The 124,007-nt window shown below is 48.7% G+C and overlaps 3 protein-coding genes across 3 annotated transcripts; 2 read left to right on the top strand and 1 right to left on the bottom strand.

The window, feature by feature from the left end:
- Positions 1-2,323: 2,323 nt before the first annotated feature.
- On the top strand, positions 2,324-35,145 carry LOC115085851 (zinc finger protein 624-like). The gene is made up of 4 exons (XM_029592354.1): positions 2,324-2,695; positions 9,387-9,513; positions 18,141-18,257; positions 31,301-35,145. The coding sequence occupies exons 1-4, from the start codon at positions 2,405-2,407 to the stop codon at positions 34,930-34,932; spliced, it is 4,167 nt and encodes a 1,388-aa protein (XP_029448214.1). The 5' UTR covers positions 2,324-2,404; the 3' UTR covers positions 34,933-35,145.
- Positions 35,146-49,996: 14,851 nt separating this feature from the next.
- LOC115083161 (gastrula zinc finger protein XlCGF26.1-like) lies at positions 49,997-51,277 on the top strand. The gene is made up of 2 exons (XM_029586969.1): positions 49,997-51,038; positions 51,090-51,277. Exons 1-2 carry the CDS (start codon positions 49,997-49,999, stop codon positions 51,275-51,277), a joined length of 1,230 nt encoding a protein of 409 aa, XP_029442829.1.
- Positions 51,278-68,771: 17,494 nt separating this feature from the next.
- LOC115085873 (gastrula zinc finger protein XlCGF58.1-like) lies at positions 68,772-71,406 on the bottom strand. Its single transcript, XM_029592405.1, has one exon. The coding sequence runs from the start codon at positions 71,287-71,289 to the stop codon at positions 69,229-69,231; it is 2,061 nt and encodes a 686-aa protein (XP_029448265.1). The 5' UTR covers positions 71,290-71,406; the 3' UTR covers positions 68,772-69,228.
- Between the last annotated feature and the right edge of the window lie 52,601 nt (positions 71,407-124,007).

The following is a 124,007-nucleotide window of genomic DNA, read 5'->3' as shown; positions in this document are numbered from 1 at the left end:
TGAAGCCCATTTGCAATCTCTGGGGTAGATTTTACAAATTTGCGCACAAGCGTACTTTTTTTTCGCGCACCAGGTGCAAAGAAGAGTACGCGGGATTTTAATAGATACGTGCGTAGCCACTATGTTGTCTGTTTGGACCTGGACCAACTTGTTGACCACCCAGGTTTTGAAGGCTTGGAGAGCAAAGAATATGTCCCACAGGTTGAGTAGGTTGATGTGAGGTTGACATTCCTCAATTGTCCAGGAACCTTGCACAGACATGTGGAGGAGATGAGTGTCCCAGCCTAAAATGGATGCATCTGTCATGAGAATTAGCTGCACTTCTAGCATATGAATAGTCCTGCCAGAATGAAGACTTGTGTCCAGCAACTACCAGCAGAGGATGGGAAGCAGATGAGCAAGCAGAGGAATTCTGGTATGCAAGGGGTGATGAAACTGGTTCCAGTGAGTACCAAGGTGCCATTGCAGAGGGCACATAAAGAGATGGGCGAAAAGAAAAACGTGAACTGTTGAAGCCATGTTCCCCAGAAGGCAAATACATATTCTGGCTCTAGTCCAGGAGCTCTGAGCTAGAAGGAGGACCGGGTCCTGGAGGGCATTGCTCCTTTGGCGAAGGAAAAACACCATGGTAGCGGACGTGTCCAGAAGAGCGCCAATGAACTTGAGATGCTGGGATGGCACAAGCTTGGTCAGTGCTGTGAAGTGGATCAGGAGCAGAGGATTTATTCCCTGAAGTTTTAGTATGTTTTGCCACAGTAACCTCCTGGGAGGCAGTAGAAGAATGGTGGCCAGCCTCAGTAGCAGATGAAGAGCTGGAGGGAACCTTCGCCACAACAGCGGTGGCAAAAGTCAGCACTTTAACAGACTTCTGTGCTTTGGCATTGGTACCGTGGGTAGGTGCCTTGTTGGGTTTCTGCGGTTTGGAATTAGCACCATGGGACAATGTCATGTGTGGCTTACACACCTTAGCATCGGCACCAAAGGACGGTGCTATCTTGGGCTTAAGCGACTTCTTCTCGGTGCTATGGGAGGTAGGAGGTTTCCGTGCCTTGGCAGTGGTGCTGTTTCTCAGTGCACTGGTTTTCCACACCTTGGAATCAGTGCTTGATATCAGAGCCATACATGACTTCAGCGCCTTGTCAGCCTTTGTGTCCGTTTTGTGCGTTGTGGGCTTAGCATGAAACTTACTGTGCACCGAGGAACAAGCTGCATGTTGCAGAGTGGATGATCAAGACGCCAAACTAGGGTCACTCTCAGCAACTCCCACACGAAAGGAAGAAGGCTCACAAAATTCAGGAAGACTTCTGGTGAGGTCCATCACCGGAGAGAAAGTCGGGAGACATCGAGATGAAGCAGTGTCTCTGCTAGTTGAGCAACAAAACTTGTGACATTTTGGGGAAAGAGAGTCCAATAGGCAACGCTTGGACCTCGATTTTGCCTTGAGAGTCCCTGTAGCATCAAGCCTGAGGAGACGTGGCCACATGCCTTACAAGAAGTAGAATCGTTGTCTGGGCCAAGGCAAAGTAAGCAGAGGAACTGCTGGTCCCTGCTTGACATCTCCTTAAAGCACTTAGAACAAAGCTTGAAAAGTCAAACGCCCTTCTGAGGATGACCACCGTCAAACATGTTGCAGTGGCAAACAGCGGAGGAGAGGAGTACCCAACCATTCGCATAGGTGGAGGAAAAGAGACTGAGGGAGAACGGGTGAGGCTGCGCAGTGGCCGCACATGCTTGGAAAACTTCTAGAAGATCAGCTTGAGAGATCAGAGCCTGACTTGGTGCTGTCAGATGACGTCATCAAGTAGGGCAACTGTGTGGCATGGAAAACCAGCAGAGCCTGTTCTGAGGACCAAGGAGCTGTAGCAAGGGGAGAGAGAGAGCAGAGTCAGCCAGCATAGCACTCTAGCCAATGGAGGTCTCAATCCCTTGTACTTTCCTGCTCCATTCTAGCCAGAGGAGGTCTCCCTCTCTTGTACTCTCCTGCTGCACTCTAGACAGAGGAGGTTTCATTCACTTGCAGTTTTCTGCTTCCAGATATGCTCTGTAATTAGCGAGCCCGATGGAAAAGGTTAAAGCTGTGAGGAAGTCGCTAGAATTATAGCTAAAGTGTCCAAAGATAGCTAAATCGGCTCCTCGTCCCATTCACAGTTCTAACATCTCCATTTGATTCAAAGGGTCGCCAAATCTAGCTACGAAATAGCTAAACTGGCAACACTGGGCGGGAGCAGTAGGTGGCAGCAGTCCGAGGCGGCTCTCCCCCAGCCTCCCTCCTACCTCCCTCTCTCCTGCTTCAGATTCAAATAACTTTATTGGCGCTGACAATGTTACACATCCTCCTCTCTATCCCTTAGGAGAGAAGAAGCTGCAGGGGGAGGGCAGGGCTGTGCCTTTCTCTTTTTCTCCGATGCTGACGATGGGGAATAGAAAGGGGAAGTCTCCCGGCGCCGGCAGGAAGGGGTCCGCTCCCTCCTCGGTGCAGCCTCTGGCAGAGCCCCCGGGGGCAGGGCGGGCTCTGGATCCCCTGCAGCCCAGGACCTTGGGCTCTCTGTGGATGGTTCTGGTGCGGCTGGAAGCCACAATGAGCAGCAAGTTGGAAAGGATTCAGGGGGAAATCTCCTCGCTGGAGCTGCGCTCAGGGACCCAGGAGAAGGAAATCTCTGCTCAGGCGAAGCGGCTGCAGGCGCTGGAGAACAAGGTGGGACGTTTCCTCCCGCAGGGGAGAAGCTGCCACTTGCGAGGGAGGCTGGGACGGGAGCAGATCCTGCAAGAATCTGAGACTCATCTGCTCACCAAAGAGGAATCATAATCTTACACCAGGGGGAGGCTTTGTTAATGTCTGAGGAATCTCCTCCGCCAATGAAAATAAAATGTTCCCATCTTTCTGCTCCTTTTACTGAGCCACAAATTTCAAGTTCCACCCAGAGCTAAAAATTCCCCAATCTGTCCCGAGTCCTCCTGTCCCTCCTTGAGCTGTCGCCGGGACCTCAACTACAAACATTGCCAGGGAAAAGCACGGCTCGCACTTCTACTTTTAAGATTTGTGCATGGAAAGGCTAAAGGAAGTTAGGTCTCTTCATCTTGGAGAAGAGGCGGCTGAGCGGGGGGGATATGATAGAGGTCTTTAAGATCATGAGAGGTCTTGAACAAGTTAATGTAAATCGTTTACTCTCTCAGATAATAGGACCAGGGGGCATTCCATGAAGTTAGCAAGTAGCACATTTAAAACAAATCGAAGGAATCACTCAGTGCATAGTTAAGCTCTGGACTTCATTGCCAGAGGATGTGGTTACAGCAGTTAGTGTAACTGGGTTTAAAAAAGGTTTGGATAAGTTCCTAGAGGAAAAATCCATAAACTGCTATTAATCAATAAGAAATAGTAGCTTGGGATCTATTTAATGTTTGGGTACTTGCCAGGTATTTGTGACTTGGATTGGCCACTGTTGAAACAGGATACCGGGCTTGATGGACCTTTGGTCTGACCCAGTATGACTTCTTATGCAACAGAGAGGTTTTCTTGGGGAGGAGCTGAGGGGGCATTTGGATTTCTGCACATGTATTTTGGATGTAAAAAGTGTTCAGGGAAATTTCCAGGCACAAGTGAATCGGTGCAGGGATCAGGGCAGTGCCTTACCAAGGGTCTCCGGCACCTGGGGGCTAGTGCCTCTCCAGTGCCCATCCTTCTTGTACTAATGCTTAAGGTCACAGAAAATCAGTGGCGTCTCTAGGCAGAAGAATTTTGGGAGGGAGCCAAAATGACATTTCCTCATCATAAGAACATAAGAAAATGCCATACTGGGTCAGACCAAGGGTCCATCAAGCCCAGCATCCTGTTTCCAACAGTGGCCAATCCAGGCCATAAGAACCTGGCAAGTACCCAAAAACTAAGTCCATTCCATGTAACCATTGCTAATGGCAGTGGCTATTCTCTAAGTGAACTTAATAGCAGGTAATGGACTTCTCCTCCAAGAACTTATCCAATCCTTTTTTAAACCCAGCTATACTAACTGCACTAACCACATCCCCAGGTAACAAATTCCAGAGTTTAATTGTGCGTTGAGTAAAAAAGAACTTTCTCCGATTAGTTTTAAATGTGCCCCATGCTAACTTCATGGAGTGCCCCCTAGTCTTTCTACTATCCGAAAGAGTAAATAACCGATTCACATCTACCCGTTCTAGACCTCTCATGATTTTAAACATCTCTATCATATCCCCCCCTCAGTCGTCTCTTCTCCAAGCTGAAAAGTCCTAACCTCTTTAGTCTTTCCTCGTAGGGAAGCTGTTCCATTCCCCTTATCATACCCACCTCCATAGCATGGCCCCCTGATTTAAAATTGGCTGTAAAAAAAAAAGTCTTAATAAGAAAGTCCAAAGGGTCTTCTGCATAATTTTAAAAGGCTGGCTAGTTTCACACTTCTAGTAAAACTACTATTAAACTTATTTGATAGTCTCATTCAACTAATTCTATATGGCTATGAGAGTGAAGTCTGGAATGTAACAAGAAGGGAAAGAATGTCAATATAAATCCTGCACTTCCAGTTCTGTAACTGTGCATCCACTGAAATTCCTCCAACAATGCAGCTTGGATGTTTCCCTTACAGCTCATCATACTAAAAGATATTTTCAAATTCTGGTGTCACCTCACAGTAATAGCAGCGCAAACACCTTTCACTGCCTGAAGAACCTACTCAAAACCCTGCAAAAAAGACACTCAAAATCTATATAGCAAACTTATCATAATGTAACAGTAATAACACCAAGGACTCAAACAAGAACCCTACCTGTGAAAAAACACAGGTAAATATTACCCTGGGTCCCAGACAGAGCAGAGACAGACCCTCACCAAATACAGAATAAAGGATCATACATTTGACAAAACCTGAAATGGAAACCCCAAGAAGTCAGAGAGTGTAACAATGGAATAACAGAACCACCATTCCTCATAAAACAAATAAAATCAAGAAACAAAGCATCAGTTATAATAGTAAAACCATACTAATAAAATAATATGTTAAAACTACTGATAAATAGAATTTCTATTAATTAAAATCATACACATTTTTTACAATTTCCCAAGCACCAATAAAATATTTCAGAACAGCACATATATCAAACAACACCCAATAATTAAAACTAATAAGGATAAAAAAAAGCCCCTGCTGGCCATAGCTGAGAACTCTTGATTTCCAGTCACCCTGATATTGTTGAGGATTAGGAGGCTAGTGGGGTGCACAAACTTTACCCTCTCTCTCTCTCACGCATACTCGCATGTCCATTCTCTCACACATGCACTATCACATACACACTCATACATACATGCACACCCACAGCCTCTCTCTCACAGACACACTCTCAGGCTCTTAAGACCCATGCTTTCCCTTCACCCCCCCAGATAAGCTCTTACTCTCTGGATTCTCTCATACACACACTCACTCTCACTGGCTCCCTCACATACACACAAGCACACAGTTAGGCAAGCTCCCAGTCACACACAAATACACACAGACCCCCAGGCAGGCTCACTTTCATTCTCACACCGCTCTCTCCCCACCCCCCAGGCAGGCACCAATTCATTCTCACACATAACACTACACACAGGCAGGCACCTATTCTCACACATACAAATCGCGGGAAGACACCCATTCATTCTCATACACAGACACATCCTCAGGCAGGCACCCATGCACTCACACACATACACCCCCAGGCAGACTCCCATTCATTCACATGCACACACTAAAGGCAGACCCCCCTCTCTTTTGCCAGCAACCTCGGAGCCTCTCTCATTCCTCTGCTGCCACTGTCACTGCTGCCGCATGGCTATTGGGGAGGCACCGATTGCTGCTATTGGCACTGAAGGCCATTCTGCTGCCTCCTCTGTGCAGGCCCCGTGGTATTAAATATTTGCGGGTTTCCACATCCTCCATGCTGATCTCCTATATTGTGAGATCTGCATAGAGAAAGTGCTACTCTTGCACATTCCCAAAGATTTCATGTGCCAGTCGGTAAAAATTAATTAATTTTTTTTTTTTTTTACCTTTGCTGTCTGATCTTGGTTGGTCACAGGTTGTTTTTTTCCCCACCCTTTCTTGTTTTTTTGCCAATTCCTTTTACAGGGTCTTTTTTTCTGTTTTCTCTCCATCTGTCGTCTTCCTTTCTTCTGTCAAATACACCCTTTGGTTCTAATTCTCACATGCTGTCTCTCTCACACATAGGCACAGGCTCTCACACATGCTGTCTCATACATACATACACACTGTCTCTCTCTTTCACATGCAGTCTCACTCTCACATGCTGTCTCACTCAAACAGGCTCTCACTGTCACATGCAGTCTCTCACACACACACAGGCTCTCACATGCTGTCTCTCTGAACATTCAGGCTCTCCCACACACAGTTTCTCAAGTCACTCTCTCACACACACACACACAAAATCTCTCAACTCATATACACACTTTACAGGGCCTCAGCCTCTCTCTCGCCTCAGGGCCTCCTCCTCTCGGGCCGCCGCAACCTCGGGATGGGATCCTCCTCAGGCCACTGCAAGGTGGGATCCGCGACGGCCCCTGCCGCAGACTCTGCTCCGCTTCTGCAGACTGCTGAGCTCCTCCTCCTCCTTCCTGCCGTTGCGGCTCCGGCAATGTTTTTCTTCCGGGGCCACGCAGGCAGGAAGGAGGAGGAGGAGCACTCGGAGGGTTTGGACGTGATTTTTTTTTTTCTTCTTTGGGCCGTGGTGGGATGAGGACCCTGCCGATCTTGCTGCTGTGCGCAGCCGGCTCACAACATAGCAGCAGTTCCCTGTTCAGCCTCCAGTAGGAGGAGTTTTATTTTTGGTTTATATATGGTTTTATTATATTGTAAACCACTCTGACCAGTTCTTCTGTTGGGCGGTATAGGAAAGCTGAGAGATAAATAAATGAAGTCCACTGGCGGCTGCATGGGACGCCCCTACAGCCCTGCGCCCGAGGGCAGTGCCCCCTGCCGGGCCCCCTCATCGCCAATGGATCAGGGGTAACTTTTGTCTAGCAGAGTTGTCCACGTGGCCATTTAAAACAAGGGGGCTCAGTTTGGCTCGGAGGCCGTCACCGTATTTAAAAAGAATCGGCAGGGGATTGCTCCAGCTCGTTGTCTGGTCTGGGAGGGAGGGGGTTAGCGTGGGAGGCACAGAGGGGACCAGGGACGTGTGTGTGTGTGTGCAGGGGGCTGGGGAAGTGGCGAGGCCCTTCAGGAGGGGGTGTCCTGGGGGGAAACCCTGGAAGGACCTGATCATGATGATCTGCAGGCTCGGGGAGACCCTCTATTTTGTTCCCTTTGTTTTTTTTCCTTTCTTTTGTTGATAAACCAAAAATATAAAAAAAAAATGTTCAAATATTTTCTGGGAAAGCCTATTTTTGATTTTTTTCCATTAGGAATAGAGCAAACACTGCCTCCTCGGACCCTGATCCTGCCTCCTCCTCTTCTCTCAGCGTTGCCCCTCACAACGCGGATGACCAGGACATGGACGATATTCAGCTGCCGAGCGGCTAGTGAAGTTAGCCGGATACGCCTGACTTAACTGCGATGTTCAGTGCTGCTGCAGCGCCGCTGAATATACCCGGCTATGTTAAAATTATCCGTATATATATTTATATATCTGCCTACTTTAGACCAGTCCTATGGCACAACCAGAGTTAGCCGGATATCGGAGTACCTACCCAGCTAACTCTGCTCCTTCCACCCCAGGAACATCCCTCAACGTATCCAGCTAAATTCTAGCCAGATAACTCATTATCCGGGTAGAGTTTAGATGAATAAACCATTTAATATCGCGGCTTAGCAATTTAGACGGATAACTTTTCAGTTACACACATACTCATTCATGCATTCTTACTCACACATTGCTCACTCATACACTCACTAAACTCTCACACATGCACTCTCATATATATGCTCACTTATGCACGCAAACTCACACATGCTCGCTCATGCATTCTTGCACACGTGCTCGCTCATGCACTCGCTAAACTCTCCCACATGCATTCTCATATATATGCTCACTTATGCACGCAAACTCACACATGCTCGCTCATGCACTCGCTAAACTCTCACACGTGCTCACTCATGAACACTCACTCTCACACATGCTCTCATGCACTCTCACACATGCTCACTCTTGCACTTTCACAGATGCTGACTAATGCACACTCACTCATGCACATGTTCACTCATGCACTTTCTCACTCATATACTGACTCATGCACTTGCTAAACTCTCACACATGCTCACTCATGCATTCTGCCCCTCTCACGCAGATTCTCACTCGTGCGCTCGCTCACTCTCACGCACATGCTCACTCGTGCACTTGCTCTTTCGCTCACTCTGTCTCCTTCAACAAGCTACAGCAGACAGGACACCTCCGTTTTCTTTCAGCCATGTTGGCTGAGGCTGCGCCTTCTTCCAGCTATGGCTATTGCTTTTCCTTCCTCCCTCCTGGGTAGATCCATGCAACATGACTCTTGCACTTCCAGGCCTGTGCAGGCGCACCAGAGTTTCATGGTATGAGCCCAGTTATCTGGCAATTTTTTTTTTTTTAGAATTCCAGAGCCTCTGGATCAAACCCGGCGTGCTCCCAGGTATGCGGGTGGCATGATGGAAGCAAGCCTGCTTTTGCAACTGCTGCACTGCCCTCAAAACTGAGGATACTCTAGGCAGCAGCAAAGTGTTTCTTCCAGTCCAGAAAGTGGAAGACATATACAATACAAATTATGCTATGTTTGTATATATATTTGCTTTTATTCCTGCTTTTATGTTTTAGTTGTTCATTTATGTACTTGATTTTATGTTATTGCATTTATATATGTTGTTAAGTTTCCTTATGGATCCTTTTGTACATTGCCTGTGGCCATGCCACCCTGAATGTGCTGATCTTGTCGCATCTTGGAAGCTAGGCAGGGTTGGGCCTGGTTACTGCTTGGATATAGGCGACATGTACATTTGAAATAGAAATACTGCCTGGAACACAAAACTCATCCTGCTGTGTTCGGACTTAGCACCGTCAGGTATCGCGACGCAGCAGAGTCGGATGTTTCTGATGTTCTGGGTGATGCTCTGTTCCAGCTCTGGATTCATTATTCACTGATCTATCCAAATAATGACATTTTGTTGTTCTCTGTCAGAGCTATCAGAGAATCCTTTCATGGTTAGACCTGCAAACTCTGGTTAGACCAGAGAGGAAAGTCACTCTAGACTAGAGGCATGCACAGGAGGGACAAGCCTGGCTGTACCTGTGCAGTAAGAGGTCCTGGTGTCCCCTTCTCCATGACAACAACGTTAGGAGGATAAAGCCAGCTGAGATCTAACACATTCTGAGCCCCTCTGCGTGTCCCTGAGAGTTCCTGCTTTCTGTTTCAGGTGCCGGTGACGTTTGAGGACATCGCTGTCTCTTTCTCCCAGGAGGAGTGGGGGTATTTAGACGAAGGGCAGAAGGAGCTTTACAGGGAGGTGATGAAGGAGAATTACGAGACCCTGAGCTCTGTAGGTAAGGGTCGAATTATCTGCATTGTTCTTATCCTGAGAGAAGGACAAGGATATTGTCATACCCAAGCAGTGGGGCTCAGCCTTTTGTAGAGTAATGACGGCAAAAAAACCGATCAAATGGTCCACCCAGTCTGCCCAGAAAGCTTCCTACAGTAGTATCAACGCTTCATGCAAGTTACCCCCGTGCATAGCAGTACACAGACCGTAAATGATGGGGCCTGTGTTTGGTTGCCTGAATCCAATTCCCTGTTTTCCCTCTGCCCTCGAAGAGGAGAGCGATGTGGCAGTTGAGCCTAAAGCATCAAGGCTTACTGGTTAAGGGGAGTATCTCCATGCCTTGTGTTAAAGGGTAGTAACCTCCGCACCAGCAAGTTACCCCCATGCACTCTTTTCCTCATTCCCATCCTCTAGCCTTTAGGAATCCACAGTGTTTACCCCCAAGCCCCTTTGAAATCTTTCACTGTTCTTGTCTTCACCACCTCCTCTGGAAGAGCATTCCAGGCATCCACCACCCTCTCTGTGAAGAAATATACAGAGAATATAGTAATGACGGCAGAAAAAGACCAAATAGTCCATCCAGAATGCCCACTAAACTTCTTATGGTAGTAACTGCAGCTCCATGCAGGTTATCCCCAAGCCTTCTGTTAAGGGTAGTAATATTTACAATCAAAACCAAGCAACACAACCCGTAATAAAATTACTGCTAGCCACATTTTTATGGAGTGAGCAGCCTTCCTGATAATTCAGACAGTGCTGCTTGAATGTGCTTTGCTTTTGGACTTGGCCATAAAAGCAGTCCTATGCTTTATGCCTAATGTCTGTGTATCAGTACCCTGCCCCGTAAAAGTCAGGGCCCAGTGTTGGTTTCCTGGTGGTTCCGAGTTGCCCCACCTTGACATTTCATTTTGTGACCCCTAGTTCTACTGATTTCTTTCCAACTGAAAAGGTTTGTGGTTGACTGTGCATCATTAAAACCTTTCAGGTATTTTGAAGATCTGTATCATATCTCCCCTGCACCTCCTCTCCTCAGGGTATTCATATTTAGTTCCTTCAACCTCTCCTCATAAGTCATTTGATGGAGACCCTCTACCATTTCGGTTGCCCTTCTCTGGACCGCCTCCATCCTGTCTCTGTCCCTTTTGAGGTACGGTCTCCAGAACTGAACACAGTCCTCCAGGTGAGGCCTCACCAAGGACCTGTACACAAGGGCATTATCACCTCCATTTTCTTACTGGTTATTCCTCTCTCTATGCAGTCCTGCATTATTCTGGCCTTAGCTATCGCCTTGTCACATTGCTTCACCATCTTCAGATCTCCAGACAAAATCACCCCATATCTCCTCATCAGTCTTACATCCCCCATCTCATACAGCTCTTTTGGATTACCGCATCCCAGATGCAGGACTCTGCACGTCTTAGCATTGAATCCCAGCTGCCAAGCCTTCGACCACTCTTCAAGCTTTTTAAAATCATTTTTCAATCTCTGTACTCTTTCAGGCACGTTCGCTCTGTTGCAGATCTTAGTATGATCCTCAAATAGATAAACTTTACCTTCTATTCCTTCCGCAATGTCGCTCATAAAGATATTGAACTGAACCGGTCCCAATACCGATCCCTGTGGCTCTCCACTTAACACCACTCTCTCTTCAGAGCAGGTTCCATTTACCATCACTCGCTGCCTCCTGTCCATCAACCAGTTTGTAATCCACGCCACCACCTTGGCGCTGACTCCCAAGCTTCTCATTTTATTCATAAGTCTCCTATGCGGGACCGTATCAAAAACTTTGCTGAAATCCTAGTAAATCACATCGAGTGCTCTTCCTCGATCCAATTCTTTAGTCACCCAATCAAAAAAATCAATCAGCTTTGTCTGACAGGGCCTTCTCCTGGTGAATCCATGCTGCCTCCGGTCCAGCAATCCTCCTGACTGTAGATAGTTCACAATCCTTTCCTTCAGCAACGTTGGCATTCATTTTCCCACCACTGAGGTGAGGCTAACCGGCCTGTAGTTTCCTGCCTCCTCTCTGCTCCCACTCTTCTCCTCCAATCCCACAGCTCCACTCCCGTTTGCAGGGATCTATTAAGCAGGTCTTTCAGCGGAGCCGCCAGCTCATCTCTGAGCTCCCCCAGTATCCTGGGATGAACCTCATCAGGCCCCACGGCCTTGTCCACTCTCACTTTACTTAGCTCCTCCCATCCATTCTGTTCTGGAAACGGTGTTTCGTCCACCCCATCCGCCTCTACGGTCTTCTGAACCAGCAGCGGTCCTTCTCCAGGGTCTTCCTCAGTGAACACTGAACTGACGTATCTGTTTAATATTTCTGCCATTTCTTCGTCTCTCTCCCCACAGTGCTCCTCGTCACCTTTCAATTTCACTGTTCTACATTGGGCCTTCCTTCTTTCTCTGATGCATCTGAAAAGTGTTTTGACTCCTCCCTTTACCTCTTTGGCAATCCTTTCTTCCACTTGACCTTTTGCTTTCCTGATTTCTTTCTTCATCTCCCTCACTTTCACCACATATTCTTCCCTGTCTTCCTCTTTTTAGGATCCTTTATACTTCCTGAACGCTGTTCTTTTTGCCTTTATTTTTTCAGCCGCCTCCCAGAGAACCAGATCGGTTTCTTGTTCCTCTTACTTTTCTTTACTGTTCTAACATAGAGATTTGCTGCCTTTGTAATTTGGCCCACTGTGGTTCCACCTCCCCCACCTTCTCCCAGTCTTCTAGTTTTTTTTCCTCCAGATATGATCCCATTTTGACAATGTCCATATTTTTAAAATGCAAAAACTTGGGTCTTTGTGTGATTTCTCTGTATCCTGTTTGCAGTACCAAACCATACTGTCTGATGATCCCTGGTGCTCAGGTGGGGCACCTACATGGACATTCGAGACATTATCCCCATGAGTGAGCTTTAGATCGAGTATCGCACCCTCCCTCGTAGGTTTCATGAAGGCTAGACCAGCAGTGCTAACCGACCTCTGGCCTTCCCTTTTGGATCTCTGAGCTACGGGGTCTCTGGAGCTCTCCCTGGCCCCTTGGCATATTTTGGAGACCTCGGGCTTCCTCTCAGCAGCGGAAGGTACAGAAGTGGGGATTCACCCTGCGTTAACGGCGCTGGTTCTTATAGTAAGCAGGAAACCTGACTCCGTCTCTTGATGGTACCAGGAGTTATGGAGAGAGAGGGGAGTCAGATAATGCGGCAGTGATGATGTGAGGCAGAGGTGGTGCTGCTCCCAGGTGAGAATCCTCCTGCCGGAGCTGAGGCCTTTCCCCTCTCGGAGCTTGAAACCAAGGCGCCTTGGATGCCTCGTTCATGGATCTCTGCAGGAGGGACTTTAACATCCACTAAACAGGAAAGCTGCACTCTAACTGGCTAATTTTAAAAGGAATGCGCGTATGCCCATGGCGCGCGAGCTGAGACACGTTGCAATTTTATAATCAGGGACGCGCGTATCATTTAAAATCCCCCCCGCTGTGCGTACATGCGTGCGTAATCTCAAGAGGCCTATTCCTGTTCAGGCCTCAGCGCACGTATGCAGGGTTTCTCGCGTGCGTGAGAAAAAAAAGTGTTTTCCCAATGAGTCCACCAGTTTGTCAGGTTGATATCAACAGTTTCAAGGCCTATGAACCTCCCACTTGACCCCCCCGAACCTTCACGCTGGGCCGAAAGGCTTAAAACTTGAGATCTCCAGACTCTCTCCTCACCAGGACCCAGCAGTAAAGTTACATGGACGGCACGCCGACGCACGCCGTGGTCAGCTTTCGCAAAATTCAGAGTTACGTGCATGTGAGTCTTGGCCCCGCCCTGGGATGCCCCGCCCATTCCCTCTCCCCTTTTCCGCTTCCGTATTCTTGACGCGCGCACTTCGCGGTTTCTTAAAATTCGCCTTGCTTGCATGCGGCCCGCATGCGCCCGTATGTGGCCATTTTTTTTTTTTGTTGCGTGAGCAGCCCTTTTAAAATCTACCTCTTAGTGCAGAAAAAAATAGCCTAATGGCGGTGTCACTCTGCTCCGCCCAACACTGATGTCTGCCTCCACCTATCAGGGGACAGTAATGAGGGGGGGCACACAGTGTACAGATGACCCCATGATGATGGCTCTGACCCCTCACACCTGACCAATGCCCAAAGGCTGACATATGACATTTCCTTTTCATACCACCGATCAGGCCAGACTCCTGGGCTTTTGCTCTCCTACCAGCAGATGGAGACAGAGAGAGTTTCACGGACACTGTACATAACCCCATGGTAGACTGTGCAAAACCTGCAGTCTGGAGTGTAAAAAAGGAAAAGAAGATAGATTGCCAGTTCGTCCCAGGGGGTTGCTAGGTCCTGGAGGGACCATTCCCCCTGGGTTTAGGCGGAGAAGCAGGGGGGGTAGGTGACCTTGATGGTGGCTCGGTCCTAGATCCCATGAGGGTGTATATCTGGTGATCCAGATCCCTCATCCCCCCCATGATGCAGCATCGGTCCGCTGACAGCTCTGCATTTTGTGGCCTGGCTTCGCAGGGAAGTATTTACTTTTCTTTTTCTGTACCGGTGCTAGGGGCAGCATTAAAGTTTTTTTGTTTAAAAAAAAAAAAAAAAAAAAAGTTCAAAGAGGAAGTGCTGCCTCACAGGGAATCACGGTGCCCGGTCGGTAAGAGCTCAATCGCTGCAGCAGTGCTGTTTACCTGGCAAGATTGTTTTCTGCGGCTTTGGTAACTGGGAGATGGGGGTGGCGCGCTGCCCAGACCACATGAGCATGGCGCACAGCAGACGGTGCCACTCCTGTGGAGACCTCCGGGTCTCTGCTCTCTCGGGACGGTTTATGCGCAGAGTGTCTCTCTGGTGGGGAAGACACTCAAGAGGAGCCCAGCGCTAGACCAAAGGCTAAACGAGCCCCGCGGGTGCTGAGGCTTTCCCTGTCGGCGCGGGAACGGCTGCCATTTTGGAATCCCTTGCAGGGCCTGCAGTGTCAGTGGGAGAGGCAGGGGAATCCCCACCTCAGCTATCGCCGTTAGTACCCGGCCCTGGGGAGGTGCAGAGAGGCTTTGGCACCGAGGAAGATCCTCTGGATCCAGACTCAGAGGATTCGCAGGACTTTTCTGTGGATTTTGTATTACTTCTGCATAAAGCTTATTAAAAAGGCAGCAGGAAATGTTTGCTCTTGGCTCCAGTCTTGGTCCACCAAGGATTCTCAGCCGGTGAAGAGGCCCAGGCTGACGAAGAGGAGCAGTGCGCGAGCCTTCGGCACTGTTTGCATCGCTCCCCTTTAGCCAGAGAGAGGAGGAGGAGCAGAGTCAGGGCAGTACGGGGAAGATCTGGATGAGGGTCCAGAAGAGGTCCCGGTAGCCGAGGGGGTTGATCCTAAGGAGATGCCCCCCTTTCTTAAAGAGAAGCTCTGGCCCTTAGTTCCGTATGACCTTAAGGAACTTGGCATCAAAGTTTCCCAGGTGGAATCCGACCTGAAAGGGGCAGATCCCGTCTTGGATGGGCTGAGAGGACCAGCGAAAGCTTTCCCTTTTCATGAGTCTGTGAAGAGGCTGCTTGTTAGAGAACCACAGCACTGATCATCTCCTGTCAGGTGGTGGTAAACAGTACTGAGGGGGGTGCATGGTGTACAGCTGCCCCCATGATGGCTCTGCTGACATCTGACAGTTCATCAGCTTTTGCACTACATATGGTGCGTGTGAGATTGACCAACGTGAAAAAAGGCACCGCCACTAATGATTAATGTCCCATCAATGGTATATTTGAATGTTGGTCTGTGCCGCATCAGAAAGCCAGGCGACGTGTTCTATACACTGAAGAACCGTCCGGTCTACTAATCATTTGCGGCACATACTGCTGCAACACTTAATAATGATTTTTGAACGCTGGAATGCTTAATAATGCTTTTTAACAAAATGAATTTTAAACCAATGTCCCGACTTGGAGAGATTGAACCACAAAGAAGAAATATTCAAGATCTGACAGTGGCCGGTGTTTCGCTATAGGGCATAGCTTCCTCATGGATATCTAAAGAATTTGAATATCTCTCTTGAAGATGGACGCAAGGTCTCGCAAAAGATATCCAAACCGTAGGACAGAGAGGGGGGAATGTGGAGAGGATCTTCTGAAGGAGAGCGCAGAATGTGTATCACCTGCTGAGAAAAGATGGTTTCACGGTGGGGTAGCATCATATTATAACGTCAGGGGATATACAGCGAGAGAGGTTCTGATGCCTGTCTGAGGACCCGTGCTTTTCAATATATTTATAAATGATCTGGAAAGGAATACGACGAGTGAGGTTATCAAGTTTGCGGATGACACAAAATTGTTCAGAGTAGTTAAATCACAAGCAGATTGTGATAAATTGCAGGAAGACCTTGTGAGACTGAAAGATTGGGCAGCCAAATGGCAGATGAAATTTAATGTGGATAAGTGCAAGGTGATGCATATAGGGAAAAATAACCCTTGCTGTAGTTACACAATGTTGGGTTCCATATTAGGAGCTTCCGCCCAGGAAAGAGATCTAGGTGTCAGTGGATAACACATTGAAATCGTCGGCTCAGTGTGCTGCAGCAGTAAAAAAAGCAAACAGAATGTTAGGAATTATTAGGAAGGGAATGGTGAATAAAACGGAAAATGTCATAATGCCTCTGTATCGCTCCATGGTGAGACCCCTCCTTGAATACTGTGTACAATTCTGGTCGCCACATCTCAAAAAAGATATAGTTGCGATGGAGAAGGTACAGAGAAGGGCAACCAAAATGATAAAGGGGATGGAACAGCTTCCCTATGAGGAAAGACTGAAGAGGTTAGGGCTGTTCAGCTTGGAGAAGAGACAGCTGAGGGGGGATATGATAGAGGTCTTTAAGATCATGAGAGGTCTTAAACGAGTAGATGCGAATCGGTTATTTACTCTTTCGGATAATAGAAGGACTAGGGGGCACTCCATGAAGTTAGCATGGAGCACATTTAAAACTAATTGGAGAAAGTTCTTTTTTACTCAACGCACAATTAAACACTGGGATTTGGTGCCAGAGGATGTGGTTAGTGCAGTTAGTGTAGCTGGGTTCAAAAAAGGTTTGGATAAGTTCTTGTAGGAGAAGTCCATTAACAGCTATTAATCAATTTTACTTAGGGAATAGCCACTGCTATTAATTGCATCAGTAGCTTGGGATCTTCTTAGTGTTTGGGTACTTGCCAGGTTCTTATGGCCTGGATTGGCCTCTGTTGGAAACAGGATGCTGGGCTTGATGGACCCTTGGTCTGACCCAGCATGGCAATTTCATGACAGGCCTGCGCCTGTCATGAAGAGACAGAAGATGCCTCTCTCAAACCCGCAGCTTGGGATAAAGGAGGGGCTCGCCCCAACAAATAAACTTTTGATTTCTGGGGTCTCCAGCCGTCAGAGCTGAACAATATTACGTCACTGCCTTTAAATCAGGGCTCCCCAGTCTCCTATAACACTGAAGCAGCAACAACAAACCCCTTCCTCCAAAATCAGATGAGATTTAGTCCTCAAAGCCCCCTCCAGCTGAGTTCTCTCACTTCCCCGTTGGATTTCCACCAGGCTATTGGGGGTCCATAACCCTCCTGGGTTGCCTGTGGGCTCCGCCCGAGAACCCACCCTCCTCCCATTGCCGCTTCTGGACACAGCCGACCACCTGCGCTCCCCCTAGGAGCTGTCGGGCCTTTAAAAGGAAGATACCAACCCCCCATGATAAACCTCGCCAGAATAACTCATCCCAGTAACCCTGCGGTAGAGGTTAAGCGATGCCCCGTTACGTTTAACCTCAGGATGAGTTTTCCTGACCAGCACCGGCTGCTATTTTCTGACTGTGTTGTGTTGTTCTAGACCAGCAGTTCTTGGCACCGTGGTGCCTGACTGAAGAGCAGGTCCCAGGTCGAAGCCTCATTAGGAAAGTCGGGAATTATAGTCAGGAGGGTCAGCCTGCTGAGGGCTTGGAAGTGCTGACAGCTGTTGGGACTTGGAGCAGTTCCAGAAACAGAGGATGACGGCAGATCAGGGGCCACAGGGCCCGAATACTTGGCATAAGCTCTCTTCGTACTCTTAACACCACGGAGCTGCAGGATATATGACTTTACCCCTCACCTAGCCAGGGTCCCATCATCTCTATTCTACCTTCAGCTGTCTCCTGTGTAGACAAAGAGCCTTTGTTATGAAGGTAAGAGTGTATTGTCTGCTGGATGCTGCTGATTATAGCCTGGTTAATTCTATTTTTTATACCCACATAAGGAGCATAAGATCATGTACCCAGTACTGTTTATGGTATGGACTCTGCAGCCTTCCCATCTCCCTCCCCTGGACTTCCTCGGGAGATTCTTTCTCCAGAACAGGACACGGCCCTCCTGATGAGGTCTCGCCAATGATTTGTAGGGAGGGATCATTTCCTTCTTGTCTTCTGCTTGTGCTTCTCTCTCTGTCACCTGTCACTCCTCTGACTCCGTCCCTCTCCCTTCTTATAATGTTTGGCCAGCATAAGATTATTTGCTGTGATGACCCTGGGATCCCTCTGCTTTATGGAATATTAGAATCTCGCTGTCCCTCCCCCATCGTGTGCTGCCTCTCTGAGCATTGCCGCTCTGCATTTTCCTGTGAATGTGAGAGAAATATATCTCACTCCTCTCTTTTTTCCCTAGAAACAGGCCATCACAGGGTAAATCCTGATGTATTACTAAGGATTAACCAGGAGGAAGTGCCGTGTGTCTGGGATCCCCAGGAGTCAGGAGAGAGAGAAGTTACTCACTCATACACAGGTGAGTAATAAATACTGTACAGAGTAAGAGGGAGGTATTGCAGAGCACAGGAGGATTTGGAGAGAGATCCTGAGAAACTCTTCTGCAGGTTTAGAGCTCTTTACTGAGGGGTAGAAGATGCAGAAAGGGCTTTAGATCTCTGTAGAAAGGAGGCAGCAGAGCCCTGCACTGAGATCTGAGCGGCCCTGCTTAGTATCACTTCCCAGGGGGTCACAGGTACAAATGGGTCCCGTGAGCTGCTGAGAGATTCACATTCGGTTCCTGGGTGGTGCAGCTCAGTTGATCACTCACTGTCACATGCAGGGCCACTGCACTAGCTGATGGTGAGGGTAATTTCCTAGCGTGTAGCAGATGGACTCAGGACCAATGGGTATAGTGTACTCCTGATAGCAGTTGGAGACGGAGTCAGATCTCAATCTGACGTCAGCCCTAGTACATATACCCCTGCAGGAAGTGCAGCTCTTCAGTATTTTCTGTCTCCACAGCAGTTAGGGACTCTATGCACGCTAGCACAACGTTAGAGTAAATTTTACCAAAGAAAACCAAGAGAAGAAGAAATCTTACCTCTACAGATGAGCCCTGCTCTCCTGCGGTGACACCCATTGGGTCCCTCCCCCAGTTGAGATTTCCCGAGGTGATTTCTGCAATCCCTCGGAGGTAAGCCTCAGTCTGGCGGCCGACCCTCAGTGGGGACCTAGCTCCCGACATCGGGTGAGGCTGAGAGGCAGCGGGTGCAACCTCAAGCGCAGCGGTGAAGGTATTTTTCCCTCTCCCCCCCTGCAGCTGGAGACCACTCGGAACGAGACCGGGAAGCATGAGACAAGGTAAGGTAGAAATCTATTTAAAAGTCTCCGGTCTCCGAAGCTCGAGGAGACGCACAGGTCACCAGCCGGCACCAGTGCCACCGGGTTGATCGGCCCTAGCAGGGCTAGACCCCAGTCAGATCCGAGGGTCCTCCCACGTAGAGACCCTACGAGGTGGTCGCTATATTGTCCACGTGGTTGCCGTCACCATTTTGATCTGTTCGCCGCCCTGTCCGCCGTTCCGATCCGTGCGCACAGAGGCGAGCCGTACGTGCAAATACCTTGTGTGCATAATGTCGTGCGCACAAGCGACGTGCATAGCCACACGCTTACTGTGCCGGGCGCATAACTTCGATCTGTGTGCACAACAGCGCGCACATCTCCCTGAGCGTGCACCAAACCTACGCCCACAGCTTCACACCGGCGCGCACAACTGTATTTTACGCGCGCAAGCCATGGCACCACCGGAAAAGAAACTCAAGGCTCAGGGCTTTTGCCCAGCAATGCCATATTAAAGCTGCACAGCATGAGGAGGCCACGGCCCTGTGTATACAGTGCGAAGAGGCCCTAGGGGATCCAACTCATGGCCCTCCCCAGCCGATACCAGGTTCCAGCCTCTCGAGCAGTACGCCGGACCTAGCATTGCACAGCGGGACCCCGCCCTCAAACGGGGCTCCCCAGGGAGACGGCACCCCCTAGTATAGACCCAGCATCTATCTCCTGGGTGGAATTCTTCAAAGGTCTGCATACTTTCGTCCACATGCAACCGAGGCCTCCTAGAATACGGCCACAGGCTCCACCAGAGGACCTCAACATCCCGGGACCCTTTATGCTCAGGGAAGTGATCCCACCGCCCAGAAGCCCCACCTTCAGGGACACGGACAACATGGAGGAGGATTCAGAACCCCTGGAGGAAGGGGAACTCCCACCGGGGACAGAGCCCCACCGAACCATGAGACACTTCTTCACCAAGGACGAGCTTCCAGACCTGGTCACACACAGCTTAAAAGAGCTTGCTATCCCAGGCACAAGTGCCTTGGGGGAACCTAAGATGAACCCCCTACTAGAGGGACTCCATCAGACCTCCCGCCATTTCCCACTATTACAAGCCGTCCAGCAACTAATTGACCTGGAATGGGATTCCCCGGAAACTACGTTCAAAGGGGGGTGGGCTCTGGCAGCCATGTACCCTCTGGACCCAGTCGCCAAATATCTCCTGGCATGTCCAAAAGTGGATGCCATGGTCTGCGCGGTCTCGAAGCGCACTACTATCCCGGTGGAGGAAGGAGCAGCACTCAAGGATGCTCAAGGCAGACATCTGGAATCTATCCTCAAACAGTCCTGTGACGTCTCCGCTATGTCTTTACAGCTCATGGCCTGCTGTGCCGTGGTGACACGCGCCTGCTTAGCACAGACCAGGAACAACACTCCTGTGGAGGACAGCAGTGCCTACTCTGAGAAAAGCAGAGGCACACACGGGGAGAGGAGAAAACTGAAAAAAGAAAAGGGATTTGCTTTTGTTTGTTTTCTCTGGCGTCTTTGTGACACACACCCCCGTTGACATCAGCATTCTTTAGTTTCAAATTAAGTTCTCAACAGAGGCGTCGTACGCCATGCGTCGCGCGCCGAAGGGGCGCGACAAAGGGGCTTACCCCTTTGTGCACCCCTTCTCTCAACTCGGAGTGCATGTGTTTTATATTTTATCTTCAAATATTAATTATAAATGTTTGCAGTTACTTTGTTAATTTTATGTTTATCTAATATTGCATATTTAATCATTATATTATAACTAATTGCATAATATTATGCTTATTCCTGTATTCTGTCAACTCAATATACCCTAACTTACCTTTCATAGGATTCCTCCTTATTACAATCAGAATGTTTATCCCAATCACCCAATATACAACCAATGGCTATTCCCCAAACAGATACCACATAATATATATTCTAAAGCTTTCCCTAGAAGACTTATTCCCTTACCCATTTCTCGAAATTTGCAAGTAGCCAACTTCTCTCTCCTCTCCCTCCTCCTAAATATTCATTCCTTAGCCAAAAAAATCCCCATTCTCAATGATCTTCTAATTGAGCAATGCCCAGATCTAGTGTGCCTCACAGAATCTTGGTTAAAAAAAATCAGATATCACACTTATTAATCAATTACCTACTAATCTTTATAATATTTTCTCCATTCCTAGGCCGAAAAAAAAAACGGTGGTGGACTCTTGTTTTTATTGGCTAAAAAATTAAAATTTAGGTCGGTCCCAATGAACTCCTTATTACCCATTGAAATAAACCTATTCAAATCTAAATCTCTGCAAATTTTGTTGGTCTATGCTCCTCCAGGTTGTCTGAATAAAAATCCAGATACACTGATTGAAACCATTTCTTCTTCAATTAATTCCAATTTCCCTACAATTATATTAGGAGATTTTAATCTTCACATGGATAAATCTCCTTTATCACCTTCTGCAGAACTTTTCCTCAACTCTCTAATAGCTATGGGATTTAAACAATTAATCAAATCCACAACACATAAATCAGGACATATTTTAGATCTTATATTTATCAACTAGCCGTTCAGCCCGTTAAAACGGGCGAGATTCCATCGTTCAGACCGGCAAGGTTAGAGCCGCTCTCTTCTCCACAACTTCCCTTTTCCTTCCATCCCCTCCCACCTCCTCCACAACCCCTTTCCTCTCCTAGCCCTCCTCCACCACTCTTTTTTCTCTTCTCCAGAACTTCTTACCCTTCCCACTTGTTCAGTCATATCCTCTTCCCTTTTCCTTCCCCTCTCACCTTCCCTTTCCTTCCCCTTCTCCCCTTTCCCTCAGCCCTCCTCCACTCCCTTTTTCTGTATTCCACAACTTTACCCTCCCCACTTACTCACATCCTCTTCCTTCCCCTCCCACCACCTCCACAACTTCTCCCCTCTCCCAGCCCTCCTCCACTCCCTCTTTTTCTCTACTCCACTTTACCCTTCCCACTTACTCACATCCTCTTCCTTCCATCCCTTCTCATCTTCCCTTTCCTTCCCCTCCCACCTCAACCCCTTCCCTCTCCCTCAGCCCTTCTCCACTCCCTTTTTCTGTACTTCACTTTACCCTCCCCATTTACTCACATCCTCTTCCTTCCCCTCCCACCACCTCCACAACTTCTCCCCTCTCCCAGCCCTCCTCCACTCCCTCTTTTTCTCTACTCCACTTTACCCTTCCCACTTACTCACATCCTCTTCCTTCCATCCCTTCTCATCTTCCCTTTCCTTCCCCTCCCCCTCAACCCCTTCCCTCTCCCTCAGCCCTCCTCCACTCCCTCTTTTTCTCTACTCCACTTTACCCTTCCCACTTACTCACATCCTCTTCCTTCCATCCCTTCTCATCTTCCCTTTCCTTCCCCTCCCACCTCAACCCCTTCCCTCTCCCTCAGCCCTTCTCCACTCCCTTTTTCTGTACTTCACTTTACCCTCCCCATTTACTCACATCCTCTTCCTTTCCCTCCCACCTCCTCCACAACCCATTCCCTCTCCCTCAGCCCTCCTCCACTCCCTTTTTCTGTATTCCACAACTTTACCCTCCCCACTTACATCCTCTTCCTTCCCCTCCCCCTTCCTCCACAACCCTGTCCCTCTCTCTCAGCCCTCCTCCATTCCCTCTTCTTCTCTCTGGCCCGCCTGACACTTAACCGCCGCCGCTGCTCCTCGGGGATCTCTCTCTCTCTCGTGCATGGGGAGAAGCAGCAGCGGCGGCATAGACACAGAAAATGGGAGGTCTCCGGGGATCTCTCACTCTCTCACGCGCGCGCCGCTCCACCGGGCTCGGTGATGAGGCGCGTGCGAGAGAGAGACTCCCGGCGATCTCCCATTTCTGTGTCTGTGCCGCCGCTGCTTCTCCCCGCGCACGAGAGAGAGAGACCCCCCCCCAGAGACCTTCTGTGCTGCCGCCGCTGCTCCTCCTCGCCGCTTCCAAGACAGCCGTCCGCTGGGCTCCCCTCTGACCGACGTGCTCTCACGCATGCGCAGTAGAGCTGCTCTCTACTGCGCATTTGCGGCACGTCGGTCCAAGCCCATTTATATGGTAGATAGCAAAATATATTTATCATCTCACCTCCTTCTACCACCTCTATTCCCTGGTTGTGGATCATAAATTAATTAAAACTAAATTACAAGTGGACTGCTCTTATTTACATTCGCAAAATAATGTGAAAGTCATTAAGTTCATCAAACCCTGTTCTAGCGAAATTCTAGAAAAAATTCTCCCAGATGCACTAAAACAGTTGAACACTTCAAATACCTTATCTGCAATGGCTTAAAATTAACTCGGAAGCAGCTAAAATTATTTGCCCTACCATTTAAAAAAAATAAATAAATAAAAACTTCAACAAAACATAAATTGCCATGGTTTAATTTCGATCTAAAAAATAAAAAAACGTCTTTTAAGACATGCTGAGAAAGCCTGGAGAAAAAAATCCCTCAAGTCAACTTCAAGATAGATACAAAACACTACTTTACATCTATTCGACTGACATTAATACGGCCAAGAGAGATTTTTACTCTAAAAGAATTCACAAATATCAATATAATCCAAAAATAATTTTTGAATGTGTCTAAATTAACTCTTCCCCATTCATCATGACTCTCAAATTGATAAACCTTCAATATCTTGCCATGAATTTGCAAACTATCTTAATGACAAAATATCGAAGCTTAATACAATAAATTTCACTTGTATTTCTGATTTGTCTGCACACACATCTTCCATTACTTCTGATTGGTCACATTGGGAGTCCATTGCCCCCTCTGAAGTAGAGTCCATCCTCCATAAAATGAACCCAGCAACACACCCACTTGATCCTATCCCTATTAAATCCCTAAAGCTAATTCCAAGCTGTTTAGCTAGGCCTATCACTGATATAGTTAACCTGTCTCTTGCACAAGGTTTTCTCCCAAATTCACTTAAATGTGCAGTTGTTTAGACCCATCTATTTTAGCAAATTACAGACCCATTTCCATTTTACCTTTCCTTAGTAAAATGATAGAAAAAATAGTTAATTTACAACTTATGTGTTGCGGTCCCGGTCGCTAGGCTAGCGACCGGGACCTTACCTTGTTTGTCTTCGGGGAAGCCGTGCCGAGTCGCGGCGAGGTTCGAGCCTAGCAGACCGCGCTGCGGCGGCATCTCCACGAGGGGAATAATGTTCCACTCTGGTGGATAATATTCCACGAGGGAGACGCCGCCGAGATCCAAGTATAGCTCTGCCCCTCTGGGGGCAGGCGAGAGCGTGTGAGAGAGGATTTTTTTAACGTCCAGCACCCGAAGATAACGGACAGCTCCTTTGACGTCAGACGCCGGCAAGCTACTTAAACCGGCATCTGTCTGCTTAGAATTGCTTTGCAAAGTTTCTCTTCAGAATGGTCAGCTGCTCCTGTGATTCCTGATCCATCGATGCCTGATCCAGTGCTCTTGTTCCTGTGACTCCTGATTCTTCTGATCCTGTTCCAGTCCATGGTATATGTTTTGGATTCATTGCTTGATTTTCTGGTCTTTGATTTCGGTTCCATTTCTCCCTCCTGTCTGCCTCAACTTTTGAATCGTCTTCTCATCACTTCGCTCCATCGTCACATAAGTCCCAGCGGTCAAGGTCTTCTCGGGCTCCTCCCGGGGGGATCTTGGGATTCCAGGGCGAAGACTTCATCTTCACTACTTTCACCTAAGTCCCAGCGGTCCGGATGCTCAAGGGCTCCTCTCGGGGGTACCGCAGACTTCCAGGGTGAAGCTTCTTCACGATATTTAGTCAGCTAGCCGTCAACCCGGCCTTCTCTTCAGTGGAATCCAACTTCTCTTCTCCTCAAGGCCGGCCCAAGGGTCCACATCTCTGGTCGTAACATTATGGAATTCTTAGAAAACAATAATACTCTACTACCAGCCCAACATGGCTTCAAAAAAGGACATAGCACTGAAACACTTTTAGCTACTCTGGTGGATAATATTCATCATGGTTTCGATAACAGAATCTCTCTTATCTTGATTCTCTTAGACATCTCTGCTGCATTGACTCAGTCGACCATAAGTTACTACTCCATAGATTAGTTGAGATTGGTATAAATGGTAATGTTCTGAAATGGTTTCAGTCTTTTCTATCTAATCGCTCCTTCAAAGTATCGTACAATAACAATACTTTGGATCTCTCACCTCTCCCACTAGGTGTCCCTCAAGGTTCATCCCTTTCTCCCACCCTTTTCAACATTTACTTGCTTCCATTATGTCACTATCTGAATAAATTAGGCCTCTCATACTTCCTTTATGCGGATGATGTCCAAAATTTGTTACACATCGAAGATAACATCAACAGTACATTATCACAATGGGAACTATATATTTCTGATATCAACAACATCTTATCTCAAATGGCACTATCACTCAATCATAACAAAACAGTTTCTTCTTCTCTCCAAAAAGTTAACACCACCATCAGTATTCCCTAATTATAGAATATCCATGTCAGTTAAGGACCTTGGAATTACCTTAGATAAAAACTTAATTTCAAACCTCACATCAAAAATCTAATTAAAGAAGGTTTTTATAAACTTCAAGTTCTAAGAAAACTGAAGCCTTTACTGCATCCCCCTGACTTTAGAACAGTACTACAAGCCTTAATTTTTGCAAAATTGGACTATTGCCACTCCATCTTAATAGGATTGCCAGCTTCCACAATTAAACAGCTTCAAAATGCTGCCGCTTGATCCCTATCAAATTGCAGAAAATTTGAACACATCTCTCCAATTTTGCACCAATTACATTGGCTTCCCATCACTTTTAGATCATAGTATAAGATAATTATGCTTATTCATAAAGCATTATACAATGATGACTCATCTTGGTTACAAAAACCATTATATCATTGTATTTCTACTAGAAATCTTCGTTCTACAGAGACTGGTTTATTCTCTATTCCCACCAGCAAAAATATTCTCTAAACAGCTACTATAAATCGGGCCCCCTCTATAATTGGCCCTACTCTATGGAACTCCCTACCATCGCCACTAAGGACTGACCCTTCCACATCTTCCTTTAGAAAAAATCTTAAAATATGGCTTTTTATCAAAGCTTTCCCCCAATAAATTCAATAGATTACATCCCCTTATATACAGTTTGTTTCTTTTATTTTTGGTGAGATACTGAATTTTGGTTTGAAAATGATAGGTTATTATTTTATATAGATCTATATTAATCTATTGATAATTATTGTTTTGGGGTTTTTTTTGTTTTTCTTAGTTCCACACGCTGTGTTTTTGAACTGTTATACTGTATTAGGTCTTCAATAGTATTTGATGACAATTTGCTTCAGTGTAAACCGATGTGATATTTTGATTTGAATGTCGGTATAAAAAAGCAAATAAATATCATTCCTCGCGGACGCCGCTTCTGATCTGGTGCGCACCACAGCTAGAGGAGTCTCATCCGCCGTGGCAGCCAGAAGACAACTCTGGCTCCGAAACTGGTCGGCCGACGCATCCTCCAAAACGAGACTCACAAGGGATGCTTTTCAAGGGAACACTCCTGTTCGGAAGCGAACTAGAGAAACTAGCCAACAAATGGGGCGAGTCCCCACTGCTGCGGCTACCGGAGGACAGGAATAAGAGAAACCAGCGACCCTTCCCCCGGACCTCCAGGGGCAGAGGAACACAGCGCTTCAACCCATATCGAAGCTCATATCAAGCGGCCCGCCCCGCAGGCCGGAGCCAGTCCTTTCGGAACAAGCACAACAAAAGGGAAGCCAGCTCGGGCCCAGGCCCCAGCTGCACCCCACAATGAAAACCAGCCGACCCGTCCAAAGGCAGACTTGCCCTATTCTACCAAAGATGGGTCGAGATAATTCGGACAACTGGGTCCTATCCATCATTCGAGAGGGATATTACCTGGATTTCCACCACCTCCCTCTGGACAAGTTTGTGGAATCCCCCTGCCACGATCCTTCCAAGAGGATGGCAGTGGAAGCTACACTGACCAGATTGCTAGCCTTAGAGGCTATAACACCGGTGCCTCCACAACAAATAAATTCTGGACATTATTCCATCTATTTTATCGTCCCCAAGAAAGAAGGAACATTCAGGCCCATCCTGGACCTCAAGGCGGTTAACTGTCACCTGAAGATTCCTCGCTTCCGCATGGAAACCCTACGCTCGGTAATAAGGGCGATAAAACCGGGAGAGTTGCCTACATCCCTGGATCTGTCGGAAGCCAACCTACACATTCCGATCCATCAAGAGTATCAGTGTTTTCTATGCTTCTCGATCCTGGACCATCACTACCAGTTCCAGGCACTACCATTCAGGTTAGCCACTGCATCCCGGACGTTCACCAAGATCATAGTGGTGGTGGCAGCAACACTGAGGAAGGAAGGAATCCGCATGCACCCTTATCTAGACGATTGGCTGATCAGGGCGAAATCCCCAGGGGAAAGCCACCAGGCAACCAACAGAGTCAAAACTGCACTGGAGAGCCTCTGGTGGGTGGTCAGCACAAACAAAGAGCTGCCTGCAGCCTTCCTAATCTCTAGAATACTTGGGAGTCCGGTTCGACATCAAACAAGACAAGGTCACCCTGACACTGAATAAGAACCTCAGATCAATAAGACCAGTAGAGACCAGCTCTAAGAATCTAATCAATAAGAAGTTTAATAAAAAGAAATGCGTCTTTTCTTTGGTGAAGCAGACAGTACACAGCAATGGATGTATGCCCAAATCTACACAGAGATGTAACATGCGTGCTCAGCAATTTAAGGGTCACTTTCAGCCAGTCACCAGGTGTCTGCATATGCCCACCCATTGTCTCATAGCCAATTAATAAATTTTAGCATGTGTACATGCTCTGTTACTATAGGCAGAAGCCTCTTGTTATTACTAGCAGAGAATAAGTCCAGTTAACTTTCGTTTTCCCAGGAGTGATGTCATCCATGCTGGCTGGTACCCTGGTAGGTTTCGTATTTCTTCATAGTGCTAGTGTGACGTGTGCAGAATATCAATCTACTAGGTGTAGTTTTGTGCTGGCTATTCATACAATACCTACAAGGAGATCGAAACTGATGACGCAGTTTCGAATTCTATTGAACGAACTTCGCCCCACAGCATGGGATTACGTACAAGTTCTCGGCCTCATGGCATCCACACTGGAAGTAGTGCCTTGGGCACGAGCTCACATGAGACCCCTACAATGCTTACTTCTATCGCGATGGAATCCACTCCCAGACAGAGTTCAAACCCAACTACGATGGTGGCTACAAGAAGCCCATCTGAGCCAGGGAACGAGACTATCCTCCCCAACCTGGATCCTACTCACCACAGATGCCAGCCTACAAGGATGGGGAGCACACTGCCAGGAGCTAACCGCCCAAGGGCAATGGAACGAAGAAGAGTCGGGATGGAATATCAATCGCCTAGAAGCCCAGGCAATCAGACTAGCCTGCCTACGGTTTGGTCACAGACTCCAAGACAAAGCGGTCAGAGTAATGTCGGACAACACCACAACAGTGGCCTGCATCAATCGTCAGGGAGGAACCAGAAGCCAACAGGTGTCTCTGGAAATAGACCCCCTAATGGCATGGGCGGAAGCGAATCTTCAAGAGATCTTGGCCGTCCACATTGCAGGAAAAGACAATGTATGAGTGGACTTTCTCAGCAGGGAGAGTCTGGACCCAGAAGAATGGGTGTTGTCAGCCGAGGCGTTTCAGCTAAATGTGAATCACTGGGCCTTTCATTCCTGGACCTGCTGGTGACTTCTTGAAATGCGAAGACTCCTCAATTCTACAGTCACAGGAGAGATCCGTGGTCCCTGGGAATAGATGCTCTCGTATAGGTCTGGCCAGAAGACAGATCGCTTTATATATTTCCTCTGTGGCCCTTGCTGGGCAGGATAATTTGCAGCATCGAAGGCCACAGGGAGCTTGTAATCTTGGTGGCACCAGACTGGCCTAGGCATCTGTGGTATATGTATTTGTGACGACTCCTAGTGGAGGCCCCTCTTCATCTTCCGCCACACATGGATCTGTTACAGCAGGGACGGGTTCTTCACAAGGTTCCAACTCAATTCTGACTGATGGTTTGGCCCTTGAAAAGGCTCACCTGTTAAAGCGTGGTTATTCCCCTACGGTGATTATCACTTTAGTCCGTGCTAAGAAGTTCTCCACTTCCTTGGCATATGTACGAGGCTGGAGAGTTTTTGAGGCCTGGTGTGAGAGGCGGGTGGTGTTCCTTATTCAGTTAAGATCCCTCTCATTCTGGACTTTTTGCGGGATGGATTGAATAAAGGCTTGGCCCTTAATTCCTTGAAAGGGCAGGTTGTGGCTTTTGCCTGTTTCAGAGGCCTGGTGAATGGTGTTTCCTTGTTATGTCATCCTGATGTAGCCCTTTTTTTTTTTTTTTTTTAAGGGACTGAAGCACCTTAGGCCTCCCTTGAGGTTACCAGTTCCATTGTGGAGTCTTAATTTGGTGCTGGATTTTTTGGCGGGCCCTGCGTTCTGACCACTGCGTAGCCTTTCCTTATGGTTGTTGATCTTGAAGACTGTGTTCCTGGTGGTTATATGTTTTGCACGTCGGATTTCTGAGCTGCAGGCCTTGTCTTGCCAGGATCCGTTCCTTCAGGTGACTCTGGGGGGCGTTACAGCTGCGCTCTGTTCCATCCTTCTTGCCCAAGGTAGTCTCGGACTTTCATTTGAATCAGTCCATCTCCTTGCCATCCCTGGATAAGGTCAGGAATGCGGAGGAGTTTCGCCTTTTGCGCTCCTTGGATGTTAAACGTCTTGTCGTGTGGTATCTGGAGGACTCTTGAGTCTTTTTGAAAGACGGATCTCCTGTTTGTTTCCAACAACCAGGCTACTATAGCTTATTGAATTAAGGAGGTGGTCACGGCCACATCTGTGGATGCTGGAAAGCTGTAGCCTACTCAGCTTAGGGCTCATTCCACTAGGGCTCAGGCGGTGTCATGGGCGGAGATTAGTCTGTTGCCGCCCGTCGATATCCGCTGAGCTGTGTCATGATCCTCCTTACACACTTTTTCCAGGTTTTATCGTCTGGATGTGCAGGCCTGGGAAAATGCAGCTTTTGCATGTTCCCAAGCCCACTGGTCCTGAGACCATCTGTCTACACGCTAGGAAATGGAGAAATTACTTACCTGATCATTTTGTTTTCCTTAGTGTAGACAGATGGACTCCGCTTCCCGCTCTCAGCTGCTGAATGCTTGTGTCAGCAGTCCTCCTGTGAGGCTACGGGTCCCAAGGGATTACTGGTAAGTGTTCATCCAGTCCCTAGCTTGGGGTACCTAGAATCTTACGTGAGTTCAGTGTTTATGGTTGGTTGAGTACAGTTATGGTTATCTGTTTTTAATCACGTTTTTTGCTGGTCTGTCCACAGTTGCTTTTGAAGAGAATACTGGCAGGCTGGGGGTCACTGCAGGGTTATATATACTGTGACGTCAGTTTGCTCTGTCTCCATCTGCTGGCAGGCGAGCATATCCCATTGGTCCTGAGTCCATCTGTCTACACGAAGGAAAACAAAATTATCAAATAAGTAATTTCTCCTTAAAGAAATCTGGTATCCATTTTCTCGATCATTACCTGATTCGCTGTGGATGTTGTGTCTCTTTGACGCCTAGAAGTCCCTTCGCTGAAAGCCAGTTTTTAGCACTTTGCTTCTTGGACTATTGCTCTCTTCTGTACTTATTTTTTGCAATGCGAGACCCCTGTCATCGATGTTGTTGTCTTATGAATAAGGGGAGGGGAAGGTACGTAATTGGGAAAAAGTTGATGGGATACAGCATTGCTGGGCGTGGCCTCCAGTTTGACTTGCATCTTTCTGCTGGATTCCTCAATAAAGATATATTGGAAAATAAGGAAATAAATAGATGGCGTTGAACATGAATGCTTGGGGCGCACACAGGTCCGTCTCCCCCTTCAGATATGAGGCAGGACCCAATGCTTCCTTCCTTCAGGCTTGCAGTGACCGATTGCAACATCTTTAGTCCCGGTTCAGTGCAAGTAGCACAAGGAACAGGGTATGGTAAAGAGAGCCAATCGATTTCCTTAACTACTCTGCATATTTGTTTTAAAAACAACCCGCACGAGTTTTCACAGGCAGCTCCTCAAACGTCTGCTCGGCCACGGGACTCCAGGCAACGTCTGATCCTAAGTCTTTGGCAGTTTTCCATAGTCACTGACACCTGCCTGCTTAACGTCTTCTTCTTTTTCTAGATCCAGCAGAACATGAGGTGATGCAGCAAGAGGAGAAGCGAGCAGAACGGCCTCTAGTGCTGCAACTAGTACCAGGAAAATCAGGAAATGTCCATGAGACTGTTTGCCAGAGGACGGAGGGGGAAGATACGAGCCAAAGTCAGCAGGAGTCAGAGAAGAAGCAGCGAGACCCTGCAGGGAACTCACCGGATGGAGTCCCTGCATGTGAGAGAAGAAACAGGGAGCTTACAGACGTCCCTGAGCAGCAGAGAGACCTGCGTGCAGAGAGACCCTTCCAGAGTAATAACAGTGATCACATGACTTCTGACCTCACCCAGAGAGACCTGAGAGCAGAGAGACCCTTCCTGAGTAATAACAATGATCACATGACTTCTGACCTCACCCAGAGAGACCTGAGAGTAGAGAGACCCTTCCAGAGTAATAACAGTGATCACATGTCTTCTGACCTCACCCAGAGAGACCTGAGAGCAGAGATACCCTTGCAAAGTAATAACAGTGATCACATGACTTCTGAGCTCCACCCGAGAGCCGAGAGACTCTTTCAAAGTCATAACAGTGCTCACATGAATTCTAGCCTCCACCAGAGAGACTCGAGAACAGAGAAACCCTTCCCGAGTAATAACAGTGATCACATGACTTCTGATCTCCACCTGAGAGCAGAGAAATCCTTCCAAAGTAATAACAGTGCTCAAATGACTTCTGAGCTCCACCAGAGACATCCGAGAGCTGAGAGACTCTTTCAAAGTCATAACAGTGCTCACATGAATTCTAGCCTCCACCAGAGAGACTCGAGAACAGAGAAACCCTTCCCGAGTAATAACAGTGATCACATGACTTCTGATCTCCACCTGAGAGCAGAGAAATCCTTCCAAAGTAATAACAGTGCTCAAATGACTTCTGAGCTCCACCAGAGACATCCGAGAGCTGAGAGACTCTTTCAAAGTCATAACAGTGCTCACATGACCTCTGACCTCCACCAGAGAGAGCTGAGAGCACAAAGACCCTTCCTGAGTAACAGTGATCACATGACTTCTGACCTCCACCTGAAAGCAGAGAAACCCTTCCAAAGTAATAACGGTAATCAAATGACTTCTGGCTTCCACCAGAGAGAGCTGAGAATAGAGAGACCCTTCCCGAAAAATAGCAGTGACCAAATGACTTCTGACCTCCATCAGAGAGAGCTGAGAGCAGAGAGACCCTTCCCGAGTACTAACAGTGATCACAAGACTTCTGACCTCCACCTAAAAGCAGAGAGACCCTTCCAGAGTAATAACAGTGATCAAATGACTTCTGACCTAACCCAAAGAGACCTGAGAGCAGAGCGACCCTTCCAGAGTAATAACCGTGACCAAATGACTTCTGACCTCACCCAGAGAGCAGAGAAACCCTTCCAGAGTAATAATGGTAATCAAATGACTTCTGACCTCCACCCGAGGGCAGAGAAACCCTTCCAGAGTACTAACTGTAATCAATTGACTTCTGATTTCCACCTGAGAGCAGAGAAACCTTTCCAAAGTAATAACGGTGATCACAGGACTTCTGCCCTCCACCAGAGACACCTGAGAGCAGAGAGACCGTTCCAGAGTAATAACAGTGACCAATTGACTTCTGACCTCCACCAGAGAGCAGAGAAACCCTTCCAGAGTAATAATGGTAATCAAATGACTTCTGACCTCCACCCGAGGGCAGAGAAACCTTTCCAGAGTAATAATGGTAATCAAATGACTTCTGACCTCCTCCAGAGACACCTGAGAGCAGAGACCTCCTTCCAAAGTAATAACAGTGATCATATGACTTCAGACTTAAAACAGAGAGGAGGGAAAATCAAGAAATCTTTTCTGTGTGACACCTGTGGAAGAAGCATTGATAGAAAATATCTTTTATTACTGCACCAGGGAACCCACACTGAGGGGAGACCCTTTACATGCTCTCAGTGTACAAAATGTTTCAAACAGAAGTTAACCCTGAAATTAAACCAGAAAATCCACAATCAAAGGCAACCTTTCAATTGTATTGAATGTAAGAAAGATTTCTCTTGCAAGGAATCCTTAGTAATACATCTAAGGACGCACAAAGATACGAGACACTTTAACGGTGCTGAACGTGGGGAATCTTACAATTGTAAGCTTCCTTTAATAAATCACCAGAAAATGCAATCAGAAGCGAGAATGTTTTCTTGTTCTGAGAGTGGAGAAAACATTCAAAAGCAAGATTTAATAATAAACCAAAACACACAGACAGAAGAGAAAGTATTTACATGTACTGTATGTGCTGAAAGGTTTCTCTCTCTACTACAACTGAAAAGACACCAAAGGACCCATGTAGGAAAAAAACGATTTGCATGTACTGAATGTGATAAAAGCTTTTTTTGGTTGTGTTACCTGAAAACTCACCAAAGGACTCACACAGGAGAAAAGCCCTTTATATGTACTGAGTGTGATAAAAGCTTCGCTCAGATTTCTAATCTGAACATCCACCGAAGAACCCACACAGGAGAAAAACCATTTACCTGTACTGAGTGTGATAAAAGCTTTGCTAGGATTTGTCATCTGAAAGTGCACCAAAGGGGTCACACGGGAGAAAAGCCTTTTACATGCTCTGAGTGTAATAAAAGCTTCACGCGGTTTTCTTCTCTGAGAATCCACAGAAGGACCCACATAAGAGAAAAGTCATTTACATGTACCGATTGTGATAAAAGCTTCACTAATCTCTCAGATCAAAAAAGGCACCAGAGAACCCACACGGGAGAGGAACAATTTACATGCACTGATTCAAATAAAAGCTTCACTTCGATTTCTAACCTGAAACTCCACCAAAGGGCCCACCCAGGAGTCAAACCATCTCTACAAACTGACTGTGATATAAAGTTCATCAATCTATTGGATATGGAAAAGCACCATATGTCCCAAATTGGAGACAAGACATTTACATGTACTGAGTGTAATAAAACTTTCACTGATTTTTCATTTCTGAAAATGCATCAAAGGTCCCACTCAGGAAAAAAACCATTTATGTGTCCTGAATGCGATAAAAGCTTCACTCGATTTTCTTACCTGAAATTGCATCAAGGGACTCATAGGGGATTGAATCCATTTACATGTACTGAATGTAATAAAAGCTTCGTTTATTTTTCATACCTGAAAAGACACCTGAGAACCCACACTGGAGAAAAACCATTTATGTGCACTGAGTGTAATAAAAGGTTCTGTAATCTATCAGATCTGAAACGGCACCAGAAGACCCACACTGGAGAAAGGCTGTTTCCATGCACTGAGTGTGATAAAAGCTTCACTCAGTTTTCTGACCTGAAAGGGCATAAAAGGACTCATAGAGGAGAGAAACGATTCACATGCCCTGAGTGTAATAAAATGTTCTCTCGGTTTTCACACCTGAAAGTGCATCAAAGAATCCACACAGGTGAAAAACCATTTTCATGTCCTGAGTGTGATAAAACCTTCAGTCAAAAACGTTATTTAAACAAACATTTGAAGGTGCACTCAGGTGAGAAATCATTTAGATGTACTGAGTGTGATAAAGGTTTCATTGATGCATTCCAGTTAAAGATGCACTTAAGGATTCACATGGAGGAAAAAAATAGCTTACCTGTATCCAATGTGATAAACGATTCATAAGAGAACAGATTGAAGAAATCATCTGAAGATGTATACAAGATAGGCCCATTTGGAGACACTTTCCTGAATGAAGCTACTTCCATGTCTTGTCAGTGATAAGAATTTCAGAAATTCTAGATACAATATCCACCATAGGATCAGAAGGGAGAAGGCTGAGATGAAAGAAAAACTGAGGGGCAGATTTTCAAAGGTACGCATGTAAGATACGCGAGTACCCCCCGAAACCTGCCCCAACCTCCCCCTCTACGCACCAAGCCTATGTTGAATAGGCTCGGTGGTGCGCGCAAGCCCCGGGACGCGTGTAAGTCCCAGAGCTTTGCTAGGGGGTGTGTCGGGGGCGTGTCGTGGCAGCGCATTTTCCAGGGGCGGGGCCGCGGGTGTGGTTCCAGCCCAGGGGCATTTTGGGGGCATGGCCGAGGCCTCCGAAACTGCTCCTGGGCTGGGGAATCGCGCGCCGGCGGCCGGCCAGGCGTGCACAAGTTACGCCTACCTCGGGCAGGCGTAACTTTGCCAACAAAGGTAGGGGGGGGTTTAGATAGGGCTGGGGGGGGGGGTTAGGGAGGGGGAGGTGTGGGGGGTGGAAGGAAAGTACCCTCCGAGGCCGCTTCAATTTCGGAGCGGCCTGGGAGGGAACGGAGGCAGGCTGCGTGCGCCGACCCCGGATTTTAAAGGATACGCGCGGCTACGCGCGTATCTATTAAAATCCGGCTTACTCTTGTTCAGCGGGCGTACTTTATTAAAATCTACCCCTGAATGTAGCAAATCTCTCTCACTTGGTGCCTAATGTAATAAGGTGGGTTTAGCAGATTGCAGTTTTACCTGCAGTTGTATGCACAATTTTTTTGTGTGCAAATGTTGCTCTCAATGCAGCAAGGAGCTTTCTCCTCAAAAAAATGGGTGCGTAGCACCATATACACTGGTTGGCACCCTCACATGGAAATGCACTTGTGGCAGTCCTAGGGCAGGAGCGGACGTTCTGGCACCAGGACCTGTAATCGGGATTTATGCACAGAAAACATGCTTTGAGTGCGCACAGCAAGATTTAAAAGGATTTTTGTGCACGTAAATCACATCGGAGAGACTCCCCTCCCCCTCGATTTAAAGTGTGTTCAGCTTATGCTGAGTGTACGTTTTCACTCAGTTGGTGCTCACGCTTTCAGGTCATCACTTTTTTTTTGTTTTTAAACTCCCAATGCATTGGCATATCATTGGCTTACTGAAACAGGAGTTTCAGCGCACGGAGTTTGCTCGTGCCTTTTAGCATCTGACCTGAAATCTTGCTGAGTTCCCTCATGTGCTGACTTCATTGCACTGCATCTCTTCCAAATCTCAGCAACCATTAAAGTATGACAGGAAAGAAAAAGATATTCATTCTGACCGCCCATCGCCCAGGATAAAATGGTGCCCACCCCTTCACTTTAGCACGTAGTAGCAATAGTGCAGAATCTTCAGTCCTGCTACGGTTATAGTTATATTGCTTTTTTTTGTTTGCAATTCATGTTTATTGAACCAACAGCACATAGCCTTCCAACAATTGTACAACCCACAATATAGAACCGTTCAATAATGTGCACTTCTTAAGAGAGTTACTATTCTCACAGGGTTCACGTTGCTTTGATTTTCCTTGTTATGTCCTCAGTCGTATATCTGGAACAGAGTGAAGAAGGTTAAGTCACTTTCCAATGTTCTGCGTTCTGCAGGGGACTTGATACGCTCTTAAGCCCATCTCCACCGTTCACGTGGCTGCCAGATCAGTTCACATTTCTTTACGGTATCCTTCTCCAGGGCCGTTAATTGGTTCAGGAAGTTTAAGCTCCCCGGTCTCCTGCACACGTGTTCTCTCGGGAGTGCCATTGGTCTCCTCTAACTGTGCCCAATTTTACACCTGGCCGCCATGGCGATTTGTCGTAATGGAGCTTAAGTGATCAGGATCTTGTTGTGTAGGGGGTATGGTTAGAAGTAAAAATCTGAGATCTTGTATTAATCTTATTTCAGCAACTTCGTACATGAAATCTCAATAGACTACTGCTCCTGCGCGTCCCCACTAAATATGAAAGAAAGTGCCTCTAGCCCCACGGTGCCTCAGCATTTATCAGTCACTTCTGAGTACAATCACTCAGAGTTATGTACCATCTGTAGAAAACTTTACAATTATTTTCCATTAAAAGAGCTGAAACTGAACTCTTTATTGTATATATTCTTTGTTTTTAATGCGATCTGATTCTGTTTTATGTGTTAAGTTTTGTAATTGACCTAGCACGGGCTGTTCAGTATAGGTGGACGATTAATATTTTAATAAATAAATACGGTGGTGGATGGGTTCATGGATCCGCCGTAGCACCTGATGAAAACACAGAATTAAGAGGACGAGAAGCAATGATGTGGACTTCTGAAGACAAAAAGGAGATGATGCCTTCCTGTTTGTGTTGCGTCCGTCGGTCGCAGACGGCGGCGACCGCTCCGACTTACCTCTTTTCTTCTCTTTTCTCCCTCCTTGGGCAAGATGGCTGCCGAGGGCCTCGGCACCTCCAACCTAGCATGGGCGTCCCAGTCCGCCATGCTCCCGTGGCCTCCTAGGGCACGCGCGGGCACATCTCCTGCGCTCAAATACACGTCAGGGCGGGAACCTCGGGGGGGGGGGGGGTGTCCCCACCGCGTGACGTCAATACCGCCGGGTATTTAAAGCTTCCGCTTCACTACCACCTTTGAGTTAGCAAAGACTTCGGCTTAGCTGCTCTGACCACTCTAAGCTGCACGCTTAGACACCGCTATCACTCCAAGGGCCTCGCTCCTCTAGAAGCTCTGGACACCCGCTCCTCGGTGGGTATCTCGCTTCCAACTACCTTCAGGCCTCTACTAACTAAGACAACCGCTCCTCGGAGGGTCTCTCTCTCTTATTCAGTTCAGGATCTCCAGACTATCAGGTACTCCTCCTTGAGGGCCTACCGGTCTATGTATCCTGCACCACGAACCTTCATTCCCACCATCTCATTACCAGGAAGACGCTACACTACGCTCCTGTGAGAACCTCTACGATCCGGTGCTCCAACTCCACCCACCAGGCTCGGCGTTGCCCGCATCGCGGGTTCCCACCTATCTTGAACATCTGGGTGAGATTCTACATCCGGGCCTGTTGAACGTCTTGGCACCTCGCGGATCTCAGTGCCTCACCTTCCTGTCTACATCATCTACCTACAGCAGTACAATAAAGCCCTCCATCCATTCTGTGTCTGCTAACTGAGATCAGCCCCTCCCCCATGGGCGGAGTCATCTCCACAGCGACCAAGGGTCCACAATGCCACAAACATAACAATTTGTATGCCTCAAGCCGTATATTTAAATCAAGAGGATTCAGAAAGACAGCATGCCACAAACTGGAAGGAAGGGGAATGACAACCCAGGTAAAACTGCTAAAAGCAGCCGACCCAAATGTAAGATCTTTAAGAAATTCAGGAAAAGACAGATGTGTAAGTGATGCCATTCTAGAGCAATTAGCAACTGCTGCAGAAAAAGAAATCAAGACTGGAAGAGCAGATGTTCCAGAGCAGCCAAGAAGCATTGGGATAAAGAAGCAGAAACGGCTAAGGAGCATCAAAAGACAGGGGTGCCGGAGCAGCCAAGGATTACCAGGAGACAGAAGCCGAGCCAGTCCCAGCAACTAGAGGCGGTAGTGAATGAGATACCTGTAAATAAGAATGGTGGAAAGAGAACAAGAGGGAAGGTACAGGAGCAAATAAGGAGTGCCGGAAGGAAGCCATCAGAACCGTGAAGGAGCTGCAGAACATCCAGAGCAGCTGAAGAGGTATTGGGGGAGAGGCCAAGGAATGATGAAAACCGTGTAAGGTAGAGGGAAGAAGAAAAGCAAAAAGAGAGCGCAGGGGATAGAGGAGATGATGGCGAGCTCCCAACTTCCATGAAACGGGAGAGGTATGCCGGGGTGCGGGACTGGGAAAGGTTACCTAATATAAACCTGCCACCCGACGTCAAAAAGCATGGATCAATAAGATGGACAAGGCCGTAATCGGCATCCAGCCGCTGTCGGATGGGATCACAGAAATGAATCCGATGCAATATTGGGCAACAAAAACATCTTTACCGAAAGAGTCCTGCCACTAAGGACAGGAGGTCAGAATCAAAGGAGAAAAAACTAACAATACTTCCTTGGAAAAAAAAAAAAATAAACTCAGCGTGTGCAGCGGTGTTGCTGAGAGTCGAGTCCCTCAACAGGGTGCGCACATAAAAATAATGAGAGAAATTCAAAATGTCAAGCGCAGACATGCTGCATTCATATTCATGGGACCGACCCTGGAGGATGCTCAAGAAAGAAGGAACACGAGCTTTTTTTTTTTTTCTTGGTTACTCGTGTAAATGTTTGAACCGGATCACTTAAGATTCTTCCTTGAAGGTAAACGTCTATCCAGCTGCACTCCTGCGTCATTTAGACATTCAGACGCCGTGCTCAATGTTACTGTGCTTATTTCTTTAGTTCTTCTCCTCCCCCCTTTCTATCTCCCGAGGTGCCCTATAATTGCTTGCAATTATTGGTGTTGGAAACTTGGTTTATGTAATGGGTGGCTCATGTTTCTTTGGTATTTTTCTGCATTCGCTTTAGATGAAAATGAGGATTATAAATAAAAAAAAAACCAAAAAACATGCTGCACTTTCAGAAGAGGATCTTCATTTTATATAATCCGGTAATAAACTGAGAACAGCAGCAGAAAAGGTGAAGAAAAGAGAAAGGGACGATATCAAAATAAAATATTTACACACAGCCCTAAGCAATGCTATAGGGGACTGAGAAAAAGCATTAGTGCAGTTAAAACACCAGCAACTACTGCTGAAACAGAAGAATTTTGGGGGAAGAGAGAGGTGCAAAGCAGCCCCCCCACCACCACACAGAGAGGCAAGAGCACTCCAGGAGGTAGAGCCTGGGGTATGACAGCAAACCCCTCAAGGTGCAAAGTCTGGCTACGTCAGCAATGCTGCGTGGAAGAATGACCCCTAAGGTATAGGGTAGGGGTATAGCAGCAAGGCAGGGTGGCACTTTCCCCTGGTCAGATTTAGTACACAAGAAGGATCTGTCATCAGCCGTACAATGCCATACGTCAAAATGGCGCCATCTGCTGAGGCAAATGTGGCTGAGCTAACTCTAGTGCGACCCCCCGTGGATGGCATCAGTTGAAGAGAGAAGAGGGATCGCCTCGGAAGGGCTCTGAGGCCTGGGCTCCAGGCCGCAGCATCAGGCCTAGGTCCGGGCTGAGGCCTCAGCTTTGGGAACCCGGCCTGGCTGCTTCCACGGATACCCGATGGATCAGGTAAGCGATCTGTTCGAAGGAGGAGTTTTGGGTCTCAGCCTAGGCCATGGCCCCTGCTTTGGGCTTATCCTATGCTGCAGGCGAGGCCTAGGCCCAATGCATTCATTTAAAATGAATGCAACAAAAGGAGGTTTGTTTCATTTAGGGGGGCCCTCAATTCGTTTCAGAGCCACCCGAATGAAACAAATTGCCCTTGTTCATTGGTTTTGCACATTCCTTTTAAATGAATGCATATCCCTAAAAGAAAACTACCAACCATTTAGTAGCTAGCATCTAAACTGACTCCAATATCTTTTTAAAGGACTGGTCTCCAGAATTGTACACAGTATGCCAAGTGAGGTCTTACCAGGGACCTATACAGGGGCAATATTACCATATTAATTAATTCATTTACTTATTTGTATTTTCAGGCTGCTAATACCGAAGCCCACCGTGGCTTGCAAGTCAACATACGTAGCAGAACATAAAAACGTAGACATAAAAATTGAAATCATAAAATCATTATCAAAATCAACAATACAACAACATCAACTAAAACAAAAAATATCTAAAATAAGGCCAAATAAAAATTTCATCATGTCAAAAGCTAAAATGTTAAAAAGCAAACCAAATTAAAATCCATCCAGATCTAAGATATATCAAAAGCAGGTTTAAATAAATTTTTATTTTATTTCTTCACATAGGACTAGCACTAAGCAGATAACACAATGATGAACATAAAGTACAGAAATAAGGCCACAGCCTTCAAAGGCCTTATAAAAGAACAACGTTATCAACTTCGCCATTTACACAACTAAAGGCCGCCAGTATCTGATAATAGTGCCATTCCTACATTTTGTAATTTTCATCCCCAACCACAACATTCATACCATTCAAACCGTAATGAAATTCACACGATCCCCTAAGTGAACATCAAGGACATGTGGAGGAGCTCAGCAACCCAGCAAGGTTGCCAGAAATATCACAAGCCTTGAAACCCACAATGTTTCACCATCCAGCCGAATAGCTCCTCATATCTAAAGAACGTTGCAGTTTTTGGGGTAACAATCTATAGGTATCAGTCCATAGTTGAACACAGTCCACATGTACGTTCTTACGAACATGTACGGCATCAAGGCGCTCTACCTGCATCCAATCAGCTAACCTTTGATGCCACATCGGGGGGGGACTCTTAGGTTTAATCCGATTAGTCAAAATGCATGCTTTTGCCAGTAAGATTTAAGAATTGAACATATTTGGCCTGATGTACAGAAATACCAGAGGGCACAGTCTTGGATCCCAACCGTAAAAATTATCCTCAATATGGCGGCTTACACTTAATTATCTGTTCAGTCATACAAAAGGGGAAAAGGACAGGGCAAAAAAGAAAATGATATAAGAATGAACCTTTATGAGTGCTGCATTTAATGCACTTACCTGACTCTTTAAGGTTCATTTTATGCACCAAAATCGCTCCTGTGTATTTCCTGTGCAGTGTCTTGAATTGCATCTCTTGAAGTTTAGCATCAGTGGTTGCTGAGAACCCTTTTCCAAAATAATGTGACATTTGTTTCTCTGTGACAAAAGGAAGCTGACGAGCAGAGAGAAGGGAGAGAGTTTCCAGCATAAAACAGAGAATACAAAAACGATTGCGTATGATCGTATGGCTTGGATTGTTTAAATTATATTAATAAAGGAGTCTTGAGAAAATATATTTGAGACTTCAGTTGCATGTCTGATTTGCAAATGCGTATAAAATTGCTTGGCGCTATTGGAGTATCACTATATTAATGGTTCCCGAGAGCGCCCCGGTCTCCGCCATATACACTATCAATATTAACCACCCCCACTCAGTTTCCACAATTTGAAATGTGCATTTTGTAGGCCAGGACAAAATTGCAAGTTGCCTACAAATTCAATCCGTTCAGTGGCCTGAGGATTAATGCAAAAACCTCCAGGCCAGCAACACAGGTCTAATTAAAACCTCTCTTCTGACTTTAGGGGAGAGGGATACATCTTTAGAGTGGCGTAGGCCGATTGCTGAAATTGGGTAGGAGCTGTTATCAATTCAGTTCGTAACTCCCATTCATACCTCCCTTTATACCATTCCCAACCAAAAAGGAATTGGCAGGCGGCAGTAGAGTCCCGGATATGGGGCAGCTTCAAACCTCCATTGTTTTGGGAGTGCAGAATAGCAAAGCTCATTTTTTCGATTTTACCCCGCCAAATAAAAGAGTCCACAGTGGAACATAAACAGGCTAAATCTTTGGGTTTTTAGCCAAATGGGCGACATTTGCAACTTTTATAGCAACTTAGAGAAAAGAGACATTTTTATAGAGCGCACAACGCCCAAACAAAGGGGGAAGATCCTTCCATAGCAAAAAGCTATTTGAAAGAAAGAATTAATTTGATAATATTTATTTCATACATAATTTACAAGTCCCTAGGTACCCAGATACCTACGATTTTATAACATGTGTACGCTCCAGAGCACGCATGTTATAAAATCCAGGCCGGCGCACGCGCGGGGGGGGGGAGATTTGCCCAGTTTATGCATGGCGACGAGATCGAGCCTCCCCCAGTTCCCTCCCAGTCCACTCCTACCCCCCCTGTCTACCCTCCCTCCCTCTTTTCCTCTCTTCCCTGACCTCTTTGACAGCCCTAACTTTTTTTATTTTCTTTATTTCCGAACTTACGCCAGCAGGCTGCCTGCGCACGATCCCCCAGCACAGCGGCAAATGGCTGCTGTATCGGCGGCCTCCAGCCCCGCCCCCGCCCCTGGGACCGCCCCTTGATAGAGGCCTGGCTCTTGTGCGTGTAACGGGGGTTACGCGTGCGGCTGGGCCTCTTCTAAAATGCGCGCAAGGCCCGGCCGTGTGCGTCATCCCCGTTTTCCCCGCCCGCAGGGGATTTAAAATTTAGCTGTAAGTTTCTAAGTCTGCCTGTCACCCCCGTCCACAAACATTGCGAGATGGGCAGAGCTTCTGATTTAGAAAAATTGATTTTCAAACTCGCAAAACTGCCGAAATCACCAATCATTTTCATAAATTTAGGGAGAGATGAGGTTGCCTAAGAAATACGAGCATGTCATCAGCAAAGAGGCATATTTTGAGCTCCTTACGACCCAAGAGAAACCCCTCAATCTCAGATGCGCCCTCAAATACTAATGACCAGAGGTTCAACCGTCAAAATATAGAGCCTAGTCCCACATCTCAACAAAAAGGCTTTGGTCATCACCCCATTTATCAAAATACTGTTGGAGGCTTGAGTGTATAAAAGTGTCCAAGAGATAAACTTTGGAGGAATACCATATTTTTGCAGTACCCAGAACGTATAGGAACATTGAACATTATCAAATGCTTTTTCTGCGTCTCACAATTAAGCCTTGCGAGTTAGATTGGTCCCCTGATCCAATAGCCCCCAAAAGCTTGGTAACTCCAGGGTCTATTCTTGGCAAATCCCTGTTTGATTATCAGTTATCAGATGAGCAACACTATTAAGGCGTTTAGCCAGGTAGATGCTAAAATCTATAAGTTTACGTTTATTAAGGAGATCTTACATAGAAACAGAAATGATGGCAGAAGAAGACCAAACAGCCCATCCAGTCTGCCCAGCAAGTTTCGCACTTTTTTTTTTCTCATACTTATCTGTTACTTTTGGCTCCTAGTAACCTTTTGGTTCTATTTCCCTTCCACCCTCACCATTAATGCAGCGAGCAGTGTTGGAGCTGCATCCAAGTGAAATATCTAGCTTAATTAGTTAGGGGTAGTAACCACCGCAATAAGCAAGCTACACCCATGCTTATTTGTTCACCCAGACTATGTAATTCAATCCTTGTTGGTTGTCTGTATATAGATCCACTTTTCTTCATTCCCCCCTGCCGTTGAAGCAGAGAGCTATGCTGGCTATGCATTGAAGTATCAGACTGTCTATAAGATTCCAGTTTAGACAAATCTTTAGCCGGTTTAGGGAATATGACAAATCAAAGCATGATTTTCACACAATCCAAACAACAATTATACATTTGGAGTAATGGATCTGCCACCCTTCACCTCCAAAACCATCAAATCTGGGCGATTTGGTAGCTTTAGCAAGTCAATGATAGGAAGAATTTCGGAAACGGAAATAGGCTTAGCCAGCAATTGCTTATGTAATTCCCAGATACTTGAGGAAGATTAAGATTTTCAACACATTTTTTTCCTGAGCTATCTCTGCACCCGATCGCCCAGCATACAATTGACAATGAAAGTCCAACATTGCCTCAGTAACACCCATATTTGAGGTATGGGTGGTACCCAAACCATCGATCAATGCAGTGATATAATGATTAGACTTGGCATTCTTCAGCAAGTGTGCTAATAATTCACCAGCTTTGTTACCCTGCCTAAATAAGAGGCTTTTGTATTGTACGACATGCTGGACTCCCCTTTGATAAAACAAATGATTTAATGATTAATCATCTTGATACAACACAGATGGGAGCCGCCACTGAGAAGCAGAAGCCCCGCTGGAAGCCAGAGTGAGCTCAAGCAGGACTGAGGCCTGATCGGAGATGGTGAAAGTAGCAACAGAGGCGGGTAGTATTTTTGGAAATAAGGACACAGAGACCAATAAAAAAGAATCTATTCTGGAAAAGGAGGTATGAGCCTTCTATTGAAACCTTGGGCAAGTCACTTTACCCTCCATTGCCTCAGGTACAAACTTAGGGGTAGATTTTAAAAGGTGCGCGCGGGAGTAGATTTGTTCGCGCAACCTGGTGTGAACAAATCTCCCGATTTTATAACATGAGTGCGCTGCCGTGTGCATGTTATAAAATACAGGGTCGGCGCACGCAAAATCGGCAGCCTACGCGCGCCAAGCCATGCAGCCATCCTCCGTTCCCTCCGAGGCCACTCCGAAATCAGAGCAGCCTCGGAGGGAACATTTCTTCCGCCCCCCCCCCACCTTCCCCTATCTAACCTACCCCCCAGCCCTAATTCCCCCCTACCTTTATTTTACAAGTTACGCCTGCCCGAAGCAGGTGTAACTTGCGCACGGCTGCCGGCGCGCCATGTTCCGGTCCGGGGGCTGGTCCAGAGGCTGTGGCCACGCCCCTGGAATGCCCCTGGTCTGGAACCACGCCCGTAGCCCTGCCCCTGGAACGCCCCCGATGACGAGCCGGCCGCGACAACCCCCCCCCCCCCAGGAAAGCCCAGGACCTTCGCGCATCCCGGGGCTTGCGCGCGCCACCGCGCCTATGCAAGATAGGCTCGGCACGTGCAGGGGGTGGAAGGGGCAGCTTTTCGGGGGGTTACGCGCGTATCTTACGCGCGTAACCCTTTGAAAATCTGCCCCTCTGATTGTAAGCCCTCTGGGGATAGGGAAATACCTCCAGTACCTGAACGTAAACCGATGTGACATCTCAGAGCGAATGCCGGTATACAAAAAAATAATAAAATAATCAATAAACGTAAAGTCCAGCTGAGTGGGATGCAGGAGACACCAACTCTCTTATCGGCTGGAGCTCCGTTTGGAGGAAAATCAGCCTCCTTCCTGTGCCTTCGGGGCACATTTAGAGTGAATAGGCTTCGTATCCAGGGGAGGATAAACCGGTAGGTTGAAATCCCCACCCACAATAAGATGATACTGCAAGAATTGGCCCAATTCAACCACTAAAGTAGAAAAGAAAAAAGACTGAGATTATACACTCGGGGCAATTAATCTGCTTTTAAAACAGATTTCAACCACTTTAGAGCCCCCCCTATCGACCTAACATCCAGAGGAGAAGAGCTGCGATGGAGGATGCTCCATCCCTGGCTTTGCATAACATTGAATGTTTGGAAGAAGCTCCAACTGAGAGGACCTGAAAGCTCTTGCTGGGTTATACGTCCCTAGCATCGCATTTGCCCAAGGCAATGCCACTCGCTATGCAGCCAAGCACCTTTCTGGCTTTTTTCTTCCTGTGGCTTTCACCACCTGGTTGGCCACCTTAAGAGACGATCACCCCCCGGATCTCACCCCTCTTTTCTGCTTGGAAGAATTCCGCCCCCAGTACTGTGCCTCTCAGCCTGAATGTATTATTCTGCATTGTTTAGCATTAAATCTTAGCTGCCAGGCTCTAGACCGTGCCTTGAGCTTTGCTAGAGCCCTCTTCGTGTTTTCCCCACACCATCCTGGCTGTCTACACTGCTGCAGGTTTTGGTATGGGCAGAAAGACAAGACAGAAGGATAAAAACCAAACTGGATTGGGGAACTGTTAATCTCAATGTTGGCACGGATGTCCTGCCTTTACCCTGTGCTAGGTAGGAGGTGTAAGGCAACAGGCTCCCGGAAGTAGGGGAAATGGTTTTATTTGTCCTTTCCATTCATCCCTGTTTCACCCAGGTCATAAAAAAAAACCTAAAAAAACATTCTGGTAGAACAGGGAGGGGGAAGTGGAGAGTGCTCTGCACTGAATATTTCCTCTAATATTTCCTCCCCCTTGCAGCTCTGAGGACAGAGGCACTCAGCCCATGTGTGTGCAGGATCAGCGCCTCTGCTGTCAGTGCTGGGAGGGGGCAGCAGGCAGAGGAGCCTCTCCCCCTCCCCCTCCTACACCTTCCCTCCTTCCTTCCTCTCCACTGATTCCCCTCTCCCCCACCTTCCCTCATCTCCCCACCCCCTTACCAGTCTCTCTGAATGCATTAGGGACAGAAGCTGGAGGAAGGACGCCTGGATGGCCCTGCTCTCGGTTATTCGGGCTCAGTGGCACATGAAGGTCTTAACCTAAGAGAAAAACCAAAAGCACAGGTTCGGGGAAGGATATTAAGAAGGGCAATTCCTGGGATCTGCTGCTGATCCTGGTCCGACTGGTCCCTGGTCAGGTTTCCTTTCCGGCCCGCTGGCAGGATCCCACGGATTTTGCTGCTGTTTCTCCTCGTTCCCCCCAGGATTACTCCCTGCTCCTTCCTTTGGGGGACGTCGTGGATTTTCTCTCTCTGGGGAATGTGCAGCTCTGATCTCTTCCTATTCTGCACAGCGCAGGAGGAAATGCGTTTCTCTCTCTCCAGTGTTGCACTGCATGCAGAGTCTTGGGGTTTGCACTTACTTTTGTCCCTGGATCTTTCTGTATCGAGTCTGTGATCACTTATCCTGCATCCCGTGCATTACATGTGTGTCCCAGGTGAGGGAGTCGGCCTAGCACGCAGCTTGTGCGGAAGAATCTGAGCAGTCCAGCTTCTTCTGGGTTCCAATGGGAGACAGATTTGGTTTTTTTTATTTATTAAAACAATGTCTTCTTCCCGTATAACAAAAAGCTCATTATACAGCTGCTCCAGGGCGTGTTGCTGCATTTCCAGGGTTGCCTTTTCATAGGTAGATTAGATCGTTGCCCGGTGCTCTGTAGGTGTGATGGGTTTGATGCAGAGGTGCCGAGCGGGGTTTTCAGCAGGGTTTTGTGTTACTTTACACACACACACGGGCCGAAGCACTGTCATGCGCTCAGGCTAGCGCGCTGGTTAGCCCACGGTTGAGCGCGTGTTTTGGACACGTCCAAACCAGCGCACATAGGTAAATGCCACGTGGATGGGGCTATTTAGCTGTTACCCACTTATGTAAAAAAAAAATGAATGCGCGTCTGATGCGCGCATTTTGACGCTCAAAAATCAACGCCAGGCCCGGAGCAGCCATTAAATTTTGAGGAGCCCCCAAAGTTAACAGAAAAGCAGAAAAAAAGCCAGAAAGATGCTCGGCTGCACCGGGAGAGGCAGGGTCAGCAGAGAAAGGGAGGTGACGGTGCCCCCTCTATAGCTCCCCCGGTGAGACCTCACTGGGCGAGGGTGGGGGGACTCCTGGGTGCAATTCTGGAGACCGCACCTTCCGAAGGATATAAACGGGATGGAGTCGGGTCCAGAGCCAGGGTGGCTGCTGCAATGGCCGGTGGTCTTTATTCTAAAGCATCTGGGGATAGACTTCTGAGGAAAGACAAGACAGAGGAGATTTGATAGAGGCGTTCGAATGTCTCAAAGGTTTCCATGCGCAGGAGGGGGTGAGCCTCTTTCAGTGGAAAGGAAGCTGGAGAACAAGGGGTCATGGGATGAGGGTGAAAGGGGGTAGGCTCAGGAGCAATCTCAGGAAATATTTCTTTGCAGAGAGGGTGGTGGATGCGTGGATGGGCCTCCCAGTGCAGGTGATGGAGGCAAAAATGGTATCTGCATTCAGCAAAGCATGGGATACATAGAGGGGGGATCTCTGAGGGAGTGTTAGGGATCTGTAAAGCTAAATTAGTTGGGCGGATTGGTCGACTAGATTGGCCACATAGTGTTTTGTGCAGAACTGGCAATCACCAAACGGGAAGAGGACCTGGAGGGGGAGGGGGAGGCAGGGGGTCGTCATCTCCAATGACCTCCAGGCAGTCAGTCACATGACAAAGCAATCGCAAACACGACTAGAAAGCTTGGGGTGCATGAAAGGAATCACCAGGGGGGGCAGGGAGGGAAGATTACCACCCCCCCCCCGTACTCATCTCTGGTGACGCCTCCCATTGAATCCCCACGACCTGCGCGAAAGGATTGTGAGAGTCAACTGGTCCTGGGCAAATGCCCCTATTTGCCTATTGGATGAATGGACCTGGTGGATTCTTGGATTTTAAAATGATTTTGGATCCAGCCCTCTGCCAAAGTCACCGTGAAGGAAGGACAAGACAACCAGAGAGGCATATCTGTGCCTTTTCCCCTCCAGTTTTCTAATGCTGAGGTACTTGAAGGGTTAAACTCCCGCAGTCTGCTCTATCCTGTAAGGGGGGAATGGTCAAAGCCCTTTGCACACACAAAACATGGGTTTATGCATGTAAGAGGCGTGCTGTAAGATTGCCCGGAGTCTGAGCGCAGCCCAGTGTCGCACAAATACATTTACGTGAGCCGACACAAGCTGCTGTGAGCAGCAGGGTTGGATTTTACGAGCAGGCACCTACAATAGCGCACGCAAGTTATATGCCACAAAGAGCAGCTTTGCGTGCGTTATTTAAAAATCATTTCAGAACCTAGGCTTTGAAAATTGGTATCACTTAAGCACATCACAGGCGCAATGTCACAAAATGACCCTCCAGGGGAGCAGTTTGGGAGAGCTCTTTACGTACGTAAAAGGCTACCCACATGGGTAAGAGGCTTTCTGAACCTTTACTACCCTGCAGGGGGGTAAAAGTGCCTGCGTGGATTCTCGTGGACACGTTCCCCGGTGGGGTAAGGTTAGGGAAGGCAACAGCGCTTGTTTTCAGAACTACGCACAGGGTTTTGGATACGAAAAAAAAATCCACAGGAAAAGCAGATGCAAATGTCTGCAGGGACATTTTCAAAGGGAACCTGCTCGCTTACTTCCCAGAATCCATGGATAAACTAGCAAGAACACAGTTTTGGAAATCGTCACCTATAGGACCACCAAAAAGCTGCATGAGAGTCTGAGACACAAAACTCCCTTCCTCAGAGGTGAGGCAGGACTGAATGTGTCCTTCCCTCAGCCTCGCAGTCACCTCTGAAGGAGGGACCTGGGTGATCTCCAGAGCTCATGAATTGCAGCAGTTTTATCGTTGCTCCAATAAGTGAATATGGTGAAGAGAACCAATAGATTTTCTTAACTTCTTACGTCGTCATACAGGAGTTTTCACAGAGTCTCATAAAGATTCTGCTCAGCCTCATGAGAGATCCCATGTGGTGATTGTGTAACCCCTGACAACATCTGATCCCAGGTCATTTAGTAGCTTTCCATAGTCACAAATAATTAATTCACTCTTTTTATATGCAGCAGACAGCGAGGTCATGCAGGAAGAGCAAAGGCAGGAGAATCAAGAAGAATGTCCTGTAGTACTGCAACTAGTACCAAGAAATTCAGGAAATGCCTGTGAGAATCTTTCCCGGAAGATGCAGGGGAGAAAAAGTCGCCAGAGTCATCAGGAGTCAGAGAAGGAGCAGCGAGACCCTGCAGGAGAGTCACCGGATGGAGTCCCTGCATGTGAGGGAAGTGACAGGGAGCTCACAGACATCCCTGAGCACCAGAGACACCTGAGAGCAGAGAGACGCTTCCAGAGTAATAACAGTGACCAAATGACTTCTGACCCAGACCTGAGAGCAGAGAGCCACCTCCCTAATAATAACAGTGATTACACAACTTGTAACCTCCTCCAGAGAAAGGGAAATGCAAAGAAATCTTTTCTGTGTGATGCCTGTGAAAAAAGCTTTGATAGGAAATATCGTTTATTGGTGCATCGGAGAACCCACACTGGGCAGAGACTCTTTAAATGCTCTCAGTGTGGAAAATGTTTCAAACAGCAGTTAAGCCTGAAATTACACCGGAGAATCCACGCTAAAGGGGAACCTTTTTCATGCCCTGAATGTAAGAAAAGTTTCTACCAAAAGAAATCCTTAATAATGCACCTAAAGACACCCACAGGCAGCAGACCCTCTCAATGTTCCGAACAAGGGATATCTTACAATACATCCTTAGTCAATCATGAGAAAATACAGATAAAAAAGAAAACCAGTTTATGTTCAGAAGGTGAGAAAAACATCGTTCAAAAGCAAGACCTAATAATACACCAAAAACCACCTACAGAAGGGAAACTATTCACATGTACTGTGTGTGACAAAAGTTTCATTTATCTATCAATGCTGAAAAAACATGAACAGATTCACATGGAAAATAAACCATTTCCATGTACTGAGTGTGATAAAAGTTTCATTAGTTTATATGATCTGAACAGACACACTAAGATTCATACGGGTGAGAAACCATTTTCATATACCAAGTGTGATAAAAGCTTCATAAGTCTATCTGCTGTGAAAAGACACATGAGTCACACAGGTGAGAAACCATTTATCTGTACTGAGTGTGATAAAAGTTTTATTACCATAGCGCACCTGAAGAGGCATCAAAGGATCCATACAGGTGAGAAACCATTTATGTGTTCTATGTGTGACAAAAGATTCAGTCAGAAATCACAGATAAAAATCCACCAAAGGATCCACACAGGTGAGAAACCATTTACATGTACTATGTGTGACAAAAGCTTCAGTCGATGTGCAAATCTTGATCCCCATTAAAGAATCCATCACTAAAACACTCGAACACTGGGAAAATTGCCTCCGAGAGATTAACCTCCTCCTCGCTAGTTTAAACCTGATACTAAATTCAGCTAAGACTGAACTCTTCCTCATCTCCCCAGAAAATAGTAATACCACACAAAAGTAGTACCACCAGCTAATATACTCGTCACCCATGCAAGAGACCTAGGAGTAATAATCGACAACCGCCTGAATTTAAAAACATTCATCAATCACACAACCAAAGACTGCTTTTATAAACTGCAGGTACTAAAAAGAATAAAACAACTCCTTCAATTTCAAGACTTCAGAACTGTCCTCCAAGCCGTAATTTTCTCCAAGATAGATTTTTGTAACTCCATCTTGCTAGATCTCCCTGCCTCCTCCTCCAAACCTCTTCAGATGCTCCAAAATGCGGTAGCCAGAATACTGACAAACACTAGAAGAAGAGACCACATCTCTACCATTCTCAAAAATGTACACTAGCTGCCAATTCATTTCAGAATTCTTCACAAGTCCATCACCATCATCCATAAATCCATGCATCACCATGCTACTCTTAACCTTCAATTCCCGCTCAGACGACACACCTCATCCAGACCCATCAGAGAAGCCTACAGAGGATCGCTGCATGTCCCCCAAACCAAATCTACACATCATCTAGCATTCAGAGACCGGGCCTTCTCTACAGCGGGACCATCTATATGGAACTCCATTCCCCCTGATCTCAGACAGGAACCATGCCTATTAACATTTAGAAAAAGTCTTAAGACTTGGCTGTTTAAACAAGCCTTTCCCGATCCTAACTGAATCACCGCAACAACTACTGAGAGACTTCTCAGCACAATGTAAATAATTGCTCCTCTTACTGTTAAGTTACTCTAGCTTCTTTCTTCTCCCCCCAGTTATATTTATTTATTTATTTATTTATTTATTTAGTGATTTTTTTTATATACCGCGGCACGTTAAAAACTTCACCTCGGTTTACAATAAACAATAATTCAGCAACAGGCTTTACAGAGAAATTGAAATAACATAGACATGATATATATCAAAAAATACCAACAAAATAAAAGCAAATACAATAAACCAATGGTAATCATGATCCTTAGTTAATGGCAAGTCTAATAATAAATGGAAGTTCAGAGACCAAAAAAGTCAAAATTAGCAGTGAGAAGTATAAAATTGGCGTGTAGGAATGATTCAATGAGAACAGGAATATTAATATTAATATTAATTAATAGCACCCTTGTTTTATTGTAACTTCATTGCTTCTCTCCACTTGTTAAATGTTCAAGGTTATTACACCCCCTGTTACCTGTAAACCAGCATGATGTGATTTTATCATGAATGCCGATATAGAAAAGCTCTAAATAAATAAATAAATGATTTTGGTCCACTCTTCGTAAAACAGAGACAGTCCGCCCCTACAACCGGAACCGAGGAATGGACCGGCCGCACATCATTGCGAAGGCTTACCGCCCTGTGTGGACTGGATGTTACCAGGCCTACCGAAGCGCCTTCCACGAAAGGCCTGAGACCACGACTGCTGTCTGCCAGAATTCTGCCGAAAGGAGGAAGGGGAGGTTCGAGGCGCTCGAGACCTGCGACTCCCACGAAATCGAGACCTAGAAGAAAAGGGACCTCTATGCCTTGGTCTATCCTCCGGCAGCCGATGACCTTTATTCTCTCCCAGGGACTGAATCATGTCCTCCAGTTCCTTTCCAAACAGCAGCTTGCCCTTAAAAGGCAGGGACCCAGGCTGGGATTTGGAAGAAACAGCCACCGACCAGTTTCTCAAACATAACAGCCTTCATGCCAAGACAGCAGACACCATGGACCTGGCAGACGTGCGTAGTAAATCATAAAGGGCATCTGCACTATACCGATAAAAGCCTCAAGTTGCCCCGCCTGGAGGGCTTCCCTCTCCGACAGTGATTCGTTGGCTTGCAGTTGTTGGACCCAGCGAAGGCCCGCTCTCAAAGAAAAACTGCTACACATCGCAGCCTGGACCCCAAGCGCTGAGACCTCAAAAATCTTTTAGAGCTGAAGCTCCAGCTTCCGATCCTGCAAGTCCTTGAGGGCCGTCGAACCCGTAACCGGGATGGTGGTCTTTTTAGTGACAGCCGACACTGCCGCGTCCACTGTGGGCACTCGAAGAAGATCGAAAGCCTCCTCTGGCAGAGGATATAGCTTTATCCATCGCCTTTGTAACCTTCAGTCCCATGTCTGGGGTGTCCCATTCCTGGAAAAGCAAATCTGTGGCCGAAAAATGAAATGGGAAGGAAGACGATGGACCATGCAGACCTAACAACACTGGATCTGTAGAACCACCCAGGATTCCTCTTGGGGAGACTCAATACCCAATTCCCCTAAAATAGCGGGAATAAGAGGCCCCAGCTCTTCCTTCCGAAAGAGATGGACCACTTTTGAGTCGTCTCCGTCCACCACATGAAACCCACGCAGAGCATCCTGCTGCTGATCCTTCCATCTCTGCTTCCCGGGAACCTCTCATCCTATTCATCCATCCCCACCCCCATGGATCCTTCCATCTCTGCTTCCCGGGTACCTCTCATCCTATTCATCCATCCCCACCCCCATGGATCCTTCCATCTCTGCTGCCCGGGTACATCTCATCCTATTCATCCATCCCCCACCCCCATGGATCCTTCCATCTCTGCTGCCCGGGTACATCTCATCCTATTCATCCATCCCCCACCCCCATGGATCCTTCCATCTCTGCTGCCCGGGTACCTCTCATCCCATTCATCCATCCCCCCACCCCCATGGATCCTTCCATCTCTGCTGCCCGGGTACATCTCATCCTATTCATCCATCCCCCACCCCCATGGATCCTTCCATCTCTGCTGCCCGGGTACATCTCATCCTATTCATCCATCCCCCCACCCCCATGGATCCTTCCATCTCTGCTGCCCAGGTACATCTCATCCCATTCATCCATCCCCCCACCCCCATGGATCCTTCCATCTCTGCTGCCCGGGTACCTCTCATCCCATTCATCCATCCCCCACCCCCAGGGATCCTTCCATCTCTGCTGCCCAGGCACATCTCATTCTATTCATCCATCCCCCACCCCCATGGATCCTTCCATCTCTGCTGCCCGGGTACCTCTCATTCTATTCATCCATCCCCCACCCCCATGGATCCTTCCATCTCTGCTGCTCGGGTACCCTCATTCTATTCATCCATCCCCCACCCCCAGGGATCCTTCCATCTCTGCTGCCCGGGTACATCTCATCCTATTCATCCATCCCCCCACCCCCATGGATCCTTCCATCTCTGCTGCCCAGGTACATCTCATCCCATTCATCCATCCCCCCACCCCCATGGATCCTTCCATCTCTGCTGCCCGGGTACCTCTCATCCCATTCATCCATCCCCCACCCCCAGGGATCCTTCCATCTCTGCTGCCCGGGTACCTCTCATTCTATTCATCCATCCCCCACCCCCATGGATCCTTCCATCTCTGCTGCTCGGGTACCTCTCATTCTATTCATCCATCTCCCCACCCCCATGGATCCTTCCATCTCTGCTGCCCGGGTACATCTCATCCTATTCATCCATCCCCACCCCCATGGATCCTTCCATCTCTGCTGCCCGGGTACATCTCATCCCATTCATCCATCCCCCCACCCCCATGGATCCTTCCATCTCTGCTGCCCGGGTACCTCTCATCCCATTCATCCATCCCCCCACCCCCATGGATCCTTCCATCTCTGCTGCCCGGGTACCTCTCATCCCATTCATCCATCCCCCACCCCCATGGATCCTTCCATCTCTGCTGCCCGGGTACATCTCATTCTATTCATCCATCCCCCACCCCCATGGATCCTTCCATCTCTGCTGCCCGGGTACCTCTCATCCCATTCATCCATCCCCCCACCCCCCATGGATCCTTCCATCTCTGCTGCCTGGGTACCTCTCATCCTATTCATCCATCCCCCACCCCCATGGATCCTTCCATCTCTGCTGCTCGGGTACCTCTCATTCTATTCATCCATCCCCCACCCCCAGGGATCCTTCCATCTCTGCTGCCCGGGTACCTCTCATCCCATTCATCCATCCCCCCACCCCCATGGATCCTTCCATCTCTGCTGCCCAGGTACCTCTCATCCCATTCATCCATCCCCCCACCCCCATGGATCCTTCCATCTCTGCTGCCCGGGTACCTCTCATCCTATTCATCTATCCCCCCACCCCCATGGATCCTTCCATCTCTGCTGCCCGGGTACCTCTCATCCCATTCATCCATCCCCCACCCCCATGGATCCTTCCATCTCTGCTGCCCGGGTACATCTCATCCTATTCATCCATCCCCACCCCCATGGATCCTTCCATCTCTGCTGCCCGGGTACCTCTCATCCCATTCATCCATCCCCCCACCCCCATGGATCCTTCCATCTCTGCAGCCCGGGTACCTCTCATCCCATTCATCCATCCCCCCACCCCCATGGATCCTTCCATCTCTGCTGCCCGGGTACATCTCATCCTACTCATCCATCCCCACCCCCATAGATCCTTCCATCTCTGCAGCCCGGGTGCATCTCATCCTATTCATCCATCCCCATCCCCATGGATCCTTCCATCTCTGCAGCCCGGGTACATCTCATCCTATTCATCCATCCCCCACCCCCATGGATCCTTCCATCTCTGCTGCCCGGGTACATCTCATCCTATTCATCCATCCCCCACCCCCATGGATCCTTCCATCTCTGCTGCCCGGGTACATCTCATCCTATTCATCCATCCCCCACCCCCATGGATCCTTCCATCTCTGCTGCCCGGGTACATCTCATCCTATTCATCCATCCCCCACCCCCATGGATCCTTCCATCTCTGCTGCCCGGGTACATCTCATCCTACTCATCCATCCCCCACCCCCTTGGATCCTTCCATCTCTGCTGCCCGGGTACATCTCATCCTATTCATCCATCCCCCATCCTTGGATCCTTCCATCTCTGCTGCCCGGGTACATCTCATCCTATTCATCCATCCCCACCCCCATGGATCCTTCCATCTCTGCTGCCCGGGTACCTCTCATCCCATTCATCCATCCCCCCACCCCCATGGATCCTTCCATCTCTGCAGCCCGGGTACCTCTCATCCCATTCATCCATCCCCCACCCCCATGGATGCTTCCATCTCTGCTGCCCGGGTACATCTCATCCTACTCATCCATCCCCACCCCCATAGATCCTTCCATCTCTGCAGCCCGGGTGCATCTCATCCTATTCATCCATCCCCATCCCCATGGATCCTTCCATCTCTGCAGCCCGGGTACATCTCATCCTATTCATCCATCCCCCACCCCCATGGATCCTTCCATCTCTGCTGCCCGGGTACATCTCATCCTACTCATCCATCCCCCACCCCCTTGGATCCTTCCATCTCTGCTGCCCGGGTACATCTCATCCTATTCATCCATCCCCCATCCTTGGATCCTTCCATCTCTGCTGCCCGGGTACATCTCATCCTATTCATCCATCCCCACCCCCATGGATCCTTCCATCTCTGCTGCCCGGGTACCTCTCATCCCATTCATCCATCCCCCCACCCCCATGGATCCTTCCATCTCTGCAGCCCGGGTACCTCTCATCCCATTCATCCATCCCCCCACCCCCATGGATCCTTCCATCTCTGCTGCCCGGGTACATCTCATCCTACTCATCCATCCCCACCCCCATAGATCCTTCCATCTCTGCAGCCCGGGTGCATCTCATCCTATTCATCCATCCCCATCCCCATGGATCCTTCCATCTCTGCAGCCCGGGTACATCTCATCCTATTCATCCATCCCCCACCCCCATGGATCCTTCCATCTCTGCTGCCCGGGTACATCTCATCCTATTCATCCATCCCCCATCCTTGGATCCTTCCATCTCTGCTGCCCGGGTACATCTCATCCTATTCATCCATCCCTTACCCTGAAGATAACCTGGATTAAATAACTAAATAATGAAATTAGTGGAACAGTTTTGCACAAGAGAAGGAATGTGTATTTGTTTTTAACAGGCTTTGCATGAGAGACGCAAGCAGTTTGTGTGGAGCCAGCTCAAGGCCTAGCGTACCAAGATAACGGTACTTTTACATCATTAGCTTAGGTAAAAGGTTTAGTCCAAATAAGGAAGTCATCCCAAAACAAAAAACAGACACTGTTAGCAAAATCTGTATATAAGAATGTAATGTGTAACTTGAAAACTGAGAAGGCTTTGATGCGTCACTGTTAAGACGCTCTAAGCCACTCCCAGGAAACGCTGTATCTTTCCTGTAAATTCTTCTTCTGCCTTTCACTTTGCTTTTCTATAATAAATAGTATTATTGAGAAATATAAAGACTGTGAGTTTTTTCTATAACAAACCAGCCTGCGCAGCGAAAGCTCTGAGTGCAATAAGCCTCAGTTAGTAAATTGGGAACTTCTTGTGAGGTAAGAAAGGTAACAACTAGTAAGGTCCCTGCCCTGCTGGTAAGGCAGGTAATAACTAGATAGTCCCCGAGACAGCCGCCCTCAGGACTATAAACATAGTCCTGAGGGCGACTGTCTCGGGGACTATTGCATGTGACTCGGGGACTGTGCATGTGACTCGGATTGTTTGGTGGCTATTGAACCTGCTGCTGAAATGACAGTTGACATCACTGGGGTAAGTTTCAGTTTTGTTTTATTATGCACTCTACTTATTAGTTTAGTGATTTGTTATCTTTTGCATTTCTTACTTAAAATAATACAGTTTTGTTCAGAGAGGGCTGCCCCCTTCCTGGCAGTGGCACAAACGCCCACACCGGTTGCACAAATGATTAATTGCTATGAAAAGCAGGCTAACACATTCCAGCCCCGAGATGTCCCCTCTCTCCCTATAGCAGATGATCACGTTACAGCATCTGAGGTAGCCCAGGAGCAACAGCATAGTGCTACCACAACTCCGGCTGTTCCTTACGAGACCACCTCGAGGCTTTAGCCAACGTGGAGGGGAGCGATGGCACCCCATCCCCGTTTGGATATCACCTCAGAGGAGAAACCCCAAATTGATTTGCTGACGCTGTGGAAAACAAGGACACTTTTCCCGTGAGTGTCATAAGCGGACAAGTAAGATATTTTTAAAACCCTGGGGATGCAAAAAGAGGAACACTTTTTCTCCCGCCGAGAGCCCTTAATAGATTTAGAGGGTTTTTTTTTTTCCTTTGTAGCTGCAGGAGCAGTTATGCTAGCCCATATCCCATCCTTAGGAATTAAATTATCTTAGTAGTGGAAAAAAAAGAAAAAAGAAGATAAAAACTAGAAGCACAGAGCAGGCAGTCTGTGTAGAGTTAAAGCGTGAAGCAAACGTAAAGCTTTTATTAATGACGCGATTCAACAGTTGAGATGCTTATCTTATATCAGTGATGGCTAACCTATGACACGCATGTCAGAGGTGACACGCCGAGACGTTTTTGCTGACACGCGCAGCGTTTCAAGGACTATCAGGAATTTTTATTTTTTTTTATTGGCTGCGCCGAGCCTTTTCTTTTTCAGCTGCGCCGACCCTTTAAAATGTGTTTTTTTAGTTTCCCCCTACCCTCCGGACCCTTCCACCAATGCCCCCCGGGCGCAGGGAGGCTCATGCGTCGCAGCGATGAGGCTCAAGACAAAGATCGCGTTCAAACGCGCTGATTCTCTTCCTCCTTCCTGCCTGTGCGGCCCCGGAAGTAAACGTTGCCGGAGCTGCGTGGGCAGGAAGGAGGAAGAGAATCAGCGCGTGCAGAAGAGGAGGAGCCGCAGCGGGTCGCTGCGAATCCCAAGTCGCAGCGGCCCAAGAAGAGGAAGAGGCCCGGTAGCAGGGCTGCCGCGGCCCGAGAAGATCAGGGCCGCTGCAGAGCCCAACCTGTGGCGACCCGCGAAGAGGAGGCCCAGAGGTGAGAGAGAGGCTGAGGGCCCGTAAAGTGCGTTTATGAGGTGAGTTGAGAGAGAGGACCTGAATGTTTGCAGAGACAGCATGTGAGAGCCTGTGTGTGTGTGTGTGTGTGTGTGTGTGAGAGAGAGAGAGCATGTGCCAGTGAGAGCCTGTGTGTATGAATGATTGTATGAGAGAGAGCATGTGACAGTGAGAGCCTGTGTGTATGAATGATTGTATGAGAGAGAGCATGTGCCAGTGAGAGCCTGTGTGTATGAATGATTGTATGAGAGAGAGCATGTGCCAGTAAGAGCCTGTGTGAATGAATGATTGTATGAGAGAGAGCGTGTGCCAGTGAGAGCCTGTGTGTATGAATGATTGTATGAGAGAGAGCATGTGACAGTGAGAGCCTGTGTGTATGAATGATTGTATGAGAGAGAGCGTGTGCCAGTGAGAGCCTGTGTGTATGAATGATTGTAGGAGAGAGAGCATGTGCCAGTGAGAGCCTGTGTGTATGAATGATTGTAGGAGAGAGAGCATGTGCCAGTGAGAGCCTGTGTGTTTGAATGATTGTATGAGAGAGAGCATGTGCCAGTGAGAGCCTGTGTGTATGAATGATTGTATGAGAGAGCCTGTGTGTGTATGAATGATTGTATGAGAGAGAGCGTGTGCCAGTGAGAGCCTGTGTGTATGAATGATTGTATGAGAGAGAGCGTGTGCCAGTGAGAGCCTGTGTGTATGAATGATTGTATGAGAGAGAGCATGTGACAGTGAGAGCCTGTGTGTATGAATGATTGTATGAGAGAGAGCATGTGACAGTGAGAGCCTGTGTGTATGAATGATTGTATGAGAGAGAGCGTGTGCCAGTGAGAGCCTGTGTGTATGAATGATTGTAGGAGAGAGAGCGTGTGCCAGTGAGAGCCTGTGTGTATGAATGATTGTAGGAGAGAGAGCATGTGCCAGTGAGAGCCTGTGTGTTTGAATGATTGTATGAGAGAGAGCATGTGCCAGTGAGAGCCTGTGTGTATGAATGATTGTATGAGAGAGCCTGTGTGTGTATGAATGATTGTATGAGAGAGAGCGTGTGCCAGTGAGAGCCTGTGTGTATGAATGATTGTATGAGAGAGAGCATGTGCCAGTGAGAGCCTGTGTGTATGAATGATTGTATGAGAGAGAGCATGTGACAGTGAGAGCCTGTGTGTATGAATGATTGTAGGAGAGAGAGCATGTGCCAGTGAGACCCTGTGTGTATGAATGATTGTAGGAGAGAGAGCATGTGCCAGTGAGAGCCTGTGTGTATGAATGATTGTATGAGAGAGAGCGTGTGCCAGTGAGAGCCTGTGTGTATGAATGATTGTATGAGAGAGAGCATGTGCCAGTGAGAGCCTGTGTGTATGAATGATTGTATGAGAGAGCCTGTGTGTGTATGAATGATTGTATGAGAGAGAGCGTGTGCCAGTGAGAGCCTGTGTGTATGAATGATTGTATGAGAGAGAGCATGTGCCAGTGAGAGCCTGTGTGTATGAATGATTGTATGAGAGAGAGCATGTGCCAGTGAGAGCCTGTGTGTGTGAGAAAGAGAAATGCATGTGAGAATGAGAACCTGACTGTGTGTTTGAGGGAAGAAGATGGAGAAAAAAGAAACAGAAAAAAAGACAATATTTATTTATTTATTTATTTATTTATTTATTTTTAGGTTTTTATATACCGGAAGTTCCTGTATACAATACATATCACTCCGGTTCACAATTAACAGAGAAAACTATCGCCAGGAAGGCGGTTTACATGGAACATACATGGAACATGGAACATATCGAATAAACTATAATAAAGTACAATCTAATTTAAAACAACTGAAATAAACTTAGGAAATAACTTGGTACATGTAACTGAAGCAAGATGAACATTACATTATTGCTGCAAGGCAAGGCTGGATGTTTGTTCTTATTGCTTTTAGCTCTCTGGGAAAGCTTGATGGAATAGCCAAGTTTTGAGTTTCGCCTTGAAAGTAATGTGGCATGGTTCAAGACGGAGGTCTGGTGGTAGTGAGTTCCAGAGAGACGGGCCCGCTGTGGATAGAGCACGTTTTCTCAGGGTAGATTTTGCAGGTTGTGTGATCATTCTATTCTGGTATGCCGTTCTGGTTGGTTTGTTAGAAGAGTGTAGTTGAAGCTGGAAAGTTAGGTTGAGTGGGGAGATGCTGTGAAGGGCCTTGTGAATCATCATGCAGGTCTTGAACTGAATCCTATATTTGATGGGAAGCCAGTGGAGATGTTGGAGGATCGGGGTGATATGGTCCCTTTTTTTGGCATTGGTAAGTATTCTTGCAGTGGCATTCAGTACCATCTGGCGTGGTTTGGTAGTGTATGCTGGAAGGCCTTGCAGGAGTGAATTACAGTAATCTAATTTAGTGAGAATGATGGCCTGGAGTACTGTGCGGAAGTCCCTGTAGAGTAGAAGGGGCTTTAGTTTCTTCAGCACTTGTAATTTAAAGAAGCATTCTTTTGTGGTGTTATTTATGAATTTGTTGAGGCTGAGTCTGTTGTCTAGTAGTACTCCCAGATCTCTGACTTGAGGTGCTGTGGAGTATCCTGAGGCGTCTGGAAGGTTGCTGGATGTTGGCGGGGCAGATTTATCTGGTGCTATTATGAGGATTTCCGTTTTTTTGGTGTTTAGAACGAGGTTGAGGCTGGTAAGAAGATCGTTGATGGATGAGAGGCATTTTTTCCAATGATCCATGGTTTTGTGTATGGTCTCTGTGATAGGTATGAGAATTTGTATGTCATCCGCGTATAGGAAATGGGTGAGTTTGAGGTTAGTAAGCAGATGACAGAGTGGGAGAAGGTAGATGTTGAAGAGGGTGGGGGAGAGTGATGATCCTTGTGGTACCCCCATCTTGGCTTGGATGGGGTGAGATTCCTTATTGTTTATCTTAACTTTGTATGATCTGTTCTCTAAGAAGGATTTAAACCAGTTAAAAGCTGCTCCAGTGATGCCGATATTTGTCAGTTGTTGTAGTAGGTTAGGGTGGTTCACGGTGTCGAAAGCTGAGGAAAGATCCAGGAGCGCGAGGAGACAAGGTTGGCCTTTTTCGAGATTGAAGATGATGGTGTCCGCTAGTGTGGCTAATAAGGATTCGGTGCTTTTTTTCTTTCGGAATCCATATTGATTATTGGTGAGGATATTGTTCTCTTCAAGGAATTCAGCAAGTTGTCTGTTGACAACTTTCTCCATAATTTTAGCTAGCATGGGGAGGTTAGCTATAGGTCTGTAGTTGGCCGGATTTGTGGTGGGAAGGTTGGGTTTTTTGAGGAGAGGTTTGAGCAGTGCTGACTTGAGTTGGTCTGGAACTTGGCCTTGGGCGAGGGAGCAGTTAATGATATTGGCAACTGGCTTGGCAATGATGTCATGGATTGAACTCAGCAGGTTTGATGGTATATGGTCTAAGGGGTGAGAGGACGGTTTTATCTTCTTTAGGATATTCGCTATTTCTAAGGTGGACGTGGGTTCAAGAGATTCAAGGACAGCTGTGTGTGTGATGGGTTGAAAAGCGGTTGATGTAGTTGATTGCTGGTTGTGGTTGTTTGCGAGGCTTGTGTGTGGCGTTAGTCCTTTGAGGGGGGCTATGAGTGCTGTGATTTTGTTGTCGAAAAAGTCGGCAAGTTCACTGGCTTTTTTTTGAGCTTGGTCATCTGGGATGTTTGGTCCGGGGGGTTTAGTGAGGGCTGAAACATAAGAGAAGAGGGCTCTTGAATCAAATGAGAAATGGTGTATCTTTTTGGAGAAAAATTCTCTTTTTGTTTTGTTGATTTCGTTTCTGTAGGTATTGAGGCATGACTTGTAGTTGAGGAGGGTTGTCGTAGATGGGCTTTGACGCCATTGGCTTTCTTACTTACCAACAATATAAAAGGAATTGGCAAAAAAATAAGAAAGGGAAGGTGAAAAAAAAGCCTGTGACCAACCGATTAGAAAACTAAGATCAGACAGCAAAGGCAAAAAAATAAATAAATTACTTTTTAGTGATTGGCACATGTAATCTTTGGGAATGTGCAAGAATAGTACTTTCTCTACGGATCTCACAATGTATGAGATCAGCATGGAGAAAGTGGAAGTCCACGGGGCCTGCACAGAGGAGGCAGCAGAATGGGCTTCAGTGTCAGTAGCAGGAATTGGCGCCTCCTCAATAGCCATGTGGCAGCAGTGACAGTGGCAGCAGAGGAATGAGAGAGGTTCCGAGATTGCTGGCAAAAGAGAGGGGGGTCTGCCTTTAGTGTGTGCATGTGAATGAATGGGACTCTGCCTGGGGGTGTATGTGTGTGAATGCATGGGTGCCTGCCTGGGGGTCTGTGTGTGTGAGAATGAATGTGTGCATGCCTGGGGGATGGGGAGGGAGTGTGTGAAAATGAATGGGAGCCAATAAAAGAAACCGACTGAGAGATGAAGTTTGTAACGCTTGCTTGGACTTGAAGTGTACGAAATACCAACCTTCAATTGAAGATTTAGCCAATGAAATTCAGCAACAAAAAAGTCACTAAGCAGGTAAGGTAAAGAATTATTTGTTTTTGCTTTATTAATAAATACAGTATATATATTAAAATTATAACTTTGTTATTGATTAGAGCTACAAATATCACAAAATTATGGATTTTTCTAGAAGTGACACACCACCCGAGTTATGCTCGGTTTTTTTATGAATTTTGACACACTGAGCTCAAAAGGTTGGCCATCACTGTCTTATATGCATGTGTAATCTGTCCTTTATTTTCATTTACCTTTTGCTGAATTCTTGTTTCATTACTGACTGTTAGCTTTAAGTTGGTAAATTGTTTTTCCTAATGCATTCTACATTTAAATTTATTATGTCACAAGGTACGGGAAAGTTACTAAGTATCAGTTTTTTCTTTCAAAAGTATCCCTTCCCCCCTTACGAGAGCAGAGAGCAAGTAAGTTTAGAAAGGCAATTAAGGGTTAACAACAGAAAGAAAGAGTGAGAGCGAGGGCTAGTGTAGGAATGCGGAACAGCGTTTCTCAAGAGAAAGTAAACAGAGGAGAGAACTGCATTCCTTTTAGCCCCTTCTGCAATCTGCATAAAATCTGCAATGTATATAACATCACAGTTCGATGTATATAGTCCCTGTATATAGTTCACCTCTCCCCCTGTTGCAGTTTATGATGTTTACTTACCCTTGCCTGTTCTATGTCAAACGCATCACAAGCGTAAGTTACTGTTATATTGTAAACCGATGTGATATCATTGATGAATGTCAGTATATAAAAACCAATAAATAAACAAACTCCATTCAATGAATTAATCCTTTAAGTTTAGAAACAGATTCGTGAAGAATTTAAAGATATTAAGAATAATAATAGCCTTAATTTAGCAAGAAAGTTTAATTTCATTTACAGTGAATAAAAAAATCTGTGTCTTGCCAGTACTGGAAGTGCGGAGTTGAAAAGTTTGGGTTTTTTTAAAGAAGTTTTGTTTGTTTTGAAATAGAGCATCATTATTGGAAGTTGTTTAAAAGGTGTGCGTATATGAATAAGACAGAGTTGTGAATGTGAATTATGGGAGAAAAGAAAGAGAATTGAGATTGTTTTGAAACAGAGCGTCATTATTGGAAGTTGTTTAAAAGGTGTACGTATGTGAATAAGACAGAGTTGTGAATGTGAATTATGGGAGAAAAGAAAGAGAATTGAGATTGTTTTGAAAGTACAGAGAGACATTGAAAAAGTTACAATTCCTATTCCTTGGCAAGCAATCACTTGTAGGGGTTGGTACATCTAAAGCAACCCCCCAAGCCTTTTTCTTGCAAATCCAAATTGATTTTATTAAATTGCATAGTAGAAATGATTCTCCAAGGTTAAAGAGTAAAATTTTCACTTTAATCATTACCTTAATTTTTTGCTGCTGTATGCCAGATTTTGATATTTTCCAGATTGACAGCCTTCCCGCCATGAGAGATGTGAAGATGAAAAATTTCTAGTTTATTTTCTTTTTAATTTTTAAACAGAATTCTGATTTTTGTTTTACACTGGATCGATCCAAACATTTTCCAAAACATTTTCGCCAGACATTTTCCAAACACTTTTTGGTTTAAATTTTTTTAGCTCAAAAACATGTGTTCATTGTTTGTCTTCTGTCTTTTGTGTTATGTGTACGTATTGATACCTGAAGAATGCTGTGAGTGAAATATATGTTTTTATGTAAATGTCTGGACATAAATGTTTGTGGTTCTGACTATTCATTGTTATCTAATAATAAAGTGGGAAACATTATATAGATTAGTGATAGTAGAGTTATAGGCATGATGAAATCTTCTCATTGATTAATTTGAATTTGAATCTCTCATATTAGGTTTTTTTTTATCCATAAAACACACATATCTCACTTAATAAAGAAGAGGCTATGCTTCGAGGTCAAAGAAATACACCATACTGAAAGAACTGAATACACCATTGATTTTCAGAAATCATCCCATCAAGCCTTTTCCATGCACTTGCCACAGAAGTCATGCCTTTGCCACAGAGGACATCCTGCACCCATCATTATATGAACTGTTGCTACTTTTTGCCTGATTTTCTCTTTGTGTTTGTTTTGCTCTAGATGTGTTTCCCTTGCTTAGATGAGAATGTATTACCCCTTTGCTCAAAGATTGCAATCAGTATTATCCTTTATTAGATGCATTTAGTTATGGTTACCTTTTGCTCAACCCACAGTAGCTGCTGGAATTAGGAATGGCTACTAGAGGATTGCAATCAGTAGTGCATGTAGTGAAAGCTTTGCAACAAACTGTTGATTTACTATTGTTTTATGTATAACCGACATGGCTTAGATTATATGCTTGCAGCACAGGATGGCTTATGCACTATTGTAAACAGTTCAGAGTATTTTGAGGGAAGATTAACAGTGCCGATGGGACACTCTCTTTTCCTGGTTCTCTATGCCTTGATAGTTTTCTTTTTTTTTAATGTTTCTGTGTCTCATGCCTTTGCTCATGCCTTAACTCTGACCAAGGATGCCTTTCATTATCTCTCAGAATACCGTTGTGCAAACCCAATATGTAGAGCCATGTGCTCCTAATCCAGAATCCCCTATGCAAACCCGGTGGTAAAAACAGTATGCTAAGGAAAGGACAGGTAAGATCTGGTGAGCCCACCACTAGGATGGGCAATGCTGGGCAACCTAAGACAGCCAGGTACGGGCCATTCGGGATGAAGAATTAGTAGCGCTAATTCTTCAAGAGGGGATTGAAGATAGTGGAACAGTTTTGCACAAGAGAAGGAATGTGTATTTGTTTTTAACAGGCTTTGCATGAGAGACGCAAGCAGTTTGTGTGGAGCCAGCTCAAGGCCTAGCGTACCAAGATAATGGTACTTTTACATCATTAGTTTAGGTAAAAGGTTTAGTCCAAATAAGGAAGTCATCCCAAAACAAAAACCAGACACTGTTAGCAAAATCTGTATATAAGAATGTAATGTGTAACTTGAAAACTGAGAAGGCTTTGATGCGTCACTGATGCGTCACTGTTAAGTCACTCCCAGGAAACGCTGTATCTTTCCTGAATTCTTCTTCTGCCTTTTACTTTGCTTTTCTATAATAAATAGTATTATTGAGAAATATAAAGACTGTGAGTGTTTTCTATAACAAACCAGCCTGCGCAGCGAAACCTCTGAGTGCCATAAGCCTCAGTTAGTAAATTGGGAACTTCTTGTGAGGTAAGAAAGGTAACAACTAGTAAAGTCCCTGCCCTGCTGGTAAGGCAGGTAATAACTAGATAGTCCCCGAGACAGCCGCCCTCGGGACTATAAACAACCCCCATGGATCCTTCCATCTCTGCTGCCCGGGTACATCTCATCCTATTCATCCATCCCCACCCCCATGGATCCTTCCATCTCTGCTGCCCAGGTACATCTCATCCTATTCATCCATCCCCACCCCCATGGATCCTTCCATCTCTGCAGCCCGGGTACATCTCATCCTATTCATCCATCCCCACCCCCATGGATCCTTCCATCTCTGCAGCCCGGATACATCTCATCTTATTCATCCATCCCCACACCCCCATGGATCCTTCCATCTCTGCTGCCCAGGTACATCTCATCCTATTCATCCATCCCCACCCCCATGGATCCTTCCATCTCTGCAGCCCGGGTACATCTCATTCTATTCATCCATCCCCCACCCTTGGATCCTTCCATCTCTGCTGCCCAGTTACATCTCATCCTATTCATCCATCCCCCATCCTTGGATCCTTCCATCTCTGCAGCCCGGATACATCTCATCCTATTCATCCATCCCCACCCCCAAGGATCCTTCCATCTCTGCAGCCCGGGTACATCTCATCCTATTCATCCATCCCCCACCCCCATGGATCCTTCCATCTCTGCAGCCCGGGTACATCTCATCCTATTCATCCATCCCCACCCCCATGGATCCTTCCATCTCTGCAGCCCGGGTACATCTCATCCTATTCATACATCCTCCACCCTTGGATCCTTCCATCTCTGCTGCCCGGGTATATCTCATCCTATTCATCCATCCTACACCCTGTGGGAAATTATTTCAAGTAGGAAGTTATGCAGAAATGCAGAAACTGGTCACAAAGGAACAAGAAAATCCCTCTAATGGGGACATTAATAACTCTGATACTGTAGAGTTGATTACCAGTGCTTTAGAACCTGAAAAGACTGACGAGCTGAAGAGTCAACTGATAAGAGGAATGGAGCTAGCAAGGAAGAGGGACGGTGGGAGATGTGCAAGTCTGACTGTGCCTTTCCTACACAAATACATTGCTCTGTTTATGAGGCCCCCTCATAACAGTTGCTGTCTTACTTGGATAAGGTGGGCAGTGGTAAGAGGATTTTGGTTTGAGTAGCTCGGGTACAAGGTGCTAGTATGTTATGTTAGTAACATTAAAGCTGCGTCCTGTTTCCCACTTTGAAGTCTACTCTGGTCATTCATTCTGTGTGGTAGGCAGGGTCACTAAGGCTGCCGATGTTATGATGGATGTAGCCTCCACTGAAAAGCTGGCATTTGATTCGATTTCAGTATTAGAGAGATCATAACTGGCTCATGATCTGACATAGTATACTGTATCAATCGAGGCTGATTGTATTTTTCTAAACAGAGAAGTAGAAATTAGAAGACAATCAGTCTGAGAATATGGATTGTGTACTTTCCAGTAAAATGTGAAACCTAATTCAGTAGGATGTAAAATTTGCCACACGAGGTCATGTGGCATGGAGGAGGGGCAGGACAAGCTTCTATAGTGCTCCAGGTCCCCACCTCCCAGATGTATAATTTTCAGCAAAATGTTAACTTTGATTTTAGGTTTTTGGACTATACCTGTTAAACGAACATCCCGGGAGCGTGTTAAGATCCCGGGCTGTGAGAATAACCTTTTTTTATGGCATCTAAAACAGCAGCGTAAGGGCCTGGAGAGAAGTAAACCTGCCAAGGCTAAAACAGCCATGGCTGAGAGTGCCGCCGTCAGTAGAGAAGCACGACCCAAAGGCAACTGATGTAGCTACAGTGGTAGTAGCAGCCCTCGAAATAAAATCTGAAAAAAATCTATGAGAAATTCCATGAAATTAATGTTTATTGGCAGCTTCTCAACAAAGAGTTCAGGAAGTGGAAACACATGTCTCAGGGCGCACATGAAGCACAACTCGGGGCCTTACAACGGAGCATGAAAAACAGGCGGTAAAAATAGGGGATTTAGAAGCTCATTCCAGGGGAGGAAATCTCTGGTTTATTGGCTTCCCTGAGACACTTCACGATGTAGACCTGGCAGACTTACTCAAGACATGGTTACCGTGTGTTTTGGCCTAGTATTTTATTACATACAAGTATCAATTGTGTGTGTGTATGATATGATTTTGATTTTATTATATTAAGATCATAACCTACACTGAACGTTCAAAGCTAGGAAGAGGTGCCTTTTCAGCACTGATCTCCATTTGAAGCTTTTTTTATACTCAGTATATAGCTCCTGTTTGGATTAGTTGGTGCATTATTAGTTGAGGTTTCTGCCTAAAGAATTTATCACACACAGTACATGTGCATTATTTCTCCCCCGTGTGGATCATGTGATGCCTTTTCAATGCTGATCTCCCAAGGAAGTTTTTACCACACTCAGTACATGAAAATGGTTTCTCTCCCTTGTGGCTGATTTGGTGCCTTTCAAGTAAAGATTTCTGCCCAAAGCTTTTATCACACTCAGTACATTGGTATGATTTCTCTCCCTTGTGAAACCTTTGATGAGTTTTCAGTTCTCCTCTCCAACGGAAGCTTTTATCACACTCAGTACATGTATATGGTTTCTCTCCCATGTGGATTATTTGGTGCCTTTTCAGATCTGAACTCCGACGGAAATTTTTAACACATTCTGTACATGTATATGGTTTCTCTCCCGTGTGGATTATCTGATGTGTTCTCAGATCTGAACTCCTACGGAAGTTTTTATCACACTCAGTACATGTATATGGTTTCTCCCCTGTGTGGATTACTTGGTGCCTTTTCAGATGATATTTCTTCCTGAAGCTTTTATCACACTTGGTACAAGTAAAGGGTTTCTCTCCCGTGTGAATTAATTGGTGCTTTTTCAGGTTAGCTTTCCGTCCAAAACGTTTATCACACTCAGTACATGTGTATGTTTTCTCTCCTGTGTGGACTGTTTGATGTGTTCTCAGATCTGATCGCCAACGGAAGCTTTTATCACACTCAGTACATATGATTGGTTTCTTTCCTGTGTGGATTATTTGGTGCTTTTTCAGATGATATTTTGTCCTGAAGCTTTTATCACACTTGGTACAAGTAAAGGGTTTCTCTCCCGTGTGGATTATTTGGTGCATTTTCAGGTTAGATTTTTGTACGAAGCTTTTATCACACTCAGTACATGTGTATGTTTTGTCTCCTGTGTGGAGTCTTCGATGTTTTCTCAGATCTGATCTCCAACGAAAGCTTTTATCACACTCAGTACACGTGTATGCTTTCTCTCCTGTGTGGACTGTTTGGTGTGTTCTCAGATCTGAACTCCAATGGAAGCTTTTATCACACTCACTACATGTGTATGGTTTTTCTCGCTCTACTGTGTGGATTATTTGATGCCTTTTCAGATGAGATTTTGTCCCAAAGCTTTTATCACACTCATTGCATGTAAATGGATTCTCTTCCAAGTGCGTTATTTGATGCATTTTCAGGGTAGATTTTGTTCTGAATCTTTTATCACATGTTGTACACGTAAAGGGTTTTTCTCCAGTGTGGATTATTTGGTGAATTTTCAGGTTTGATTTCTGCCTGAAACTTTTATCACACTCAGTACATTTGTATATTTTGTTTCCCGTGTGGAGTCTTTGATGGTTGCTCAGTGCTGATCTCCAACGAAAACTTTTATCACACTCAGTACATACAAATGGTTTGCCTCCCATGTGAATCTTTTTCTGCTTTTTCTGTTCACATTTACCAATGATGTTCTTATCACACTCAGCATGTTTAAATAATTTTCTTCCCATGTGACTCTTTTGGTAGTTTTTCAGTTGTGATGGACAAATGAAGTTTTTATTGCATTCACTAGAAGGAAATAGTTTCTCTCTTTTATGATTCTTCTGGTGAGCTTTTAATATTACTTTACTTATAAAACTTTTTCCACATTCGCTGCATGAAAAGGGTTTTTCTTCAGGATGCACTCTCAGGAGTTGTGTGAGATGTTGCTTCTGCCTGAAGCTTTCCTCACATTTAGTCCGATGCAAGGCTCTCTCTGCACTGTGAACACTCAGGTGTTTTGTAAGAGATTCCTTCAGTCTGAAGATTTTCCTACATTCAGTACACTGAAATGGTCTTTCTCCCATGTGAGTTCTCTGGTGTATTTCCAGATATTTTTCCTGAAGGAAGCTTATTCCACATTCAGGACAGGGGAATGATTTATCTTGGCTGGTGTGGAATTTCTGGTGCACTGCGAGCTGCTGTTCCTGATAGAAGATCTTCCCACAGTCTGTACAAGTATATGGTCTCTCTCCTCCATGCAGTCTCTGGTATGAATTTAGAGATCCCTGATCCACGTAGCAGCTCCCACATTCATTACACTCATACCCTTCTCCTGTTTGCTGAGTTTTCTGTTGCTCCATAGTGTGAGGGATATCACCTGTACTTTGCTCACAGGGAGTCCCATTCTTAGTGGAGTCTCCTGTTGCGTTTTTTGGACTCTCCTCTGGTTTACATTGAGTCCAGCTGTTTTTCCCCCAATCACACACGGGCAGGTATCCCTTCTCTCTTCCTCCGACAGAGTTTCACTCGCTTCCCAGTGCTCCTCCTCAGGATGCGTCTCCTTATGTCTTCTCTTGGACTCGTCGATCTCTGGATAAGAAAATAAAGGACAGAGATTACTTGATGTGAGGGAGAGTCTCAGTGACAAAGGTCAGGTTTTTCCCAATACTAACACACCTCACAGGGAACAGGGGTGTAAGAGCAGCCATGTCACCTCCTCTCTGTAGCATTCCAGCTCAGCTAGTCCGCTGATTCTCAAACTTTTGTATGACCCAGAATTAGTCAAATTGCGGCCTGGTTTAGCTTAAATGGTAATTATCGCCAGGGCTTACTTTGTGTGTGTGGAGGGGGGGGGGGGGGGGGGGGATCAGCCTGGAATGCAATTCTGCCATTTCTTTTCGTGCATAAGAGGCAGAGCATCCAGGGTGTTCTGTTCCAGCCCCTCCCCTTCCGGCAGCCTGCAGGCGAGAGGAGAGGAGAGGGTGAGCCTGAGGCAGGAAGAGCGCAGAACAACCACTTTGTACCCTAACCTAGCCCCTTCCTCCCTACAAGCAACAGGAGGAGACGGGGCGTTTGTGAAGAGGATGCTCCAGAGCCAAAAAAAAACACAGACACCAAAAGGGGGCGAATGAACACAAATTTGAAACTTATGAGCGATAATGCAGCCACTCAGGCTTCAGACCTGGAGCTGATAAACACTACAGCTCGCCAGCTTCAAACCTTCTGCTCATTCAACCCCGCTTGGTGTCCGTTACCCAGGGCTTAGTTTCTGGCGCAACCACCAGACGGGTGTCCTGCCGCCTTTCTTCCCACTTCTGGGCTCCCCCAGGAAGCAGAGCAGAGCTGCCGGTGTGAATCAGTTCTATCTCCCCGCAGAAACGGAGCAGAGCTCCCCCAGAGAGCAGAACAGAGAGCGCTGAGAGCTGCTTAATCCTGAGGCAAGGGCAGGCCCGTGGCCTTCATTTTGTGCAGTTTCCTGGGACGAGTGAAAGGCCTGAGGATAAGGGGTAAAGAGACAGACGGTGAATGATCGTCAGCAGCACTGCTTCTCCTGCTGGACGTTTTGTACATATATCTGAGTGAGTGAGTGAGTGAGTGAGTGTAGGGGGGAACTCACATCCAGCCCCACTCCCTTACACTCTGCTCCCTCTTCCCCCACTCTCTCTACTCCACGGTTCCACTTCGTTTTTGACTACAAATGAAGTCCTCATTACCGCCTCTTGGACGGACTTAGGGATTAACTTCCGATTTGACATTTCAAGAAAAATACATCTTAAATAGACTCTTAGCTAGGAACCCAAGATTTTGTATAACTTGGAATTTAAGCCATCTGGGCCTGGAGCTTTGAACTGAGGAAACAGAGAAACTGTGATGGTAGAAAAACACCATATGGCCTAGCTAATCTCCCTATCTACACCAAACTAATTCAGCTTTTCAATCCCTAGCACGCCCTCAGAGATCCCCTGTATTTACCTCCTGCTTTCTTGAATTCAGATACTAAGAATACAAGGGTCAGACCGAGGGTCCATCAAGCCCACCATCCTGTTTCCAACAGTGGCCAATCCAGGCTACAAGTACTTGGCATCAAGGGCGTAGGGTGACTGCTGAAGTTGGTGGCGCACTTTGCTGCTGCCATGTGCCCTACATTACCCTCCTATATTACCCTGCGAGCACTGCTTTCTTTGATGCAAAAAGCCTATCAATTTTATGCTCACAGCAACCCAGTCCTTAGAGGGAACGTTAGCTAATATCTTAAAATAATCTACTAACAGCAGTTACAATAAAATATGTGAATGAAAACATATTTTCTGCAAGAACATTCAAAACCACTTTCTACATGCCAGTGACATTAATAAAGAGCAAACTTCTGTTTAAAATAGAAAAGAGGAAGCGATAACTATGTTGTAAAGCCAATGATAAGTGCCATCATTTTCGTAGCAAGAATTAAAGTTACACAAGAGCTGGACCTTTAAAATACAGACAGAGCCTCACCTAACACAGAATAGAAACGTGCCAGCAAAAACTGAACTGGAAACCACAAGCCCAACTGGGTTATGCAGTGCAACAGTGGAAAAAGAGAAACATCATCCTTCCTCTCATGACATCAAGCAATAAAATCAGAGATATAAAACAGCATTCATAATATTAAAGCCATGCTAATAAAAAGAATACACGTCAAAACAGCTGGTGAACAACCAATTAAAAAAAACTTGCATAATTTTGTTCTATTTCCCAAACACCAATAAAATATTTCAAAACCTCCGATGAATAAAACATCCAATAATTAACTATAAAAATTAACTATAAAATATATAAAATATAAAAATATATATATTTAAAAACAATAGAAACATCAAATTACACCCAATAAATAAAACTAATAAGGATTTTAAAAATTTCCTGCTTTCCATGCCTTTTGATTTCCCGTCACCCTGAGATTATCATGCATTAGGGGAGCTGGGGCCGCACAAACTATCTTCTCTCTCCCTCCCTTACACACACACACACACACTAACACATTCATTCTTTCAGACACTCCCTCTCACATATACATGCCAATGCTTTCACACACACAGGCTCCTTCTTCCTCTCACACACACACACACACACACACATATTGTGTGTGTGTGTGCATGTGCTTATGAGAACCTGTTTGTGACACATAGGCTCTCACAGGCACGCACTCACAGACGCACAATATACACAAACAGTCTCTAAACTAGACACACACACACACAGCCTCTCACACATACAGTCTCTATTACAGACATATATACACACACACACAAAGGCTCTCACACAGACATATACACACACACACAGGCACAAGATATGCACACAGGCTCTCACATCTACAGGGTTTTGTACACTACAAGCTCTCATACAGACATATACATACACATGCATACACACAGGCCCACGAGATCTTACACAGACACAGGCTCTCACATACACAGGGACTCGTATAGGCATATGCACACACCCACAAGCTCTTGCACATATACACATACATGCAACACAGGCTCTCACATATGGTCTGTTACAGGTATATACACACACCCACTGGCACTCACACTGACAAACTCACACAGCCTCCTCTTCACTTTGGGCTGTGGCAGGATGGGCTCCACCAGCCTTCTCTTCATTTTGGGCTGTGGTGGGATGGGGTCGCCATGGTCCAGCCAGGCTTCCTGCACTGGGAGGGGGGGGGGAGCTGTGAGCACCCGCAGGAAAAGCTGTGCACAAGCGCACATGTGCAGCTCAGAGCTACAAGCGTGCAAATTTTTCCTATGCATGCGTACAGCTTAGAGGGAATATTAGTGGTGGTGGTCAGCAGCACTGTTATTCTGGGGGGAAAGCCAGGGAAGACGTGATAGCTTCCCAAGTTGGTGGTGCAATGCACACCCCATTTTAAAGTTGGTGGTGCCTGTGCACCACTGTGCGCTATGGACGCTATTCCCTTGCCCGTCAAATACCTAAATATTAAATAGATCCCATGCTACCAATGCCAGTAATAGCAGGGGCTATTCCCTAAGTCAACTTGATTAATAGGAGTTTATGGACTTCTCCTCCAGGAACTTATCCAAACCTTTTCTAAACCCAGCTACACTAACTGCACTAATCACATACTCTGGCAACAGATTCCAGAGTTTAACTGTGCGTTGAGTGAAAAAAATTTTTTTCTCCAATTTGTTTTAAATGTGCTACTCCCTAACTTCATGGAGTGCCCTTAGTCCTTGTATTATTCGAAAGTGTAAATAACCGATTCACATCTACTCGTTCAAGACCTCTCACGATCTTAAACACCTCTATCATATCCCCCCTCAGCAGTCTCTTCTCCAAGCTGAAAAGTCCTAACCTCTTTAGTCTTTCCTCATAGGGGAGCAGTTCCATCACCTTTATCATTTTGGTCGCCCTTCTCTGTACCTTCTCTATCGCAATTATATCTTTTTTTGAGATGTGGCGACCAGAACCGTACACAGTATTCAAGGTGCGGTCTCACCATGGAGCGATACAGAGGCATTATGACATTTTCCGTTTTATTCACCATTCCCTTTCTAATAATTCCCAACATTCTGTTTGCTTTTTTGATCGCCACAGCACACTGCACAGACTATTTCAATATATTATCTACTATGATGCCTGGATCTTTTTCCTGGGTGATAGCTCTTAATATGGAACCTAACATTGTGTAACCACACAAAGATTATTTTTCCCTGTCTGCCATTTGGATGCCCAATCTTCCAGTCTCACAAGGTCCTCCTGCAATTTATCACAATCCACTTGAGATTTAACTATTCTGCATAATTTTTTGTCATCTGCAAATTTGATCACCTTGTTCATCATATCCTTTTCCAGATCATTTATAAATATATTGAAAAGCACCAGTCCAAGTACAGATCCCTGAGGCACTCCACTGTTTACCCTTTTCCACTGAGAAAATTGACCATTTAATCCTACTCTCTGTTTCCTGTCTTTTAATCAGTTTGTAATCCATGAAAGGACATCGCCTCCTATCCCATGACTTTTTAGTTTTCATGAAGTATATTTATCAAAAGCCTTCTGAAAATTCAAATACACCACAACTTACTGGTTCACCTCTATCCACGTTTATTAACCCCTTAAAAAAAGGTAGCAGATTTGCGAGGCAAAACTTCCCTTGGGTAAATCCATGCTGGCTGTGCCTCATTAAACCATGTCTTTCTATATGCTCTGTGGTTTTATTCTTTAGAATAGTTTCCACTATTTTTCCCAGCATTGAAGTCAGGATCACAGATCTATAATTTCCCGGATTGCCCCTGGAGCCCTTTTTAAATAATAGGGTTACATTAGCCACCCTCCAGTCTTCAGGTACAATAGATTATTTTAATGATGGGTTACACATTTTAACTAATAGATCTGAAATTTCATTTTTTAGTTCCTTCAGTATGCATACCATCTGGTCCAGGTGATTTGTTACTCTTTAGTTTGTCAATCTGGCCTACTACATCTTACAGGTTCACCATGATTTGGTTCAGTTCATCCAAATCATCATCCTTGAAAACCTTCACCGGAACCGGTATCACTCCAACATCCTTATTAGTAAACACGGAAGCAAAGAATTCATTTAATATTTCCATGATGGCCTTTTCTTCCCTAAGACTCCACCACCTCCTTGGGGAGGCTGTTCCATGCATCTACTAACCTCTCTATAAAGAAATATTTCTTTAAATTATTCCTGATTCTACCCCCTTTCACTCTCAACCCATGACCCCCTTGTTCTAGATCTTCCTTTTAGTTGAAAGAGGCCTGCCTCATGTGCATGGAAACCTAGGAGTTATAGAAATGTCGCTGTCATATCTACCCTATCTTGCCTTTCCACTAGGGTATACATGTTCAGATCTTTAAGTCAGTCCCCATATATTTTAGAATGAAGACCACTGACCATTTTAGTAGCCACCTTCTGGACAGACTCCATCCGGTTTATAAGCTTTTGAAGGTGCGGTCTCCAGAATTGTGTCACCAGGACCTATACAGAGGCAATATCACTTCCCTTTTTCTGCTAACCATTCTTCTTCCTATGCATCCAAGCATCTTTCAGCTTTTGCCATCCTCTTATACACCTGTTTGGCCACCTTAAGATTGTCAGATGTGATCTCCTCTAGATCCCACTCTTCTTTCATGCTTAGAATTTCATGTTCTACACCGCACCTCTCCCTTCGGTTTTTGCAGCCTGCATTTTTAAGTATTGAATCTTAGCTGCCTGACCCTAAACCATTCCTTGAGCTTCACTAGATCCTCTCCCTCATGTTTTCCACATCTTCGGGGCTGTCTATTCCTTTGCAGGTTTTGGAATGATTGGCAAAAAAATAAACTTTTCCTGACAATCCTTCTGCAATGTCACTCATAATCGTATTGAAAAGAACCTGTCCAAGGCCCAATCCCTGAGACACATCACTGCTTACGTCACCCCTTGTTAGAGTGAACTCCATTTACTATTACTCTTTGTCGCCTCCCACTCAACCAGTTTTTAACCTAGTTAGTCACTTTAGGGCCCATTCCAATTGCGCTCAACTTATTTATAAGTCACCTATGAGAAACCGTGTCAAAGGTCTTACTGAAATCCAAGAACAATCTTCTAGCGCTCTCCTCTGCTCCAACTCTCTGGTCACCTGTTCAAAGAAATTGATCAGATTCTCCTTCACTGACAAGTAAGGCTGATTTAGCCATGATATGTGGGTGATGTCATCCAGTGGCACCAAATGGACCTCTCTCTATTCACTAATAGAGCTTTTCCTCTACTGAGCATGTGCGGGAATGCTGACACAAGCGCGGCCTCGTGAGCCCCGGCAGTATTTTTTCATCCAAGCACAGTAAATTGTACCTCAATCTCTCTATATTTTTTCTGTGAAAATCTTGATAATTTCATCTCTTACAAGTTGCCTCGCTGCTTCGTCAGCCCCCAAACAATTTTCAATGTTACTTTAAAAAAAAATAATGGGGGGAGGTTTCTTCAGCATGTTTGGGGAAAAAAAAAATCAAGGGCCCAGACTTCTACGGTCTGGAGATACTGATACACAGACATAAGGGGAAAAGCACGGGACTGCTTCTATGGCCAAGTCCTAAAGGAAATGAAGAAAGTGTGCATGGGGGTAACTTGCTGGTACGGCAGTTACTACCCTTAGCAGAAGGCATGGAGATTATTAACCTTAACCAATAAGCCTTGATGCTTTTAATGTAAGTGCAACATTGCTCTCTGCTTCGATGGCAGGAGGAAAGGGGAATTGGATTCAGACAACAACCAAGAAGGCCCGACTTCTACGGTCTGGGGTATTGATACTCGGACGTAAGGGAAAAAGCTTCTACGGCCTAATACATTTATTTATTTATTTATTTATTTATTTATTTATTTAGGGTTTTTATATACCGACTTTCTCGATATACAAATCAAATCAAGACGGTTTCCAAAGAACAAAACTTTCGCCGTAAGGCGTTACATTAAACAATAGATATAGTATTGAACAGGTAATGTGAGGCTTTACATTAAACAATCCACATATTGTACAATCCATTGTACAATATGGATTTACAATATGGATTTACATTAAATAGGCTTTACATTTACATTACAATAGGCTTTACATTAAACAATCCACATATTGTACAATCCACATAATACATAAGCAAAGCCCGTCAAGCAGCACTGTCTGAATTTTCAAGAAAGCTCATCGCCCAGTAAAAAAAATGTTGCTAGCTGCAATCTTTTTGGATTATCATGCGACTTGGGGATTACTGCATGGAACAGCAGTCACTGCCCTTGAGAGAAAAACAGGAGTAACCTGCACAGAGCGGCAGTTACTCCCTTAAGAAGCTTGCTGGGCAGACTGGATGGACCATTGGGTCCTTTTCTGTGTTACTATATCCATTTCTTCTGCCTGTATATTACAGCAATATAAACAGGTGTTGCATTCCCTCTTTCCAGTGTCTCCTCCTTACTTTGTAAGCCCTGTAATTCTTATTATTTCTATACAGTGCCACACCTCCTCCTGCCCTTCCTACCCGGTCCATCCTGAGTAGACTGTAGCCCAGTCATGAGTTTCCTTGTACCAAGTCTCGGTGACCACCACTATAACCATCTTCCATGACTGCCTCTAGACCTCAGGACTCTAATGCTCATAGCGTGGGAAATAATGTACAAACCTTTCCAGATTTGTTTCCCTTGTCCCATTTCTACATAAATATTTAATGCTTTACTTACCTTAGGGATTGGTTCACCCCCCCCCCCCCCCCCCCCAGATCCTAATCCTGCAAAATTTTCTCCAAAGGAACTGGAGCATTCAGCTTTTGTAAATGGCATTGAGATAACTGAGGAAGTACCAAAGCTTCCATGCATTTCTCCCTCAGTTCCCAATCATCTCTCCCCTGCTGTAGAAAGAAGTTTATAAAATGGTTGAGACCTGGCACACCCTTGCCTCGCAGATTGCAGTAGCTCCCCATGTGAATCCTCTCTCACCGGAATACATTTCAGAGCCTGACTGTGCATGAAGCTTCCCGTATACAAGTAAAACTTATGTTTGAGGAAGCCTGGGTGCTTACTGGAAGTCTGCAGGACGGAGCAGGGTTCAGAGGGCTCCTGTTTGAGGGAGAGAGTGCGGGGGGGGGGGGGGGGGGGGGAGAGGCCCCTTCCTCTATGTCCGGTGGGAGTGCCCTGCTGTCCCCATGTTCTGGGCTGAAATTATTTAGTGCGGTCACAAGATCACCAAGGTAACAATGCCCCTGGATCCAGCGGTGGCGCTGTTACGTTAGAACTTAAAGGCTTAATGTGTCGATGCCGTTAGGCGTCCTATGTTAATTGTTCATAGGGTAATGGCGGCTCGGCGCCTTCTCCCTTTGCACTGGAATTCACCGTCCAAACCTTCTTTGTCTTTGTGCTGCCAACATTTATGGAAAATCTGCGCTATGGAGCAGTTAACGGATCTGAATAGGGATTCTTAGCCTGCTGCTAGTCCTTTCTGGTTAAAATTGGTAAGAAAGGATGAGGGTCCCTATTAAGGCTATATTTTTACCTTATATTCATTGGCTTTTTCCTTTGTTTTGTATTTTTTTTTTTGTAATCTTCATTTTTTTTGCTATTGTACATTAAGCTTTGAGCTTGCGATTGTCTGCTTTGAGGATTTGTTTCTATAGGACAGGGCGGTGGGTTTTCTTTTTGTTCTCTACCATTTCTTTTAGGGGGGAGGGGAGGGGCGGGCGTTGCTGTAATGTTTGGGCCGATCGCGGGCTGGTCCCGCGACCGACCGCACGCACCCAGGACGAGGACGCGTTGCTTCACGGCTCCTTCCCCGCCAGCCTCCCGAGGCTCGCACGTGGGCCCCGGTGCATCTCATGCAGACCCCGTGGCTGGAGACGTTTCAACCCGGCTGGATTCCTGGACCTTTGCCGCAGCATCAGAGCCTCCTGCATGTTGCTATCGTTGCCCTGCCTTGCCTCACCTTGCTCACGTCTCGGTCTAAAAGCAGCTATTGCGGTTTGCGAATGCAAATTTTGAATTAAGTATTCAGGGGCGGAGTTGGGGGCGGGGCGAATGTAAAGTAGGGAGGACATATCGCGTGCCGCGAAACAGCTGCGCCGTGAGAGAGTCACGTGATGCTGTGAGGGGAGAAGTCGCACATTTTCCCTTCTCCGCGCCCTTCGCCCACCATCTAGACCCATCCATCCATAGGGGACCTTCAATTTGTGCTGCTTAAGCCCTTCTGTTCTTGCACGGCGGTGTGGTAATTTTTTGGCCTCAATGACTTCCCGACAAGCCAAGAAAGAGAGAGAAAAGGAAAAAGAACGGGGGAAGACTGCAGAAGGCCCGGTTGAAGGGGAGGAGCAACCCCAAGACGCTAGCTTGCCGGCGAGCATGGCGGATATCAGGGCGGCGATGCAAGAAATAATTAAACCTGAATTATTACTAATCTCTTCTAAACTCACGGAATTGACCAGCTCTATTCAGACCTTCGAAACGCGTGTTGAGGAAGCAGAGCGCAGGATCTCCGATTTGCAAGATGGCCACCATTCGATGCAACAGGAACTTACCTCGCTCAAGCAAATGGTGACCAAGCATGCAGAGCGTATGGAGGATTTGGAAAACCGCTCGCGGCGCTCCAACCTCCGTTTCGTCGGTTTACCGGAAACCCTTTTGGATCGCGAATTGCCTAAGTTTTTGGAATCCTGGCTTCCCTCTGCGTTGGATCTGGTGCTACAACACGGACCCCTACGTATCGAGCGCGCACATCGCTTGGGCCCTAAGAGGCCCGACGACTCCCGGCCCAGGGTAGTCATAGCCAAAGTGCTGAATTTCATGCATAAAACGGAGATTCTCCGGGCTACACGGAGCGGTAAAGCGCTACAGTATGAGAATCAGCGAGTCCTGGTGTTCCAGGACTTCTCGGCGGCGGTGGCCCAGCAGCGCCGTGCCATGGCGCCGTTTTGCTCTAAATTGCATGCGCTAGGGGATAAAGCCATGTTAGTCTACCCGGCCCGACTGCGTGTGCCCACCAATGCCGGCGTTCGCTGGATTACAGACCCGGGGGAGGCTGCGAAATTTGTGGCAGAGAGAGAGCAATCTTTGCCCCCGGTGGCAGGAACCTCGTGAGTGTGTTGATGCGGAGGCCCCCTGCAAATGGAACGATGTCTAGCCCTTGATTGTGCTCAGTTCACAGGAGGCGAGATGTCAATTTCGGCGGATTACTTCAGTGTTAAATGGCGGCGGGTGTTGGGTCCGGGTTTGGACCGCCTGCTGCCCCCAGTTTTTGAAATGGGTTGGGAAGTGAATCCCGCGCTTGGGGAAGTCCTGTGCAGCTACTATTTCGGGGTGCTGAGTTTTTTTTTTTTTTTTTTCTCTCTTGTTTTTTTTTGTATTTTTATTATACCCTCTCACATCCGGGACTGGTTTATCCTGAGAACACTCGCACCAGCCTGTGCTGCAGGTTAAGGACTTCTTTCTCATAAGGCTTTTTGATTGCTGTGTTTCTATCTAGGTTCTTCTATTGTGTCTTAGATTTCTTGTTTCAGGTAGAGATGGATGGGTGGGTCTGGTGGGGGGTGGGGGGTGTTGGTTATTGCATTAGTGATTCCAGCTCCTATTGGAGACTACATGGGGACTGTAATGGTTATTCCATTGGGGGACGGGGGGAGGGGTGGGATGGGGGGGGGAGTGGGAGAGGGGTGTGCGTGGGGCCAATTCCCTGGATCGGTTGTATGGGTTATGGGTTCTGTTATTCTTGTGCAGGTCCAAAGGTTCATTTGCTATGTGGAAAAGTTGGCGTGGGGACCCCAGCTGGGAGGGCCCTCAGGCTGCTATGTTGACATTCTAGTTTGCTATTATAGCGTTTGGCCCCTGAGGCTTACCTAAACTATGCTTCCCCAAACGTTTAGAATATACTCATGGAATGTTTGTGGTGTTAATTCGCCAATAAAGCGAACAAAAATCCTGTCTGTCCTCCAACAGAAAAAGGCGGATGTGATCATGCTTCAAGAGACACATCTTGATGATGCGGAGCATCGTAAATTGTGTCAGCGGTGGGTGGGGGCTGTGCATTATGCATCAGCCACCTCACGCTCCGCTGGAGTGGCGATCTTAATCCGTAAAAATGTACCTTTTTCTGTCCTTCAGGAGATTAAAGATCCGCAAGGACGTTATTTGATTCTAGCTGCTGAATTAGACCACCAGCCCATAGTCTTATGTAATGTATATGCTCCCAATAATCCACCCATGGACTTCTTTTGCCGGGTCTATGGAGCGTTATTGCCCTATGTCGACCAAAATATAATTCTCGGGGGTGACTTTAATTCTGTAAGAGACCCCTTGCTGGATAAGACATCTGCCAAACACAGAGTTGAGCCGCCTAGTAAAGGTATTCAATTTCTTGAAAAGTCCCTACACTTATTGGATCCCTGGAGATTGTTACATCCTGGGGAAAAGACCTTCACGCATTTATCCAGGGCCCACCCGACACAGGCCCGGTTGGATTATTTCTTCATTAGCTCCAGTCTGTTGCACCAAGTAGTAAAAGCTGACATCGCTGACATCATAGTGTCAGATCATGCACCAATTTTGTTAGAAATGAGTGGTTCCCAGCCGCTATCGGGAGGGCATTGGTGGCGCTACCCGTATTATTTGGCAGAGGACCCAGTGTTCCAGGACTACTTAAGGGGGAAATGGGAGGAATACCTGCAGTTTAACAGTGAGCATCGGTCTGATCCCATTCTGCTCTGGTATACAGCCAAGGCGGTCCTGCGGGGGGATGTGATTGCTTTTACGGCCCGGCGACGGCACTTGTTGGATAAAAGATTGGTGCTGTTGTCTACCCAGCTTGGACGGGCTCGCAGGCAGCTGCAACAGATTCCCGGTCCTGGGGCTAGGGAGGCGTACCTCGCCATCCAGAATGAGGTTAATACCTTACTGCATCAGAGGGCTAAGAAGGGGTTGGCATATTACCAATATCGAATGTTTCAATTTGGGAATAAACCCGGGAGGATGATGGCCAATCTGGTTAAGTCCCACCGGGCTTCCCGACTCATCCCAGCGATTTATGATTCCTCGGGGAGGTTGGTGAGGGATACCCCCTCTATAATACGCTCCTTTTCTGAATACTATTCTAGTCTTTATACCCAAGAGCCAATGAATTGGGGAGCGCTTGAACAATTTTGCAGCCGGGTGCACATTCCCCGATTAACTGTGGACCACCAAGGTGCCTTGAATCAGCCCATTACTGAAGAGGAGATTCGGAGGGTTATTAAAACGGCCCCCAAATATAAGGCGCCAGGGCCTGATGGCTATACGGCTGAATTTTATAAAATTATGCCGGAGTCTTTAATTGAATCTCTCACTCACACCTTCAATGCTTTAATACAGTCAGGTTCCTACCCTCCACACACGAACTGTGCCACGATTACCTTGATTCCCAAGCCGGGGAAGGACCCCTTGCGGCCGGAGTCCTACCGGCCGATCTCCCTCCTCAATGTAGATCAAAAATTTCTGGCCAAAATTTTGGCAGACCGACTGGCGATTCTGCTGCCGGATTTGCTGGGCCCCGGCCAGGTGGGTTTTGTTCGTCGTAGGTACGCCCTTACCAATATTAGGAAAGTCATCGCGGCAATGACACTGGGTCAACTGGAGGATATTCCTCACCTGGTGGTTAGCCTCGACGCTGAAAAGGCGTTTGATCGCGTGGAGTGGCCTTACTTATTTCATCTCCTTCAATTGATGGGGATCACGGGGCTCTTCCTTGACGCAATACGGCTGTTATACAATGCACCCATGGCCACTATTGGGCTTAATAATTCGCACTCTGCAGCTTTTTCTATTCATAGGGGTACCAGGCAGGGTTGTCCGCTATCGCCCTTACTTTTTGTGTTACAGCTTGAACCATTATTGGGAGCCATTCAAAATGCCCGAAATATAAAAGGTATTCGACTTCAGTCTGAAACCTTTAAATATGCAGCATTTGCGGATGACATTCTGGTATTCCTGACAGACCCGGTACCTTCCTTGGCTGCGCTCTTGGAGTTAATTCGACAGTTTGGATCCTTTGCGGGCCTCAAATTGAACCTTGGGAAATCTGAAGCTTTACCATTTCCCCCTTTGTTAAAGCAAGCTTGGGGACCTTTGTTTCCTTTGTCATGGGCGTCCTCCCGAATCCGCTATCTGGGAATTTACATACCGGTTCAATTGCCCTTATTGTATTCTAGTAATGTCACCCCACTTTTAAAACAAGTGACGGAGAGGATGGAGGTTTGGCAGAAACTTCCCTTATCCTTGTTAGGTCGCCTCAATCTGTTTAAGATGATAATTCTCCCTAAATGGCTTTTTTTGTTTCAAAACCTGCCCATTCTTCTTACGGCCCCGGATCGGCGAAGGCTGGAGATGGCCATGCGGCGTTTTTTGTGGCAAGGCAAGAAGGCGCGTATACCTCTTCGCTTTCTACAGCCTCGTTGGGGGCAGGGCGGATTGGGGGTCCCAAATATGCAACTTTATAATGTAGCCGGGAATCTCAGGCTTATTCGAGATTGGCTTATGGGAACACCAACTTTTGTTGATCTTTTGGTGGAGAAGGCCCTGGTCGCCCCGCTGGGACTGACTTATGTCTTACAGGCAGACGCCTCTAGATTCTCTTATCCCCCTCTGGTGGCGGCCTTATTGGCACCCTTAAGACGCACTTGGCGGGTGGTAACCCAAAAATTGGGCATCCCCAGACAATGTGCCTATCTATTGCCGATTAGAGGCAATCCCGATTTTTCCCCGGGCTCCCAGGCAGCAGGATTTCGGGATTGGACGTCCCGGGGCATTGAATATCTTGGTCATGTTTTGGATGATGACGGTAAACTCATGTCTCATAAAGAAATTATTGCGCAGTATGGGTTATCCTTCCGTCATGTGTTTCCCTACCTGCAACTGCACCATTATGTACATTCGCTCCCGCTGGAGATTAGGCCAGCGCAGGTTTTTTACAAGTTGGATACCTTTTTTGCTCTCTCAACGCGGAAGGTGCCCACGTTAGCCAATTATTATAGGAAACTTCTGGGGAACAATTTGGAGGAAATTACTGCAACCCTGGTTGGACGATGGAATGGGACGGGTGGGATGGTGGTGACGGCGGCTGACCTTCGCAGTTGCTTCCGCCATATCTCTAGTGTCTCCTCCAATACTTACTATCGGGAGATGCAATTCAAATTTTTATGGAGAGCCTACATTCCTCCTACTAGGGCGGTGCATTATATCCCAGGGGCCTCCAAACAATGTGGGAAGTGCAACATGACGGAAGGTTCCTTGCAACACATGTTTTGGGATTGCCGGAAGGTGCGGCACTTCTGGGCACGGATAACTCGTTATTTGGGAGGGTTACTAGATGAGGTGATACCTGTCACTATTAAATTGATATTGTTTGGACAGTTTTCGCCCGGCCGGCTCAAAGGTCGGGGACTGAGACTGTTCGTCCGGAAGGCCTGCGCAGTTGGAAAGAAGATGATCTTAGTGAACTGGCGGTCTCCAGACCCACCTTCCTATTGGCAATGGCGCAATCACTTTCATCGCTTATTATTGATGGACAGACAGTGGGCAACTACATCTTTTCAGAGGGAACGTCGCTTTCTCAGTATTTGGGACTTTTATCTCCAGTCTCTTACTCCACAAGTTCGTAGTCATGTATTGAATGGCATGGCCACACAAGGACTACACTCTTTGTGATCCAATTGGACCTGAAAGACTGATGACCGACTGGGGCGCTGGGGGGGGGGGGGGGGGGGGGGGGATGGTTGCTCTGAAAGGGGGGGGGAGAGGGCGGGGGTGGGTGTAGCTATTCCTGAGTTGGATGGTTGATTATTTTATACGCCCCACTACTGGCGAACACGTTATTTTTGTATATATACTGCATTGTTGGGCTTTGTTGTACGATCCTTACTGTTCTCTAACTTGGCCTTTTGGTAAATCAATAAAAACCGTTTGACATTAACAGCTGCGCCGTTAGCGCAGCTCCTAACGCGGCCAATAACTACACCTCTTTCAATTGCGATGCACCGTATCGTGGCGCATAGCGCGCACCGCGATAATATCGTGGCTAAAGAAAAATGTAGAAAACCAATCCCCACACACCTACAAAGGCAGTGCTACCCAATAAAAAGGCCTGTTCTTAGTAGGTCTACCTTCCCAACACCATCCACACATTCACAGTGTACGGGGCAGGCGCACTCCCTGGCTGAGCAGACCCGACGCAGACGCCAGGACGTTGGTCGACGTCGCCGCAGGTACAGGCAGCGCATCTATCTCCCACGAACCTCATTGCTGGGTATGCCAGAGGATGTTGTGATCAGCAGGTATCGCCTCAGCTCTCGTGCCATCCTGGAAATATATGAAGACCTACGAGGTGCCCTTGAGCCTCGAACCCGAAAGAGCCGTGCCGTCCCCGGCCTGACCAAACTCTTGGCCGCCCTGCACTTCACAGCAAGTGGCTCCTTCCAATCCACGGTAGCTGCTGTGGGTGGGATGTCACAGAGCACCTTTTCACGGTGTCTGCACCGGGTCACTGAAGCAGTTATGGCCCGCATGCCTCCATACATAGCATTCCCGCGCGACAGACAGGACCTGATGGACCTCAAGCGTGGTTTCTATGCCATTGCCCGCTTTCCGAATGTCATTGGAGCTATTGACTGCACTCATGTGGCCATCGTTTCACCCCGTCAGACGGAGGCAGCCTACTGCAACAGAAAGCAGTTCCACTCCCTCAACGTGCAAGTGGTGTGTGATGCTGGAATGCGGATCCTCTCGGTGATGTCCAGCTTTCCTGGATCAGCACACGATTCCTTCATACTCAGGCAACCATCTCTGTTTCGCAAATTCGAAGCTGGCCTGTATGGCGATGGTTGGCTTGTAGGTAAGATATACGTTTCCATACATCTAACATATTAGCAATGTTCATCTCCGTTATGGCACACAAATGTGACGTGTACGCCCTATCCAGATGGAGTGATATGTCCCCATCACAACAGGCCTCAGTGGCTCATAGTGTTACCCGAAGTGGTGGAATGGCTCATGCACCCAAACAGTAACTATGGGCTGCCAAGCACGAGGTACACAGCAGCCCCAGTATGGCCTGTATGTGGCATGGCATGTTCACCTCACTGCACTAGTGAACAGCCTACACTTATTCGGTATAGCCATGGTTAATGGCATTGTCCAAGGTGATTCTACAGTTGTGCTGTAAGGGCAGCTCACAGCCACTGGTGTTCCTGAGCTCCTGACGTTCATGATACTTCGCATGCTCACTTCTAGTCGGTTGTGCACATTCAGGGGCAGCCAGTTGACACCATGCCTGTTATTGGGAATGCATACCTACATAAAAGGTCAGGTTGAGCAGATATGTCTGTACGCAATGACTACAGTGCATGATGCGTATGATCCGAACACAGGGATATAATCTGTAAGGACCGTGATGTTAAGGACCTACCGCCTACACACTGCTGACATAAATCTCAGTGTCTAGGGGCCCTTCAGGTGCTATACCTCCTAATAGCAGCACACCTGCTATGGCACAAAGCAAGCCTGGAGCCCCACAAATAGGGTGTCAGGGAACAAGAATGGCCTGCCTCGTCCCATCCGGTTCTACTGCATGTAGTGAGCACCTACTCGCATGTGACAGCAACATCAGTATTTGTAATGGCTTGCCTATGTCATTGCTACAGGAGACTCAGCCTATGGATGTAGGCCCTGGCTTATGACCCCAATCCTCCAGCCTGCCACGGCACAACAGATGGCCTATAATGAGGCCTTACGTGCTACACGCTCAGTCATCAAACGTACCTTCGGCCTTCTGAAGAGCCGCTTCCGGTGTTTGGACAAGACTGGGGGAGCGTTACTCTATGCTCCCCCCAAGGTTGCAAGGATAATCTTGCTTTGCTGTGTGTTCCATAATGTGGCTCTTCAGCATGGGATACCTATGGCTATAGATCCTGATCTCAGACCTAATCCCCCATGTGTGCGTGCACGACTGCATGAGAACACAGTCAGTGGCAGCAGCTTCGCCAACACCTTATCCAGACACACTTTTAAGGTAGGCATGGCACAGAACCCTGCCCCTGATGGGTTAGGACATAGTTTAATGTGCAGACCTCTTTTTCAGTCTGCTACGTGCCAGACCTGCTAGGTCTGTCCACCCAACAACTGTTTGGGGGTGGTGCTCTACATCTGAGGGTATGGCTCATAATAGGGTGGCTAAGTGCTGGCTCGAGGCACTGGTGAGGTGCTGTATGTGTGTGACTTATTCAGTGCCATTGGATTAAGCACCTGCTACACACTGACATGCCACCAAGGATGACGGTACTGTACACACTTGTCCTCATGAGACACAACACACTCACACGCCTCCCCAGATTAGCTTACACCTTACAACAATTGTAGCTGTATGGGGCCGTACCTCTGTCGGTCCCTAATGCCATCACGGTGACATGCATATCGGTGCGTCATTGACGCCCATTAGGACTAATGAACCCAACCTACGTCACTCTTACCTTATTTGCCAACCCTCAATCTTATTGCCATGTGCGTCTTGCAGCAACACTAACGTCCCTTCAGTCTGCATGTGGTATCAGTGAGGGCCTAGGCAGCAGAGCCTCAATACACAGCAGGGAACACATATCAGTCCTACAACATCCTGATGCCTCATGAATGGGTGCGTGAGAAAAAGCCACATCTGGCGCTGCACAGACGTATCTGAAGGTCCCTCATCACTGTAGCATCCCACAGCATCACACCTCTGGGATCACTGCAGCTGCCCGAAAGGAGAGCCAGCTATCGTGTTGCATGCACCTGGTTGTGGCGGCTGTATGCTGCTACAAGGAATCGCTGTGACGGAAAGGTGATGATGTACAGTTTGCTCCCCCCACACAGCTATGGCAGTATGTAGCCCACTGTGCTGTCCTGGGCCCAATAATACTGTGTAGCAGCCTCCATAAACACATGTAGTACAGACATGAAACTTTGGTCAAAGTTTGTACAGTGCCAGCTCCCACGAGTCGGTGGTTGGGTTTCACACACCCCCTCCACTGGGCTCCCTGTCACTGACTATGCATGTACATGTGTTCTAGCCTACATATCCATGCAGTACCACTTGAAAACTATCGCTGCTCACATCATGTATCGGGCTGTGACTGTGAAACCAGTGATGTGCGGGTCAATGGGCAGCCTGGCATAGCTGTCACAACAGGGCAATTGTGGCTGCAAAAGCTGCAGACACCGTGTATCTTGTGTATGACTGTCAATCCTGAGGTGCTCATGTGCATACATGTATATGGTCTGTGAGTATTTGTACAGTATGTAACACCCTGCCCATCATGTCCCCACTAACAGTATGAACTGTTTAGTCACAGTACAACTACTGCTGGAACAGCAGCAGAGCTCAGCCTTGCTGTCCAGTGCACACCTGCCACCCAAGCCATACCAGACACCTGGGTCATGCCAGATATGGGACACATTATCTGATGGAGTTAGTGATCAACACAGTGCGCATGTGCAGGAAGGAAATAGCCACCTGGCCATGCATGCTCAGGGTACGCTCACACACACAGGTCGTCAGACTGCTCATGATATAGATGTCCTGTGTCGCGACACCCAGCCACCGTTTAATGCAGGCCTTAAACGCTCCTCTCATAACATGCCACTTGTGGAAAGTATCAGCAGCGCTGTCTGCACTGAGCTGCCACATGGGGGTACCCACCCACATGTCACATATTCCGCCCAAAAGGTGAGGGGCTGAATGTTGGTGCCCACCTCGCAGAAGGGCTTCCACCAGCAGCACAACCGATCGGCCAGGCTGCCAAAGGGAGGATGCATGCATGTGTACAGTGCTCCATTGAGTGATCGATGGCCATTACTGAGCATTGAGCCCTCACAAGAGGACTGACAGGTGGATGTGAGAGCGATGCAGTCCCCCTCAATGTGGTGTCAGGTGCCCTTCGAATGTCTGTAGGGTGCAGAAAGTAGCAGCCTGCAATGTAGTCAAACATGGAGATCTGTGCAGGTGGCCTGCGCGACCGCCCACATATGGGTCAGAGTGGCACAAGGCACAGACGTGGGTGTGGCTGGTGGCACGTTAGCCACCGCAGTTAGTTCCATAGCACAGAAAGCATGCTGTGTTCTGGGCAAGCACCTCCGTGCAGGCATTTTCTCCCCCACAGCACGCCCCTGGTGAGCCCACACACAGTCATTCAAGGTCCTCCAAACACAGGCCATCCAAATTGGCCTGGCTCTACCAACGCCCTCATCATAGCTGCCTTACTGCAGAGTATGACGACAAACTAATGTCCACGGGTAATCCATCGCTATTGACAGGTGATCACACGGCCTGCCAGCACAGGTCCTGATGTTCAAATACAGAATTTCACTACTCATATGTGGATGTGTCCGTGGAGCCTAAGCCTTTGGCTGATCCCGCATTACCCGTGTGTCGTCCATATGGAGGTGGCTGCACAGGATGGAATCTATGCATGAAGGGCCTCAGATATACGGCGAGGCAGGTGAAGAGGTACACTGATGTACAGCCCAATCCCCTTCCCTAACATGTGTAGTTCCCCTGTGTGGCACCAAACCAGGGCTGCTATGGGAACAATAGGTGAGCGATGAGCGTGAACAATGAATGTGTGCTAGGTGTCTGGATTGAGGGTACCAGCCTTTCAGCACACAACCTATGGACACCATATTCCAGAGCTGTTCAGAGCACCTGCAGGTGGATGGGTGTGAGTGATAATGCACTTGCTGACACTCATTACTGTACAGCAACAGCTGCCTCCACGCTTGCTACTTGCAGTGATGAGGATGACAGGGGTTCAGACACGGTGCCAAACCAATGTCTCGCTCTATCACAGTATTGGAGCCATTTGTGCGTGATAAGGTATGTAGGATGTACAGCACTGTGGCCCTCATACTGTACAGTACAGTGGTAGGCTGGCCTGGAAGGTGAACAGTTGGGATGAGGTTCAGGCTGCACTCTGACCAGACCCCCTATCTCCACCCAGTCCTCCCACAATGTATGGAAGCCCATCTCACCCAGCTTGTGTAAATGCCACGGGTGGGTGTGTGTCTCTGCCATTATGACAACGATGTTGCTGGCCACAGCACCAGCCCATGCCAAGATGGCATCTCGTGGTACAGGTGGTACCTAGCCTCTGCGTTACACACCCTTCCTCTGCACCAACCGCTCTCAGGTTTGCACCTCACCCATGATATCATGCGTACTTACACATAGAGCCTCCATGAACTGTACCTTATAAGGGTGCACCCTTCTGGCAGCACGCCACCTGGCTGCATCCGGAGATGTCCTCCAGAAGGGCATATCAGGAGGTCCAAACTAGCCATGAGCCCCTGCCATTCCCGGCTACAGTGTGGTAAGATCTGCCACTCGGCCGAGCACATGTGCATCCTTTACAATCGTGCTCCATGCAGCGCCACAGTTCTGTGGTCCAGGAGCTCCATTAGCTGGATGCGCTGACGTTAAAAAGGCTGAACGCCACATGCTGTATTCTTGGACTCGGCAACCTGTCCTTCATGAGGTGCAATGTGTCAGGGAAGCAAGCTGTGTGTAAGGCTGCTGACAAACAGCATTGCAGTGCTCACTGTTGCACCTGGCCTGTGAACCGCTACATACACAGGCGACACAGTGGCCTGGACATGTAGGCAACACCTTACAGCAGGTATGGCAAGAGGTAGAAGGCTCTGAGATTCCAGATGTCCACCTATAGTGGCAGACCATCTGTCAGGGATTGTGTCCGCTGCGGCCGCACAAACCTACTCATAATTGAGTACAGAAGCGTGGGACACCCGGCGATACATATAGCTTCACACGTTGGGACTATGGCAATGCCTGACAGCCTATATGTGGACAGGAGCCCCTTAGCTCGCCGCCCAACTATGTATTCTACAGGCGCAGCCGCACAGTGGTCTTCCCAGTCAGTGCTAACTAAGCTGTGTGCAACAATAGAGGGGTTATGGCCCACAAATGGGCCTACACGTCCCTCCGATTGACATCGATGCACCCATATCGCTCCGTTGGGAGGGGATACGTCCCATTCACATGATGTCCCTCCAGAAAGGTACAGGAGCTTCAAGCCAGAGTATGGAGAAGGCCAGGGCTGAGATGTGTATATTATGTGATGGTGGCACAGGTCAGACAGTATGTGCAGACAGCAATATTCTCCTCCTACTGATGTGTGAGCCACATTGGTTACCTGTAACCTTTTCCACAGCACATCTGTAGGGAGGAAAGTCCACTGGGGTTCAGCAGCATGTTAATGTTTGTTGTTCACTTAATAGTCATTAATGTATACCTAATAATGAGCAACACTGACAGATACCTGTCAGTGGACTTCACTGGTTGTCCAAACAACATGCGCTATCAGCAATGGCAGTAAAACTTGGAGGGTGGCTTGTATATCTGTGTCTGGCGAGGGAATATATGTGAAGAGACTGTCGAGCACACAGTGTTGCCCGTCAGACACTGTTCACATGTTCGACGTGGCCAACATTAGAAAGGGTGCATGCACACACGCCACAGCTGGGAGACGGCACCAGAGGGATGTGTGTCACAACGGGTGGTGACCACTTCTTACAACCTGTGCCCTTTTCTGGCCATCCATTTAAACTACTGGTAGTGAACACCGACTGCACACCAGCAGTCCCCAAATGTGTGTGCACATGGACACCGGATCAACACACGTAAGGCCTGTTTAACTTGCCTTACACAGGTTGCCCCATGTAAACGGGTCAGACACAGCAGCATTCATATATTAACCTCTCCGTACGCCTAGCAACAGCCAAGTAACCTGTCCACTGACAGTCTGTGAAATTGTTTTAATACACGGCATGCAGAGAGCTACATAACCCTTCCCATGCCTCACCTTTCAGTGGCCTACAACCTTAAGGCAAATACAGTAACTAGAGGAAACCTTCCCAGGCACACAAGGAATCCATGTACAGGCTGCCATGGTGGGGATGTACACTGATATATCAGTATGCACAGGGTACATGCTTAGCATGTGCAGATGAGAATGCCTACACACTACTGTATGCCAATAGCACCTGGAGATTTCGCGTATGCATGATCCACCACTATAATGGATGTCCTGCATGGCACCAGAGATTGGCAACCCGTCTGTCAGTCACCCAGAGTTGGTGGAAGGCATCTTCCGTTTATTAGCACATGTGAGAGACCAATCGAGGAAGCAAAGTCGGTACGTACCTTGGCATTGGTTAGGCTCACATACGTGGTGGTGTTTGTCAGGGCCAGAAAGCTACAATACTGAACCCTGGTAGGAAATACGTGTCTGGACTCATCACCGCCCACAGTGCCTGACATGAGCACTGCTATTGGAATCGACTGCTGCTCACCCCTTCCCCTTCCCACACAGATCATAAGAGCAGGCAGACATCAGAACGCTCCCTTACTGGGCAGTCCTTGTATTGAGGAACAGTACCTCTTCTACTGTGAGGGACATGTCCTGTACTCCCCTAATGTTTACTCTGCAGGGTCCCCCTTAGCACCCTCCCCTAGTACATGAACCTAACTGTACGGTATGTCAATGGCAGGTGCAGATGTTGCTATACTGAAGCTCAGACAGGGGGCAGTTGGGAAACTCTGCATTGGTGCAACGTGTGATGCAGCATGCAAGGTGTGGCGGGTGTACACCAGGGGCACATTAGGAACATAAAGAGGACACAAAAGGGGGCATGGTAAACCGGAATTTTATTCCTTACAACATTGTGCAGGGTACAGTGATGTATTAGATCATCAGTTTAACCATACATTAGATGTTCCTAGGTAGTCATAATCTGCAAGTACTAGATAGGTAATAGATCCAAAGTGGTCCAATTCCGTGCTACTTACTTCACTCCACCAAAAGGCGTATATACTGATATGCAGGTAGTGGGTGTTATCAGTACTGGCAAAGCATGATTACCTAGGAACAGAGAAACAGGAAGTGGCACCCCAATAGCTAGGATCCTGCAATACATAGATTACCGCTGGACAATATACAATGTGTTGACTGGCATAGGCCCCAGGCGGTCCATGTTGAAAGAGTGCACTGAAAGGGGACAGCCTGACAGGCCAGCCAGCAGAGTGAAAGTCCAGGCCCCAGGCGGTCCATGTTGAAAGAGTGCACTGAAAGAGGACAGCCTGACAGGCCAGCCAGCAGAGTGAAAGTCCAGGCCCCAGGCGGTCCATGTTGAAAGAGTGCACTGAAAGGGGACAGCCTGAGAGGCCAGCCAGCAGAGTGAAAGTCCAGCCAGCAGACAAGGTATCCAGCACTTCAGCATGTAGGCAGCAGGCAAACACATGAAGGGTGTGGCAACAGCAGTGAAGGCCCAGAACCAGCCAGCAGCGGCATGGCAGCAGGAGGAGACCCAGGACGAGCCAGCAGCGGAATGGCAGCAGGAGGAGGCCCAGGAACAGACAGCAGCGGCATGGCAGCAGGAGGAGACCCAGGAAGAGACAGCAGCGGCATGGCAGCAGTGAAGGCCCAGGACGAGCCAGCAGCGGCATGGCAGCAGGAGGAGGCCCAGGAAGAGACAGCAGCGGCATGGCAGCAGGAGGAGGCCCAGGAAGAGACAGCAGCGGCATGGCAGCAGGAGGAGGCCCAGGAAGAGACAGCAGCGGCATGGCAGCAGGAGGCGGCCCAGGAAGAGACAGCAGCGGCATGGCAGCAGGAGGAGGCCCAGGAAGAGACAGCAGTGGCATGGCAGCAGGAGGAGGCCCAGGAAGAGACAGCAGCGGCATGGCAGCAGTGAAGGCCCAGGACGAGCCAGCAGCGGCATGGCAGCAGGAGGAGGCCCAGGAAGAGACAGCAGCGGCATGGCAGCAGGAGGAGGCCCAGGAAGAGACAGCAGCGGCATGGCAGCAGTGAAGGCCCAGGACGAGCCAGCAGCGGCATGGCAGCAGGAGGAGGCCCAGGAACAGACAGCAGCGGCATGGCAGCAGGAGGAGGCCCAGGAAGAGACAGCAGCGGCATGGCAGCCGCAGTGAAGGCCCAGGACGAGCCAGCAGCGGCATGGCAGCAGGAGGAGACCCAGGAAGAGACAGCAGCGGCATGGCAGCAGGAGGAGGCCCAGGAAGAGACAGCAGCGGCATGGCAGCAGGAGGAGGCCCAGGAAGAGACAGCAGCGGCATGGCAGCAGGAGGCGGCCCAGGAAGAGACAGCAGCGGAATGGCAGCAGGAGGAGGCCCAGGAACAGACAGCAGCGGCATGGCAGCAGGAGGAGACCCAGGAAGAGACAGCAGCGGCATGGCAGCAGTGAAGGCCCAGGACGAGCCAGCAGCGGCATGGCAGCAGGAGGAGGCCCAGGAACAGACAGCAGCGGCATGGCAGCAGAAGGAGGCCCAGGAAGAGACAGCAGCGGCATGGCAGCAGGAGGAGGCCCAGGAAGAGACAGCAGCGGCATGGCAGCAGGAGGAGGCCCAGGAAGAGACAGCAGCGGCATGGCAGCAGTGAAGGCCCAGGACGAGCCAGCAGCGGCATGGCAGCAGGAGGAGGCCCAGGAAGAGACAGCAGCGGCATGGCAGCAGGAGGAGGCCCAGGAAGAGACAGCAGCGGCATGGCAGCAGGAGGAGGCCCAGGAAGAGACAGCAGCGGCATGGCAGCAGGAGGAGGCCCAGGAAGAGACAGCAGCGGCATGGCAGCAGTGAAGGCCCAGGACGAGCCAGCAGCGGCATGGCAGCAGGAGGAGGCCCAGGAACAGACAGCAGCGGCATGGCAGCAGGAGGAGGCCCAGGAAGAGACAGCAGCAGCATGGCAGCAGGAGGAGGCCCAGGAAGAGACAGCAGCGGCATGGCAGCAGGAGGAGACCCAGGAACAGACAGCAGCAGCATGGCAGCAGGAGGAGGCCCAGGACGAGACAGCAGCGGCATGGCAGCAGGAGGAGGCCCAGGAAGAGACAGCAGCGGCATGGCAGCAGGAGGAGGCCCAGGAAGAGACAGCAGCGGCATGGCAGCAGTGAAGGCCCAGGACGAGCCAGCAGCGGCATGGCAGCAGGAGGAGGCCCAGGAAGAGACAGCAGCGGCATGGCAGCAGGAGGAGGCCCAGGAAGAGACAGCAGCGGCATGGCAGCAGTGAAGGCCCAGGACGAGCCAGCAGCGGCATGGCAGCAGTGAAGGCCCAGGAAGAGACAGCAGCAGCATGGCAGCAGGAGGAGGCCCAGGAAGAGACAGCAGCGGCATGGCAGCAGGAGGAGGCCCAGGAAGAGACAGCAGCGGCATGGCAGCAGGAGGAGGCCCAGGAAGAGACAGCAGCATGGCAGCAGGAGGAGACCCAGGAACAGACAGCAGCGGCATGGCAGCAGGAGGAGGCCCAGGACGAGACAGCAGCGGCATGGCAGCAGGAGGAGGCCCAGGAAGAGACAGCAGCGGCATGGCAGCAGGAGGAGGCCCAGGACGAGCCAGCAGCGGCATGGCAGCAGTGAAGGCCCAGGACGAGCCAGCAGCGGCATGGCAGCAGGAGGAGGCCCAGGAAGAGACAGCAGCGGCATGGCAGCAGGAGGAGGCCCAGGAAGAGACAGCAGCGGCATGGCAGCAGTGAAGGCCCAGGACGAGACAGCAGCGGCATGGCAGCAGTGAAGGCCCAGGACGAGCCAGCAGCGGCATGGCAGCAGGAGGAGGCCCAGGAAGAGACAGCAGCGGCATGGCAGCAGGAGGAGGCCCAGGAAGAGACAGCAGCGGCATGGCAGCAGGAGGAGGCCCAGGAAGAGACAGCAGCGGCATGGCAGCAGGAGGAGGCCCAGGAAGAGACAGCAGCGGCATGGCAGCAGGAGGAGGCCCAGGAAGAGACAGCAGCGGCATGGCAGCAGGAGGAGGCCCAGGAAGAGACAGCAGCGGCATGGCAGCAGGAGGAGGCCCAGGAAGAGACAGCAGCGGCATGGCAGCAGGAGGAGACCCAGGAACAGACAGCAGCGGCATGGCAGCAGGAGGAGGCCCAGGACGAGACAGCAGCGGCATGGCAGCAGGAGGCGGCCCAGGAAGAGACAGCAGCGGCATGGCAGCAGGAGGAGGCCCAGGAAGAGACAGCAGCGGCATGGCAGCAGGAGGAGGCCCAGGAAGAGACAGCAGCGGCATGGCAGCAGTGAAGGCCCAGGACGAGCCAGCAGCGGCATGGCAGCAGTGAAGGCCCAGGAAGAGACAGCAGCGGCATGGCAGCAGGAGGAGGCCCAGGAAGAGACAGCAGCAGCATGGCAGCAGGAGGAGGCCCAGGAAGAGACAGCAGCGGCATGGCAGCAGGAGGAGGCCCAGGACGAGACAGCAGCGGCATGGCAGCAGGAGGAGACCCAGGAACAGACAGCAGCAGCATGGCAGCAGGAGGAGGCCCAGGACGAGACAGCAGCGGCATGGCAGCAGGAGGAGGCCCAGGAAGAGACAGCAGCGGCATGGCAGCAGGAGGAGGCCCAGGAAGAGACAGCAGCGGCATGGCAGCAGTGAAGGCCCAGGACGAGCCAGCAGCGGCATGGCAGCAGGAGGAGGCCCAGGAAGAGACAGCAGCGGCATGGCAGCAGGAGGAGGCCCAGGAAGAGACAGCAGCGGCATGGCAGCAGTGAAGGCCCAGGACGAGCCAGCAGCGGCATGGCAGCAGTGAAGGCCCAGGAAGAGACAGCAGCGGCATGGCAGCAGGAGGAGGCCCAGGAAGAGACAGCAGCGGCATGGCAGCAGGAGGAGGCCCAGGAAGAGACAGCAGCATGGCAGCAGGAGGAGGCCCAGGAACAGACAGCAGCGGCATGGCAGCAGGAGGAGGCCCAGGACGAGACAGCAGCGGCATGGCAGCAGGAGGAGGCCCAGGAAGAGACAGCAGCGGCATGGCAGCAGGAGGAGGCCCAGGAAGAGACAGCAGCGGCATGGCAGCAGGAGGAGGCCCAGGAAGAGACAGCAGCGGCATGGCAGCAGTGAAGGCCCAGGACGAGCCAGCAGCGGCATGGCAGCAGGAGGAGGCCCAGGAAGAGACAGCAGCGGCATGGCAGCAGGAGGAGGCCCAGGAAGAGACAGCAGCGGCATGGCAGCAGTGAAGGCCCAGGACGAGACAGCAGCGGCATGGCAGCAGTGAAGGCCCAGGACGAGCCAGCAGCGGCATGGCAGCAGGAGGAGGCCCAGGAAGAGACAGCAGCGGCATGGCAGCAGGAGGAGGCCCAGGAAGAGACAGCAGCGGCATGGCAGCAGGAGGAGGCCCAGGAAGAGACAGCAGCGGCATGGCAGCAGGAGGAGGCCCAGGAAGAGACAGCAGCGGCATGGCAGCAGGAGGAGGCCCAGGAAGAGACAGCAGCGGCATGGCAGCAGGAGGCGGCCCAGGAAGAGACAGCAGCGGCATGGCAGCAGGAGGAGGCCCAGGAAGAGACAGCAGCGGCATGGCAGCAGGAGGAGACCCAGGAACAGACAGCAGCGGCATGGCAGCAGGAGGAGGCCCAGGACGAGACAGCAGCGGCATGGCAGCAGGAGGCGGCCCAGGAAGAGACAGCAGCGGCATGGCAGCAGGAGGAGGCCCAGGAAGAGACAGCAGCGGCATGGCAGCAGGAGGAGGCCCAGGAAGAGACAGCAGCGGCATGGCAGCAGTGAAGGCCCAGGACGAGCCAGCAGCGGCATGGCAGCAGTGAAGGCCCAGGAAGAGACAGCAGCGGCATGGCAGCAGGAGGAGGCCCAGGAAGAGACAGCAGCAGCATGGCAGCAGGAGGAGGCCCAGGAAGAGACAGCAGCGGCATGGCAGCAGGAGGAGGCCCAGGAAGAGACAGCAGCGGCATGGCAGCAGGAGGAGGCCCAGGAACAGACAGCAGCAGCATGGCAGCAGGAGGAGACCCAGGAAGAGACAGCAGCAGCATGGCAGCAGGAGGAGGCCCAGGAACAGACAGCAGCAGCATGGCAGCAGGAGGAGACCCAGGAACAGACAGCAGCAGCATGGCAGCAGGAGGAGGCCCAGGACGAGACAGCAGCGGCATGGCAGCAGGAGGAGGCCCAGGACGAGACAGCAGCGGCATGGCAGCAGTGAAGGCCCAGGACGAGCCAGCAGCAGCATGGCAGCAGGAGGAGGCCCAGGACGAGACAGCAGCGGCATGGCAGCAGTGAAGGCCCAGGACGAGCCAGCAGCAGCATGGCAGCAGGAGGAGGCCCAGGAACAGACAGCAGCGGCATGGCAGCAGGAGAAGGCCCAGGAAGAGACAGCAGCGGCATGGCAGCAGGAGGAGGCCCAGGAACAGACAGCAGCGGCATGGCAGCAGGAGGAGGCCCAGGAACAGACAGCAGCGGCATGGCAGCAGGAGGAGACCCAGGAAGAGACAGCAGCGGCATGGCAGCAGGAGAAGGCCCAGGAAGAGACAGCAGCGGCATGGCAGCAGGAGAAGGCCCAGGACGAGCCAGCAGCAGCATGGCAGCAGGAGGAGGCCCAGGACGAGACAGCAGCGGCATGGCAGCAGTGAAGGCCCAGGACGAGCCAGCAGCGGCATGGCAGCAGGAGGAGGCCCAGGAAGAGACAGCAGCGGCATGGCAGCAGGAGGAGGCCCAGGAACAGACAGCAGCGGCATGGCAGCAGGAGGAGGCCCAGGAACAGACAGCAGCGGCATGGCAGCAGGAGGAGGCCCAGGAAGAGACAGCAGCGGCATGGCAGCAGGAGGAGACCCAGGAAGAGACAGCAGCGGCATGGCAGCAGGAGAAGGCCCAGGAAGAGACAGCAGCGGCATGGCAGCAGGAGGAGGCCCAGGACGAGCCAGCAGCGGCATGGCAGCAGTGAAGGCCCAGGACGAGCCAGCAGCGGCATGGCAGCAGTGAAGGCCCAGGACGAGCCAGCAGCGGCATGGCAGCAGGAGGAGGCCCAGGAACAGACAGCAGCGGCATGGCAGCAGTGAAGGCCCAGGACGAGCCAGCAGCGGCATGGCAGCAGGAGAAGGCCCAGGAAGAGACAGCAGCGGCATGGCAGCAGCAGTGAAGGCCCAGGAAGAGACAGCAGCGGCATGGCAGCAGGAGGAGGCCCAGGAAGAGACAGCAGCGGCATGGCAGCAGGAGGAGGCCCAGGAAGAGACAGCAGCGGCATGGCAGCAGGAGGAGGCCCAGGAAGAGACAGCAGCGGCATGGCAGCAGTGAAGGCCCAGGACGAGCCAGCAGCGGCATGGCAGCAGGAGGAGGCCCAGGAAGAGACAGCAGCGGCATGGCAGCAGGAGGAGACCCAGGAACAGACAGCAGCGGCATGGCAGCAGGAGGAGGCCCAGGAACAGACAGCAGCGGCATGGCAGCAGGAGGAGGCCCAGGAAGAGACAGCAGCGGCATGGCAGCAGGAGGAGACCCAGGAAGAGACAGCAGCGGCATGGCAGCAGTGAAGGCCCAGGACGAGCCAGCAGCGGCATGGCAGCAGTGAAGGCCCAGGACGAGCCAGCAGCGGCATGGCAGCAGGAGGAGGCCCAGGACGAGCCAGAAGCAGCATGGCAGCAGGAGGAGGCCCAGGACGAGACAGCAGCGGCATGGCAGCAGGAGGAGGCCCAGGACGAGACAGCAGCGGCATGGCAGCAGGAGGAGGCCCAGGAAGAGACAGCAGCGGCATGGCAGCAGGAGGAGGCCCAGGACGAGCCAGCAGCGGCATGGCAGCAGGAGGAGGCCCAGGACGAGACAGCAGCGGCATGGCAGCAGGAGGAGGCCCAGGACGAGACAGCAGCGGCATGGCAGCAGCAGTGAAGGCCCAGGAAGAGACAGCAGCGGCATGGCAGCAGCAGTGAAGGCCCAGGAAGAGACAGCAGCGGCATGGCAGCAGCAGTGAAGGCCCAGGAAGAGACAGGCCAAGTGCCATTTGGAGACATGAGGCACAGAACGCACCCCACAACCAGCATTAACAGCCCTTGAGCAGACCGGTCATCCCACAGCACACTGCCAGAATGTGCAGCCCTTGAGAACAGAAGGCGGCACACAGCAGAGTGGCGCAGCGGATGCCGGTGGGCCAGGTGACCAGGTGGGTGGGAGGTGGCGCCTCATCAGCTTTGCATGGTGCATCCTCTTCCATCTCGACGGCACTGCCCCTCTGTGGGGAGCAGGCAGCGGTGCATCCTCTTCCATCTCGATGGCACTGCCCCTCTGTGGGGAGCAGGCAGCGAGGCATCCTCTTCCATCTCGACGGCACCGCCCCTCTGTGGGGAGCAGGCAGCGAGGCATCCTCTTCCATCTCGACGGCACTGCCCCTCTGTGGGGAGCAGGCAGCGGTGCATCCTCGTCCATCTCGACGGCACTGCCCCTCTGTGGGGAGCAGCCAGTGGTGCATCCTCTTCCATCTCGACAGCACTGCCCCTCTGTGGGGAGCAGGCAGCGGTGCATCCTCTTCCATCTCGACGGAACTGCCCCTCTGTGGGGAGCAGCCAGCGGGACATCCTCTTCCATCTCGATGGCACTGCCCCTCTGTGGGGAGCAGCCAGCGGGACATCCTCTTCCATCTCGACGGCACTGCCCCTCTGTGGGGAGCAGGCAGCGGGACATCCTCTTCCATCTCGACGGCACTGCCCCTCTGTGGGGAGCAGCCAGCGGGACATCCTCTTCCATCTCGACGTCACTGCCCCTCTGTGGGGAGCAGGCAGCGGGACATCCTCTTCCATCTCGACGGCACTGCCCCTCTGTGGGGAGCAGCCAGCGGGACATCCTCTTCCATCTCGACGTCACTGCCCCTCTGTGGGGAGCAGGCAGCGGGACATCCTCTTCCATCTCGACGGCACTGCCCCTCTGTGGGGAGCAGCCAGTGGTGCATCCTCTTCCATCTCGACGGCACTGCCCCTCTGTGGGATGGCCATCCCAGTGGTGCATCCTCTTCCATCTCGACGGCACTGCCCCTCTGTGGGGAGCAGGCAGCGAGGCATCCTCTTCCATCTCGACGGCACTGCCCCTCTGTGGGGAGCAGGCAGCGAGGCATCCTCTTCCATCTCGACGTCACTGCCCCTCTGTGGGGAGCAGGCTGTGGTGCATCCTCTTCCATCTCGACGGCACTGCCCCTCTGTAGGGAGCAGCCAGCGGGACATCCTCTTCCATCTCGACGGCACTGCCCCTCTGTGGGGAGCAGGCAGCGGGACATCTTCTTCCATCTCGACGGCACTGCCCCTCTGTGGGGAGCAGGCAGTGGTGCATCCTCTTCCATCTCGACGGCACTGCCCCTCTGTGGGGAGCAGGCAGCGAGGCATCCTCTTCCATCTCGACGGCACCGCCCCTCTGTGGGGAGCAGGCAGCGAGGCATCCTCTTCCATCTCGACGTCACTGCCCCTCTGTGGGGAGCAGGCTGTGGTGCATCCTCTTCCATCTCGACGGCACTGCCCCTCTGTAGGGAGCAGCCAGCGGGACATCCTCTTCCATCTCGACGGCACTGCCCCTCTGTGGGGAGCAGGCAGCGGGACATCTTCTTCCATCTCGACGGCACTGCCCCTCTGTGGGGAGCAGGCAGTGGTGCATCCTCTTCCATCTCGACGGCACTGCCCCTCTGTGGGGAGCAGGCAGCGAGGCATCCTCTTCCATCTCGACGGCACCGCCCCTCTGTAGGGAGCAGGCAGCGGGACATCTTCTTCCATCTCGACGGCACTGCCCCTCTGTGGGGAGCAGGCAGTGGTGCATCCTCTTCCATCTCGACGGCACTGCCCCTCTGTGGGGAGCAGGCAGCGGGACATCCTCTTCCATCTCGACGGCACTGCCCCTCTGTGGGGAGCAGGCAGCGGTGCATCCTCGTCCATCTCGACGGCACTGCCCCTCTGTGGGGAGCAGGCAGCGGTGCATCCTCTTCCATCTCGACGGAACTGCCCCTCTGTGGGGAGCAGGCAGCGAGGCATCCTCTTCCATCTCGACGGCACTGCCCCTCTGTGGGGAGCAGGCAGCAAGGCATCCTCTTCCATCTCGACGGCACTGCCCCTCTGTGGGGAGCAGGCAGCAAGGCATCCTCTTCCATCTCGACGGCACTGCCCCTCTGTGGGGAGCAGGCAGTGGTGCATCCTCTTCCATCTCGACAGCACTGCCCCTCTGTGGGGAGCAGGCAGCGGTGCATCCTCTTCCATCTCGACGGAACTGCCCCTCTGTGGGGAGCAGCCAGTGGTGCTTCCTCTTCCATCTCGACGGCACTGCCCCTCTGTAGGGAGCAGGCAGCGGGACATCCTCTTCCATCTCGACGGCACTGCCCCTCTGTGGGGAGCAGGCAGCGGTGCATCCTCTTCCATCTCGACGGCACTGCCCCTCTGTAGGGAGCAGCCAGCAGGACATCGACATCCTCTTCCATCTCGACGGCACTGCCCCTCTGTGGGGAGCAGGCAGCGGTGCATCCTCTTCCATCTCGACAGCACTGCCCCTCTGTGGGGAGCAGGCAGCGGGACATCCTCTTCCATCTCGACGGAACTGCCCCTCTGTGGGGAGCAGCCAGTGGTGCATCCTCTTCCATCTCGACAGCACTGCCCCTCTGTGGGGAGCAGGCAGCGGTGCATCCTCTTCCATCTCGACGGAACTGCCCCTATGTGGGGAGCAGCCAGTGGTGCTTCCTCTTCCATCTCGACGGCACTGCCCCTCTGTAGGGAGCAGGCAGCGGGACATCCTCTTCCATCTCGACGGCACTGCCCCTCTGTGGGGAGCAGGCAGCGGTGCTTCCTCTTCCATCTCGACGGCACTGCCCCTCTGTGGGGAGCAGGCAGCGGTGCATCCTCTTCCATCTCGACGGCACTGCCCCTCTGTGGGGAGCAGGCAGCGGTGCATCCTCTTCCATCTCGACGGCACTGCCCCTCTGTGGGGAGCAGGCAGCGGGACATCCTCTTCCATCTCGACGGCACTGCCCCTCTGTAGGGAGCAGGCAGTGGTGCATCCTCTTCCATCTCGACGGCACTGCCCCTCTGTGGGGAGCAGGCAGCGGGACATCCTCTTCCATCTCGACGGCACTGCCCCTCTGTGGGGAGCAGGCAGCGGGACATCCTCTTCCATCTCGACGGCACTGCCCCTCTGTGGGGAGCAGGCAGTGGTGCATCCTCTTCCATCTTGACGGCACTGCCCCTCTGTGGGGAGCAGGCAGCGGGACATCCTCTTCCATCTCGACGGCACCGCCCCTCTGTGGGGAGCAGGCAATGGGGCATCCTCTTCCATCTCGACGGCACCGCCCCTCTGTGGGGAGCAGGCAGTGGTGCATCCTCTTCCATCTCGACGTCACTGCCCCTCTGTGGGGAGCAGGCAGTGGTGCATCCTCTTCCATCTCGACGTCACTGCCCCTCTGTGGGGAGCAGGCAGTGGTGCATCCTCTTCCATCTCGACGTCACTGCCCCTCTGTGGGGAGCAGGCAGTGGTGCATCCTCTTCCATCTCGACGTCACTGCCCCTCTGTGGGGAGCAGGCAGTGGTGCATCCTCTTCCATCTCGACGGCACTGCCCCTCTGTGGGGAGCAGGCAGTGGTGCATCCTCTTCCATCTCGACGGCACTGCCCCTCTGTGGGGAGCAGGCAGCGGTGCATCCTCGTCCATCTCGACGGCACTGCCCCTCTGTGGGGAGCAGCCAGTGGTGCTTCCTCTTCCATCTCGACGGCACTGCCCCTCTGTGGGGAGCAGGCAGCGGTGCATCCTCTTCCATCTCGACGGCACTGCCCCTCTGTGGGGAGCAGGCAGCGGGACATCCTCTTCCATCTCGACGGCACCGCCCCTCTGTGGGGAGCAGGCAATGGGGCATCCTCGTCCATCTCGACGGCACTGCCCCTCTGTGGGGAGCAGCCAGTGGTGCATCCTCTTCCATCTCGACAGCACTGCCCCTCTGTGGGGAGCAGGCAATGGGGCATCCTCTTCCATCTCGACGGCACTGCCCCTCTGTGGGGAGCAGGCAATGGGGCATCCTCTTCCATCTCAACGGCACTGCCCCTCTGTGGGGAGCAGGCAGCGGTGCATCCTCTTCCATCTCGACGGCACCGCCCCTCTGTGGGGAGCAGGCAATGGGGCATCCTCGTCCATCTCGACGGCACTGCCCCTCTGTGGGGAGCAGCCAGTGGTGCATCCTCTTCCATCTCGACAGCACCGCCCCTCTGTGGGGAGCAGGCAGCGGTGCATCCTCTTCCATCTCGACGGCACCGCCCCTCTGTGGGGAGCAGGCAATGGGGCATCCTCTTCCATCTCGACGGCACTGCCCCTCTGTGGGGAGCAGGCATTGGTGCATCCTCTTCCATCTCGACGGCACTGCCCCTCTGTGGGGAGCAGGCAATGGGGCATCCTCTTCCATCTCGACGGCACTGCCCCTCTGTGGGGAGCAGGCAGTGGGGCATCCTCTTCCATCTCGACGGCACTGCCCCTCTGTGGGATGGCCATCCCAGTGGTGCATCCTCTTCCATCTCGACGGCACTGCCCCTCTGTGGGATGGCCATCCCAGTGGTGCATCCTCTTCCATCTCGACGGCACTGCCCCTCTATGGGATGGCCATCCCAGTGGTGGGTGGGAGTAACTGCCCTACCCGGTTGGTGGTGCCTGATGGCCCCCTCAGGGCCCGCTTGCCACGTCATGATGGTCCTGTGGGAGGGTGGCAGGTTCTTGGGGGGACGGCCCCTGCGGCCTCGGGACCCTGAGGGACTTTGTTGGGGTGTTGACGTAGTGGATGATGATGACGCCTGCTGGTCCGGCATCCACTGCAGGATTTGCAGCAATATTGTGCTGCGTGTGCCAATTGCTGCTGCGATGCTGGTGGCTGCCTGTGTGGTTGCTGCGGTCTGGAGCTGGAGGTCGCGGCTCAGCTGTCTGACGGCTCTCCTCAGGTCACGCAGTTCCAACCTGACTTGGTCTGCCCGTGTGCCAGTCATCGGGTCCCGGTTGGGTTGGAAGGGTGGCGCTGCTGGAGCTGCTTGTGGTGCTGGTGTTGGGACTTCCGGTGCTGGGGGATGTGCCATTGCTGCCCCAGCTGCTGGTGCAGGGCTGCATGGAGACATGACTGATGTGGACCGAATGGGTGGAGTTCCCTCAAAAGTCATGGGGCTGCTTGGGTGCAGAGCAGCGGGGGAGGTCCCCCACTCCATATCCTCTAGGGTCTCGCTCAGGGTGAGGGGGCTGCCTGTGGCTGCTGCTGTGGGCCGCACCTCTTCCTCCTCCTCCGATTCCGACCACTGTGTCGTCGCATCTATGTGATAGGGCCTGGTTACCATTGGTGGCCGCCTTGTCCCCGGTGGGTCTCTGCTGGTGCCTGGGCCCTCCCAGCTGGCATCTGTCGTCTGCTGCCTGGGACCAGAGTGCTCTGTAGAAGATGGGGGGAAAAAAAGGATCGACCGCATCAGCACCACAGCGTTTGGTTGAATTAGAGTAACATCAAACAGGGACACATAATCTTTGACCAACATGTCATTCTGCTTATAATGTTATGTTGTTTATATGTGCCTAATGGCATGGTGGATGGGCCTGGGGTGTGGGGCCCGAGCCCTGGGCTGTGCACAGCACAGGGGGAAACTGACAAGGTGAACAGTTCTAAGCATTTCTCTCACATCTCGGACTGGTAGCCCCCGTCTGGGGGATGGGGGGGAGGCTCAACACCGTTCTGGAGAGCACATGGGGAACCTCAAAAGAAAACAGGACTAAATATCGGGTATGAACCTTGCACAGGACAGGAGGGTACAGGCCAACTTACCATCTTCGAGGTGGGAGGTATCAAGGCGGGGATCCAATCCCTCGAAGACGGCTGGCCCCAGCCGCTGCATGAGACGCCTCTCCATGTCCGTGAAGCGGATTGGGCCCGGGGACCTTCCTCCTGTCTCCCGCAGGTACTCATTGCGCTCCGTTATCTTGACCTTGAGCTGGGCCTTGATGTCCCTGTAACGGTGGGTCACCTGCTCCCCGGTACGAGGTATGCCACTTTGCCGCCTGATGTCCGCAGCTATGGTGGTCCATAGCTGTGCCTTGGCTGCCTTGCTCATCTTCACTGCCAGGTTGCCAAAGAGATGGGCATAGTGACGAAGACGCCTTGATCAGCGATCGTGTCCTTCCTGGCTGAAGCGATGGCACGCTGCCTGACCCTTGCTGGCTGCCTGGCTGGGGGTGCACAATTCCGAAGAGGGGTCCCTTCCTAGCCTCACTCTCCGACCCACCGGATTCCCCACTCCCTTCCTCCCCCCCCCCCCCCCCCCCCCCCCCAACCCCCCCCCCCACCATGGACCCTGCACTTCCGGCTCCTGCCCCGCCCTTGCCTGTCTAGCCCTACCTCTTCCCACCATTCCTCCTGCTCACCCATTTCACCCCATTCCCCCATCCTAATCATTCCATCCTGACATACTTTCAACAATACCCCTGTCCCAGCTCCTACTCCTCAGACACCTACCACTAGGTCCCTCTTTCCTCCCTCCCCCATCTCCCTCCTCCTCCATCCCCCCCTACCTCAACTCCCTTCGTCTGTCCTCTCCTCCCACGTTCCATCCTCCACCACACTCCTCCTCACCACCACCACCCACCACACTCCTCCTCACCACCAACACCACCACCACCGCACTCCTCCTCACCACCACCAACACCACACTCCTCACCACCACCACCAGCAACACCACACTCCTCACCACCAGCACCACCACCACCACCGCACTCTTCAACACCACCACCACCTACAACACCATCACCGCACTCCTCCTCACCAGCACCACCACCACCACCGCACTCTTCAACACCACCACCACCTACAACACCATCACCGCACTCCCTCCTCCTCCTCCTCACCAGCACCACCACCACACTCCTCCTCCTCCTCACAGATAGGGACAAACAGGGAACTGACAATCTTTCACTCCAACGCAGATTACACAAGACACAGGTAAAGGGAAACAGATGACAACAGTGAATATTACAAGACAGCACACTCAGTAATCAAATTTCTAACTCCTCCAAAACTCTAAACCTCCAACACCTACCTCCTCTCCAAATCTCCTTCCAAACCCTCAAAGGAGGAGGGGCAGGAAGTGACCTTTTATACATGTCACATTATTGTGGGGGCGCGGTACTTGGTTTCACTTTTGGCCGCGTACCGTGAAAACGTCATGCAGCGCGATGATTTTTTTAATCTTTTCATCGTGAACCGTGACGCGATTTGCGAAAGCTTCGCGGGACGCGAAATGTTCCTGCTGCGCAGAAAGAGCCTCATTTGCATGGGAACGCCCCTTTTCTTAACGCAGGCAGGGTACCCATGCGATATTGGTAAATGAGGCCCATTGTTTAATAAACGTTGTATTACAATAATCCGTTTCTTGTCAACTCTGAATTCTCTTCAGTCATTGCTCTTTTACGACAAGTTAACTTCTTCTCCAACTCGGTGATGTCTTTGCTAAGCCTCTTCCTTCCAGTAGTGGTGTAACTGATAATGTCACCTCTCAGAAGTACTTTGGCAGTTTCCCAATAAAGGCTGGGCTCTTGTGAGCTGTGATATCCATAAAGTTCCCATGTTCTGAGAATAAAGGCTTTAACATCTTTATCTGAATTAAGCCTCAAGGGCATTCGCCCCAATCTATCCCCAGCAATTGGAAGACCAGTTTCAATAACACAGGCAACAGGAGAATGATCTGAGATAATCAGAGCTTCGATACCTACCAGTCTGACAGTAGGGAACGAGGTTTAAGAGAGTGATTTGTAATCTATGCAATACTGCGTCCCATGTGCTATATATAGATGAATAAATTCTTTGCTCAGAGGATTACATAATCAGAGCTTCAATACCTACCAGTCTGACAGTAGGGAACAAGGTTTAGGAGTGTGATATGTAACCTATGCGATACTGCATAAAGTCTCTGCTCAGAGGATTACATAATCAGAGCTTCAATACCTACCAGTCTGACAGTAGGGAACAAGGTTTAGGAGAGTGATATGTAATCTATGCGATACTGTGTCCCATGTGCTATATACAGATGAATAAATTCTTTGCTCAGAGGATTACATAATCAGAGCTTCAATACCTACCAGCCTGACAGTAGGGAACAAGGTTTAGGAGAGTGATTTGTAATCTATGCGATACTACATAAAGTCTCTGCTCAGAGGATTACATAATCAGAGCTTCAATACCTACCAGCCTGACAGTAGGGAACAAGGTTTAGGAGAGTGATATGTAATCTATGCGATACTACATAAAGTCTCTGCTCAGAGGATTACATAATCAGAGCTTCATTACCTACCAGCCTGACAGTAGGGAACAAGGTTTAGGAGAGTGATATGTAATCTATGCGATACTACATAAAGTCTCTGCTCAGAGGATTACATAATCAGAGCTTCAATACCTACCAGCCTGACAGTAGGGAACAAGGTTTAGGAGAGTGATATGTAATCTATGCGATACTACATAAAGTCTCTGCTCAGAGGATTACATAATCAGAGCTTCAATACCTACCAGCCTGACAGTAGGGAACAAGGTTTAGGAGAGTGATATGTAATCTATGCGATACTACATAAAGTCTCTGCTCAGAGGATTACATAATCAGAGCTTCAATACCTACCAGTCTGACTTTGTAAAACAAGGTTTAAGAGAGTGATATGTAATCTATGCGATACTGTGTCCCATGTGCTATATATAGATGAATAAAGTCTCTGCTCAGAGGATTACATAATCAGAGCTTCAGTACCTACCAGTCTGACTTTATGGAACAAGGTTTAGGAGCGTGATATGTAATCTATGCGATACTGCATTCCATGTCCTTTTTAGATTAATAAAATCTCTGCTCAGATGATTATGTGATCAGAGCTTCAATACCTACCAGTCTCACTCTAGGAAACAAGGCTTATGAGAGTGATATATAATCCATGTGAGCCAGAGTCCCATGCACTATATATGGATGAATAAAGTCTCTGCTCAGAGGATTACATAGTCTACATACACCTAATAATTCTAGTTGCTTACATAGGAAAAGAATACCATTATCTGACCCCATAGGTTTTTGTAAAGAACTTAGAGATTTGTCTAAAGTGGGGTCAACTACACAATTAAAATCCCCCTCCCAATGATCATGGCACATTACCCCCTAAGGTCACGATTCTGGAGACAATGTCTACAAAATAGAAATGAAAAATGTCATCGCTCTTATTTGCAACCTTCTCCTCTCTGTATGCATATAATTTCTCTCTCTCTCTGTCTCCTTTTCTTTTCTTACTCTCCTTGCGGAACGTAACTTTCAGATTGCAATTAGAATGCTGGTTTATGATGTACGCCTGTCATGTTGGGAGTCCCTGTGCAAACAATAGTGTGATGTGAATGTGAGGAGAGAACTGTATGTCGCAGCTTTGAAGATCCTCTCTATGACAATTGATCATAGGTCGGGGCTACCGATGCTGCCATAGCTCTGACACTATAAGACTTGACATGACCCATCAGCTCCGGGCCCATATGGTTGTAACAGAAGGAGATGCAATTTGCTAGCCAATTGGATAATATCTGTTTGGCATGCCCCATTTTGTTGGTGTCAAAAGAAAACAAAAGCTGGGTGGAACTTTCTATGGTATTCGGCCTGCTTCAAGCAGAAAACAAAGGCTCTCTTGCAGTCAAAACTATGCAGCGATTGTTCATCTTGGTGGAAAAATGGCCTGGAAAAATATGATGAAGGACGACGGAGTGTTTAAGATAGGATTCCACTACCACCTTAGAATGGGTGTGGAGAGCCACCCTAGCAAGATGAAACTTAGTATAAGTAACCACACCAAAAATACAACCTTCCAGGTCAGGTTCATCAGGTCTAAGGAATGCAGTGGCTCAAATGGAGTTTACATCAGCTGGGTCAAAAACCATGTTGAGATCCCAAGATAAACCGCAGGAGCCTGATAAGAGGACTGAAATGAAGCTTGCACCACAAACTGGATAACTACAGGCTGTATAGAGATGGGTCTACTTTCTACATGCTGGCGATAGGCACCAATTGCACTACTGAGAAACCTCTTACTGAGTTTGCCTTAAGATCAGACTTGAAGAAACATAGAAGCCAACAAGCAGTTTTTGTATAGCGCAAAAGAAAAGGATCTAAGGCCTTTTGCTCACATCAGAAGGCACATTTTCTCTATTTAAATCCATAGGGTTTCTTAGTGGAATCCTTTCTTGAAGCTAAAAGGACTCGAGACACATCCTCTGACAGATCAAGGGGTTGCAAAGTCAATCCCTCGACATCTAAGCAGTGAAAAACAGTAACCTGATGTTGGGATAGTGCAACCTGCCCTGATCCACAGTGATGAGATCTGGGGAGCCCCCAGCCTGATGGGGAAAATTAAGGACATCTCCCAGAGGAGTGGGAACCAATTCTGTCTCAGCCAAAATGGGGCTAAGTGTATCTCGGACACCCTGTCTTCTTTCAGCTACAACTGAGTCTTTGCATCTAGTGGTATCGGAGGATATGAGTACAGCAGGACCCTGGTACAACTGAGGACAAAGGCATCCGAGCCAGTCTGTCTTGTGCCCTTCTCCTGGAATAGAAGAGAAGAATCTTCCTGTTCTGGCTGGACTCAAAGAGATCCACAGCAGGCAGGCCCCACTCATGAAATGTTTTGCTATCTCCAGTCCAGGGTCCATTCGTGAGAATCCAGGATCCGACTCCAGGCCTGCCAGAAACTCTGAGCACCATCCTTTGGAGATGGCCCAGTCCCACAACTGGACCGTCTTCTGATACAGGAGGTATGATCCAATGCCTCTCTGCTTGTTAATACTTGGTTGTCTATTTAGAACAGGACTACTTTGTTGGCTAACTAATCTCTGAAAAGCTTTAGTGTGTATTAATAACCCTTAGCTCCAGAAAGTTTGTGTAATGAAGCTTTTCCTGAGCAAACCAGAGCCCCTCTAATATAAGCTCCCTAGCTGGAGAGGATAATTTGTACTGGAGAAATCTGAAAGGTATACCTTGATCAGAATATAATGTTTCTCTACCAGTACAGAGTGTCTCTCATTTTATTTATTTATTTATTATTTTTGTTATACCGAGTTTCATGATAGGGATCACAATCAACCCGTTTTACAAATAAACAATGTGTGCAAAGTATAGCGTAACGTAATAAATATTTCCAATACAAATTTGAACTTTAAATACAGAGAATCAATTAAAAGGTGTGAGAAAGTTACAATAAAACAGGGAAAATTAACTTGGGACTGGAAGAGGGGAGAAGTTAAACAATGCAATATTTACATTTAATACAATTAAAGTGATAGTGTAGCAGAGTAAGTAAATGAGCCTATTTGAATGAATGTGACGGTACATAAATATGAGCGGTAATATAAATAAACATGAGAATAAATATGACACAGTAGTGCATGGTGATGATATGATAAAAACTCAAAAGGTAATATGAGTGTAAGTTTGTGATAAGTGGATTCTTATTTGGATCCAGATGTTACATAGGAGTTTGTGTTGTTGAGTGCGTTTTATTCAAGGCTTGGAAATGCTTTTTTGAAAAGCCAAGTTTATGTGACCAAGAGACTGTTGCACAGACCTTGAGTGGACCTGTAGCCACTGAGACTGATGGTTCCATTGGACTCTCCTCATATGGAAACGTGTCAAGGGAGTGACATATATAGTCATAAGAACATGCCATACTGGGTCAGACCAAGGGTCCATCAAGTCCAGCATCCTGTTTCCAACAGTGGCCAATCCAGGCCATAAGAACCTGGCAAGTACCCAAAAACTAAGTCTATCCATGTTACCGTTGCTAGTAATAGCAGTGGCTATTTCTAATGAACCATGCTGATGTCTGCTGACACATCTGAATCTTTTCCATTATGGTTATCAAAGTGTTGGCCCTCTGCTGTGGAAGCAGGCTCTTGACAGAGTTGTATTTAGCAGAGATCCAATAAACTATAATTGAGATGATGGGCTCACATGAGACGTGGGGTATTTGATAATGAACCTAATAACGTCCACACCCGGATGGTCTTGCGCATTGATTCTATGTCACCCGCCTGTGATGTGCTCTTAATGAGCCAATAGGCCAGATAGGGATAAACATGCCCCCCAGTTTGTATAAAAGTGTGCCATCATCATGGCAAAGACATTCGGAGAAACCGTGGACACTGACACTTGGCCCTTAAGGCAGTGCGCGATACCAAAGATGATGGTCTCCTACAATGGATCTGAGATATTACCTGTGACAGGGAATCTCTCTATGAGGATAAAAGCATCCTTGAGATCACGAGAGCATAGCCAGTTTCCCCTCTTGAAGAAGAGGGAATCAAGGTGCTCCAGGGAAACCATCTTAAGCTTTTCTCTCTTTAGAAATTTGTTCTAGGCCTAGGATAAGACAGAGCTCCCCATTTGGAAATACTTGGGAGTCCAATCCCTGCCCTCCTTTCCCTGGTGGAATGGGCTCGACTGCATTGGTCTCTGAGAGAGAGGCGAACTCCTTCTGAAGTAGTTCCTGATGTGATAAGAGCCTCCAACTTGGGTCCAGGGGGAAGATTTGGCGCTGTACCCTCTTTATATAATGCTGAGGACCCCATACATCCGAGGTGACACCGAGCCAATGGTTTACATAAAACCTCAGCCTGACCTTAATAGAAAGGTTCTCCAGCACAGGTACAGGAATGCAAGCTATGGCCTTTGTCATCCGGTCATAACCCCATTCCAGGTATTAACTGAGATGTTGGCTGCGGCTTAGGGGTCATTGCTGCCTTGGATGGGCACATGGGACCGGCTGTATGCAGGACAAAGGGGACAGAGAATAATGCCTCCATAGCTGGAATAAGAGCTTTATTCTCAGATATTCCCTGGCAGGGGAGGGCTGGACTGGAGTGACTGTGGAGAGCTGCCAGAGCGTTGAACTGTGCTCGCGGACCTGTGCCATCGCTTCCTTGACCCTATCTCTGAGAAGATTCTCTCCAGTGCACGGCACATCAGCGAGTCTTTCCTGCACCTCAGATCAGAGGCCTGAGGCCCAAAGCTAGGCAAGTCTTTGGGCACCACTCCCCACAGCAGAGACTTTTGATGCCATCTTGAAAATATCAGAGATCAAGCGAACCAAGAGTTTTCCCCACACTCCATTCCTTTGTCCACCAGTGACTGAAGGGTGTTCTTGCTACTTTTGAGGAAATTGCTCATCCGGCCCCTCCCTCTGTTTCAGTAAGTCCCATAAATCATGGCCCATGAAGATCTGGTAGGAGGCAATGTGGGCACTGGGCACAGTTCCCCGAAACAACCTTCCTCACAAGAGTGTCCAGGGTTCTAGGGGCACCGAGGAATGGGTTCTAGGCCTCTTGGCCCTCTTGAGAATGGCTTCGACCACTACAGATTAGTGCAGTAAATGACTCTTTTCTAATTCTGGAGCGTTGATGAATCATGTCCACCTTCCGTTCATGGGTTCTCACACATCCTCATCTGCACCTCCTGGAAGATTTTATGACCAGAACTGCTAGGATCTCCTTAGGGGGGCTCCACAACTCGAGGATCCCCAGCATCTTGTTTCTTGGTTTTCATGCTCTGTGGATAAAGTCAAGGGAGTGGCCTCTGCCATACTTCTTAAAATACTTGTGAAGGAGAAGTCCTCAGGAGGAGATTCCTTTGCTCTGGAGGAAGAGAGGGGACTGGGGGGGGGGGGGGGGGGAATGAGACCTGTTGATTCTTCTTCTTCAGAGTTATGCCTGGATCTGTAACCATATCTCTAAGAGAGTTTGGGATCAGACTCTGACTGATATGCTGGTAGTGAGGATCCAGATTGTGCCCATCCCACAGAAAAGGTCTCAGAGAGAGGTGCTCTGGTCTACTTGGACCTGAAGCTTGAGGAGCTATGGTGACTTCGGGAACTTTCCTCCCACAGTGGACTAGAGGTCGCCATTGGGGTGGCCATCATTGATCCTGATTCCCCTTCGGGAACTGGAGTTGGTGCTGTCGCTGATGCCAGCATCAGTGCAAGGCCACTAGGCAACTGGAAGGATTTCAAACAACGATTTGACTTTGGCCTGCATCAGTCCCAATGCCCTTGATGCCAGAGCACCGAGGGATCACGGTGACCTTTTCCAAGGCCGCTGAATCTTTTTGACCAGCTCCTCCTCAAAAATAGCCAATGCTAACACTGACTGTGAGGCAGAAGAGAGGCCACGTCCTCCTGGGAATCAAGAGGTACAATGGAGGCTGACACCAGGACCCTCAAGAGACTGGTGTTGTAGTTCCCGGGCCAATGACAAAGATGATAGATATGTGATAGACATGAAACTGGCATGCCGAGGACACTGCTGGAAGCCGTCTGTCTTCTCTCCCTGGAACCACCTTTGGGAGATGTTCAGCCATCAGCCATCCAACCCTGCTCTTGGTATCATGCATAGATGGAGACCAAAGCTGGTGCTTCTTTGCCTTCACTTGCTGCCTGGTACTGGAACTTCTTGATGCTGGTCTTGAAGAGATGGAAACCCAATGATTCCTTGAATGGGAGGAAACAGAGGGTGGCCTTTATCTCTCTGCTCCCTACTGATGTCTGACACTGAAGCAGTAGAATGCTCTCTCCAAGCAGTTGCATTACTAACATCCGGTTCAGCTCCTGGGTCCTTCAACATTAATGCCTCCCAATGCATCGGTGCCAGTGCCAGGAAGTGCTAATCCGTAAGCTCTAACCAGGGACCATTGTCCTCTGGAGGTATGATAACACCACAGGCAACATCCCTGACCTCATGCAATTGCCACCAGACAACAGGATACATGTATGATGGGGTGCACATCTATCGTATGCTGTGGATAGATATGACACCGGAGCACCAAGGACACACCTCAGGAAGCCATTCTCTTTGCTTATCCATAGATGGCCAGAAAACTAGGGAAGCAAAGTCCAAACTTGATAGCTGCTGAACGAGCAAAGTCTGTCACACACCCAACGGTTGCACCAAAGTGGCAGAAAGAAGGAATAGAAACTTAGAGAAAAATGACCAAGAAACCTACCTACCAACAGAGAACAAGATCACGGGGCCCCCGCAATGAATGATCCTGCATTCAAAAAATTCCCGAGAAAGACCAGAGAAGTGAGTGAGGAAACCATGACCGGTGTGCTCCACTCAAAGAGAGAGGACTGACGAGACCCCACATGGACACTGGGTATAGTCCCCTCTCTCACAAACTCCTTATTTATTTATTATTTATTTATTTATTTTGTTTATACCGACATTCGATCGAAATATCACATCGGTTTCCAGATAACAGGTTGAATAGGGCGAGAACTGCCCTATTTACATTGTAACAAGATAACAATTAATTAAACAATACAAGAAACACTGTAACAGCTGAATATACTTAAATGTGGGGTATAGAGAAATGGCCTATAGCCTATATACAAAATGTACAATATGATTTGGTTACGAGTAGAGAGGGGACAGGGAGGAGGGACTTCCTCACATTACACTCAAGTTTTAACAACTTCCTCACATTACACTCAAGTTTTAACAACTTTGAATAATTTTCTCTCATCTCCTCAGTCCACTGCCTCCTCTTTGAAGATCATTCATGAATCTGTTAATCAGCACAGGTCTGATATGACTGGCGCCTATAAAAGTTACAGCAAAAATAATGTGTGGCGAGCAATATAATGGACAATATCCATTGACAAAAAAAGACTTTTATTTGTAAGTATGCACACATCAGTTGTGCATAATTCTAGACAATAGTTCAATTGTAGGTACAAACAGGGACCCCGACACGGCTGTGTTTTGCATCAGGGCTGCGTCAGGAGGACCAAACCTTCCCTAAATTTGAAGATTGTGTAAAAATCCTAACGTGGAGAACAATGCTGAAGCGTAACAAGCAGCAAGAATTGGAGTTTATCAACTGTAGGTAAGCCTGTAACCCAGGGTGCCGCGGGAGAACTCAAACGTGCACAGGACAGGTAATCAACCTTGGAATAACTGACAAACAGGTTCATACGGGGAACAATCCTTGTTAAAGCTATCTGCTGAATCGGACAATGTAAATATTTAGACACGGGAACATCGCAATGTCGGGAAATGTAAACAGGTTTCTGACAATGTCTAGTTGCATCCGGACCGGGAAGGTCTAATTTTGTAGTTCCAGCTGCCAGATGGGTTAGAGGAGCACTCCCGTCAGTGTTGTCTATAAAAGTTAAACATGAAAACTAATGGCTGTTGCCATTCCACAGTAACCCAGCTGTGCTGTCTGACAGTACCGCAGGTGGCTGGAAACGCACTGTGGGACAGATCATGTTATGTAAATCACACACTTTGTATATCTGAATAAGCAAGTTTGCTTACCGTAAACGGTGTTTCCGTAGATAGCAGGATGAATTAGCCATGCTGTCTGGGAGCGTGCACGCGACCGGGAGTAGGCGGAGGTTTCCTCAGTGAGTCACAGAGTTTTGACTCTGTGCGGCTGCGCGGTCGTCTTCCCACGCGATTCCCCTCTTTTCCTCAGTCTCTTTGTAGCCAAGCGAGAGATAATAATTAAGTGTCCTTCGTGTGACTGTCTAGGGAGGAGGGAGGGATCGCATGGCTAATTCATCCTGTGATCTATGGAACACTGTTTACGGTAAGCAACCTTGCTTTTTCCCGTCAATAGCAGGGCTGAATAAGCCATGCTGTCTGGGAATCCCAAGCTCCCGGGTTGTGTCCATTTGGTATGTCTTTGAAAGTCAGGACAGCAACCCATAGAGTAGTAGACAGTCTCATCGGTTTGAAGAGTCGACAAGACTGCTGTGCCCAGCGCTGCATCGGAGGTCACTTGCTGTTGTAGACAATAGTGTGATGTGAAGGTATGGATGGAGGACCAAGTTGCCGCTTTGCAGATATCCAGTAATGGAACCTTGTTCAGAGGGCAACTGATGCTGCGGTGGCACGTATTTGGTGCGCCTGAGGCTTCTTGGTGAAGTTTGATTGATCGTTTGTTGTAACAAAACTGAATGCATTGTGATAACCAACTGGCGATGGTTCTCTTAGAGATGGGTTGTCCAGGATCATTTGAATTAAATGAAAGAGCGAGCTGAGAAGGTCTTATAGGAGATTGAGTCCTTTGTTTATAGTAAGCCAGAGGCCCGTTACAGTCCAGCGAGTAGAGAAATTTTTTCTCGATCATTGTGATGAGGCCTTGGCATGAAAATGGGCAGAGTGATGGTTGATTGAGATGAAAAGCAGAGACCACCTTGGGAAGGAAGGTGGGATGAGGACGAAGGGGGTAACCTTGTCATGGTTAGAATTCTAAGTAAGGAGAGTAGTGAAATAAGGATTGTAACTCACTTACTCTCCTAGCTGATGTGATGGCCACCAGGAATACTGTTTTCCATGTCAGGTATTTAATGTGGCTTGGTCTAAGGGTTCAAGGGACGGCAGAATTAGCTGCTCCAAGACAATGTTCAGGTCCCATGGTACAGGTGGCTTGTCACCGGCGGTCTGAGGCGAAGCATGCCCTTCATGAATCTAGAAATAAAAGGATGGTAGAGATGGGCAGGCCATTATGAGAGTGATGAAAAGCTGCAATAGCGCTGATATGTACCCAAACTGATTGTGGTAGCCAGACCCGCTTGGTAAAGCGTATGACGATACTCCAGTAGTTGGTGGCTTTACACCAGTCTGATAGCGATTGCCATTTGCCAGCATAGTTATGTCTGGTTGAGGCTTCCTGGAGGCGATAAGGATATCTTCTACCTGCGAAGTTAGGCCAAGGTGGATTAATATTTGCATTTCAATCTCCACGCCATCAGATGGAGGGATTGATGCATTGGATGGAAGAAGGAGGCCTCCTTCCTGTGTTAAAAGCTGCGGATGGTTCTCCAGCGGAATTGTGGGCATATGGAAAATCGCATGAGATACACATACCATGGTTGACTCGCCATACTGGAGCTATGAGGATCATGTCCGCTATGTCTTGAATGCATTTTCTGAATTGTCCTTGATATTAGCGGAATGGGAGGGTAGCGTATTTATAGTAAGCCTGTCGTCCATGGGATGAGGAAAGCATCCGGGGCATACAGAAGTTTGCTGGGGTTAGATGGAGCAAAAAATCCGTATTTTGCCTGTTGCTTTCCGTGGCAAGAGGTTGAATGTTGGGAAGCCCCACTGTTGGAAAATGGTGAGGGCCACATCTCGATTTAAAGTCCATTCGTGTGGGTGAAAAACCCTTTCGTAGGCGGTCCCACTGTGACAGTGTCCAGACCCGGAAGGTAAGTGGCCTGGAGGGATACCTGGGCTGTACTTGCCCACTGGAGTATTCGAATCGCTTCTCAACATAGTGACCATGAACCGGACCCTCCTTCTTTGTTTATGTAAAACATGGCAACTGGTTGTCAGTGTATACCATGAGACATTTTTCTTGGACTTGAGAAGAGAAGGTCTGAAGCGCCCTCCAGATTGCACGTAACACCAGGAGATGATTTTGGTATGTGGATCTTGTGGAGACCAAAATCCTTGAGTTTTGAGGTCATCGAGATGGGCTCCCCAACTTTCCTGGAGGAATCCGTTGTGAGCATTAGCTTGATGATTGGGGGGCAACCGGGAAGGGAGCTCCTAAGGATAGGTTGCTGGGAGAGAGCCACCATTGAATGTCTGCTTTCATTGGTTCGGTGAGTTGAAACCCTGGAATTGATGGGGCTGCAGGAACTTTGACCATTGAGTTTTGAGGCCCCATTGTAAACGGCGCATGTGCAGTCTCATGTGGGGAACTACATGGATGGCTTGCTGCCATGTGGCCTAAAAGTTGAAGAACACTGGCGTGCTGATGCTTGATTTTGGCTGCATAAGTTCTGCGCTAGGCCGGAAAGCGTCTGCATTCTGTCCTGGGGAAGGTAGGTTCTCTCCTCTACAGTATTGATGAGAGCTCATATGAATTGCAGAATTTGCGTAGAATCTGGCGACAGTTGATCGAGCGTAATGTGTGCTTGTAGCGTATTTGGATCAACGCCACTAGCAACCAGTCGTCCAGATAAGGGAATATTTGATTGATAGTTGTCTGAGATGAGCCACCACCACTTCTAAACATTTCGTGAATACTCTTGGGGCTGAGGACAGGCCAAATGGCAGAACCTTGTATTGGTAGGCGTGTTCTGAATTTGAAAACAAAGGTTAGCGCCACAAAAATGGGTGCATGGGTATATGGGAGTACACATCCTTCAGGTCGATTGAACATAGCCAATCATTGGGCTGTAACAGAGGTAAGGACTGTTCTTGAGAGAGGTCAACTGAACTTTCTTTCTGGATATGTTTGTTGAGGTTTCGTTAAATCCAAGATGAGGTGGAGATCCCCCAACGTCTTTGGGATGAGAAAATATTGGGAATAGAATCCTGATTTTGTCGTTGAAGAGGGATTGATTGAACAGATTTCTGAATATGCCGATTCGTAATTTCTGTGTTGAGGGATGATAAGTGGGAAGATGTACTTTGGAGAGGAGGTATATAGGGAAGGGATGGAAGGGTCAAGAAGTTTCAAGCGATAATCCTCCTTGATTATGTTGAGTACCCATTGATCCGAGGTGATGGACTCCCAGTTGCTGTAAAAGTAGCGCAGACGTCGTCCCTATGAATGCTGGTGGGGGTTAGCTCTATGGAATTCAAAAAAGCAGGCAGTTGCTTTTGCGGAGCTGCAGCCCCCTGTTTAGGTTGTAGCTGTTGGCGTGGCCTGCCCCTTGATCAATGTGGTTGTGACGAAGGTCTTGGTTGACCATAGTGCTGAGAGCTATAAGGTATAAAAGGTCTAGAGGATGCTCTTGGATAGGATGGATAGAATCTTCGAGGGCCCGTGTGTGTGTCAGAGGGCTGGTGAGAGAGAGTACCGCCATGCTCTGCTCCTTTAGAAGGGACAAAGTTTTTCCAAACTTGTCACTGAACAAGTTATCCCCATACATGGAATATCTGCCAACTTTTCATGAACATCCTCACGAATCGCACTTGCCTTTAGCCAAGCAAGGCGCCTGGCTGTTATGGCAGTAGAGGAAAGCTCTTGCCGAAGATTCAAATGCCTCATAGAATGACCGAGTGGCGGAGACCTTCTTCTATATCTAAGAAGGCTTGTGGGAGGGTGTTATCCTTAGCCAGACAAATAGGGTGCAATTTTTGGAGACACTCAAAGATATTGTGTCATGTAAAACTAAGGATGATGTATTTTTATGGACAACATTGCTGAATGGTACACTCTTCGGCCAAAATCATCCATGCATTTGCGATCCCGTCCCGGGGTGTGTTTGCATGGATCTTGGCATGCTTTGCTTTTGCTAGTGCAGACTCAACTACGATGGAGTTGTGGGGAAGTTGGAGTGGAATCGTAAATGGCAGAATTTCTCATTCTGTATTTTAAGTCTGTCTTACCCCTTACCCCTGTCTTCCACGCTGTGAAAAAAGGGGTTCCCACATTTTGTGCAGGACCCCATTGAGGACAGAATGAGGAGGTAAGGACGTTGGTTCTGGTGGCATCTCGAATATTTTGAGAATTCCAAGCATCTCAGCTCTGAATCAGGAATTTTGCCTGTCTCTACCTGCAGAGATTTCCCACTTTTTCGATAAATTTTGCTTATGAGAGGTCCTCGGTGGTGCGTACAGCTCTGGCAAACCTTCTGGTGGGTCAGAGGGCATGCCCGTGGAGGAATTTGGGGGAGGATGAGGTGATTTGTGAATCTGGGCCTGCGTGGGAGAGCCAGAGTGATGGAAGGTCGGCTGGAGCAGGAGGTCTAGGAGCAGGTGATGAAGGCGGTAGTGTGGCGAGGAGACTCTACCGGTGGATCGGACTTCGCATGCTCAAGATCTTCAAAAACAAACTAAATGCTTGCGAAATTTTCATCATGGCTGTGGATGCCAGGGTTCCTGATTGTGGGGGTAATTGCCCCGATGTTGAGGATGGTCTTGGAGGTAATGCCGCTAACAAGATATCTTGTGGAGTCATTCTTCTGAGTTGAGGACTTGGTTAGAATAAACGGAGATGGTCTGTACCTTTTTTCAAGGGGTATTTGCAGCTGAGGCGATAACCTTTTACTGCGAGATACCAAAGACAAATCCAAAAAAGAGCTTCCACTGATTGATGTATCCCTTGAAGACTGGGAATCAGGGTCAAGACAGGAGTTCAATATCTACATCTGAACTTTCACGTGGACCATTTAGGTGTTGTAGAGCGTCCCAGAATGAGTAGATGAGGGCTCTATGCGTGTGTTTGTCCCGTGTGAGACTTCTTGGAAGCAGTGGCTGTTGTTCATGGATCTGGTTTTGCATCGGTAGCGTCGAAGATTGCACTGCATCTGCGTCAAGGTATGCGCCGGATGTGCGGAACCCGGTGTGCTGGTCGTATGTGGTCGAGTGTTTTTTGTGCACCGTATGCTATGGTTGCATCGACAGTTGCGATGTCGTCGGCTATTTCTGATGCTTGATTGCGGTTGACTCCTTTGGCGCTGGGAAGTGGGATTCGACTGGGAACAGGGCCCTGTGACCCCGGTCGACGCACCTGCAGCTCTTTTTCCCTCTGAGGTACCGCTGCTGGTACCTCGGCTTTTTTGGGAGGCTCATAGATTTTTCAAAACTGGGCCTGGTACCTGGATCGGCGCGGCTCATTTGGGCCAAGGGAAGAGGCCCTCTTCATGGATGCCTTTCCTTCTTCACCGTTCCCAGCGAAGAATGTGTGGAAGCTGTTGGGGCGTATGAGCCCGTTCTCAAATGCTCCATCTTTTCAGCGTGCTAGCACTGGGCCCTTGGGGACAATCGACCACAGTCTCTACATGAGGCTTGGTCGTGGTTTGGGCCTAAACCAAATGTAACAATAGTTATGTCCATGGTGATGGACATACTTTGCCACCACTGGCAGTATTTAATCTGGATGGCTTCGGAGCCATCTTTTAAAGCGAGAAACTCGCAAAAAATATCCTCCAAACAGGAAAAAAATGTCAGAGAGGAAAAACCCCGCGTGCAAAATGGCTCGCGGGAAAAAAAAAAAAAAAAAAGACACTGAGGAGAAGAGGGGAATCGCACAGGAAGACGATCGCACAGAGTCAAAGCTCTGTGACTCACTGAGGAAAATTGCCTCACTCCCGGTTGCTGTGCACGCTCCCAGTCAGCGTCGGCTAACTTCAGCCCTGCTATCGACGAGAAAATGAATAAATGACCCCAGACACAAGCACTGCCTGTCACAGACACCCTGTGAGTGATTCCAGAGATCTGCAGAGGGAGCTTGTGAAGGGGTCTCTGCACTTCCACTCTCCAGCCTCAGCAGTTTGACCCCGCTCCCTCTTATTCCTGCACCTCACCTGAGCAGCTGCTTTTCCCAGTGCCTCCTTCCTCTGATCCCGGCTCATCCCTGATGTACGGCTCTTCCCCTAGTTCAATGTGGGATATAATCTCGGGGTGATGGTCGGGGAGCATGTTCCTGGGGTAAGAGCACTGCATTAGGTTTCTCACAGTCACTCAGTATAATATCACTGCTCATTTTCTGCAGGAGGATTTGCACTGGAGGGAAAGATGCATTGAGAGAGACATTCAGATACCTTGTGGGCTGCACCAGTGATCCAGAATGGGGCATTTTCTATAGGTACAGAGTTGGAGAAATAAAGGTTTCTCCATATCCCCCCTCAGAACATGTATGAGTACAGTGCACATACATGAACTAAGCGTTGCCCTTACTGCAATTATGGCCCTTCAGCCTCACAGCAATCTTGCTGGGGACAGGATTCCTTGGAGTTTCCATGCTAACACCTGAAGAAGGAACCTTTGGATGATTGTTC

The sequence above is a fragment of the Rhinatrema bivittatum genome, chromosome 2, assembly GCF_901001135.1.
Source record: "Rhinatrema bivittatum chromosome 2, aRhiBiv1.1, whole genome shotgun sequence".
NCBI lineage: Eukaryota > Metazoa > Chordata > Amphibia > Gymnophiona > Rhinatrematidae > Rhinatrema > Rhinatrema bivittatum.
Note: the sequence above shows the minus strand (reverse complement) of the source record. Positions and strands in the feature narration are given on the sequence as shown.

Bases quoted from the DNA above. Each gene is read 5' to 3' on its own strand.
- LOC115085851 (XM_029592354.1), top strand. From the start codon at position 2,405: ATGCTGACGATGGGGAATAGAAAGGGGAAGTCTCCCGGCGCCGGCAGG. The intron at 9,514-18,140 runs GTAAGGGTCGAA...TTTTTTCCCTAG, and splicing joins CGAGACCCTGAGCTCTGTAG to AAACAGGCCATCACAGGGTA. The intron at 18,258-31,300 runs GTGAGTAATAAA...TTCTTTTTCTAG, and splicing joins AGTTACTCACTCATACACAG to ATCCAGCAGAACATGAGGTG.
- LOC115083161 (XM_029586969.1), top strand. From the start codon at position 49,997: ATGCAGGAAGAGCAAAGGCAGGAGAATCAAGAAGAATGTCCTGTAGTA. The intron at 51,039-51,089 runs GTGAGAAACCAT...TTATTACCATAG, and splicing joins AAGACACATGAGTCACACAG to CGCACCTGAAGAGGCATCAA.
- LOC115085873 (XM_029592405.1), bottom strand. From the start codon at position 71,289: ATGGAGCAACAGAAAACTCAGCAAACAGGAGAAGGGTATGAGTGTAAT.